Source organism: Spinacia oleracea, chromosome 5 (genome assembly GCF_020520425.1).
Source record: "Spinacia oleracea cultivar Varoflay chromosome 5, BTI_SOV_V1, whole genome shotgun sequence".
Lineage (NCBI taxonomy): Eukaryota > Viridiplantae > Streptophyta > Magnoliopsida > Caryophyllales > Amaranthaceae > Spinacia > Spinacia oleracea.
Window position 1 is genome coordinate 11,435,943 of NC_079491.1, and position 129,213 is coordinate 11,565,155.

General features: G+C 36.4%; 9 protein-coding genes, 1 long non-coding RNA gene and 1 other non-coding gene across 18 annotated transcripts; 8 read left to right on the plus strand and 3 right to left on the minus strand.

Annotated features, from left to right (window-relative positions):
* Window positions 1–3,221: 3,221 nt before the first annotated feature.
* On the minus strand, window positions 3,222–5,550 carry LOC130460862 (uncharacterized). 2 transcript variants are annotated; one of them, XM_056828549.1, is made up of 2 exons: window positions 4,175–5,550; window positions 3,222–3,897 (listed from the first exon to the last, which is right to left on the minus strand). In XM_056828549.1, the coding sequence occupies exons 1-2, from the start codon at window positions 5,328–5,330 to the stop codon at window positions 3,872–3,874; spliced, it is 1,182 nt and encodes a 393-aa protein (XP_056684527.1). In that variant the 5' UTR covers window positions 5,331–5,550; the 3' UTR covers window positions 3,222–3,871. The 2 variants fall into 2 exon arrangements, with proteins under 2 accessions (XP_056684527.1, XP_056684526.1); XM_056828548.1 differs by having other exon boundaries at window positions 3,222–3,906.
* Window positions 5,551–14,261: 8,711 nt separating this feature from the next.
* LOC110799097 (uncharacterized) lies at window positions 14,262–29,615 on the plus strand. Its single transcript, XM_022004302.2, has 5 exons — window positions 14,262–14,347; window positions 15,093–15,551; window positions 15,607–15,767; window positions 28,028–29,095; window positions 29,404–29,615. The coding sequence occupies exons 1-5, from the start codon at window positions 14,262–14,264 to the stop codon at window positions 29,613–29,615; spliced, it is 1,986 nt and encodes a 661-aa protein (XP_021859994.2).
* A 13,798-nt stretch (window positions 29,616–43,413) lies between these two features.
* On the plus strand, window positions 43,414–47,349 carry LOC110799818 (probable LRR receptor-like serine/threonine-protein kinase At1g74360). The gene is made up of 2 exons (XM_022005089.2): window positions 43,414–43,757; window positions 43,920–47,349. Exons 1-2 carry the CDS (start codon window positions 43,676–43,678, stop codon window positions 47,180–47,182), a joined length of 3,345 nt encoding a protein of 1,114 aa, XP_021860781.1. The 5' UTR covers window positions 43,414–43,675; the 3' UTR covers window positions 47,183–47,349.
* A 775-nt stretch (window positions 47,350–48,124) lies between these two features.
* LOC110799828 (nodulin-related protein 1) lies at window positions 48,125–49,315 on the minus strand. Its single transcript, XM_022005096.2, has one exon. It carries the CDS (start codon window positions 49,083–49,085, stop codon window positions 48,348–48,350), a length of 738 nt encoding a protein of 245 aa, XP_021860788.2. The 5' UTR covers window positions 49,086–49,315; the 3' UTR covers window positions 48,125–48,347.
* A 3,326-nt stretch (window positions 49,316–52,641) lies between these two features.
* LOC110798824 (leucine-rich repeat extensin-like protein 5) lies at window positions 52,642–59,000 on the plus strand. 6 transcript variants are annotated; one of them, XM_056828579.1, is made up of 5 exons: window positions 52,642–53,057; window positions 54,029–55,119; window positions 55,458–55,623; window positions 56,411–57,807; window positions 57,905–59,000. In XM_056828579.1, the coding sequence occupies exons 4-5, from the start codon at window positions 57,673–57,675 to the stop codon at window positions 58,832–58,834; spliced, it is 1,065 nt and encodes a 354-aa protein (XP_056684557.1). In that variant the 5' UTR covers window positions 52,642–53,057; window positions 54,029–55,119; window positions 55,458–55,623; window positions 56,411–57,672; the 3' UTR covers window positions 58,835–59,000. The 6 variants fall into 6 exon arrangements, with proteins under 6 accessions (XP_056684557.1, XP_056684556.1, XP_021859718.2 ...); XM_056828578.1 differs by having other exon boundaries at window positions 52,643–53,066; window positions 54,038–55,119; XM_022004026.2 differs by having other exon boundaries at window positions 52,645–53,057; window positions 54,038–55,119.
* A 372-nt stretch (window positions 59,001–59,372) lies between these two features.
* On the plus strand, window positions 59,373–63,042 carry LOC110799852 (zinc finger BED domain-containing protein RICESLEEPER 2). Of its 2 annotated transcripts, none has more exons than XM_022005123.2 (4): window positions 59,373–59,645; window positions 60,196–62,454; window positions 62,536–62,633; window positions 62,721–63,042. In XM_022005123.2, the coding sequence occupies exons 2-3, from the start codon at window positions 60,201–60,203 to the stop codon at window positions 62,631–62,633; spliced, it is 2,352 nt and encodes a 783-aa protein (XP_021860815.1). In that variant the 5' UTR covers window positions 59,373–59,645; window positions 60,196–60,200; the 3' UTR covers window positions 62,721–63,042. The 2 variants fall into 2 exon arrangements, with proteins under 2 accessions (XP_021860815.1, XP_021860821.1); XM_022005129.2 differs by having other exon boundaries at window positions 62,536–62,612.
* A 15,480-nt stretch (window positions 63,043–78,522) lies between these two features.
* Window positions 78,523–83,010, minus strand: LOC130462048 (uncharacterized). The gene is made up of 6 exons (XR_008922163.1): window positions 82,794–83,010; window positions 82,635–82,716; window positions 82,342–82,544; window positions 81,129–81,215; window positions 79,813–80,135; window positions 78,523–78,778 (listed from the first exon to the last, which is right to left on the minus strand). It is a non-coding gene; the product is annotated as an uncharacterized lncRNA (long non-coding RNA).
* Window positions 83,011–89,276: 6,266 nt separating this feature from the next.
* On the plus strand, window positions 89,277–90,896 carry LOC110799116 (uncharacterized). Its single transcript, XM_056828437.1, has 2 exons — window positions 89,277–89,471; window positions 90,447–90,896. The coding sequence occupies exons 1-2, from the start codon at window positions 89,334–89,336 to the stop codon at window positions 90,675–90,677; spliced, it is 369 nt and encodes a 122-aa protein (XP_056684415.1). The 5' UTR covers window positions 89,277–89,333; the 3' UTR covers window positions 90,678–90,896.
* Window positions 90,897–95,687: 4,791 nt separating this feature from the next.
* On the plus strand, window positions 95,688–102,600 carry LOC110798839 (meiosis-specific protein ASY1). The gene is made up of 23 exons (XM_022004041.2): window positions 95,688–95,894; window positions 96,009–96,065; window positions 96,792–96,888; window positions 96,992–97,060; window positions 97,158–97,250; window positions 97,480–97,606; window positions 97,734–97,803; window positions 97,907–97,948; window positions 98,432–98,560; window positions 98,644–98,757; window positions 98,843–98,885; window positions 99,025–99,072; window positions 99,153–99,277; window positions 99,376–99,388; window positions 99,500–99,576; window positions 99,676–99,780; window positions 100,172–100,322; window positions 100,401–100,477; window positions 100,576–100,633; window positions 100,709–100,881; window positions 100,990–101,127; window positions 101,245–101,326; window positions 102,201–102,600. The coding sequence occupies exons 1-22, from the start codon at window positions 95,706–95,708 to the stop codon at window positions 101,296–101,298; spliced, it is 2,049 nt and encodes a 682-aa protein (XP_021859733.2). The 5' UTR covers window positions 95,688–95,705; the 3' UTR covers window positions 101,299–101,326; window positions 102,201–102,600.
* Window positions 102,601–103,009: 409 nt separating this feature from the next.
* On the plus strand, window positions 103,010–103,112 carry LOC130462298 (U6 spliceosomal RNA). The gene has a single exon (XR_008922394.1). It is a non-coding gene; the product is annotated as a U6 spliceosomal RNA (small nuclear RNA).
* An 18,943-nt stretch (window positions 103,113–122,055) lies between these two features.
* On the plus strand, window positions 122,056–126,840 carry LOC110799868 (uncharacterized). The gene is made up of 3 exons (XM_022005136.2): window positions 122,056–122,513; window positions 123,627–123,852; window positions 124,731–126,840. The coding sequence occupies exons 2-3, from the start codon at window positions 123,634–123,636 to the stop codon at window positions 126,639–126,641; spliced, it is 2,130 nt and encodes a 709-aa protein (XP_021860828.2). The 5' UTR covers window positions 122,056–122,513; window positions 123,627–123,633; the 3' UTR covers window positions 126,642–126,840.
* Window positions 126,841–129,213: the final 2,373 nt, after the last annotated feature.

Sequence of the window (129,213 nt, forward strand, 5' to 3'; positions counted from 1 at the left end):
ATAAGAAAGTATAAGCTTTTATAGATTTATTGAGAATGTTAAGAGCAACTTATATTCTTATCATCTGTCCATGTAGGCTTATCAACTTGTTAGTGTTTCTAATCAATTTCTTGTACTTTAGGCATTCAAATTTCTGCGCAAGCTATTTAGAATTGTTTAGCATGTATAGCTGAGCTATATTAATTAGAAAGATATATTCTAATTCTACTCTATTCTGCGTATATTTTTTTGAAATTAACTTGACAGTAAACTGCTACTCATACATATCATATGATTTTTAATTGAATTTTGATTGAATTAACGGACCTCTACTGTTCCTGTAATGGATTTATACGATGTACTTTTTATGTTTAGATTCAAGTTGAAGTTGTTTAAGAACTATGTTGTTCATTCTGATTTAGTGACTCATATAACTCTCATCGAGATGTTGATATTCATTTATAGGTTTTAAAATGACTTTTTTGAGGACAAATTTTCCCAAAATAGAGTATGTTTTGTTGTGTTGTGCTTTTTATTTATGTATCTTATGCAACTCAGTGATTTTCTATAGTGTGATTTAGGTTATTAAATTGAAATTAACGTGGCTCATTTGTAATATTGTTAAAAAAGGCACTAATCATGTTGAAAGGCTTTAGTAACTATGAAACTTAAATGTGCAGGAAGTGAAGTTGTTGTTTAGTTTCTGAAAGAAGATATTTCCTTGATTAATCAATATTACAAACTATGCTTATATACATAATATCTTGGCTAAAGATACGTGATTGATTGCTACTGTTATGGAGTGATTCTCTCAATCACAATATTCTAATTATGATACAATCTCTCAATCACGATATTCTAATTATTCTAATTGATACACTCTATCAATTATAATATTTACCAAGATTATTTACATTTATTCTAACATACCCCCTCAGTCGAAGCGGGAGGTTGGCGAACGCTGAGACTGTCCCGAAAGTCTTCAAATAATACCAAGGGAAGCCCCTTAGTAAAGATGTCTGCTATCTGGTATCGAGATGGCACATGTAAAACACGTACATGTCCGCGAGCAACCTTTTCACGTACAAAATGAATATCCATCTCAATATGTTTAGTGCGCTGATGTTGGACTGGATTGCCGGATAAATAAATCGCACTAACATTATCACAATAGACCAATGTAGCTTTCTGAATGGGACAAAGAAGCTCCAATAAAAGATTACGTAACCAACATGATTCGGAAACTACATTTGCAACTCCGCGGTACTCTGCCTCAGCACTAGAACGAGATAAAGTAGCTTGCCTTTTAGCAGACCAAGAGACCAGGTTATCACCGAGAAACACACAATATCCAGACGTCGATCGTCGGGTATCCGGACATCCACCCCAATCCGCATCAGTGTAAGAAACGAGAGCTGAAATCGAAGAAGGATATAGTTGTAAGCCATGATCAATAGTGCCCTTAATGTAGCGCACTATTCGCTTGAGGGCATGCATGTGTTCTTCTCTCGGATCATGCATAAATAAGCAGACTTGTTGTACGGCATAGGTGATATCGGGCCTCGTAAAAGTGAGATATTGAAGTGCTCCAGCAAGACTGCGATAGTGAGATGGGTCGTCGCATGGTGGACTTGTCTTGGCACTCATCTTCGGTTTAGTATCAACCGGTGTGGGAGATGGCTTACAGGCCGACATGCCAGCTCGTTCAATAATCTCTGATGCATACTTTCTTTGAGATAAGAATAGACCACCTGCATGGTGAGTGACAGCAATACCCAGAAAATAACTTAACTGCCCCAAGTCTTTCATTGCAAACTCCGAGCTGAGGAGAGAAATGATAGACTTGCGAAGTTCATCAGACGATGCTGTTAAAATTATATCATCCACATAAAGCAAAATGTAAGCAATGGACTTGCCTTTACTGTATATGAACAATGATTGATCTGCTTTGCTATTAGAAAAGCCAAGGGAAGTGACATAGTCTGCAAACCTTTTGTACCAAGCCCGAGGTGCTTGTTTGAGCCCATACAGAGACTTTTTCAACAAACACACATGATGAGGAAAACGGGAGTCTTTGAACCCCAATGGTTGGTGCATATAGACGGTCTCCTTGAGGTCACCATGTAAAAAGGCATTTTTTACGTCCAGTTGATGGATGGACCATGCTTTAGAGAGAGCAATACTAAGCACAATGCGAATTGTGGCCGGTTTGACCACCGGACTGAAAGTCTCGCCACAATCCACGCCAACCTGTTGACCTGCACCATCACCTACAAGACGGGCTTTATGCCTCTCAAAGGAACCATCAGATTTTTCCTTATGAGTAAATATCCACATAGATCGAATCACATTAACATTAGGTGGACGGGGCACCAATTCCCACGTCTTATTTGCAATAAGAGCATTATATTCATCATCCATAGCCATTTTCCAATTCGGGTCACGGAGGGCCGACACCGGGTTACGGGGTAAAGGGGATTTACCAACACAAGAGTGTAAATTAAAATGGGCTTTTGGTTTAAATATCCCCCGTTGACTACGAGTAACCGGTCTAGTAGCTTCAGATGTTTGAGGTTGGATGGGCAGAAGTGGATTGGGTTGTTCCCGTGTTGGGCTGGGAGAAGGTCGTGCTGGCCCTTCTGTTGCTGGGCAGTTCATGAGGTTTGCAGGGGAGTGGGCCTGTGTGTCTAGATTGGGCCCAGTAAGAGGACTGCCAGGGGTGATGGGTAATATTGGGGTTTGCTGACTTGGTGGGCTGGATGGTGTAATTGATTGTGGGCTGGGCTGCACATGAGATGTATGAGGTGTATAAGCTGAATCACTACAGCTTGGTGAAGGTGGATGTGATGTTTGGGCCTGGCCAGCTGCATTTTGGGCCAATTGTTGGACAATATATGGAGCAAGGCCATCATCCATAAAAGTATAAGAAGTAGGGGTGGGAGTGTAGGCCTTGGAGAACGGAAATTGAGTTTCATCGAAGATGACGTGGCGACTTATGATGATTTTATTGGAGGAAAGATCATAGCATTTGAAGCCACGATGATGAGAAGGATACCCCAAAAATACACACGGAGTGGACCGAGGTTGTAGTTTATGTATAGTGGTGGATGGAAATAAGGGGTAGCATAAACACCCAAAAACCCGTAGATGAGAATAAGAAGGGTCTTTGTGGTAGAGGATTTTTAGGGGAGAGTTATAGCTTATCACCTTGCTTGGGAGGATATTAAGTAGGTATGTTGCCATGTATAATGCATGATGCCAAAAGGAGGGGGGTAAAGATGCATGAGCTAGTAATGTGCGAACAATATTATTAATGGTTCGAATTTTTCTCTCGGCCTTCCCATTTTGGGGTGATGTATGAGGGCATGAGAGACGAAAAGACAAGCCATTGACCTTACAAAATTCCCAAAACTGCCCATTATCAAATTCCCTCCCATTATCACATTGAATATTTTTTACCTCCCGTTCAAATTGAGTACGGATGAAGGCTCTAAAAGCTAAAAATGTGGAATAAACTTGTGATTTTTTTGACAAAGGAAATGTCCACAAGAAATTAGAGTAATCATCCAACAACAACATATAGTAACGGTGCCCAGAAGAGCTCAAAACAGGAGATGTCCAAAGATCACAATGCAAAATATCAAATGGCAACATAGTACGAGAATTAGAAGCAACAAAAGGCAGTTTAATATGCTTCCCTAGAGGACAGGAAGAACAAAAACCAAGACCACGAGTTCGATTACACTCAATAATTTTATTCTTTCTAAGGGAGTCAAGAACAAGTGCTCCCGGATGGCCCAAACGTTCATGCCATAAAGAGGAAGATAAAGCAGCAAAAGTGGATGGAGTGGCTTGTGTTGTGGTAGTGATGGGATAAAGATCTCCCCGGCTATCACATCTCATTAGTTGCAACCCCGTCTGAAAATCCTTCACAGAAAACCCAAATGGATCAAATTCAACACAAACAGAATTATCGGTAGTGAATTTCCTTACGGAAACTAAATTTTTTTTTTTTTTTGAGTAACGGAAACTAAATTTTTAATTAATTTAGGAGCATGAAGGACATTATTCAAAACCAATGGTGGGTGTGGGGGGGGCAAATTGGTGTGACCGTAACCATGAATTGGAATTGAATGACCATTACCAACAATTATGCCACGATTTTTGCTCAAATTGAAATAAGACGAGAGATTACCTTGCCCGGATGTCATATGAGAAGTGGCTCCGGTATCCATGTACCAATTTGCATCCGGTGGGTTAAGACCAAGAGTGTGCATCGCGGCTTCGATATCGGTGGGAGTTTGTGGTCCTGTTGCTGTGAAAGCTTGAGGAAATGGCCCAAGTATTCCTGCCTGCTTCTGATTTGCATTGGGCTTGGCCCAATTATCCACTGGATATGGACAAGGGGGAATGGGCCAAGGCCACTGCCAAGGCCAAGGCATAGTTTGAGCACCATTCCCCTGTTGATACCCGGATTGTTGTTGCTGCCCCGAGTGGTTACCACCACGCCCCCCACCATGGGTGTTGCTGCCTCCACCATGTCTGCCACCCTTGCCACCGCCCCGGCCGCCGCCGCGGTTGTTTTTACCACCATAATTTCGGTGGCTGCCCTTCTTGCCTCCCCCATTGCCACGGTTGTCCGGGTAGGACGAGAGTTGTGGAGCATCATCAGCATCCCTGGGCGCGGCTGCAACCATGGCGCAAGGAGCTCCTATGGCGGCCTTTTTGGCCAATCCCGCTTCCTCCAGTGTGAGCATTGATCGAGCCTGGTAGAAAGGAGGCAAAGGGTTGCTCTGTCGCAGCAAGGTGCCGACGCCATTATAGGCTTCGGTGAGTCCTGCAACTAATTGAAGAACCAAACGGTCATTACTTACCGGTGCTCCGACGTTCTTCAGTTGATCAGCTAACTCCTTGAGCCTTTGACAGTAAGCCGAAGCATTCGGGAAATCTTCCATAGAGGTGTGGGAAAATTCCTGCTCAAGAGTGACGGCACGAGAGTTTTTGTTGTCTTGGAATATGTCACGCAACCTACCCCAAGCTTCCATTGCCGTTGAGTCGGGTTCAATAATAGTTTGCAAGAGGTCGGTGGAGATGGTGGAATAAATCCACTGTAAGACCGTTGCGTCGAGTGTGGACCAAAGCTCCTTCTCATCGTCAGTGGACGGTGTCTTGACCGTGCCGTGTTCTGGTGTGACAATGTGATGGAGTACCTTGTTTGAACGTGCGTGAATCTTGAATAACTCCGCCCATGTCGCATATTGGACATTTTCCATTTCAAGAACGATGGGAATGTTGTTCTTGATGTTGGAGACCGCAAGAGCGGGATGGAAGGACGATTTTGTGTCAGACATGGCTGACAGGAAGAGTGGGCGGAGGTGAGAAAGGAGAGCTTAGGGCACGGCGGAAGAGAGGATGAAAGAGATGAAGTGATTTTGCCCTAGGCTAACTGATACCATGAAAGAAGATATTTCCTTGATTAATCAATATTACAAACTATGCTTATATACATAATATCTTGGCTAAAGATACGTGATTGATTGCTACTGTTATGGAGTGATTCTCTCAATCACAATATTCTAATTATGATACAATCTCTTCTTACAATATTATAATATTTATGCTAACTGGATATGGACAAGGGGGAATGGGCCAAGGCCACTGCCAAGGCCAAGGCATAGTTTGAGCACCATTCCCCTGTTGATATTATGTATATAAGCATAGTTTGTAACAGTTTCTTTTTATGAATCTTACATGTAGAATTATAATTTCCATTTCAGAAATGGGTAGTTAGTTCAGTTTTTTTACTGGATCTTGTTTAGTATGAAATAACTACAAGGTGGACTATGGTGATTAGTTCAGTTTGTCATGTATTATGAACGGAATTATGGTATGTGGAAAGAATATGAACAATTTTAATTATGCAGGGAGGAAGTATCTACTTCGCAATTCAATTGTAATTTATCCATAACAGCATGAACGATATAAAGAAGTTGCATAACAGGGGTAGTTGGTATAAATAACAGCTGAAGTCGAGTAAACATAGCAGTAATTTAAGCAAATAGTTGATATAAATATACCTTTTCATCCTCTAGAATTATTCTCTGATAGGTTTTTTCCCAGGAGGTTGTTTTGCACGTGATTTTTCCTTGACCTTCACTCTGAGCTTGTATGCCCTTGTATTTGGTGTTAGTCTGTCTAGTGGGGTGTACGTATTCAGGCTTCATCTGTAAAAGATCAAAATTTTAAAAAAACAATGCTTTAAAGAGATGATTTTATGAAGATGATGAAACATGAAATGGAAACATGCAGTAGAAATAAGCATCCAGTAGAGCTAAAGATCGAGGAAGTAAGAGTAGATATGCAAGTAGAATATATATAGATTAAATTCTATACAAACATTATGGTTAAGTAATACTCCATGAAAATATAATCATTGAATAAAAACATGCAGTAGAAATAAGAACATGCAGTAGGAATAGGTATCCATTAGAGCAAAAGAGGAAGGAAGAAAATATATGAAGTTACCTGTAGTGCATGGAATTGTTGTAGATGAGAAATAAGACTCTCAGGAGAATGTTCTGAGTATATATGGGTAATATATATATATAAGCAGTAGTGGTATTTAGTTAAGAAAGGTGTATAGAGATGAATGGGAAAGTAGTACAAGTGGCTGATTACTGTTGACATGCAGTGGAAGAATTTAATATTTAATTATTTGAGCATTTGACTGACACATGCAATTGAATTATGCAATTGAAGGCTAGGCGGCAAAATACATATCTTTATAAAAAAAAAAACATCAACATAGTCTATTGTACAAACCATAAACAACCAAGAAAATAATCCATAAAGGAAAACATCCATGCAATAGAAGATGCTAGTAACCAATACAGTAAACCTCCTCCAATTTGTATGCGTGCCAAAAACAAGCAATTCCAAACCATCATTAAGATATACTTTTTTAAATACAAGTATGTATCTTTTTTATATTAAAAAAAAAAAAAAAAATTGGTATGTAATTTTCATTTTGCTTTCCTCGTTAGCTATTGTATATCTGTATCACATTCAGGAATTTAGGTGTATAGGTAATAAATAGTTTTCTATGTATTCTGACATTTAGTTATGAAAGATATACATGCCTAAACACATATTAGAAATTATAGCACTCATTACTTTCTTCATCTTATCATATTCTTATCATATCATGGCATCAGTGTGTGCTCCAATTGATACAGCAAAGAAATCAGAATAATTATTAGCTTTCTTGAGGCTCAAAGCATACCAACACAAAGTTTGGCCAAGCTAGCAAGAAAACAGTGTGGTTATTTCCCTCAGAAAATTTCAATCCACTAACAAATCATACATTTTATTTACGATACTAAGATAATCATTGGGCAAGATTTCTAAAGAACAATCTCAAGTCCGTACTGTTCTTTTATTCAGATATTTATATCTCCAAAAAGTTTATGTTTCATGATTTTGCAAGCTAATATGGACAAAAATTAGCCTTAAATATGCCATTTTTCACATCTAATCACAAGTTTAGTTTATACACATTTTGACCATCAGAACATTTCTTTTATAAAAATTTCTCAACACTCTCACATTTCCTATTCTCTATTTCCCATCCCTGTGTCTTCCACCCCAACCCTACGCAGCAACACCAGTTAATCACCAAGTAAGGCTATCCAAAAACCGCGACATCCATAAACACACTAATTTCAAATTGGAACATCTAAGTTCACAGAAATTACACTCAATTTCCCTTGTTTTTCCCCGGAGGCATATAATCAGTTTTCAGCAACTAACAATCACCAAGTACCTTAATAATTTCCCTAGTTTGCTCAACTCTGTTGGCAACGCTTTTGAACTTCAAGACTTTGTCAGTTTAAGGTCTGCAAGTTATTCGGTTTGCTTAGTGTTGCAGGAAGAAATCCATTTCATAACTGTGAGGACATGTCAAGATATCTCAAATGAACCAGCTTTTCTATTGTTCTGGGCAAGTTTCTAACAGTTGTGCTAAATTACATAATATCTGCAAGAATCTTGCCTTTTAAGTAATTGTCTGATGTCCCGAATTCTTGCTCCTGTGTAATTACACCACAACTTAAATATGTGTGTACAATTTCCATCTCATTGAAAATACTTGAACTATTTGGACCTCCATTTTACCAATAGATAGGCGTCAGATTTTTTGCTTCAACTTGGAGAGTTCCTTCCCCAGTTTCTGATCCTCCATTTTGATCCTGTAAGTTTTCATAAACACATGAACTAAGGGAAACAAAAAATTAGATCAAATCAGACCAGAAACAATCAGATAACAACAACCAAGAACATCAGAACATATCAAACTAAAAACAATCAGACAATATCAGCAAATCCAATTAGATAAGGCCATATCAGAAAATATCATATCTAGAACTCAATTTCTTACTAAAAATATATTTTGTTTTCCCTTTGAGTTGATTCTCTGAACAGATAATGATCCATAATATAATTATATATTTTATCCTGTTTGGATTGCAAAATCCAACGGAAAATACAATATCCTCAATAGAAAGAAGAGAAATGAGTAAGGATATATTGCTGATTCAAATTAAAAAGACTTAACTCTCATACTCCAAGGGAGTCCTAGAGAATACTATTGCACCATACAACCACCCCTACCCTTACAACGTGGCATATTATATGCCAATTTTTTCCACCAAAAATTTCTGGAGGAGCTTTTTGGAGCATTTGCAATTTCATATTCCTTGTCTAGTAATAGTCCGTGTCGAAATAAATGCAGATCATATGCCAATTTTTTTTTCACTAGTATCACTGTTTATGCCAAATTTCGTATGGACGACCTTTGGTTGGGACATAGACGACTAGATAAAATAATTATGCAAATGACAGGAAATAAATGATAGAAAATAAAGAGAGACGAGACAAGAGATAGTGACGCGGAAAACCCGAAAGGGATAAAAACCGCGGGTGGCAATGAGTCCACCAATCCACTATGTTACAGGCATAAAAAGCCTTGTTGAATACAAGTACATTGTTTATTCGCGTGTATATATAAATGTAGATAATAATAAGGCATAAGTGAAAGGGAGTATACGGGTGGACTGGGATACTCGAGGAAGGTACTTGTGAATTGAGTAAATATACGACAATGGCCGTCATTACCATGTATAAGGGGTATTGGGAAAAAGATATATTTATATCAGACGAGATGATGATTATAGCTGATGAGATGGAGTATTTGTAGTGAGATGTACGTGGGTAAGCTAAGGTAGAAAATGATGTCTCATGGAGTAACAACTAAATAATAGTAGTTGGGATAATGGGTATTAGTGGGGTAAATGGAGGAAGGTAGTGGTTAGATATGGAGATTAGCCGTGCCCTCTCATTGCAAACTCATGATCTTTATATAGTACTAGGTCAAGCATAGAAGACAGAATAATGTCGTTAGTTGTCCCTTGATACTCTCAACCGATCCCTTGATTTCCTCTAACAGTTTTCTTGATCCTTGCTAGCTTCTTTGACCTTGTCCAACAAGCATAAAGTGGAGATAACAACTCCTTAAATGTAGGAATTGACTGCGACACGTGCGATACGGAACGACCCATAACAATAGCCCCCATTTTCCTAATTGCAGCGAGCCGGAAGTTAGGAAAATAATCTTCGACGCCTGTCACCACGTTCATTTTCTGTCGACGCCAATCTGTCATTGTCTTCGACCTGTCCGTCGTCTTCCGTATCTAATCTTTGATCAACGACGTCGCCTTCTGGTGTCGTTCATGATCTTCGAGGTCACCAGATGTCGTCACGCAAGCAATGATGCCTTCATGTCGTCGTCGATGTTATCAATCTTTGATGTAAGCCTGATATCTTGTGGAAGAACCGTTTAGCTTATAAAATAATAGAATGTAATTCTTATGAAACCTGCGCGGAAACATGTTAAGACGTGATGTTAGTTAGGCATCTGGCGTCATGGCCAACTTTGTATCTTCGTCTGTCGTCTGATGCTTACAGGCGTCACAGCCAACTGTTGTATCTTAGCCTGTCGTCTGATGTTTACAGGCGTCACGACCAACCATTGTATCTTAGCTTGTTGTCTGGTGTTTGCAGGCGTCACAACCAACTGTTGTATCTTAGCCTGTCGTCTGATGTTTACAGGCGTCACGACCAACCATTGTATCTTAGCTTGTCGTCTGGTGTTTGCAGGCGTCACGGCCAACTGTTGTATCTTAGTCGGTCATCTAATGTTTACAGGCGTGCCTCTATTGTCGTTGTTGTATGATATCTATCGTATGCAGGCGATATAAGCCTCTTCGTTTGTTCGTAGTCATGCGAAGAACTTTATAGAAGGAATTCGTGTCGAGTGGGCACATGGTCGAATAATTTTAGTCAGATGTAATGTCGTGTGAGGGTAGGTAGCAAGCGACTAAGTTGAAGTTACAGGTGAATGAAGTGGGTGGTTCGAAGTAACCTTATGACGAATGTCAAGAAGAGTCGAAGGTTTATGAGGTTTCCTATAACATGAGGACAAGGGGTAAGATGTTTTAATGGCGCAGTCTATGGCAGAAGAGTTTAGCCTATGGGATTTTCAAAAGAGTAGTTTAAGTAGGTTTCGAGCATTCTGGGCTGGCTTCGTTTGTCGTCAGTGTTGAGGAGGAAAGACGTGAGTTTGCTATTTTATATTTGGCGATTGGTTAGCCGTTTGGACGAGTGTCGGGGGTGCATACACGTTGTTAGCTTAAAATGTTGTTTATGCTATCTCTATTGTTCTTTGTGTAATAAATGTCACTTGTAAGGTACTCAAAGAACGAAGTTATGTGCACATAAATAGTACCTGCGTCGTCTGTAGTGGTCGCGCTTAGAAGCGACACGTCGTCGTTGGGATCCAATAAGTTTAAGGGTTATGACCATGGAGACGTCGTCGCTTGTAGTTGATAGCGTCGTTCGTTGATGTCGTCTTCTGATGATGTCGTTCGTTGTTGTTGTCGTTGGTGATATCGTTAACAAGTGATCTATAGAGAATAGAAAAGGTAGAGGTGGACGTTCGCTTGATGCGATGTTAGCGTTGATTTTCAAATGAATAAGATGAAACATAAATATAATATAATTGCGTTTGGAAATATATATTCAATGCGACAAATAACAAAAACTGAAATTGAACTTTAATCGCAGTGTAGTAAAAAATGTAATAAATTAATTAACGCACGAAGTAAGTGTTAGATATTACTTAATATGGGCTCATGTAACGAAATTACTTCGTATCGTTGACTTTCCCTTGATGATGATTCTACAATCAACAGCATTGTCCTGATGTCGTGACACCTCTCGTTGCCGATCTTGTTTTCGTTCCCGAGATCATTGTCATCGCTTGTACCATCGTCGTCACATCTGGCGTCGTACCGTCATGTTGAATGATGACGCATCGCTGGTCTTGACACTGTCCATTCCAACGTTGGTCGACTTATTGGTTGATCCTCGCAATCTTGTTAATCGGTTGACGTCTTATCACTTGTCGTCTTTGGGAAACCCAATGACTTTTCTTTATCCGCCTATTTCGACATGTGATAGTGGTTGAGCCCCCAGTGTTCGTACATTTGTCTTGGCGTCGTACCTGTTACCAAAATCTTACGACAAGATCATCATGAAAATAAATTGTATCACATCGTTAGTTAAATTTCAAAGTTGTAACAAGTATATTAAACTGAACGGGAGTATGTACTATCTTGCCCCCCTGTGACGGCTTTGGGAAGATATCATGACTGAAGTCGGCCACAGATATGATGACGTTCGTTAATATTTGACGCCGTATATGCGTGCCAGCATGATGCAACCTCTAAACGTCCTGTCAAGTTAAATTACCTCAAAACGATTTGATAAAATGGTTTAGTCATTAGAGAAATTGAGACATTCATGGTGCGATGCAAAAATTTATTAGTTAACTTGATGAACGTTGAATACGAGACATATTAATACAAGAGAACAACAATGAATGAATTGAAATGAGAAAGTGTGTGAAAAATAGTTTAGAAGTTACTCATTTGTCATCATGGTCATTGATGATGATTATTCGACATTCCGATTTCCTTAGCTTTCTCGGTAGTCTGGTGGCGTCGTGTCATCGGTCATTGCCATCTCGTGGCGTCGGGGCGCGCATACCGTCATGATCAAGGTAATCTGTTGTCATTAATATACATACTAACGCGTATAGTCGCGGCATGTCGTTAGTAAATGAAAAATAGTTATCACGGATGATATATGAGAAAATTTCAATAGGGTATGAGATGTTAGTTTATAAAATTTTGACGTCACTAATAAATGAATTGAGTCACTCATACCATTCGATTGTGTTGATGACCCTCACGATCTGCGATGTACGTGGCAGCGACAATACGTGTATATTATAAATAAAAGATAACTTACTTCGAAGTATGTTCGTACCTTTAGCCCCCATTGATATTCATGTATCAATCAACGATCTGTTGGCGAACTTACGAAGAAATATATTGTTAAAATAAAGATGTTCGATAATTACTTCTACGTACCATGTTTAACGCCAAGAAACTTCTTTTCATCATAGGGGTAACCAGAATGGTCGCATCCTGCTGTCGTGACTTGCTGTCGTGGCGTCATGTTGTGTCGTCGTGACCTCATGTCGTGTCGTGACCTCGTGTAACACTTCTAACGTTGGTCGCCTGCTTTACTCACGACCTTGCCAAACGACACGTCAGTACCTGTAGACAAGACAGTACCTTGTCACCTGCATTCTAACGTCGGTCGCCTGATGTACTCATGACCTAGCCAAGCGACACGTCAATACCTGTAGACAAGACAATACTTGGCGACACGACATGATCAAACGACAAGTGGTGACGATGTTAGTACAAAAAGTAGGATAACAACGTATAGCATATATTTCAAAGTGCTTTTGGAAATTAAAACAAGCAAAGTGTACTGTATAAAAAGAAAATCAAGTATACTATATGAAAATTAAATGAGATAGAGTATACTATATGCTCCCCTGTGGCGACTTCAGGACAACTACAAATTATCCTATTTGATACTTGGACTGAAGTTAGCCACAAAATCTAGTATTGCCGACAATTTGTTGCTGAATCTCCATTTGTCGCCTTCGTTTTTGGAGACGTCGTCGACTGATGTGGAGGTGACGTCGGACGAAACTATGTTGACGTCATGTCATTGGTGGATGACGTCACGTGTTCGCATCTGTTTTAGTGACAACAAGGACTAGAAACAATATTAGTTGAAATTAAAATCACTGGGGTTGAGTTTTATACCATACTTCTCGCGACGTCAAGTGTCAGATCGTCTCGAGATCTTATCAAGGTACGAGACAACTCATATTGTATCTTATTTGTGGTGACATCTGCATGATGGTCCGTGACGTCTATTTTCGATGTCATCAAGCGTTGGTGTCGTTGTTGTCACGATATGCATCATCTAGGTTGAATTCGACCACTCAGACACGTCACTTCTAGCGACGACGCCTGCTGATGTCGACACCTGATCTGGCGACGACATGTACCCTGACGTCATTCCATATTCCATCGACCAATCGAGCCTGGCGACGACACCTGACCCGTCGACGACACCTGACTGTCGACGACACCTGACTCGTCGATGACACCTGACTGGTCGACGAAACCTGACCCGTCGACAACACCTGACCGTCGACGACACCTGACCGTCGACGACGCCTGACCCGTCGACGACACCTGACCCGTCGACGACACCTGTCATGCTGACGACATGTGCCCTGACGTAGCTCCATCTCATGGTGGCGACAAAGTATGGCAACAATCCATAGCCTGGCGACAACTTTATTGGTGAACCCAAGTGGGTCGGATATTGTGTTTGAGAGGATATTTGTGGATATGTGTTTGAAGATAAATCTAGCCATCTCCCCACAGACGGCGCCAAACTGTTTATGCCAAATTTCGTATGGACGACCTTTGGTTGGGACATAGACGACTAGATAAAATAATTATGCAAATGACAGGAAATAAATGATAGAAAATAAAGAGAGACGAGACAAGAGATGGTGACGCGGAAAACCCGAAAGGGATAAAAACCGCGGGTGGCAATGAGTCCACCAATCCACTATGTTACAGGCATAAAAAGCCTTGTTGAATACAAGTACATTGTTTATTCGCGTGTATATATAAATGTAGATAATAATAAGGCATAAGTGAAAGGGAGTATACGGGTGGACTGGGATACTCGAGGAAGGTACTTGTGAATTGAGTAAATATACGACAATGGCCGTCATTACCATGTATAAGGGGTATTGGGAAAAAGATATATTTATATCAGACGAGATGATGATTATAGCTGATGAGATGGAGTATTTGTAGTGAGATGTACGTGGGTAAGCTAAGGTAGAAAATGATGTCTCATGGAGTAACAACTAAATAATAGTAGTTGGGATAATGGGTATTAGTGGGGTAAATGGAGGAAGGTAGTGGTTAGATATGGAGATTAGCCGTGCCCTCTCATTGCAAACTCATGATCTTTATATAGTACTAGGTCAAGCATAGAAGACAGAATAATGTCGTTAGTTGTCCCTTGATACTCTCAACCGATCCCTTGATTTCCTCTAACAGTTTTCTTGATCCTTGCTAGCTTCTTTGACCTTGTCCAACAAGCATAAAGTGGAGATAACAACTCCTTAAATGTAGGAATTGACTGCGACACGTGCGATACGGAACGACCCATAACAATCACTATTCAGGGGTAGTCTGAACCGCAACAGAGAAAAACCACAGCAAAGCGTCAAAAAAAGCAAACAACAAGTAACTAATTCTTTTTGAGATGTGTATGTGATATACTGTTTTTATTGAGTTTTTAAATTAATTAATTTTCCATACAAATCAGTGGGAGCTGCTTTAATTGTTGGACAAGAAATGCCAACCATACCGTTCCAATTACCTCCCCCAGAACAGTGTGAAAAATGTCTAGCGAAGAAATTCGCATTTGAATCAAAAAAAATTCTGTTGCTGTGATGGGGAGGTCGAAATAGCCTCCAATGAATTTCCTTCAGAGCTAATTAAACTCTTTACCTCTGAACATGAAGATTCCTTGCATTCTAGAACATATGCACGCCTTTACAATAACCTCTTTGCATTTAGCTCACTTGGCGGGTCCATAGCTGCAAAAACTCATAAAGGCATTTATGTATTCAAACTTCATGGACAAATATATCAATTTATACCTGACTTGTTAACTCATGATCAAGCTCCTAAATTCTTGCAACTATACTTTTATGATGCTCAACATGAATCTGAAAATCGATTAGGCCTTTTCCCAGAACTAAGAGCTGATGTTATATCCATTCTCATGAATATTATGCTAATCAATCCCTATGCGAAATTTTTTTGGTCATTAAGAGAAATAGATGTTTCTGAAAATACTGAAATTCGTCTTAATATAGACTTTGTTCTTGATCAGCATGTTTATAATGCTCCAACATCTGAAGGAGTTGCTGTCATATGGTCTGAAGAGTCTTCTTCGAGACAATGCAATAGCCCGTGCATTGTTGTGCATGGAAAGTCAGATAAAACCCACATGATTAAGCACTATTATGGCTGTTATGATCCCCTGCAGACGCAGTACCCCCTTTTGTTTCCACATGGTGATTGTGGGTGGCACCGTGGTCTTAAGAAGATGTCTCGTGGTGGTAGAACACAAGTTGAAAAATCTTGAAAATCCTGCTACATCAATAACTGTACAAGATGTTACAGATCTCTTATCTGTAGAGGCGTCTGGTAAGAACAGTAAACCTTAATCAATTATTATGTAGTCTCTTCAAGTTTGAATTTTTTGTTTTACCTTCCCTTCAATATGTTAAAACCTTTTCCTGCATATATTTACAGCTGTTGCCCAAGAGAATCGAGAAAGACATATTTCTTGTAGGGCATATTTGAAGGAAATAATGCCCTTGGTCCAAGTATGCATTCTATGTTAAGTCTAATAAATGCGGTTCAGTATTAATTAACAAGTTAATAATTCAGTGAGATCAAGTGAGCTGAATGCCTAGCTAGAGGCCGCTTCAGTTCAAGTGGAATTAATGATATTAATCCACAGCTTACTCTTGACTGAACCCGTAGGGTCACACAAATAGTACGTAAACGGATCAAGTATTTGATGGCATTAAATACTCCATCTATGGATATTCGGAATCGACGGATCTTGGTTTCAGTGGGAGCTGAGATCGTCACAGGCAAGAAATGAATACTCCGGAAACGATGATATTGCCGGAAACGGAAATATGGATCGTATCGGAAATATAAATATTATCCAAGTCGTAGATGTTGCCGGAAACGGAAACATGGTACGTATCGGAAAATATTATCGGAAATGGAAATATTGCCGGAATCGGAAATATTGCCGGAAACGGAAATATTGTCAGAATCGGAAATATTATCGGAATCGGAAAATAATTCCGGAAACGGAAATATTAAATATTTGTTCGAAACGGAAATTAATTCCGGAATCGGAAATATTAAATATTGTTCGTATCGGAAATGAATTCCGGAACCGGGAATTTAATCGGAAGCGTATCGTACGAATAAGCATCGGACGAGGCCTGCCGGACGAGGGCCCAGCACGAAGCCAGGCCATCGCCCAGCAAGCCACACGCATCCAACAACACGCCAATGCCTCGACCAGGCCCAGCGCAAGGCCAGTCCCAGCCAAGGCTGGCGCGCGCGCACAAATGGGCTGCGGGCAGTGGGCCTGTGCGCCGTGCGCACAGCGTGGGCCGCAAGGCTTGCGCATGGGCGTGCGATGCTCGTGCGGTGCGTGTGTACGTGCTATGCGAATCCTAAAGCTATCGGGATTCGTGCATAGATTAAATCCTAATCCTAAAAGATTAAATTAATTATTTAGAGTTCTAATAGGATTCTAATTAATTAATTAGTATTCTAACAGGATTCGAAATCCTTTCCAAGGTTCTATAAATATATGCCTAGGGTCATAAATTTATACATAAGTTTTCAAGTATTCAAAGCTAGGATTTTTAAGCAGAAAAATCAGCCATAACTTTTGCCCATTTAGCCGAAAATAAGTAGTACCTTAAGGGCGATTCTAGTTGGTCAATCTTAAGGCGGATCCGGACGTGCTGTGGACTATCTACGGAGGGACGACACTTGGAGTCCTAAAGACTTGTTCTTGTTCGGTTCGGGCGCAGCTAGGGAAGGCACGCAACAAAGAGTGTGCATCTAAACTATGCTAAATGATTATGTGTAAATAATATGCTTTCCTGGCTTTATGGTTTTTTCCGCATGATTTATGAATTGTCATATGTATCATAACCTAACAGTGGTATCACGAGCCTCTTATTATTTTCATAATCTAAAATTGCATGAACATGGTTAAATATTACAAATTTGCAAGAATTAAAAGGGGTGATTAATTTTCGTAATTGTTAATTAATTGCAAATTGCGTTTATTTAATTATACGTACGCAATTTTTCGGCAGTTTCTTCGTTACTCATCCAAATCGAGTGATTTTTGTGTCAATTCCGCATGTAAAAGGCATTCTAAAATTTTGACAAAAATAGTAGTTTTCTGCCGAACCCAGAATTCTCAAATTCGAAGCCTAACTATGACTTTTCGGAGGTTTTAGTTTTTCGAATGCGAAATTTCGTAAATTTAAGATGTTAAATTAAATATTTGCGATTCTTGTTGATAAATCTTGAATTTTTGATTGACCTACTGTATATGTTTAACAAGTTTGAATGCCTAGCCTTGTTAATTATGCAATCTAATTTGTAATTATGATTAATTTGTTGAAAATTAGAATAATTTAGAATTAATTTGATTTTCATAATTAATTATAATTTAATTAGATACCTATGATTAAAAACTACCATAAAAATTGTAAATTTATGTTAAATTTTAAATTTTTATGACCTAGACTTGAATCCATGTTAATCGGAAATCAATTGAATAATAAATTTTCGATTTTTCGCCCTAAAATTATGAAATTAATATTATTTATTAATTTGTCATTAATTTTAAATATAAATTTTTTAAATTTTATGCGATTCGCTCATATAACTTGCACGCACAAAGCAATGGACGCTACGTGTTACCCTAAGGGGTGTTGTATAGTGCGGGCATGTGACGACGAGCAAGGGAGCTCGTCGCCCATGCGGCACGAATGCAATGAGCAAGGCCATGGTGCACGAGCACAAGGCAGCAGCCCTGCCTTGTGTCGTGGGCTGTGAGCAATGGACGAATGGGCGAGGGCGAAAGCAAGGCACAACAGTCGCGTGTGGGCAGCAAGCGAGCTGCGCCACAGCGCGCACTGCCTCGCGCAAGCGTGCGGAGCCTCGCGTGCAGCGAGCGCAAGCTCGCGTGCCACGAGTGCTACGCCCAGCGTCGATGCCTTGCGCAGCGAGAGAGGCTCGCAGGATCGAGCGCTGGCAAGCGCGCGCAGCGAGCAATGGCCCGCATAAAGCGAGCGCTGGCACGCATGAAGCGAGCGCTGGCGAGCGAGCGCAGCGAGCGATGGCTCGCGTGCATCGAGTGCTGGCGCGCGCAGCGAGCACCAACTCGCGTGATGCCTTGCGAAGGAGAGCAGCAGCAGCGATGCGACGCAGCGCATGGGCTGCGCGCACATGGCCAGCGATGGCTGTGTGCGTGTGGCCCATGGGCGTGCGTTGCGTGGGGTTGTTGCGTTGCGATTGGATCGTTTTGAAATTTTAATTTGAAATTTTCAGTTTACGTAATTTTAATTAATTTTAAAATTAATAATTTAAATTATTTTCTTGGATTTTAATTTTGAATATTGTAATTATAATAAATTTTATTTATTCTAATTATTTTACTAAAATTAAAATCATGAATTAATTTAAATACGACTGAAATTAAATTAAACTTTTTGGATTCAATTATAAATTTATATGAGCTTTAAATTTTAATTAAATTTGTATGTTTCCGGTTAGACTAGAAATACATTTTTATGTTTAAAATTAGTAAAGCATATGAATTTATTGGTTTAAATGGGAGCCCTTTTAGTCATAAACTCTTGATTAGGTCTACAAATCCTTAAGGTTAAAACAACTTGATTAGAATTAATAAGGACTGAATAATTGGTAGATTATTGGTGCCCTTGATTAATTGCTGCAAATGTTTACGTGATGCATAATGTGTTTTACTAACCAGCTATGTGGGCCATTCATGATAATGAATGAGTGAATGGTATATATTGTATATGTACTGTTTTGCAGGTTATGAAGTGACTAGTATGGCCCAAATAGGATAGAAAATATGGTCTGCGTACCATTAATTTGAATGTAATTGGTCTAAAGTACCAAAGTTGTTTTTCAATTCAAATATGGTCTGCGTACCATCAAATAGTTGTAATTAGTTATAGCTTATTCTATTTGAAGAAAATGGTGCCTCCCACGGAGATTTTCAAGACGGACTTTGAAGTTAAAGCTTCAAGATGAAGTCGGGCCATACTAGATCACATTTATCTTATGCATGTTTTAAGTTATTTATTGCTTTTAAATATGTCTTAAAATGCATGAGATCAAAAGCTTGATTATGTTGCATGATTAAGGATTTTAGTTCACTTAAAATCTAACCAACATAGTAAGAGCCTTAAGTTCTAAACTTAAAAATTGAGTTAAAAGGTGCCATGCCAAAATATACACTTGCTTGGATATCCTTTACATCAATCTAGTAATAGTTTTCGCTTAGCGAGGTGTTACTTATTGGTCCTAAAGGGGCAAGGTACACAAATAATTGTGAGTACATGTTAGTTTTGGTGAAACTCAACGATATAAGTAAGGAGTCCTTTTATGTCGTGGCAAAATCGATAGGTTTACCTAATAAGTTCTTAGACGTACCTATCAACCAAGAATAGTTTCTAGACTATTAGCAAAAGGCTTTTGCTTACCTAAGATGTTTTAGGATTAAGTCGACAAACTGTGCTTAGTTCTTCAATGATTTTAGGATCTTGGAATCATTTTATTCACACCTGCCGGAACACATAACTTGAATAAAATGCTTAATGAATATTGAATTATGCATGAAATGCTAGAATTTAAGTTTATTAAGAGAAACTGTGAATGGTTATTTATTTGTTTATTCTTTTCAATTGTAGTTTTAACTATGGCAAACAACAATCAAAACATCATCATGGGTTCTGAGCTTATGGTCAAGCTGAACCTAGCAAATTTTCTTGAATGGGAAGCTAAGCTAGTTGAAATAGTCAGACTCAATGGACTTGAGTATGTACTGACCAATCCCATGCCAAGCTACTATGCCAGAGACATGACCCCTGAGAGATTTTACGCCTGGGATGCGGATCTCAAAAAGGTTATAAGTCTCATGCTGAACAATATCCCTGATGATTGGGCTAGAAGGTTTGTAGCCTATGAACCTTTTACGCTCATCAAGAATCTGAGGGATATCTGTCGTGGAAGCACGGAGGACAGGGACCTGAACGTCCATGAGTTGATTGAATCAATGTCTGGTCTAAAGGTTAGTTCTCCCAACAGGTGTTATAGGATGGAAGTCCAAGAAACACATGTTCAGCTCCTTCGCACTAAACAGAGGGTAGGCGTCCCACTGAGATTCCATGTGGATCTTATGCGTTCATACTTTGATCGCCTAAGTCTACTAGGAACACCAATAAGCGAAAGGATGGCAGTCTCTATCTTGCTCAATTCACTACACAGTGGGTTTGGTCGCTTCAAGCAACTATACCTAAGTGAACCAAGAGAAGAAACAGTTGCAGAATTTGTTCACCTTGTCAGAAAGGCTGAAATAATACTGGACTGTGAAGCCAAAGATTTACTCAAGGCTAGAAAGAGACCGTTCAAGAAAGGTGGAAAGTCCAAGGGCAATGCTAAATCAAAGCAGGACAAGTCCACATCAAGCTGTCTTTATTGTGATGGAATAGGCCATTACAAAAGAGAATGTCCAAAGCTAAAGGAAGATCAGAAGAACGGAACAGTCGTTCCATCTTCAGGTATTTTCGTTATAGACTGTATACTTGCTAATTCAACTTCTTGGTTATTAGATACAGGTTGTGGCTCACACTTATGTTCCAATCCACAGGGACTAAGAAGAAGTAGAAAGTTAAGCAAGGGTGAAGTCGACCTACGAGTGGGAAATGGAGCACGGATTGCTGCATTAGCCGTAGGAACTTACTATTTGTCGTTGCCCTCCGGGCTAGTTTTGGAACTGGAAGAATGTTTCCATGTTCCAAGTCTTACTAAAAACATCATTTCAGTTTCTTGCTTAGATGCTAAGGGATTTTCCTTTATAATAAAAGACAATAGTTGTTCGTTTTATTTTAAAGAGATGTTTTATGGATCTGCTAGATTAGTCAATGGACTTTATTTATTAGATCACGACAAACAAGTATATAACATAAATACCAAAAAGGCCAAAAAGGATGATTCAGATCTCACCTATCTGTGGCATTGTCGATTAGGCCATATAAACTTGAAACGCTTAGAAAGACTTCAAAGGGAAGGAATTCTAGAACCATTTGACTTAGAGGATTATGGTAAATGCGAATCATGTTTACTTGGCAAAATGACAAAGCAACCTTTCTCTAAAGTTGGAGAAAGAGCCAATGAACTATTGGGTTTAATCCATACAGATGTATGTGGACCAATGAGTACAAATGCTAGAGGTGGTTTCAGCTACTTTATCACTTTCACTGATGACTTCAGTATGTATGGTTATGTCTACCTAATGAAGCATAAGTCTGAATCCTTTGACAAATTCAAGGAATTTCAGAGTGAAGTAGAGAATCAATTAGGCAAGAAGATTAAGGCACTGCGGTCTGATAGAGGCGGTGAATATCTGAGCTATGAATTTGATGACCATCTGAAAGAATGTGGAATTCTATCAGAATTGACTCCTCCTGGAACACCACAATGGAACGGTGTGTCGGAACGGAGGAACAGAACCTTGCTAGACATGGTCAGGTCAATGATGGGTCAGGCCAAACTTCCATTAGAATTTTGGGGACATGCACTAAATACAGCTGCATTCACTATAAATAGAGCTCCGTCTAAAGCTGTCGAAAAGACTCCATATGAATTATGGTTTGGAAAGCCTCCAAATGTGTCTTTTCTGAAGATTTGGGGATGTGAAGTATACGTCAAACGATTGATTTCAGACAAACTTCATCCAAAATCTGACAAATGTATCCTTGTGGGCTATCCAAAGGAAACAAAGGGGTATTACTTCTACAATACATCTGAGAACAAGGTGTTTGTTGCTCGAGATGGTGTCTTTTTGGAGAAAGATCACATTTCCAAAATGACAAGTGGGAGAAAAGTAGACCTCGAAGAAATTCGAGTCGAACAACAAACTCTAGAGAATGCTCAAGATGACATTCAGGATGAAACTCAGAGATCTTTAGAAGAATCTGGTGAGAATCATGGTCAAACTAGAAATGTTACCCCGCGTAGATCGCAAAGATATAGATCTCAACCGGAAAGGTACTTAGGTATTTTGACGAACGAGAGCTATGACGTTCTATTACTTGAAAGTGATGAACCTGCGACTTACAAACAAGCTATGACGAGCCCTAGCTCCAAGCAATGGCAAGAAGCCATGCAATCTGAATTAGACTCCATGTCTGAAAACCAAGTATGGGATTTGGTCGATTTGCCAGATGGCTACCAAGCCATTGGAAGCAAATGGGTTTTCAAACTGAAAAAGGACAAAGATGGGAAACTTGAAGTTTTCAAAGCTAGATTGGTTGCAAAAGGTTACAGGCAAGTCCACGGTGTGGATTACGATGAAACCTTTTCACCAGTTGCAATGCTAAAGTCTATTCGGATAATGTTAGCAATCGCTGCATATTACGATTACGAAATATGGCAGATGGATGTCAAAACTGCTTTCTTAAACGGCGTTTTAACAGAAACTGTGTTTATGACACAGCCTGAAGGTTTTGAGGATCCAAAGAATGCTAAAAAGGTATGCAAGCTAAAGAAGTCAATCTACGGATTGAAGCAGGCATCCAGGAGCTGGAATATAGGTTTTGATGAAGCAGTCAGTGACTTTGGTTTCATCAAGAACGCAGACGAATCTTGTGTATACAAGAAGGTCAGTGGGAGCAAAATTGCTTTCCTAGTATTATATGTCGACGACATATTACTTATCGGAAATGACATTCCTATGTTGAACTCTGTCAAAATTTGGCTTGGGAAATGTTTTTCGATGAAAGATCTAGGAGAAGCACAGTACATATTGGGCATCAAGATTTACAGAGATAGATCTAAAAGGATGATTGGACTTAGTCAAAGCACTTATATCAATAAGGTGCTTGATAGGTTCAAGATGGCGGACTCCAAGCGAGGCTACCTACCCATGTCTCATGGAATGACTCTAAGCAAGAATCAGTGCCCAAAAACACTTAATGAGCGTAGACGAATGAATGGGATTCCATATGCATCATTGATTGGTTCAATAATGTATGCTATGATATGTACACGCCCGGATGTTGCGTACTGATATGTTCATATTTTATAGTGTTTTTACCCCCGTCCCTTAGTACTTTTTTATCTTAAATGAGCTCTTCGGAGCGATTTTTAGTACTAATGTGCTCCTTGTAGTGTGTTTGTAGTTTCAGGCTCATCATTTTAGGAATTAGCATATTTTTGTGCATTTCCTACTCATTTTAATCAATACAAGAGATCATGTATTTTCGAGAGCACACACATTGAGTTGGAAGAGTTTGCGAGCAAAGCGGATAGTGAAAGAAGTAGAAAACCGACACTCGTCTACTCTTTTGATCATAACTTACGTTCTACAACTCCAAATGAAGTGATTCCAATTAGGTTGGATTCTAGACTTCAATAGCTTTCCAACGAGTGGTCACTTGCCTGATTCCGACGAATAACGAAGGAGATATGGAGTTTTAAAGATACAGGATCGTGCAGTTGTACGCGCGCCCGGCGGGCGAATGGCTGCCCGACGGGCGAACGTCTGCCCGACGGGCGGGAGCTGCCCGATCGGGCGCGTGCCGATGATTTCCAGAATTTCTCCCTCCGCCCGGCGGGCAGACCTGCGCCCGACGGGCGGGTTACGAGCTGGTCGCCCGACGGGCGGAAGGCTGCCCGACCGGGCGACGACAACCCAGGAGCCTTTTAGCGCGCGTTTTACTTTAGTATTTCCGGTTTTTGTTGGGCTTTTTGGGCAAAACTATAAATATAGCCCTTAGAATTTAGTTGGACATCTTATTATCTTATTATCTTAGCACTTCATTATCTCATATCCTAGTGTTAAAACACTTAGTTTTATTTCTCTAAGCTTAATTTTCTCTCTCTAATTTGTTCTAAACACTTAGTTTATTTTCAATCAAAAATCGAAGCTTTCAATTGGCATTGTTCTTCAATTAGGTATTATTCCTTATTTCAATTCTTTGTTTAAACTTTAATTATGTTTTCAATCATGCCAATTGCTTTGCTTATTGTTAATATGTGTGAGTAATTGATTTTCTAGGGTTTTGGGAATCCATGAACGAATGTGAAAGGATGATTAATTATTGTTGACTGTTGGTTTAGCTGTTAATTCCTATTGATTGCCCTTATCTACTTTGCAATTAGATTTGCGCAGGTTTGATTGTATTAGTTTCGCAATATCAAATTAAGATTCGAGAGATGCAATTTGATGTTTAGGCTTGTTTCAATAGGTAGAATTGGGATTAATACGTAGCGAGAGCCCGTTAATTCTAAGTCTATGATTAGTATCGATTCGAGAGAGCATGCTAGTCTAATTAACTGTTTTATTGATTATTATCGATTGTTGTCATCCTGGAATGTTGTTCATCGGTGAACCTGTGCCCTAGACCTTTTAATATCTGATTTTTCCCTATTTTATTATCATCCTAGTTTCATTATACAAATCAACCTATATTCTTGTTTCCCAATAGTCTAGAATTGCCGATTAATAGTAGAAAGAACATTGTTTCCCTGTGGATACGATCCTTGCTTCCCTTGCTATATTTTTAGTTGGTGAACGTTAGGTTTATCTTTGATAGGAGTGCGATTTAGCCTGTCACGTACGCACTCAGTGCTACGAGCAGATACCAGTCAGACCCAGGAGAGGCGCATTGGACTGCTGCCAAGAATATTCTGAAGTACCTGAAAAGGCACAAAGATGACTTCCTGGTCTATGGTGGAGATGATGAATTAATTGTTAAAGGCTATACGGACGCAAGTTTCCAAACCGACAAAGATGATTTCAGATCACAGTCTGGGTTTGTCTTCTGCCTCAACGGGGGTGCAATAAGCTGGAAAAGTGCTAAGAAAAGCACCATTGCGGATTCTACAACTGAAGCGGAGTACATTGCTGCACATGAAGCAGCAAAGGAAGCTATATGGCTAAGGAAGTTCATAGGTTAACTTGGTGTAGTCCCCTCCATTAAAGGACCAATAGCCCTGTATTGTGATAATAACGGAGCTATTGCACAGGCAAAGGAGCCTAGACACCACCAGAGAGTCAAGCATGTACTTCGTAGATTTCACCTTCTACGAGAGTTCGTTGAAAGAAAAGAAGTCGAGATAAACAAGATCGGAACTGATGACAACATATCAGATCCATTGACTAAACCTCTGCCGCAAGCGAAGCACAACTCGCACACTGCAGCTATGGGAATCAAGCATATTGGAGAATGGCTTTGATGACCCTGTTTAATGTTTTAAAGTTTAGAGTTTAAATCTTTGTAAAACATTATTGGTTAATCATTCACAATAAATGAAAAGAATTCATTTTTCCATTTAATTTGTGGTTTATTAAATGATGAGTCCCTTCAATTTGACGATATATTCAAGATAGACTGTCATGACCAGTCCTGTGACTAAGAAATGTCTATCAAGTGAACTTGAATGTCAAAGGTTGAAAATGGTCCCTAGTCGGAGTTTTCTATAAAATTGGACGAATAGAAAACGTTAGACGACTAGAATGCAAGATGACTAGTAGTTCTGTTTCTTGAACTATGTGGACATGGCAATGTCATAATCATTTGCATAGATACTTACTTTGGGAAGACTAGTATCGGACAAGACCTATGAAACTTTACTGTAAGAGATGAAAATCTGTCATAAGTAAATTTCATTAAAATTATTAGACACTAAATCCTCAATACCTGAGTGATTTGAGATTACTTGTTTGAGAACTGGTTGCTTTGACGTTGACCAACCGTCGCACCGTAAAAGGAGGCTATAAAGGCAACGCTCAGGTAATTACCTATCAAACGAAGTCTAATCTCAAGATCGCAAGATTGGGATTGTCCTCCCATAAATCGGGATGAGATGCTTAAAAGTTGTACAAGGCCACTCGGAGAGCTAGAAACTGTGAAATGCATGGCCGTGCTCGGATGAATCATAGGCTATGATTATCTGTTTATTTGATCAGTTGAACTCTGAAACCGAGGAACACCTCTGGACATACTAAGGATGACAACTCTTACCTTATGTTCAAGAGCAAGCATCGAGCGACAAAGGAATTAGGAAATGCACACTTGTCCCTAAGGACAAGTGGGAGACTGAAGGAAATAATGCCCTTGGTCCAAGTATGCATTCTATGTTAAGTCTAATAAATGCGGTTCAGTATTAATTAACAAGTTAATAATTCAGTGAGATCAAGTGAGCTGAATGCCTAGCTAGAGGCCGCTTCAGTTCAAGTGGAATTAATAATATTAATCCACAGCTTACTCTTGACTGAACCCGTAGGGTCACACAAATAGTACGTAAACGGATCAAGTATTTAATGGCATTAAATACTCCATCTATGGATATTCGGAATCGACGGATCTTGGTTTCAGTGGGAGCTGAGATCGTCACAGGCAAGAAATGAATACTCCGGAAACGATGATATTGCCGGAAACGGAAATATAGATCGTATCGGAAATATAAATATTATCCAAGTCGTAGATGTTGCCGGAAACGGAAACATGGTACGTATCGGAAAATATTATCGGAAATGGAAATATTGCCGGAATCGGAAATATTGCCGGAAACGGAAATATTGTCAGAATCGGAAATATTATCGGAATCGGAAAATAATTCCGGAAACGGAAATATTAAATATTTGTTCGAAACGGAAATTAATTCCGGAATCGGAAATATTAAATATTGTTCGTATCGGAAATGAATTCCGGAACCGGGAATTTAATCGGAAGCGTATCGTACGAATAAGCATCGGACGAGGCCTGCCGGACAAGGGCCCAGCACGAAGCCAGGCCATCGCCCAGCAAGCCACACGCATCCAACAACACGCCAATGCCTCGACCAGGCCCAGCGCAAGGCCAGTCCCAGCCAAGGCTGGTGCGCGCGCACAAATGGGCTGCGGGCAGTGGGCCTGTGCGCCGTGCGCACAGCGTGGGCCGCAAGGCTTGCGCATGGGCGTGCGATGCTCGTGCGGTGCGTGTGTACGTGCTATGCGAATCCTAAAGCTATCGGGATTCGTGCATAGATTAAATCCTAATCCTAAAAGATTAAATTAATTATTTAGAGTTCTAATAGGATTCTAATTAATTAATTAGTATTCTAACAGGATTCGAAATCCTTTCCAAGGTTCTATAAATATATGCCTAGGGTCATAAATTTATACATAAGTTTTCAAGTATTCAAAGCTAGGATTTTTAAGCAGAAAAATTAGCCATAACTCTTGCCCATTTAGCCGAAAATAAGTAGTACCTTAAGGGCGATTCTAGTTGGTCAATCTTAAGGCGGATCCGGACGTGCTGTGGACTATCTACGGAGGGACGACACTTGGAGTCCTAAAGACTTGTTCTTGTTCGGTTCGGGCGCAGCTAGGGAAGGCACGCAACAAAGAGTATGCATCTAAACTATGCTAAATGATTATGTGTAAATAATATGCTTTCCTGGCTTTATGGTTTTTTCCGCATGATTTATGAATTGTCATATGTATCATAACCTAACAATATTATGCGTACAAATTCCAGATCCGGGCTCTGAATTTTCTTTTAAGGGCCTGTCGATTGCTTTTGCAGTACATTGTTGATATGTATGTAAAGCTCGAGAATACGCGTTTGGATTTTTCCGAAATAAACAGGCACAGATAAGGGTTGAGTTGTATCAAGGTATAGTAGATACATTTGACGGTGGAGAGACAAGTGCTTCCAATGTAGGTCAACGAGTCATTTTGCCGCCATCTTTCCTTGGGGGACCTCGTGATATGAAACGACGCTATCTGAATGCAAATACACGTGTGCAACGCTATGGCAAACCTGACTTGTTTATAACGATGACATGCAATTCCAATTGGCCAGAAATCAAGCAAGAATTGGCACCAGGTGAAAAGGCGCAAAACATGCCAGAGTTGGTTGCACGGATTTTTCGTGCTAAGGTTGTTGCTCTGAAAAAAAAAATCAAAGAGGATCATATTTTTGGAGAGGTAGCTGCACTGATCTATGTTGTTGAGTTCCAAAAGCATGGTCTTCCGCATGTGCACATGCTTCTCATACTAAAGCCTAAATTTGTGTGTGCTGAAATACCTTCGCTCGACAATTTACATTTACGAAAAGTAGTTCTGAATCATATGATGCACGACCCGTGTGGGAAAGATAACCCCAAATGTCCATGCATGAAAAAAGGCAGTTGTAAAAATGGATATCCTAATTTGTTCACTCCAGAAACAACTAGCCATGATAGTGGGTATCCATTGTATAGAAGAAGAGACACTGGTGAATCTGTTATCATCCGTAAAACTTCTATGGATAACAGATGGGTTATCCCAAACAATCCATATTTATCTGCGCTCTTCGACTGTCATTTAAATGTTGAAGTATGCTCAACTATACAAGCAGTGAAGTACTTGTACAAGTATGTTTACAAAGGACACGATAGGGTTTCCTTTAATGTCACAGCAGCGGGGGACCAAAGACTAATAAATGAAATTGACCAGTTCCAGTCAGGTTGTTGGGTTTCTCCTTGCGAGAATGCTTGGAGGATTTTTGGATTTGACTTGTTTGAAATGTTTCCATCAGTTTTGGCACTTCATGTACACTTTCCTAACATGCAGACAGTAATATTTAGACCCCACAAACAGCTATCCACGATTGTTTCTGATGATAGAAGGTCACGTACGTCTTTAACAGAATTTTTTAGAATGAATGCTTCTCAACCCAACGGGCCAAAATATTTATATGCAGAGTTCTCTGAGCACTATGTATAGACTGCTTCCACAAAAGCATGGACAAAAAGGGTGATGCCCAAAATAGTTATAAGCATGTTAGCGTTTGAGCACCGGCAGAAGGCGGGCGTTATTTTCTCAGATTGCTTTTAACTCATGTGAGAGGCCCGACTTCATTTGAAGATCTTCGTACTGTTAATGGGTACTTGTGAGCCACGTTCCAAGAAGCAACATTGAAACTTGGTCTTCTTGTAAAAGACGATGCAGTTGATAAGTGTATGGCCGAAGCCTCAGGAGTACAGATGCCTCGTGCATTGCGAAGATTGTTTGCAACAATTCTGATTTTCTGCAAGCCAAGTGATCCACTTGCACTTTGGCAGAAATACTACGAGCATCTTTCAAAAGATTTCAAACATCAGTACATGGATATGAAAGCTAAGGTCCAACAACTTACAGCACGGGAAATTTAGCGGCACTTAGAGGAAATGGGAAAATCATTGGAAGAATTTGGGCTCCAAGATATAATTGTTGTTGAGGATGATGGGTTGAGAAAAACAAAAGACATAGATGATGTCCTTGATGCTCCTATACCTAATGATTATATTAAAGCAATCACCAAGCTAAATTATAAACAACAAGAGGCCTTTGATTGTATAATTGACCATGTAACACTTAACAAGCCATGCACCTTTTTTTATAGATGGCCCGGGCGGCACTGGAAAGACTTACCTATATTGTGCCTTATATGCTAAAGTGAGGAAGATGGAAAAAATTGTACTCCCCACCGCTACTTCTGGAATTGCAGCATCAAACATTGCCACTGGACGAACTGCACATTCTAGATTTAAAATCCCCCTCGACCACACAGCTTCTATGGCTTGCAATGTATCTAAATAAAACCCCTTCTATTATTAGTCATTCATGTTGTAAGGATCAGTTTCTGCAATGTGATACACTGCATTTATCAAAATCAGCGAAGTACTAAAATGACATAAGGGGTATTTATGCAAAACCGTGTATTATCCTTAATTATGAGACATTGGGAACTTGAAACAATGTGACCACTGATTTTGGATGGACAGTGCAGAGCACTGGTGCTTAACAAGTATACAATGATAACATGGTGGAACTGCTGTTCAATTTATCCAACCAAATCACTGCAAATAGAATCCACAACCGTACCTCCTGAACAAGCAAGTCACAGTGGATCTAGGAATCTAAATCCCAGGTGCGCTAGGTAGCCTACCACTGCAGTCTACTCAGAATGTGCGAAGGTTAGAGGCGCAAAAAATCAATAAAACTCGCCACCCTTTACCACCTTGTGATAGTCTATTCAATGGAAGTATGCTGGGATGGAAAGGGATATAACTTTCTTGTGTGGCACAGTGGCACCAGGCTCCAGCCTTTAAATGGAGGAGTCGTATGGAGAAATACCAGAGAATAAGTCAGAGAACAGAGCATGGCTAATGGCTGGTACACGGTAAGAAGTTCTCCCATAAATGCTCATTTGGATTATTTTGTTCATAGAACTTTATTTCAAAACCTACCGTTTTCTACCATGATGCTGGTATTTCATTTTTTGGGTTAAGACAATAGAGATAGGAGACTATGAGTGTGTTTTTAAACTCTAGGATCACTCTTGGACTAACGACCCTATGATACTGATAGCTTGGAAGACTTGGACCCTGATTTTAATTTCCTAAATGAAGCGCTGGAAATCAATCCACTGCAAGTTGGCAGCGCGCCAGTGCCATTGGTCACCCGCACTGCCGCACAGCAATAAAAGGTTTCTTTTCCCAATCAAGATGTTGATAAAAACTGATGATGATACGAAGCCATTACTAAGTCATTCATATAGACACAGATTACGAAGCCAATACTTGAGCCAATCAAGATTGAAGATCCTAGTCGAAGGATTCTTTATCAGAAACTGAAATTCGATTGGGAACACACTTTTTCAAGGTCTGGAAGAGAATTACCATGAATGTGAAGAATGGGATTAAGTCCTGCTAGGTGAACTTTTCAAGAACATAAACCTAGAATTATGATAACGAGAATGACAAAACAAGTGCAGCCTGCAGACCCCCCCCCCCCCCCCAAAGACCCTAAGCATTCACACCGTCTTACGTCCCAGATGTTTAGTCTTTCAAGCGACAACTCCAATAATAAATGGTTCCGGTATTGATGAAAGCTGGAACGTTACCATGATGCTGGTATTTCATTTTTTTGGTTTAAGACAATAGAGATAGGAGACTACGAGTGTGGCTTTAAACTCTAGGATCACTCTTGGACTAACGACCCTATGATACTGAAAGCTTGGAAGCCTTGGACCCTGATTTTAATTTCCTAAATGAAGCGCTGGAAGTCAATCCAGCGCAAGTTGGAAGCGCGTCAGTGCCATTGGTCACCCGCACTGCCGCACAACAATAAAAGGTTTCTTTTCCCAATCAAGATGTTGATAGAAACTGATGATGATACGAAGCCATTACTAAGTCAGTTATATAGAAACGGATTATGAAGCCAATACTTGAGCCAATCAAGATGAAGATCCTAGTCGTAGGATTCTTTAACAGAAACTGAAATTCGATTAGGAACACACTTTTTCAAGGTATGGAAGCAAATTACCGTGAATGTGAAGAATGGGCTTAAGTCCTGCTAGGTGAACTTTTCAAGAACATAAACCTAGAATTATGATAACGAGAATGACAAAACAAGTGCAGCCTGCAGACAAGTTAGCTGTCATCTCACAAATGCTAAGCACATACATCAGTGCTCAAAGTAGCTCTCTAGCAAACAAGTTAGCTACTTTAATTCACACAAAAAATCCACCTCTCACAAATCATTCCATGTTATAAGCATTAATCCCAACAACGTGAGACGTTGCATTTATCAAAGCCTACTTCAGTTCTTTGACTTTAAAAAGTTACTTGAAACCATTAAACTCAAAAACAAAAGCATTACAATCAAAGGACACTGAACAATTCCAAAACAAAACTACCAGAAATCAGAATAACAGTAAACGATCATCAATATAATACATAAGCAGCTACAGAAACCCTAAATCAATTAATTTTTCAGTAAAAGACAAAAAACGCAACGTAATTTGATCCAATTATGTTCACAAATATTATATGCTAATCTTATTTGATTTCATAAAAAAAAACAGAAAAACGACAACAAACAAAAGAACAAAAACATCATAAAAATAAGATCAATCATCTATTCAATGATTCAAAACAAAACTCACCAGTCAAGATATAGCTAAGACCCCTTTTTGCGAATGTATCAACAAATTTCAAGCGATCAAGTAGTGCCGTAAAGCCCAACCTAGAATGCATCAAAACAAAGTAATCAACAATAGGGGAAAAAATCTCCACAATTGTAAAAATACAGAGTAATACTTATGAATTTGATGTAAGACACACAAGATTTCAAAAATCACCCTCCTTTGACTTATGAAATCTAAATAAATCTTTCTTCTTTCTTTATGGTTAGACCCATGCATGCATCATTTTAACATCAGAGTGTAAATTTCAATAATTCATAAACTTTTTTAATAAGCCCAAAAAAATTTACTTTGATCTTTATCAGTAAGTGAGATATAGAAATCATTCCAACAATAGAATTTAAATTTGGATCATTAGTAATACTGTAGTGAATTGTTTGTGTATAATAAAATCAAAGTAGATCACAGTATATTTTCATAATCAATTTGTCAAAGTCAGGAGTAACTAGGATCAATAACAAGAGGAGATCATTGATAAATATGAGGAAGCACTTATGATTTAGGATTTGAAACCCACTACAGCATTTCTAATACCTTAAACATGCAAGAACAATAAGGAGAAAAGAGCACCCTGTTCTTGTTTTCTCGGAAATAATACAAGAGCACCTCCAACATATACTCAGTATTTATATAAATCCAAAGCTCTTAAAAGATGTTAGCAGAGGGTAAACATGTAATAACACATTAAACAAATGTAAAATTTCCATTTACATGACTGAGCAATATAAAATTCTTTTTAAGCCCAAAAATCTAATCCAGAAATTGAAAGATTCACCAACCTTTCATATATATATATATATATATATATATATATATATATATATATATATATATATATATATATATATATATATATATATATATAAATTTTTAAAGCCCCAAAATTTAATCCCAGAAATTGAAAAATTCAGCAACCTTTAATTAAATGGGAAAAAATAATAAAACTATTTCAGTATCTCCACATTTTCCCCTTCACCTGAGAAACCTTGAAATGGCTCCTCCACACCGCACACATTAACAGATGAACTAAAAGCTCAATAATGCCATTGACACAATTATTGAACTAAAAGCTTATGCCATTGACGCAACTAATGCTAGTCAGAGCCCTGAACAACTTGATTAATCGCGAAATAGTTTCACAAATCTCCACCGAATTTCACAAATCTCTGGCCGCTATCGAAACAAATTCGTGAGAATTTCACAATCTCTGACCGCTATTAATTGAAACAGAATCTTGAGAAAGTTTCAGTGAAGAGATTAAAGACCTCGATAACTGAATCTGAATTTCTTTCTTGAAGTGGATAAACCCAGCTTTGTTCAACAAAACCTTCTATTCATCTTCAACCCGCGCCTCTTCTTCATTTTTCCTTTCCTCTTTTATGATCCAAGTTCAATTTCTTGTAGAGAAGGGGAAACTAAAATGTCAAGGTTCTAGGAAATAACTTGGTGTTTTTCAATATTATCTATTTGAATAAAAAAAAACCAAGAATCAAATAGAAGAAAGGAACAACACCGAATGGTTAAGTTTTTTCTGGGTTGGGATGAAGTATTGAAGCTCCATTGATTAGAAAATTATAAAACTTGAATAAGGTGGCTGAAGAATAAAGAGAGGGAAGCACGTGGAAAGCTACGCTCTTCCTTCAATGTGGGGTTAAATTTGTAAAAGGAGATGTGTGTTTTGTATATTATTATTGGAAATACATTTGTAAAGGGAGATGAAAGGATATTTCATATTTCATATAATCACTGTTCATAAGAAAAGTTATGTAGGTGCCACTTTTTTTTTTTTTTTTTTTGAGTAAACCCATGAGGGGATTAGATTAAAAGATCAGAAGCAGCTCCAGCAACAACACAACTCGGAAATTTTAAAAGAGTAGAGATGAAGGGGAAATATGAGTTTCTTTTCTTTAATTGATTATGTGTCATCAATAAGCTAGAAAATGAATTAAAAAAAACGGAGAGGATGCCAAGTCCTAACACTTATACAACATACTACCTCCGTTCTTAAAATTACGCATACTATTTGCACGGATTCCAATGCAATATTTAACTATTACGAGCAATATATCCAATTCTGTATATCAAAAAATTATAAAAAGTTGATATTCTAAAAATACACACCAAGATCAATCTAACAAGATCTTACGTGATAACATTTTGATGTAGATAATAGTGAGAATTAACTGTTAAAATTTTCATATTTTGGATATATATTTTAAGGTAACTATCCGAGTAGTACTTAAATAGTACGGAGTAAAAGCTTCAATCCTGATCATAGACGTGGCCTGCCAGACAAATTATTTGCTGCACAACAACTTAAATGCAGGATAACATGGTCATATGTCGGGCCTGGCATGAGGAAAATGGTTCTTTTGGGCCTAGCTTCCAATGTCTAGGTTGGGCCGTGGACTTAAAAATACAAAACCGTAAATCACTAAATTGAGGTAACTATGAGTGTCCAATAGCAACTAAGTCTTGGGGTGAGCAAAACCGGATATTCGGTCCAGTTTTATAAACTGGATCGGATACCCTGTTTTTTAGATCACAAAAATCATGATCCGTATGACCTATCCAACCCGGTTTAACTGGATATTTGATTTTTTGGATTTCCTGTTTAACCGGATAAAAAAATTCGGATAATCTGAATCTGATTTATGCAAAACTAATTCTTAATACTTTGCGAATAAGCTATTTTTTTTTTCCCTAATAGTCGTCATAAGTTTGTAGTAAATTAACTATACTTTTAGTATCCAAAAATCATGTACACCATAATGCTAAGTTTAATAACCTTATTACGCAAGAGTTTATCTTGCATAGAGTTTCTTTTTCATTGGTATTTCAATATTTATTAATCACAAATAATATAACACGTAGTATTTTAGTATTAACAAATAACTAATTCGGTAATATTCGTTAGTATTGTATCTTATACTCTTATATCCTTGTTAAATTTTTATATCATACGGAGTACGTAACTTTCTATGTTGGTAATTAAGTCTCCAAACTTTTTTTTTGTTTTTTTACGAAATTGCAAAATTCGAATCGGATCCGAATATCTAAATCTTAAAAAACGTGATCTGTAACCGATCCGATATTTTTTCAAAAATTCAAATCAGGTATCTAATCCGATTTTATTGGATCGAATATCTAAAAATTCGGATATTTTAATCAGATAGTAGACCGGGAATACGAATATCCATTTACTCGGATTTTTTCTCATCCCTAATAGCAACTACTCTATTTTATGCCTTCCTTAGTTCCTTAACACCAAAATCTCATATTTAGTGGCTAAATTCGGACCAGTCTAGTTTGATCGATTCTAGTAAGTACTCCGTAAGACAACTCGATCACAAACTACTCGAGTTTCAACTTCAACAAAATTGGACTCAATAGTCAATATTGCTTGTGAAAGACAAAATTGAGTCCAAATCTCCTACTCCGTATCTTATAAATTATCTCTCGTTTGTGTGTCACTTCTTCATAAAAATTGATATTTATGTTTGATTAACAACTTTTATTTTATAAATAAGATCAAAGGTCTTACACGCATACAATAAATTTATTGTACACTGGATAACTTTTACCCAGTTTTTTGTAATTTTTAAGTCTTTATTAACTTTTAATAAATATTGTACACCAGAGTAAAATTATTTATATTTTAGTAATATTTTTTTTCATTTTAATTATTCCATCAAAATCACTAATAATGTATAAAGATAATTATTTAACCCTTAAAACTGTGTATCCATCAACCTTTCTTTTCATAATATAAAAGTTAATAAAAATATATTAAAAGTTACAAAAAACAGTGTAAAAGTTACAAAAAAAAAAAAAACTAGATAAAACTTATCCCGATGTAAAATAAACTAGATTTTAGCCCCTACGATGCACGAATTCTAATAAATTATTAAGTTAAAATAAAACTTCTATATATACTAACTGCTATATTTATATATTAGATTAGATTAGATTATTTTTTATTTTTTATTGAATTTCATTTTAGATTTACTCCGTATTTTTTAATTATTAGATTGTTTGATTTTGGATGAAATTGTATATGCGTAATATTAATAACTAGACTTTAGCCTGTGCGATGCACGGTTTCTATTAAATTGTTACGTTAAAATAAAACTTCTACATATATCAACTGCTATATTTTATATATTAGATTAAATTGATTTTTTGTATTTTGGATTGAATTTCATTTTAGATTTAATTTTTTAATTATTATAGTGTTTGATTTTTGATGAAATTGTATATAAGAAATATTAATAATTATTTAATAAAAATATTTACGTGGCACCTAATTATTTATCGATGTGGCATTTGACTTTTTAATTCAAAAATAATTTTTAAGTCTTATTTTTCATTGGCTGAAACCATTAGATTTCCTACGTGGCGCTCTAATATTAGATTAATGTTTGATTTTTGATTGAATTTTATTTTAGATTAGTTTTTGATTTTGGATGAATTTTATTTTAGATTTATTTTTTTTAATTATTAGAGTGTTTGATTTTGGATGGAATTGTATATATTAGTAATTAATTAATTTAAATAACTACGTGGCACCTAATTAATTATCTACGTGGCACTCGATTTTTTTAATTCAAAAATAAAATAGAAATCTTATTTTTCATTGGCCGAAATCATTAGTAATCCTAGGTGGCGCTCTAATAGTTCAGCAAATATGCCTTATATATATATATATATATATATATATATATATATATATATATATATATATATATATATATATATATATATATATATATATATATATATATATATATATATATATATATATATATATATATATATATATATATATATATAAGATTTATTGTACATTTTGTGCGTGCATGGCTGCATTAACATTAACTAACAGAAAAAGGTGATACAAATATGATATACAAATTGTGAGATAGAAGATTTTAACCAGACAAGATTGTAGCAAGAATGTCATGGCTAATGATAAGTTGCCAACAAAATGGATCATGACAAATTATTAACATCATCAAAACAAAACAAAAATGCGACAAAAAGAGTGGTACTATTCCGTATTGACTAAGGTAACGTGTTTGATGACCAAAGAAAATTTAGTAATTTGGACCATTTCAAACGTCCGGCTTTTCAATATTTGTTTTGACCATTATTTTGCACTAGGCTTGCTTAATGCCTTCTAGGCCGATTTTTATTGCAAATTAATCAAGGATTCCCTTTTTGACAATTATATATATTTTCTTTTTTCTAATAACTTTTATATATATTAGTAAACATATAAAAGGTGAATTTTTCAATATACATAATTATATTGAGTAAAATATAATAAGATTACCTAGGAGTTATATATTTATAACTCAAAAGTCAAAAGCTACTACTTTGTATTAAAGTTTTCTTAGTTCATTTAATCTTCAAAAAAAAAAGAGGATAGGGAGATAAAATTGGGATAGAAGATTAGTTTTGTTATTCATGATTTATGATTTGAAAATCCGGCAATTCAATGCTAAGAAGTTGCTAGTTCGTGGATTTTAAATTTTAAATGTGAGATCGTGAATAGCCTGTCCCCGTAAGTTTATTCACTTAATTTTTCTAATTGAACTTATAAAAAATTATTAGTAACCATTTTAGTTGTAAACTAAACTTATGTAGCCACTATTTTTCTAAAATGAACTTATCTTATTTTTCTTGTGCCGCTTGTATAAATCCATGTGGCAAATTTTGATGTTTTCCCCGCCCTCCCCTCGAAATAGTTGGACTATTGACAACTAGTTCGTATACTCCGTATATGTATCAACACATTCTAGTCTTAGTTTCTACGTAGTATATAACATGAAACTGAATTCCCTTGTGTACGTACGAGATAGGACAATCGAAAACGACAAAAAATAAAAGGAAGCTATACAAGTAATTTGTTATTTATTTCCAATAACAAAACGTTTCTTTGACTATGTTCCAAGAGAAGTCAAACAAAATTGATGTTTGAGATAGTGACATAGATAGTGATATGTATAATAAAATACTCCCTCCGTCCCGGAATACTTGACCTGTTTTCCTTATCGGGCCGTCCCTTAATACTTGACCTGTTTCTAAAAATGGAAATATTCTAACAATATTATATTATTTCTCACTCCAACCCTACCCCCTACTCGATACAAAAAATAATTAAAAATTTAACCCCTACTCTCCCCCAACCCCACCTCTTAACCCACTTCTCACTAACTACATTAAAATAATACCCCACTATCAACTACTACCTATTAAATTAAATAAGTCAATTCAAGTCCCTTAAACTCTGTGCCGGTCAAACCGGGCCGAGTATTCCGGGACGGAGGGAGTAGCTTTGGTAGAGATAGTAATGTGTACATATACATTCAATATTTCAATTGGGATTAGTTTGATAGAATTAATTAAGCTTAACTTAAATCTTAATCACAATTATGTAGAGATGTGTTATGACTTATGTGGCAACAAATTCCCCTCACGTGTAGCTGCCCTATTGCCCACGGTCACTTCATTTAGTGACCTCTAATTGGCCCCGAACTATCTAAATAATGTTGACCTTTTGTTGTTATTTTGAGACGTACTTTGACCTTATTCATATTGTTCAACTTTTGGGTTAACGTTACCTGCCCGTCAAGCAAATCAACATGATTGTGTCTTGAATACTTGATTAGGATAACGGAGAGTTTGTACTTTTGTATTATGGACTACTCCGTACGTAGTAATAGTTTTTTTTTTTTTTTTACAAGACTTTACATCAAATTTTATGTAGTATTATTGGGATTTTACTAAATGTTACCCCAGTAAAACAACACAAAAATTTAAAATGAAAACTATACTTTTTACGCATAGCACACCTGGTTCATCGAAGCTTAACTCCGACTACATTCGGATTCGACCCGGGTGGCACATCTTGCTTATGGTGGGTGAGTCTCCCAATAAGAGTATCTGCATACGGTGAGACTCGAACCCGAGACCTCCCTTAAGCGTCATCAAACCGCTTGCCACTTGAGCCAAACTCTATAATAAAATGAAAACTATGGGAGAATCACTCATGTGAGTATTTCACATTTAGGTGTTTTGGAAGTGAGGAGGAGCGGTTCAATGCTTGGAACAAGAAATTAAACATGTCATAGATGGTAATCAATTTAGAAGCGAGGCATAAAGTTGAAGTTCTTGGAGGAGCAGAGGCCGCACCCGCAGTGGCCTGGTGGCTTTTCTCCGGTTCGCTTCTTCAATTCGCGACTTTGAACGGCGTGTTATTCTCTTGTCCATTAGATGGTAATCATCAGAATGCCTACAACTTTAAACTCATGTATTAGACCTTGTATTAGGTATGCTTGGAGATTAAAGAATGCTAAAATAGTCTCATTAAATAGCTCTTACATAAACTTGGGGATTAAGGTCCCATTAGTTCACCATTAGTTCTCCTGATGTTGTCTGGTCTGATATGATCTAATCTGATTATTAAAAATCAAGATTTATATAAAAACCTATAATTATTATTAATTTAATAGGTTGAATGATTACAGTCATGATCAATATTACTTTTCATATTTGTAATATTGTTATCGTAAATTACACATTATTGATTTGAATTTGCTCATGATTTATACTTATTTAGATAGACATTGACTTATAAATCTAAGTAATTTTTTTTATTATGAATACGTACACTCAAAAATTAAAATGAAACGTATTAACATGAAAGTATTGTTTTAATATTAATATTAATAAATCTGACCTGATTTGATATGGACTTACTTTTTTTTGATCTAATCTAATATGTACTTATTTTTCTGATGTAAACTTATGTTTATGATATGATCTGATCTGCTCTGAATTAAGTAATAAAATCTTGAAGTAAGGTGAACTAAACAACGGGCGCGCTCTTCAATTTCCCGAATTAATTTTGAGCTGGAGCTTTCATGGTGGATGAAAAGCATGAAATTTCCTATGTAACTCATCATCATCATCATATTATTATTTACCATTTACCTGTGGATTGGTGGGTTTTCCTCTTGGTGTTCGAGTTTTCCACCATAATTTCCTTGTTTACATTATTTTTATTTGTTTTATTTGCTTAATATATTCGTGATTGTCAATCGTTGGCTAATCAGAAATCAGTTAGCACGGCACACATATTCCGCTCTGAAATTTCCTAGAGGCAACTAGATTTAGAAAATGGTGGGATAAAATCAATGTAAGTCTTAGTAAAAACCTCGTGAACTTTACCTAAATTTGACTATTTTGCATGTGTGAATAAGTCTTTGAATGGCAGCTACAGACGACTTTTAACTATTGATTACATTGAAATTGGTAAGCACCCCAACAACCTCTTGTTAACATGAAACCAAACATACACTCATTTCTTTTGACCACACTGCAATCGGTCAATAGACTTGCAATATCGGAATATAAAGCAAATAATTTCTAGTTTATAACCTAAGTGGGTAACTCTGAATCTCACTTGAGTTATGTTCGTGGGCTTCTGTCAGTGACGGTGCTAGTAAGGGTTCAGTGGGTTCAAGTGTTCAACTGAACCCTTATTAGCTAAGAAAAATCAGGCAGATTTAATTAAAAAAACAAAGGTCAAGTATTATTTAACGCGCTACATGACACAAACAATAAGGCGATGCAGTGGTTTTGGTTTCACTAATCAAAACAAAGATCAACGGTTCGAATCCCTGTATATGAAAACTCGTCGAGTTCAATTGTAATTTTGTTAACGTTATTGTAATAGAAAATGTGTTCCACGAATTATTAGTTGTAATTTGGATTTTGGATTTTGGATTTTATATATGCGTCCGAGGATTCCGAACCCTTAACAAGCAAATCCTGGCACCGCCACTGGCTTCTGTTATAACATCGAGTATACTGTAAGGATCTAATCGACCGATCTCATAAACTACCAATCTTACAAGTATAATATCAAAGTCACATGAGAAAACTTTCTTTTACCCGGCCGTGATGACTCTGCATGAGATCTGCGACTGCTATGGTGATCGACTTGCTTAATTTATAAAAGATAAATAAAAATTGCTTTGGTGAATAAGTTCCTTATTTTGATCACTCAATGGAAATATAGCTAAATTAAAGTTTACGTTATTCAACTTTAAGCAGTGACATTAGGAAAAACTTCACTGTTGAAATCAGAACATGCACCAACAAAGGAACTACAACATGTAATGATGTTTTGGAGAATTTCTGTCGTTGAAGAATATTTCATTTTCTTTCAAAAAAGTGACAATTCAAGATTATCTTCGATATGTAATACTTCTTTCGTTCCTTAAATATTTCACTATGGCTGACTATACGCTTTGAAAACACATACCTAGACTCTTAATATCTCGAACTATGTATAAGAAGAAATTATAAAAAATTGATATTTAAAAATTATATAATGATACGAATCTAACAAGATATATACTACATAACTATATTTTTTTTCTTAGGTATGAATCACAAAAGATGATCAAAAGTCTAACATGAATAATGTAAAAAACAAGATGGTGCAATACTTATGGAACCGAGGAAGTATAACTTTTCAAAAAAATAATAATAATGATTTAATATCACCATTTAATGTTTCATGTTTGTCGCACCAATGCAAAATTTAATCTCTAAGTTATATAAAACATTAGAAAATATATTTATAACAAAATCTAACAAAATCTCACATGACTCTAATATTTAAACGAATCTAACAAAATCTCACATGACTATAATATTTATAATGTACACGTTACCAAAAAGAAATTGTTAATGACTGTGTAAATAGTATAAAAGTACAAATGGTGCAATTATATAAAAAAGAGAAAGATTTTTTTTATGACGGGTGTTACAATTAGGGGTATCAATTTCACACGAACCCGCCCGATATCTGAACCACGCACCCAAGCCAAATATATGGATAAATCCAAAAAAAACGTTGTTAAATAGGTGGTTTAATTTGTGGATCAGTGCTAGTTCGGGTTAGATTCGGGTGAATATTCATCCAACTCGTCACCCAGTTCATTATTCGACCCATCTATCCATCCGTTCAAAATTATTAATTTTTTGACAATTAATTGTTTTTAAGATTAGTACTCCATACAAAGTAAGGTGTCTAATTAATTTAGCTATCATTATATATTTCGGGTATTAATTAGTGCCTAATAAACAATATATTTATTTATTAGACCAGTATTATCTCGAGAAAATGATTTCTAACGATTTATTTTTTGTAACTCCTCAAAATTTTTTTAAAAAATGTTACAGATTTTCTCCCTAAAAATCATATTGGAGTAATTGTTTTTAACAATATAATGCTTCTTGTTCATGCAATCAAACCTCACGTACCACAAAAAGAAAAGAAGAAAAACAAGACTTACCTACCATTTGACGAAGAAATATCTAATCTGAACCCATATTTTCAAACTTAATTATAAGAGGAAGAATAAAAAAGAATTACTCACCATATAATAAAACCACGTTCTAGAATCTATACCATAGTTTTTCACACCATTTTTTAAGTCATGGATTTCAACTCGTTAAAAACCCGCTAATTTTAAAAAAGAAAATAACCGGTCCAGTCAAAATGGGCGGCTCATTCTAAATTCTAACCCTCATCTTCCTACCATACTATGACATTGCATGAAAAACATTGTTACTAACTCCAATCAACCATTAAACTAATCCCCTGGTCCTCCTCCTCAGTCCGTAGAATAGGTTGCAGGTTCGAGTTCCTTTTCTCCCGTTTACAATTTATAATTTCTTTATGCCGTAAACTAGTCCCTCCCTCGTTTATACGATGATCGCTGGTTCAAATTCCTCCATGTTTTGTACTCTGTAATTTGTAATATCTTTGTGGCTCATTTGGATATTAAAAAAAATAAAAAAAATATCAACCATTAAACTAATTTTTAAATAAAATTAAAAAAAATGGAAAAAGAAAAAACTTTATTCCATTTACTTTTTAGGAAACTACAATACGAAGCCAACCATCTAACACTTTTCTTTTTCCATTTTGTTGACCACCCACAATTTAGTTCCTTGTTTGGTATGTTACTCATATATTTTGCTAACAATTTCTTTTTATTTCTTGTAAAAGAACAAACAAAATTCTCTTAGTTTTTTCATCCATGAAATTTCATCTTCAATAAGTATAACCAAGAAGGTTAACTGGGTAAGAAGGAGACGACAACGACGACAACAAAGAAGAGGAGGAGGAAGAAGAAGTAAAATTGAGATATTTGATTGATCATGGTAGAAGAAGATTATGAAAAACTGGTTTATCATAGTTGCATGATTCCTCTATCATTTATCATCTTGCTTATATTTTCAGGTACCCGTTCAAGTCTTACTCATTTTTTTAACAAAACCCTGTACGGATTTTGTTTTATATTGTTCTTTTTTTTTTTTTGTAAAGAGGTGTGAATTTCAAGAAAGATTTTTTGACAACATTATTAATGAAATGATTATTGGTGTAATGAATGGCAATGATTAGGCACAATCAACAAGGCAGATGCTCAGACAGAGGGAACAACAGAGAGGGACAGAGATATTTTGCTGAGTCTGAAGTCATTTTTGGAAGAACATAACAAGATGAACAGAGGGAAATACACCCAGTGGAATCAGCTCAGTTCAGACTATTGTAATTGGTCTGGTATTGCCTGTGACCCGATCACTCGTCGAGTTACCGGAATCGATCTCTCGAAGAGCAGCCTTAATGGGGAGATATCAGGGAATTTTTCAGGATTGTCAGACCTCAGTTCTGTTGACTTGTCTGGGAATACCTTAAGTGTGATTCCTAGTGATTTGAGTGGGTGTAGAAGTCTTAAGTACCTTAATTTGTCACATAATACACTTAAAGGGGAGCTGAATTTAACTGGGTTGAGTAGTTTGGAGGTGTTGGATTTATCATTGAACAAAATAGAAGGTGAAATTCGGCCTAGTTTCCCTGCAATGTGCAGCAATTTGAGGGTGTTGAACATCTCTTCAAATAACTTTACAGGGTCTGTTGATGGGTGTTTTGATGGGTGCACAAAGTTGGAGTATGTTGATCTTAGTGCTAATATCTTTACTGGGCAAGTATGGCCTGGTTTTGCAAGAGTGAAGTCGTTCGACGTTGCGGAAAACAACTTTACTGGAATGATTTCACCCTGGTTGTTTGATGGAAATTGCAGTTTGGAGACTTTTGACTTGTCAGAAAATAATTTTACTGGAGATTTTCCTGGTGAAATTTCCAACTGTAAAAACCTGTCTACCTTGATCTTAGGTGGGAATAATTTCAGTGGGAGTGTTCCTGACACTCTTGGGTCGCTTTCGAGTCTACGAGTACTGATTCTTGGAGGGAATAACTTCACAAATCAGATACCAGAATCACTACTTCAGTGCAGGAATCTGAGGTTTCTGGATCTTAGCAGGAACAATCTCGGCAGTGAGGTACCGCCTATTCTTGGAAGATTTACACAGCTGCAAGTTCTGGTTCTGCATGCTAATTCCTTCAGTGGAGGGTTGAATTCTTCTGGGATTTTAAGATTGCCTAACATTCAAAGATTAGATCTCAGCTACAATAACTTTTCTGGTCATCTTCCAATTGAGGTTTCCAATATGGGTAATTTGCAGTTCCTAGATTTTGCACATAACAATTTTTTGGGTAAAATTCCTTCAGAATATGGCAGTCTTAATCAGCTTCTAGCCCTTGATATCTCCTTTAACAGATTGACAGGTTCAATCCCACCAAGTTTGGGGAAGTTAACTTCTCTTCTTTGGCTTATGCTCGCGAACAATTCCTTAACAGGTGAAATCCCACCTCAGTTGGGAAACTGCCGCAGTTTGTTATGGTTGAATTTAGCTAATAACAAACTTTATGGAAGACTCCCAAATGAACTGACAAACATTGGGAACAACCCTATGCCTACGTTCCTGTCAAATAGGCGAGGGAAACTTGTTCCAGGTTCAGGGGAGTGTTTGGCAATGAAGAGATGGATACCTGAAAACTACCCTCCTTTTAGTTTTGTGTATAGTTTGCTTACCAGAAAGAGTTGTAGAAGTATATGGGATAGGATACTAAAAGGGTATGGTCTTTTCCCAATTTGCATGCCTGGTTCAAAAGTTCAGACATTACAGATTTCGGGTTATCTTCAGCTGACAGGGAATCGATTTTCTGGTGAATTACCTCCTGATATTGGTAGGATGAAGAATTTTAGCATGCTGCATTTTGCTGATAATAACTTCAATGGTTCCTTACCCTCCAACATTGAGAAAATGTCCCTTGTTTTCCTAAATGTATCAAGGAACAATTTCTCAGGCACAATTCCTATGCAGATTGGAAACCTCAAGTGTTTGCAGGATCTTGATTTGTCATTGAACAACTTCTCAGGTATTTTTCCAACGAGCTTAAACGACTTGGGTGAGCTTAATAAGTTCAATGTTTCGTTCAACCCATTCATTTCCGGTGTTATCCCATCTACGGGGCAACTAGCAACATTCGAGAACAACTCTTACCTCGGTGACCCTCTATTAGTCCTTCCATCTTTTATCAACAACTCCACAAGCTCATCCAAGAATAACGAACGATCACACAAGATGGTTAGATCAGTTGCAAAGATAGCAACTTCTTTAGTCATTGCAATAATGATTCTTGTGTTGTTAATTTGTGGTTTGCTCTCAGTATTAGTCTTCAACTTGGTTAAATCCCCGTCAGAAAACACATCGGTATATCTTTTAAAAGACACAAAATCGCGGCATGAAAGTTCTTCTTGCACAAGCAGCTCTTCTTCACCATGGATGTCAGATGCCATCAAAGTCATTAGGCTCGACAAAACAGAATTCACACACTCTGATATCCTGAAAGCAACTGGTAACTTTTCAGAAGATAGAGAGATTGGAAGAGGAGGGTACGCGACAGTTTATAAAGGAGTTTTCGCAGATGGAAGAGTAGTAGCAGTGAAGAAGTTACAGAGAGGAGGCATTGAAGGGGAACGAGAATTCCGAGCAGAAATGGAAGTCCTTACGCAACACGGTGTAAACTGGCCTCACCCAAACCTTGTCAACCTCTATGGGTGGTGTCTTGATAAAGCTGATAAACTGCTGGTGTATGAGTATATGGAAGGGGGGACACTAGAGGATATCATCACAGACAGAACAAGGCTAACATGGAAAAGACGAGTTGAGATAGCAATCGATGTTACTCGTGCCTTAGTCTTCCTCCACCACGAGTGCTACCCTTCGATAGTCCATCGGGATGTGAAAGCAAGTAATGTGTTGTTAGACAGAAATGGAAAAGCTCGAGTAACAGATTTTGGCCTAGCAAGAATGGTTGATGCAGGGGAGACACATGTCACAACCACAGTGGCTGGGACTGTAGGGTATGTTGCACCTGAATACAGTCAAACATGGCAAGCAACAACTAAAGGCGATGTGTATAGCTTCGGGGTTTTAGCCATGGAGCTTGCAACAGGGAGGAGAGCGGTGGTTGATGGGGAGGAGGAGTGTTTGTTAGAGTGGGCAAGGAGGGTTCTTGGGAAAAATGAACGGCTAGGATTAGATCATTCGACGATTCCAGGACTCGTTGTAGGACCGGGGAAAAAACAAGGGGCATCAGAGATGGGTGAACTGTTAGGCATAGGAATCAAATGCACTGCAGAAGTACCTCAAGCGCGGCCTAATATGAAGGAGGTTCTGTCAATGTTGGTTAAAATCTTAGGTTATAAAGGAGATATATGTAAGGATTTAGATTATGTTTCTGTAGTTTGTGATGTATAGGACTTCAGTTTTGATTTTTAGAAACTGTCCATAATTTTCGGTTTTACTGTCAGATTAGATCACATACATACTTGAGGTAGACATAGGAGCACCTGTAATCATTCTTCTTGTACAAATTTTATTCATTGATTTCAAGAATAACACTAATAAACTGGAAGATTTTTTGATCTTCTTCTGTGTTCGCTTATACTTGGTATATGAACTTTTGTTGATAAATTCAGAGTTTTCCTTTGATGCAGTTCAGTTTTAATGTCAGAAACTCAGGAAGATATAGTTTAATTAGCTTTTTCTTTTGTTTATATTCCCTCCATCCCAGAATACTCGACCCGGTTTGACCGGCATAGAGTTTAAGGGACTTGAATTGACTTATTTAATTTAATAGGTACTATTTTAATGTAGTTAATGGGAGGTGGGTTAAGAGGTGGGGTTGGGAGAAAGTAGGTGTTGGATTTTTAATTATTTTTTGTATGGAGTAGGGGGTAGGTGGGTTAACAGGGATGGAGTGAGAAATAATATAATATTGTTAGAATATTTTCATTTTTAGAAACAGGTCAAGTATTAAGGGACGACCCGATAAAGAAAACAGGTCAAGTATTCCGGGACGGAGGGAGTACTTCATTTGAGATTTATATCATTTGAGATTCTTATCAAGCATGATTTATATACTTTAACCGGCTAAACTACTTTTTAAACGAAATATGCGGTAACTTTTATGTAAAACCGTCTTACAAAAACAAAGACCACCTTGTATAAAAGTTTGTAAGGAATTTGAATATCCAACAATCGGAAGAAAACACATATTGATCACCAAATTAATCATGCTTGATAAGAATTGGATCATAATTCCTCATTTTAATGACTCAGCTTCTGAACAGATTACTCTGGGAAATCATTCACATTTTACAAAACATGTTAAAGTCTTGTTTGACCAAGAACCGATCATAACATCAATTTCTCATTTACATTAATTTAATAATCAAGAATTCAAGATGTGTCTGAATGAGCAGGGCAATACAAATTACCAGACGGGAGAATTCGAACCTGTGACATAGTATGGTACAAACATTCTCCCTTGCATAAATTAAACGATTAGATCCAACAAATTACAGTACAAGAAACATTCATACTCCGTATACAGCAATTCAGCAGCATAATTTTAAATTAATCAACGTTTCTTCATCAATCCTTGAGCCAATTTGATATAATCACTAGCACCACCACCGCTAGAATGACCATTTCCACCGCCTTCGCCACCGTGATCTTGTTTCTTATTCAACAACCCTTGAGCCAATTTGATATAATCCCCAGCACCACCACTACCACCACCGCTAGAATGACCTGATCCACCACCTTCACCGCCATGATCTTGTTTCTTATTCAACAACCCTTGAGCCAATTTTATATATTCCCCATACCCACCACTTCCGCCATCACCTCCACCACTAGGATGCCCATGCTTCCCCTCACCGCTAGAATACCCATGCTTCCCCTCACCGCTAGAATGCCCATGCTTCCCCTCACCGCCGTCGTGGGAACCACCATAGGGCGCAGATGAATGCGTGGTAGTCGTAGTAGAGGTGTAAGAAGAGCCCGAAGAGGAATGAGATTGGGTTTGGGTTTGGGTAGAGTGATATTGATGAAGGTAAGTCTCAGCCTTACCAACATATTTACCATAGCTCTTCTCCTCAAGTTTTCCGTAGTGTTTGGCGGCTCCAAGAAGGTTTCCGGCGGCTCCGGCAACTTTAGCCTTGTCGATCTTTTCTTTATCGCGGGCTAACGCCGATTTGGCTGCGTCCGCCACTAGTTTGGCGCTTGACATGAGTTCAGATTTACTGGGGGTGTGGCCCTGGCTCTGGCCCGTGTGGGTGGTGGGCTTGCCTCTGGTGTAGTGTCCATCTTCCATGGGATCGGAGATAGGAGTTAGGATCGGAGGAGAGAGAATTTGAGAATGAATATTCAAAGTTTTATGCGGATGGGGTTGAATGAAGATTAATGGATTATTAATAGCGGACCATTACGCGGTGGCGGGGCGGTGGTAGAGCCGAGAGATTGTGCACGCTGTTTCGATACCCGTGACTTGTCAACGAGCCTTAACAAACAAGAAAAACTTTCACTAAATTTGAGAGTTTTTTTTTGTTTTTTTATAGTAAATTAATAAAGATATTTATGTTATTTGAATCATTCAATTTTTTAATCAAAGATTTTGAAATAAGTCGGGATTTGGTTCTGGATCCAATGCTTGTTATTTAGATGGATTTATGTAGACTTGATTGTGGTACGGGAGTTTATGATTAGTCTGTAATTATTAAAACAGCTCAGTATATACTCCAAAGGAAGAATTAGTTATTCCGTACATAGATAGTGAGCGACATGGTGAACTGAAAATTAACCGTATGACAGTCTTTTACAGAGAAATGGTAATGAGCTAGATAGCATAAATATTACGGAGTAGGAGATTATTTAACTATCCTATACGTCGTATACAGTTTTTAAAGGATGATTCATGCATGATCTTAGCTTATGTACCCATTTTGTTGTGACTCTTGCCATTTGATGGTAAATCAAGTTCTAAACCCATATCTTATTGATATCATTTTTTTATTTCAACCTCATATCAATGTGCAACCAAACACCCATTTACAAATTTGCAAAATCATAAAATGGCATTTTGGTAAATACTTTGAACTATTAATACCCCTACTCTCTCTTGATGATAATGATTATTTATTTCACTATTTTATGAATACCACTGCGTAATAAAATTATACCTTTAGACATATTGATGGCATTGTGATACCTTAAATGGTACAAAAATGTAGGTTAAAGGGTGCTTTGTACTTCCCCGTTCTTATTTAGTTTACACATTTCTTCAATCACACTTGCGAATGCATATTTTTTATCATTAATATTTTTAATTAAGTAAAAGAATAAATTATAATTAGTTGATATTTTGAAAATATTCATCAAGACAAATTTAACAAAATCTCATACGGAGTACTATATTTTACCTTATGCATAAATAACAAAATTTGGTCAAACCTGAATGTAAACACAGTGATAAAGTCAAATTGTGTCGAGGAAATAAAAACAGAAATATATCATTCCATTTAATGATCTAAGGCACCAAAAAGTCACCTAATGGTATCATGAATTGTACACTGTAATCCACCATTTAATGGTGCAACTAGTATTCGGGTTCGGGCGATGCCCCGAATTATTATATGTATAACAATTAACTATTATTTTTTTAGTGAAATTATGTTTGAATTCTTTTTTACATGATAATTATTTAATATTATATTAATAATAATTTTACAAAGATAACATGCAAAACGTTATAGCTCAATTGGATATGATAAAGCTCTTGTGTTTGAAATTGGAGGTCATATTTCTTATTTTTAAATGAAAGTGTATTGACGGCATAGAAAATTGGAGGTCGCAGGTTCGAATCTTATGCAAACCATATTTCTTATTTTTAAATGAAAGTGTATTGACGGCATAGACTTGTGGATTGAGGGGAGAGCGACATGTGGCATGTACACGTTTGTAGAAACGCAATTATTTGATTTTTGTACCTACTTAGGCCCTGTTTAATTCACCTTATTACTAGCTTATTTTAGATTTAATTAGATTAGATCAGAAAAATAAGTTCAGACCAGATCAGACCAAATGATTATTATTTTCATTGTTATTGTTATTGTTATTACATGTACGTAAGGTGAATAAATATTTTTTATTAAATACATTGAAATTAGAATCAATATAATATCCAATTTATCTAAGGTAATAAATATGAATATTATTAAATATGGATCAATTCTAGGTTTGTCGGAATGTAGAGGCCAAAGACTGTTACATCGTCAGATGCCATATTGAATTCCGATACACAGGACACAAAGTGTATGAGATACTTTTTTTTTTTTGTTTTTTTTTTTTTGAGTAAACGACCTTAGCCACTAGCTTTCATTAGCAAAAGAACAATAATCAGAAGTAATTACATCTTCAATCCTTCTTGGACAACACCCTACCCACACCCTCGTAGAGAACTCGAGTGGACTAAGATGAGCCATTGCATGAGCCGCTAAGTTGGCCTCTCTAAAAATATGACAAAATGAAATAACATAAAAAAGAACTAGCTATAACATTAATTTCCCGAGCTAGCATACCCATATAAGACCCATCATACCTCTTAGAATTTATTGAGTCAACTATTTGTAGACAGTCGCTCTCAACTATTACATTGAGAGTGTATGAAATACTGATTATTATAAACCCATTTTAGAGATACTGATTATTATAAACCCATTTTATATATCTGTTCAAGTTATTGCGTTATGTATGTTGTCTCTGTCTATGATTAGTTTTCCAGAAAATATTAGAGAGATGCACCAAGAAAGTATCTCCCTCTCTCACCTTTGACATTATAAATTGTTTTTTTGATTTATCTAAAGGATAATTTATCTTATTCATTTAAAATGTACAACATGAATACATTTTCCCTATTATGCAAAGAACAATCTTGTTACCATTTTCCACAAGTAGGATTACACAAGTTCTTAAACCATTAAACAAAGTTTTTGCGATATATTTGACATTGTTCTTGTCATCCACTCATTTCAAGGTACTCAAGATGTTTTCCCATGCTAAGAGTCACGTTACAAAAGATTAATGTGTAAGTCAAAAGTAAAAAAAAAAAAAAAATGATATGAAAAGAAGCTATTATATCTCGTGAGTGTGTTTACAAATACTCGAATGAATCGTCATTCTTATAAATAAGCTGTCTAGCCTTAATCCTAACATTTTTTTTATATTTCTAGAGTGTTCTACTTAAATTATATTCACACAGAGTCTTCTACCGACATATTTTCCTAATTCTCCAAACAAATCATAGCGTCACATACTCTAGAACCTTACTCTAGAACCTTTCAACAACGCAACAAATAAGTATAACCTCCCAGAGTATGCAACAAGGGAATATTTTGGACTCCTTCCTATCCCTACCTCTTATAACCTATAATAATTTCTAGTATTGAAAAAAAGACCCTTTTGAATTCTACTAAGCACCCCTAAGAAAATACTCCATCCATTTCGAAATAATGGGGATAATGTACCTTTTTACGCTTGTCAATGTAAATGTTTGGACATTAATATCTCTACTTTTATATTCGTAAAAATTATAAAAAGTTGATATTAAAGTATATATTTTTCCATTCCCATAAATCACAAATGATAGTCAAATTGAAATTTGTAAATAGTGTATAAAGTCAAAGTGTCCTTATTATTTCGAAACAAAGTAGTAAGGAGTTAATCGTGCCTTTGACACTTAAGTTCGCTGTGATGGACATGTGAGTTGGGCCACACCGGACCATATGATTTAAAATGTTGGGCCCGGCATATGGCATGGCCCTTGTGTGGTCCCCCTTTCAATCCAGCGATGATAGTTTGACATATGGGATACCGAGTGAACAATTGAACATCCCAGATTCTCAAACAGACGATGAATTCTAGGGAGCTCAAGTAGTAAGACTCAACTACTCCTCAGTCCTCAGTCCTCAGTTCCTCACTCCAGACTGATGCCAAAAAGCCTCTCCCAAAAATTGACCACCACATCCAATGCATAATAAAAGGCTGTAGTTCTTGGATTTATCACAGAAGTAAGAATCGGAATGTCTGTTTGATAGTCAGTAACAGAGGAACGGCTTTCGTAGGGGGTAAAGAATTCGAAAATTGGTTAATTTGACATGCGTTTGAAAATTTTGAAGAAATGGCAATCCGAGCTGACAGAAGGAGACATTTCATGTCAGTAGAGTTTGCTATGCAAAGAGAGATGGAATACAGACAAAAGCTGGATAACAAAGGTTCCGGCCAAACCCAGGTACTAGAGGTAGTTGTTTAATTCTATTCATATTTTATAAAATCTTTACATTTACTTCTCGGTTTGGTTTTAGTTGTCACGTTGATTGTGTAACTAATTCGGCAACAAGGTAGATTTGTGTCTGTTGGGGAAGGGGGTAGTATTCTAATGGAAACATTAAGTTTCTACATACATCTAGTGATCTAGTCTTTGTAATTTTAACCGATTTGGGGTTTAAGTGTTCAACTAATTGAAGTTACCTGTAATTGTAAGAAGTGTTTGGTAAACTCCTTACATAAACTTATTTACTCAAATTTATAAGAAATTACTTTTGATTCTGAATTGAACTTGATAGCCCTTATCTGAACTATTTTAGACTCAAAATGAATTAAAAGATGAGGCAAATTGAAAAGTTGGTAAATGGATATGTTTTCTTCTCTAATTTGATGCTAATTTGGCATAGCTGATCAACGAGCAAGATATTGACCAGCCTTGTACTTTTGATATAGTGAGCTGATTCTGATATACTGATGTGAGGAGACTGTTGCAGTTACAACTAACAGCAACTGTACCTCCTGTCTTACAAGTTGTGGCATAAGCATGTTTAAGATATCACATATTGTTAATTCTATAAATTCGTGTACTAATTGTGTTGTCGCGAGGGGCCGAGGAAGGGTAAGTCGTCTAGTGCTCTTAGAACCCGATGTCACTTGGCTGCTACAATCTGAAAATAAATTTACTCAAGGGCTTGTTCGTGTTCTTAGTCGTTTGAACATAGTTTTCTTGAACTTCTGCTAGTTATTCAGATACTATTTGGGTACTCAGTAGTTTCTGAGGTTCGTGTTCTTGTTCTCTTGCACATAGTTTCCTTGAACTTCTGCTAGTTATTCAGAGTATTTAGGTACTCAGTAGTTTCTAAGCTTCGGGTTCTTATTCTTTTGCACATAGTTTTCTTGAACTTCTGCTAGTTATCAGTGTATTTAGCCACTCAGTTGGTGTAGGTACCAAGACCAACCTCAAGCCAAGATCCAAGGGCTACACCTCGGACAAATTTGAATCTGCATTCAGCTAACAGACCTGTTCACATTCCTGAGAATCCCGGTTCAGTACCACTTACAAGGCCTCCTTTGTACCCATGTCCAGCCCCGTATTCAAGACCAAGTCCAAGTTCAGGCCCATCGCGTTCTACACCTCTTCCAGTTGGAATTTTCACATGCAAAATCTGTCAGCTTGACTGCAAAACTGGGTTCAATCTGTTGTCACACTATCAGGGTCAAAAGCACAGGGCCAAAGTGGGAGGGGTGAGGCCTGCGAAGGGGAAGGAAGTTTCTAATTCCGGTGGAACAATGCAGCGAGAAAATGAGAAACGGCCCTACTGTGATGTGTGTGGGATCTGGTGCACTGACGAGTACAATTACAGGCTGCACTTCAGCTGCACAAACCACATTCTCAAACAGTATGACTGGCTCATGAAAAAAAGGATGCGCTTGTAACACTCTATGATTATATCAAACAGTTGTTGCACACTAATAATGCCATTTTAGGCCGGGGGACTTCGAATTTAGTAACATAACGTTTGTTGTTCATCGTTTTCTCGTGATTTTTATCCAGCAAAGTTATTTTGTTGCTGTTGAGGATGTAACAGAAATCAAGTGTCCTGTCATATGCACAGATGTTCTTTCCAGGATACTAGTTATTGTATGGTTATTGTACAATATGGGGATATTTATGTTTTGTAATAATTTTCCTGCCTTCAGCATTTTACCAGGAATGTTTTAAACCACCCCCCCTCCCTCTAAATGTTTTTCTGTACTTGTTTTGGTCCAATATGTGTGATTAGTTTGGTTATGTAACAGGTTGATAAAAATTATCATGACAGTCAAGTTTTCCACTAAAGTCCAAATCCATACACTGAAAAGACCAGAATATCCTCAAAACTGTACCATAAAATATGAGAAAGCCACTAAAGCTGCTCATGTCTGGAGCCAGCTTAATATCCCTCCCAAAATTCCCATCATACACAGTCAATATTCAGCATACTGTGATTTCCATTTCAGAATTGCAATACAAAATTCCATTAAAGGTAAGAATTTCTTAGTAACTTCATATCTTCTATCATTTCAATTGATTTTTACCAAGGAAAATGTGTGCTACTTGCATTAAAGTTATCAACTTTTTTACAGTGATACCTCAAAATCACTGTTTTTTTTATGGGTTTTTTTTTTTTTGTTTTTGTTTTTCAATCTTCTCTTTTGGTTTGGTAGTGGTTGAATCCGCATGTCCTCAAAAGTTAAAGCTTATGAGCTTTTTTTTTTGCCAAAAATGTAGTGTAGAAGAAAAAAGGTGGCATTTTTAGGTTGTTCCAGTGAAATTATTGGAGGAATATGTCTATTTTTAGTAAAAATGGATGAATTATTGCAGGGTAGTAGAGAGAAAAAAAATGGCAGCTGACAGGAAAAGCTATGTGATGTCAGTAGAGTTTGCAATGAGAAGAGAGATGGCTTACCGGAAAAAGTTGAATGGTGAAGGAGGGTCTAGTAGTACTAACATTTGTGCCAGGAATGATCGGGATCCTCTGCCTATTCAGGTAACAAATTATTCTGCTCACCCCGGAATTAATAGTCGCGTTGGTAGTGTAATTTGAACTAGTTATATGACCACGGAATTTGGGATTGAGGGAGAAGTAACCTGCCCTAGCTACTTGGGTTTTGTGATATTTGCCTAAATAAAGCATTAAACTTAGTAAATTGGTATGCTCCGAGGAAAAAGTAGGGATTTCCTTATGTTAGATTATACTTGAAAATAGAAGCAATAAAATGTGCTATTGTGCTTAGTACTTAATTAACAAGGGTTATACATAGGTTTCGCCTGTCACTGGTTGTTTAACATCTCTAAACCATTAAGGCCTTAAAAATATTTGAATGTCTATCAGACATATCCATATTACTTGTCCAGATTTTTTTTTAATGTTAAATACTTGTTTAATAGAGGTTTTGTTTTAATGCGGATTAGTATATGTGACTATTAATTAATATCGCGAATGAAGTTTTGGCATACATTTGATGTACAAGTATGCTTCTGGGCTAAGAGGTTGGTTTGCATCTAATTGAAACTTGTATTAATGACCGAGAGTCCGAGAGAAGATTGAATTAGAGTGCATTTCAGAGTTTATCATGGATCATTTAGTGATTTAGGGTTGATAAGAAATCATCGATTCTTCGAGAAACGGATTTAGCAACTCAAACTCATTACTAGATCAAATTTTCTGGTTACTTAGCATGTTTATTTTTGTTTATTTTTTTGAGGGGATACTTAGCATGTTTGTTAGGCTTAATTAGTAAGCTAACTCAGATTTTTGGTGGAGTATTAAACAGGTGATAGCACCAACTTCTAGCCATGCTCCAAGGGAAATCCTACAGCCTACCCAATATTCAAGTCCAGCTCTGACTGTGCGGCCCATGTACAATCCTACCCCACGCCCATATTATGCGCCTAGACCAGTGCAAACTCCACTGCAAAGTCCCAACTCGCAGCATAATGAACTGACTACCAGGTCAACACCACTTGTGAGGCCACCTCTGATTCAAAGCCAACGTTCAAGACCAGGTGCAGCTCATCAGTTAGCTCGTAAGAAGAGGAAGAAGCCACTTCAAGAGGAAGATTACTTCTGCGAGCTCTGTGAAATTGACTGCACTAGTGAGTTCAATCTCAGGATGCACTTCAATGGTCAGAAGCACAAGGCCAAAAAGCGAGAGGCAAACAGTAAGAAAGTGTCTGAAAGTGGAGTGTCACAGTGGGGTACAAGACAACATAAATACTGTGATTTGTGTAGGATTTGGTGCACAGATGAGAGCTCTTTCAGACTGCATCTTGATGGAAAGAACCATATACTCAAACTCCATGCTGCTGAGAAAAAAAACTAATCTGTGATTGGTTTTTATCAATACTTAGTAATTTGATATGGTATTAGAACATACGGAGTATAATATACACCAGGTAAGTAGTATAGTGTTGCATCATTTCCAGTTGTTAAAATGCCGTTTAGTGCATATTGGAAGCCTATTTTTATTGAAACAAAAGGTTAACTGTCAGAATCTGAATTAAGGCACCATGTCTCTTTACGTTTTGTTTTGTTTTGTTTTGCACCATGTTTTGGTTGAAATCAGTAACTAGTCCAGTAGGCACTAGGAAAACATCCATGATCACACATATATATTTTTTTAAAGAGCTTAGCCTTTAACTGTCAACGAGCAAATGGCCTAATTAGTAATCAAGTTTTCAGGAGTTATAGGTTGGTCTCGGTGATTTGTGAATGGTGCCATATCTTGGTGTAATTTCATGTACTTGGTAATTTCCCCCTTTCCGGAAGGCACTAGAAAAGCTTGCATTTTTCAGTGAGTCTAGTACGAGGAGGACAAAGGATGCCTCTGAGGCTCTGAAGTCTGAACTCACACAGTTAACATGGGACATAGAAGGGGAAGAAGTTTCTATAGTACTAAGTAATAAAGGAAATGCCAATATTAGCCTACAGATTCCTCCATCAGAATATATATGTGCCCTCTTTGTCTTCCCACATTCCCCATCAGATTATTCTTCTGTATTTTCTGTTTCTGACAACATTTTGGCAACCGGAAAAATGGGTAGTGAAAGGGGTAGTTATAAAATGGGAGTGGATATTGCGGTGATGAGGGAGATGGCTTATCGCCAACAGTTAGAGTTGATGGAGCTGATCAAGAGAAATGAATTCAAACAAGTCTCTGCACCTCCTAATGTAAGAAACCTTTGTTTTAAGAACACTGAAAATTTACATGACTATACTGGTTACATTACTGAATACTGATTAATTGCTTTTCTATGTATGTCTGCAGCAAACTTCTTTACCAGCTTCAAAGCCAAATTCAGAGAAAAGATCAAGCCAAATTCCAAAACCGAGGCCCAAGCTAAGCGAGAATTCATCGCCTATTTCAAGTCAAAAGCCAGGCCCTTCGTTCTCAGGAACAAAGCCGAAAACACTGATGATCCCGGTCTCACTCCCGCCTCGAGGCCCAAGTTCAGTCCCAAGGCCCATTTTCTCATCTCAGACACGGCCAAAGTCAGTCCCAAGGCCCATTTTCTCATCTCAGGCACACCCAAAGTCAGTCCAAAGGCCCATTTTCTCATTTAAGACAGCCCCAAAGTCAGTCCCAAGACCCTTTTTCTCATCTCAGGCAGGCCTAAGTTCAGTCCCCAGGCACGTTTTCTCATCTCCGGCAGGCCGAATAAGCTCAGCCCCCCGATCCATCCTTTCATCTCAGACAGGCCCAAGGCTAAAATCAGTGATAGCAGGCCCACGTCCATTAATGCCTCAAAGCCCACGTCCATCACTTACGTGGCAAAAGCCATCACACATTGGCCCGAATACAAGTCCAAGGCCCGTTTTACTCCCGCCTCCCCCTCCTATAGGACAGAGGTTCAAGCCCGCTCCAGGCTTAGGCTACAAAAGAAAAGAGGCACCTACTCCTACTCATCAACTTCAGGTTCAGGCTAATCATAATGATGGTAAGGTGAGGAAGTTGTTCTGTGAAGTGTGTGATGTGCAGTGCGCTTCTTTTCCTAACCTTCAGATGCATCTCATGGGTCAAAAACACAAAGCTCAAGTGAAGAAAGGCAAGGGAGTTGGGCAAACAAGCTCGGAAATCGAGACAAGGAAGTACTGTGACTTGTGTGATACATGGTGCATGAATGAGTTTTCTATGAAACAACATGTTAGTGGCAGGAGTCACATCCTCAAACTTCATGCTGCTCAGAGGAAGAATTGATTATGTTAGTGACTACTAGTACTTGTTCTTGTTATGTTGAGTTTGGTTAATTTTAAGAGTTATGAGATTAATGCTTCTTGATTTTCTGTTAACTCTAAACCCCTACTGCTTTTGAAGTTCGTAGTTTTTTTTTTATTAATATAGAATTATCTTACATTTTCTCGAATATTATTCCAGTGGTTTAAGATGTCCGAAAAAGGTCATCACATTTTCCAGAAGTAAGTCTATGTAGACATAACTAATACAATACCTCGTACAATTTTGGTAACATAAAAGTTAAATCGTCAATTATAAATGTTGGAACAATGTGACTACTAGTGTATTTACAGAGTAAGTAATCTCAAACGGAGGCTTCACGGGCTAAAAATGCGTGTGGGTATTGCACTACGGCCTTCAAATCCATAAGCACCAAACTAAAAGGTCATAAATAAAGATGACTATAGGTTGGGCTGGGCCAGATTTTTCGTTCCCCAAAGCCCGACCCACATCCAACTTTAGTCATAAATACACAAGCTTTCTGTTAAGTAGCCTAATTTTTCCTTCATAGGGCAATTAGGCAGGTCTAGAACCAATACACTTCTACAATATAACTGCAGAAAAATCCCCCAATTTTGTAACTCCCCAAATGTCCACTGCAGTCTGCAAAAATACCCATTTCCCTCCAAATCGAAAATTCACCAATTCCCACCAAAAGTTTCGAAATTTGCTTGATTTATCCCCCAAATCCTTCAATTTCCATTACAATTTGAAGTACTAGGCGCTAACTTTCTACATCTCGCACCACTACTTTCTCTCTCTTATGCTACTGAAGGTAAAGTTTCCCTAAAACCCTAATTTCCTTTCTGAAATTTCTGAAATATGATTTGATCTTCATTGTTAGTACACTTTTGCAAGATTTGAGTGATACCCATTTACTTATTTTTGTTGAATTCACGATTATGGTCTGTCTTTGCTTGCTATGTTTCCAGCCTTTTCTGTTTCTTGTATCGGTAGTTGAGCAATTAAGTTTGTGATGGATATGTTTTCATCACTAGTTTATGTAATTTCTTGAGATTGATTCTTTGGGTGAATAGGGAGTTCGTAAAAGGTAATGATGTAGACGGGATTCGATCCACCCACTGCAAGTAGTAGATCAGTTGTATCCAAAATTCCAAAGTAGAGCAAATTCTTTTGAGAATATTTTGTTTCATCAGATCTTTGCAATGTTAGTCTGATTTTTATAGCTATATTTGCTGTATGTTGTGCATGTTTCTTTTGTTTACCAATCAGATATTTTCGATTTCAGCATGTCTAGAGTACAGTGTAGTGTTTTATGGTTTCTATTCTATACTTAGTGTTTTATTTCCAATTCAATGATGTAGCTACCATGGATGGAAATATGATTGCGGTCATAGATGGAAAGAATGGACTTGTTGAATGTGATAGCAACAGGAGCAAGAAGCGGTCTATAGCGTGGGATCATTTTGAGAAGTTACCTGCTGAGAGCAAGAGCGAAGGAAAAGCAAAGTGCATACATTGTGATGGTATTTTTAGTGCTACTCCTAGGAGTGGAACGTCTCATTTAAAGCGTCATGTGGAAAGGTGTGCCAAGCGTGCTGCAATTGATGTGCAACCTATCTCAACGAGCTATGGATTTGGTGAGTTTGAAGGTAGCGGGTCTAGTGTCAAGCTTGGGAAAAGGGTTTCAAAGGTATGGTTTGAATATGATTTGTTCCCAGCTCCTAATATGAATGATGCAAAAGCCAAGTGCAAGCACTGTAAGATGGTTCTCTCTGCAGCTTCCAAAAATGGCACATCTCACCTAAAGCGTCATTTAGACAAGTGTCCAAGGCGTGTGACTTTTACCGGTAACATAGAACAATTCTTCCTTACAAGTGAGAATCTAGTTGAAGGAAACGACTTAGAAAAGACACCAAAAGATGAAACTGCAACTGGTAAAACAAAACACCTTTCAGCAATCGGTGAGAATCTGGGTGAAGGAAGCAAATCGAGAGAAAATAGCCTGGTTGATCAGGATGAGCTGCGAAGATATATATCAGTTTGCATTATTAAAGGAGCTCATCCATTTAGCTTTGTGGAAGAGAGAGGCTTTAGATCTATGATGTCTAAAGCGTGTCCACAATTTAAGCCATTCAGTCGGACAATTGTCAGAAGAGAACTGTTTTCTATGTATTTGAAGGAAAGGGACAACATAAAAGAAATGTTAGCAAAGGCTCCAGGCCGCATATGTCTGACAGTTGGTAATTGGAAAGCAAGAGACACAAAAGACGAGTATATTTGTGTAACAACACATTTCATTGATGAGCACTGGAAGTTGCTGAAGAGGGTTTTGTGTTTTAAAGCTTTAGCACCCCCGTATGACGGAACTTACATCGCAGATGAATTGGCATGTTTATCATCACAGTATAACATTGAACGTAAGACCTTCGCAATCACAGTGGATGAAGCTTCTTATGATGAGTCAACAGTGTCTTCTATTAAAAGAGGTCTTCTTACGGAGAATTCTCCTGTTAGTGGTGGCTCTTTTTTCCAAGTTAATTGCTATGCTCATTTATTGAACTTTCTTGCACAATCTTCCTTAAAGTTGGTTGATGATATTGTTGAGAGAGTCCGTGAATTGGTCAAGTATGTCAACAAGTCACCACTTCAAAGGAAGAAGTTCTTTGATCTGGCTGAGAGGACGTTTGAATTGCAAGCAAAGAAAAGGCTGAGCCTTGACGTGGTGCTTAGATGGAATTCCACATATAAGTTAATTGACCGCACTCTTTACTATAAGAATGTTTTCAAGCATCTTCTGGAGTCAAAGCAAGAACTAATCAACTTGGCTCTTTCTAAAGAAGAGTGGCAGAAGTTGAGCATTATTCACAAGTTCCTGAGGGTTCTTTATGACGTAACTCGCTTGTTTTCAGGCACTAGTGGGCCAACATCAAATTTGTTGTTGAAGGGGATGTTGATGATCCATTGCCGTATGATGGATATAGTAAAAGGTCCAAACCCATTCTTGGCTCATGCTGTTGAAGCTATGCAAGCTAAATTTGATGATTTCTGGTGTGAGAATAGCTTGATTTTATCTTGTGCTGCAATCTTAGATCCACGCTACAAGGTAAAATTTGTGGAATATTGCTATATGAAACTCTTTGGCCCGACTAATTTCGAGGACCGTGTTAGTAAAGTTGTAAGCACTCTCTACTGTTTGTTTGCTGAACATAAGCGGCAATCTATACACTTTTCCTCTCCAGCTATGGGGTCTTCTAGCGTTAATACAAACTTTGTTGGAGATGATGAGGGAGACATGTTTGGGGACTATGATCAATTTCTGAGCTCAGCATCAAGATCACATGGAAACAAGTCTGAATTGGATCTTTACCTGGAAGAGCCTAGTTATGATTTAAATTCTGAATTAGATGTACTAGAATTCTGGAGTAGAAGCTCGATGAGGTATCCTAACCTTTCATTGATGGCACGGGACATTCTATCCATACCTGTTTTCACTGTTAATTCCAAGGAGGCATTTACCTTTGGGAGTAAAACATTGTCTTCTGTTCAAAGCTCCGTTCTGCCCGAGACACTTCAAGCTTTATTATGTCTTCAAGATTGGCTAGGTGCAGAAGATAACTCTGGTGATTCTCTCTTTGTGTTGTTGTTTTTAGTTTTGTTTTGAATGCAAGCGTGATTTTAACTCTTCTTTGAATCTAATTCAGATGACCAGACTGTTACAGCTGAGGATCCTAGTGGGTCAAGTGAAGATGCTGAATATGATGATGACGATGATGATAGTGTACTTACTGATTCTTTTTAGGTGTTTACGTTATTCCTTCCCTCTTTTTGCTTGACAGAGTAGTCCAATCTCCACGTGCTTACATATTATATGTTTTGCTTCGCTCAGGTATTGAAGCAGCCTTGACGATTCAGGATCATTGTTGCTTTTCTAGCACTACTCTTTCTCCATATCTTCTTGTAGTTGATTAGCCATTCTGTGCAGTATGCGGTCACTTTTGTTAGGTGCAAGCTGTCTCTGTTACTCTGATGTATATTCTTCTTCCCGCTATATAAGGTGACGCTAAGTGAGTTTTAATCCATGTAAGGTGTTAGAACGTCAATCTTTGTCAGCATCAGCAATAAGCATTGTTTTATCATTTCTCTATGATATCATTAGAAGCTGTTCTACAATGGTTAAGGTAAGAATATAGTTGACTTCTTATTTCTTACTCCGTACAACCTTTCACTTACCTTGTATCTTTCTTTTCTAGACAACCGTAATTCACTTCTGAATGCGAATATAGTTGGTTATTTAACGCCCAGGACTCATACTTGCATTACCATCTGGCTAGGGTTCTTATGTATGTTCATGATTTGTTACATGCCTTATTTTGACTCTACTACCATATATGTGAAACTTTCTAGTTCACCCTGCTACATGAAGTTGTACTGTATCCATGTGCTTGAATGGACAATGTTGTGTCCTATTTTTTGCCATTTCCCTCCCAGGTTGGATGTCTTGTCTTGCCTAACAAAGTATTGGTCTGATACTTCTAAAGAATCTCGGATGACTCTGTCTGTGATCTCCTGACATGAGGGCGTAGGTATGCAAGTCACACTAGTTTTGCCATAGCATTAAAAAACATGTTGCGTTTCTACCTTTTCGTAAATCTGGCTCTTCTCTTACCATGAATGCATTTCACATACAGTATATGGAGCCTAATTCTGCAATTAGGCATGGCATGTCAGAAGGAACTCATTGTGTTGCGTACTCTGTATCTGTTTATTTTCTCAGAATCTGCTGCTCGTTTTCCACGTAAAATTAGTTGGATAAAAAGTGAGGGCTTTCAGTATTAAAATGGTTTTTCGTGCTGGAAAATGGTTTTTGTAACTTTGGCTTTCTGTTCTTTTGCTGTTAATTTTTTTTTTTCCTTATTGTAATTTCTTGCAATGAAATTCCCTGCTCTTTCTTCTATTCCTGAATATTTATGATTCAAATGCCTTTTCCTGGACTACATTATGTATAAAAAGGCTCAAGGTGCACCTAGGCAATTTGAGGTTCTGTAAAAACTGATGGTGAAAAAATGGTTTGCGTCTCAGGGAGTGCGCCTTAGTTGCGCCTCATTAAAATCGCCTCGCCCAGACCACCAAAGGCCCTGCCTCCAAGCACCTTGCACCTTTTTATACACTAGTCACTACTATGAATCTTGCCCCGAGCAATAGTTCCCTGCTAGATTTTTTCGCCTTATTAGAGTTACATTTTTTAGGTTTATTTGTCTGTATATCATGGTGTGGACCTAGTTAAAGCCCTTGGGTTTTTGAAGGAAAAATAATCTAGGTATTGGATTCCTAACTTGTTAATGGAGAATGGAAAACTAACTCCTTTCTTGTGTTGTCCCTTTTTTGTGGCGACTGAGTGCATGGAACAACATTTGTTGTCTGAACTAGTTCTACCATTTGCCTTCCCCCATGGATCTTCAACAGCTTCTTTGGGTTTAGGCAATTGGTGTTTCAGACAAGCTATATTTCTGAAACATTTGAATGCATTTCTCTTATTAAACCTGAATCCTACCTTGAAATAATCATCTGCTATCCTGAAATTACCACCCGCGCTGGATTTTATGTAAACACCATTCTGCATTATCTGTCGGTTCTGTACTGATCACGATGCTTGTTTTCCTGCTGTATTATGTATCCCTATCCCGTCTATTGTTTCAACTCCAGTGTCATGAATCATGATATTGCAGCAGTAAGTGGGTAGATAGAGTAGCAATATGAGGAGGATTTGCTTCCAGTAAGATAAATTTGTGAGTAATTAGCAGAAAATTGAACTCATCTTGGCTAGCTCGACCCAATCTTGTCTGATGCCTTGGGTTTGAAAAGGGTTAGCCTTTTCTTTTTGCTGTTGCGGTTGACGTGGCCCATGATTCCATGACCAGTTTTAGCATTGGAAATGGTTAATCACTTCCTGGTCCCAATCTAACCAGTAACCACCACAACTATCTACGGAGTAAAATAGTAGGAGTACTGTAACATGTACCGATGAGGGGTCTCATGTTCAGCATACTACTCCATACTACGTATTTAACATAACACTAATACTTCTTCTATTCTTTATGTTATAAATGAAGGACCTTTTAGGCTTGAATGTTGATTAGTATGACAATTTGATGTTTGAATAATGAGAAGAAATAATTAAAGAAATTAAAAACACACACAAAGATTTAAGGTGGTTCACTCTTCAATGAGCTACATCCACCATGGGGGAGGGTTTTAGAGCTTGTATTACTCTTCAATGGAGAAAGGATTACAAAGAGAAATTCTCAAAGGTGAAGAAGAGAGAATTCTATGTATGCTTAGATCTAGGGTTTCAACCTCACTTGTGTTTCTCTCTCTTGATTCTGAAAATCTCATTACATTTGGTATTTATGACATCAAACCAATCTAAGGGACAAGAAAATGCCACGCCAATTGTACCTTGCGGAGAAGATAAAAGATTACCCGCAGAGTTCGGTCGAACCTTCAAAGGGTTCAGCCGAACCAAGGCCAGGTTCGGCCGAACGTACCAAAAAGTTCGGACGAACCTCCAAAAACATAGTTCCTGATTCTCTTCAGGTTCGGCCGAACTTCCAGTAGGTTCGGCCGAACTTATCCAAAGTTCGGGCGAACCTCCAAAATCACAGCTATTGACTTCAGGTTCGGCCGAACCACCTAATAGTCCGGCCGAACTTCCCCTGCTGCATGACAGCTTCTCGTAAAACAGTCATAACTCCCTCATTTCTCATCCAAAATGAGCTTATGACCAGGCGTTTGAAAGCTATTGAGCCAAGCTTTCACCTCCAACTTGAATCAACTCAATCTAATGAGTAGATCATGAGATATGTCCATTTGAAGTCAGGCCTTCCACTATAACACCCTAACATCCTTCAAGGAAGATTCGAGGCACACATAACAATTCTCCACCTTGACTTGAATCCTCCACACTTCCTCATAATGTAATACCAAACTATACTCCAAACACACTCCCAACAAGCCTTTATGTGCTTACATCGACCATGGAGAAAGACCAACTAAGTCCACACACAAAGTGAACTTAGTTGTCGGCAAAGGCTTTGTTAACATGTCGGCGGGATTCTCCTCGGTACCAATCTTCTTCAAGAGCAATTCTTTCTTAGCTATCACATCTCGAACGAAGTTGTACTTGATGTCAATGTGCTTGGTTCTCTTGTAGAATGTGTTTTGATTCTTAGCCAAAAGTATGGCACTTTGACTATCACAAAACACGGACACCAAGCTTGAACATGGACTAAACTCTCCCACTAGACCCTTGAGCCACTTTGCTTCTTTGAATGCTTGGGTAATGGCCATAAACTCAGCCTCCGTAGTTGAAAGAGCTACAACATCTTGTAGCGTTGATTGCCAACTCACGGCCGTACCACCCAAAGTAAAGACATAGCCGGAAGTAGATTTCCGGTCATCCAAATCACCTCCATAATCCGAATCACAAAAGCCCTCAAGCCCGTTTGCATTTCTACCAAACTCAAGGCAAACGTTTGAGGTACCCTTCAAGTACTTCAACAACCACTTCACGGCTTCCCAATGGACCTTTCCCAGTCTTGACATATACCGACTAACCATACTCACCGCATGGGCTATATCGGTCTTGAACACACCATGGCATACATCACACTTTCAACCGCACTAGTGTATGGAATGTGAGCCATGGACTTTTCTTCTTCCTTGGATTGAGGACTAAGCTCCTTTGAGAGCTTAAAGTGAGAACTCAATGGAGTGGAAACCGGTTTTGCATGCACCATGGAGAAGCGCTCAAGCACCTTCTCAATGTATCTCATTTGACTAAGATACAAAACACCCGCATTCCTATCACGAATAATCTCCATACCAAGAATCTTCTTGGCTTCACCAAGATCTTTCATATCAAACTCACTTGCCAACAACTTTTTCAAGTTGTGAATCTCAATCATATTCTTGCAAGCCACCAACATATCATCTACATATAAGAGCAAGTAGATGAAGGAACCACTCACAAGTTCTTTGTAATAGACACAACTATCATAAGAGATCCTTGTGAAATCATGTGCCAACATGAACGAATCAATTCGTTTATATCATTTCCTTGGAGATTGCTTCAAGCCATACAAGGACTTTAAAAGATGACACACATGATTTTCCTTCCCTTTCTCCTCAAAACCTTACGGTTGCTTCATGTAGATCTCCTCCTCCAAATCCCCATGGAGGAATGCGGTCTTCACATCAAGTTGGTGTAACTCCAAGTCTTCCATAGCTACCAAGGCAAGCAACACCCTTAGGATGAGTGTTTCACAACCGGAGAAAATAATTCATGAAAGTCAACACCTTCAATTTGTGTGAAACCTCTTGCAACAACTCTTGCCTTGTAGACGGGACCACCCGATTCCGGTGTACCTTCCTTCTTCTTGTACACCCACTTGCACCCAACAATTCTTTTTCCTTTCGGTGCAATACATAAGCTCCAAGTATTGTTCTTGTGCAAGGACTCTATTTCTTGCTCCATGGCCATCAATCACTTGCCGGAATCATTTAGAGACATTGCTTCCTTGAATGAACAAGGATCATCATTATCGGTCTCCACTTGACTTGCAACGGAGAGAGCATATTGGACATAATCACACTCCTCAATGTATCTACTTGGAGGCTTGATTGGTCTCTTTGCTCTTTCTTCGGCAATGGATTTCTTTTGAGCTTGTGGTGTTGTTTCACGAGGTCTCCTTGATGAGGGACCATCATTATGTGAATGCTCATCTAGCTCCACCTCCTCCTCAGTATCATGGTGTGAACCTATATCATTGCAAATAGAAAGCTCCTTTCCCGGAGTGATCATACAATTTTCATCAAAAACAATATCTCTAGAAGTTATGACTCTTCTAGATTGGTTACACCATAATCTATAACCTTTAACTCCTAAACCATAGCCAACAAAAATACATTTTTTAGCTCTAGGTTCAAGTTTACCATCACTAACATGAATATAAGCCGGACAACCAAATACTCTCAAACTAGAATAATCAACGGGTTTTCCGTACCATACCTCAAGAGGTGACTTGAAGTCAAGAGCCGAGTGAGGAGAGCGATTCACCAAGTAACAAGCCGTTGAAACGGCTTCTGCCCAAAAAGATTTCCCCAAATTTTCTTGTGAAAGCATACATCTAGCCCTCTCTAAGAGAGTTCTATTCATTCGCTCCGCAACCACATTTTGTTGAGGTCTACCCGCACAAGTTCGATGCCGCACAATGCCATGCTTGAGACAATACTTCAAGAACTTCTTCTCTACAAACTATAGACCATTATCGGTCCTCAAGGTTTTGATCTTTTTCTCGGTCTTCTTTTCAATCATGGTCTTCCAATCAAGGAACACATCAAAGACATCATCTTTATGCTTTATAAAGAACACCTAAACCTTCCTAGAGAAGTCATCAATTATAGTGAGCAAATAATTACAACCACCAATCGAAGGAACTCTAGAGGGACCCCACAAATCCGAATGGATGTATTCAAGTATCCCTTTGGTGTTGTGTACGGCGGGTTTGAAGCTAACCCTCTTGTGTTTACCAAACACACAATGCTCACAAAAGCCAAGGCTTCCAAGCTTCAAGTTTCCAAAACAACCTTGCTTGCTAAGCTCCGATATACCATGCTCCCCCATATGGCCAAGTCTCAAATGCCATAACTTGGTTTCACTATCACTCATAGTAGCCGTGGAAACATTTGTCGAGCCTACTATGGTGGATCCTTGCAATGAGTACAAGCTACCTACTTTGACACCCTTCATCAACACAAGAGCACCTTTCACAAACTTCATTACTCCACCTTCCGCTATGCACTTACAACCGTTAGTGTCAAGAGTGCCAAGAGAGATCAAATTCTTCTCTAGCTCCGGAACATGACGAACTTTAGTTAAGGTTCTCACAATACCATCAAACATTTTGATGGCTACCGTCCCAATTCCAAGCACCTTGCACGTTGCATTGTTTCCCATGGTGACATTACCTCCATTATACTCCTCATAGGAGCTAAAGAGATCCTTGTTGGGGGTCATATGAAACGAGCAACCCGAATCCAAAATCCATTCATCCTTACCCTTGATTCTTCCATGAGTGGCAACCAATGCACCACTATCACTATCGGTATCTACATAGCTAGCCTCGGCGGTAGCATGAGGTTCTTTGCCCTTTCCGGACTTACCATCACCTCCCGATTGTTTCTTTTGCCACTTCCAACATTCCGACTTAATGTGGCCTTTAATGTGACAATAATTGCAAGACTTGTTACGGTTGAGATTCGGTTTCTTTGACTTGGATCGACCCCTATTCTTTCCCCCATTACCACCACTACTAGTAGAAGTCTTCTCATGATTTCTACCCCTCACAAACAAACCATCATTGGAGTTATTTGATGATTTAGAAATTAATTGATTGTCAATTAAGTCCCTTTGGGTCAAAGCATCCCTAACATCATCAATACTCAAATCATCTCTACCATACAAGATAGTTTCACGAAAATGTTTATAGGATGGTGGTAATGAACATAACAAGTAAATTGCAAGATCCTCATCATCTGAAACAACATCAATATTTTGAAGATCCATAACAATCGAAAAGAACTCATCTAAATGAGACTTAAGAGAATTACCTTCCTCAAGCCGAAGATCATAGAGTCTAGTCTTGAGTAGTAGACGGTTGGTGACACTTTTAGCCATATAAAGAGCCTCCAACTTCGACCATAGATCATTGGCGGTTTCCTCCTTGGCAACTTCCCTCAATACTTCATTCGAGAGGCAAAGTTGTATAGCCGACAAAGCCTTCAAATCAATCTCCTCCCACTTCTCTTCCGTAATGGTAGTGGGTTTCTTATCCTTCCCTTCAAGAGCCTTGTGCACACCATTTTGTATCAAAATAGCTTTTATTTTCAATTGTCAAAGGCCAAAGTTAATTGACCTATCAAACTTCTCAATATCCAACTTCATTGTCGACATAAGTATTCAATACTCCCCAAGAAATCAAACAAACAATACAAACACAACCTTAGCTCTTGATACCAATTGTTATAAATGAAGGACCTTTTAGGCTTGAATATTGATTAGTATGACAATTTGATTTTTGAATAATGAGAAGAATTAATTAAAGAAATTAAAAACACACACAAAGATTTAAGGTGGTTCACTCTTCAATGAGCTACATCCACCATGGGGGAGGGTTTTAGAGCTTGTATTACTCTTCAATGGAGAAAGGATTACAAAGAGGAATTCTCAAAGGTGAAGAAGAAAGAATTTTATGTATGTTTAGATCTAGGGTTTCAACCTCACTTGTGTTTCTCTCTCTTGATTCTGAAAATCTCATTACATTTGGTATTTATGACATCAAACCAATCTAAGGGACAAGAAAAGGCCACGCCAATTGTACCGTGCGGAGAAGAAAACAGATTACCCGCAGAGTTCGGTCGAACCTTCAAAGGGTTCGGCCGAACCAAGGTCAGGTTCGGCCGAACTTACCAAAAAGTTCGGACGAACCTCCAAAAACATAGTTCCTGATTCTCTTCAGGTTCGGCCGAACATTCTAAGAGTTCGGCTGAACTTCCAGTAGGTTCGGCCGAACTTACCCAAAGTTCGGGCGAACCTCCAAAATCACAGTACTGACTTCAGGTTCGGTCGAACCACCTAATAGTTCGGCCGAACTTACAGCAGGTTCGGCCGAACTTCCCCTGCTGCATGACAGCTTCTCGTAAAACAGTCATAACTCCCTCATTTCTCATCCAAAATGAGCTTATGACCAGGCGTTGGAAAGCTATTGAGCCAAGCTTTCACCTCCAAGTTGAATCAACCCAATCTAATGAGTAGATCATGAGATATGTCCATTTGAAGTCAGACCTTCCACTATAACACCCTAACATCCTTCAAGGAAGATTCGAGTCACACATAATAATTTATTAATTGCATCATCTGAATTTTTATGTTTCTTACGTAGTGATTTTGTTTTATTATATTTTGTTATTTACACGTTTGTAAAAATGTTGTTTGTGATTTTGTTAAATTTGTCTTGATGCATAGTATTATCAATGTAGGGAGTATTTACTTTTAGTATAACTTTTATCGATGCATATTTATTATCAATGTACAGAGTAACTTTTACGGAATGATACTGTTTTTTTTTAAGGTAAAGTTAGTTCATTAATAAAATAGTTATACGACATCTACAATATAAATCAAAACTAACAAATACAAAAGAACTAGGATCAAACGAAATTCTAATTCGGCAAAACCACAATCGTTGTGGATGAGATGTGACAAATGATGAATATCCTCTTTCACATCGTTGTTTGATACAACCTTGTACAAGGGGGTCTTTCAATCTGTTGTAGTTTTGGGATTGAATTAAATTCGATTTAATTGATTGTAGACATAGAAACGACATCCATTGTAACACTGCACAAATCTTCATAAAACTCATAAATAAATAAACTTTTCATGCGAAATCAAAAACATACATCCAAACTCTCGGAAGGAGAGAGATAAAACTCAATAAATTGGTAAAAAAAACTATCCAATAAGGAGAGAATGAAGTTCTTATTCCGAACATAAAATCAAAAGTTAGAAAAATCAAGAAAAGAGGGGATCATCATCAACCTAATAGTTGATGTTAGCCCCTAAAAAATTAGGATACTTAAACATGTCAAGTGTTAAAGTTGTGTATTATTAAACGTGAAACTTTAGTAATTCAATTAATAAAGAACGGGAAAGACATACAATCACAAAAATTTATAGTGTGAGGGTCCGTGTACGATAGATTCCAAGTTCGAATCTTAATGATGTCTTGGACTAGTGGTTAAGATTGAGGACATGTATATGATATGTTTCAAGTTTGAATTTCAATGATGTCTTAGACTAGTGGTGGTCCTTGGGGGTCTTAGTCTCTCAAGTTTGAATCCCCCGCCCACATTTATAATTTTATATTGACTTTGTAACTAGTTTGCAATAAAAAAAACAAAAAATTAAATTACACCTCAAACTTATATATATATATATATATATATATATATATATATATATATATATATATATATATATATTTGTAAATTTATAAATGTAAAAAAATAAAAATAAAAACAAAACAAAGCTGATTTAGCCTCATTGTTTTGCAGCTTTAGTGAAAGAAAAACTCAGGTTTTCCACCCACAAACGTGAGTAATCTGGACAAATACTCCATACAGATAACAAACAACAAAGAAGAGAGGGAATCCCCTTGCCTAAGACCTCGTTTTCCAGGAAAAAAATCATTTAAAGATCCACTAAGAAAAATGGAAAACATGGGAGAGTAGACAATGAACATGATCCAAAGAACCATTTCCTTAGGAAAATTAAGAGCAAGCAACATTTCCTCAACAAAAGGCCGGAGTATTGAGTCATAAGCTTTCCTAAGATCGATTTTCATCATAAATTTAGGGGACCCAATATTCATAGTGTAACTTTAAACAATATCCTAGCACACTAAAATATTGTAAACAATCTTCCTAGCAGCAACAAAGGCCCCTTGAGTAGGAGCAACAACATCAGATAAAACCAACTTTAATCTAGAGCACAAAAGCTTTGAAATACACTTGAGCAACACAAAACAACGGGATATAGGCCTAAAATCCATCACAGATGAAGTGTGAGAACTTTTAGTAACCAAAGTAATGTTGGTGGCATTGATCTCTCTTAAAAGTTTCCCACTGAGAAAGGAATCCGTCACAACATTACAGACATCAGTTTCAATTAAAGGCCAGGAAGCCTTGAAGAATTGACTTGTAAAATCATTAGGACCAGGAGCTTTATTCCCATCAATGGAGAACATAGATTTATGGATCTCCACATTATAGAAAGGAGCACAGGACAACATGCATAGAATGAGGAACATATAGCCTAATTGGACCACAGAAACCCTTACAGGTTCTTTATGATCAAGAGTGCCCCCCAACAAATATTTGTAATACAAGACAAATGCATTGGTAACCCCATCAGGGGGGCTGAATACATACTCCACTTCCATCCTAGATGGAATGGATGCTATTAAACTACCTTCTCATCCGAATGCTTTGATGAAAAAAAAAACTAGTGTTAGCATCACCATCTTTTAACCAGACAAGTTTACTTGCCTCAAGAAACTAAGGTAACCAGTATGGGAAACTCGATCTATAGCTCTGAGCAACAGTATACTCAAGAGAAGAAAAAGAAGGATCCCTATGAGATGCATGAAGTTTCTCATGGCATTCCTTTAGATGAAACAAAGCCTCATTCTCAACCCTCTGAGTATCACTGAAGTTGTCCATGTTTAACTGTTTCAGAACATGTTTTAACCTTTTAAGTCTAGAAACCAATTGATACATGTGGACAAAATACGAAGGAACATCCCAGCTTTCCTTGACTCTTTCCAAGAAAGAAGGGTCAAGACCCCACATGTTGAAGTGCTTAAAAGACTTCTTACCCGAGGGAAGAAGTTAGTTAGTACAAACAATAGCAGGATAATGATCAGAGAGACCCTCAGGAAGAAAGTGAGCAAGAGATTCTGGAAAAGCAGACACACATTCACCATTTCTCAAAACTCTATCTATTTTACTAAAGACCCTATCACCACCATTTTGCTTATTATTCCAAGTTAAAAATAAAACAGCCTATCAGATTTGATATCAGAAAGACCACAAAGAGTAGCACAATTCTTAAAACCCTCAATTTCAGCAGCAGAAATGGGAACCCCCAATCTATCTCCAAAATTCAAAGGATTATTAAAATCCCCACACATAAGCCAAGGAGAAGATATCTTATCCCCGATTCTAATCAAATCATCCCACCATTTTTATCTATCATTCAAATCATTTGAAGCATAAATGAAGGTGAAAAAGAAGCTGACAGAAGAAGAGAGACAACATACCAAACAATGAATAAACTGACTGGAACTTTCAACAACGTTGACATAAAATTGAATAGGATTCCAACCCACAATGATTCTGACAGTAATTTATGCTGAATATTAGTTGAGATGCCCTAACCCTCACAAATAGACTGATAAACACTAGGGAAACCCCCTAGTTTTACCTAGGTTTCCAAGAGACCAAACAGACCTACATGATTGGAAAAGAGAAGATCCTTAACATCACCTTGCTTGGTCTTATTGTTGATCCCTCAGAAATTCTAGCAACAAATTATATCCATTAGCCATAGGAAGAGTCACCCTCCTGGCTACATGGTCACCGTTCCGAGGACTGATAATAGAGTGATCAGAGAGCTCCTCCTCATCAACCTCATGAATGATTGAGCATTCCGAGGACTGATAATAGAGTGATCATTGAAATGGGTCAAGGAGTTAAGGATGGGAACATCCCCAACAACGGTGGCCTGACCTGACTGAGCAGGAGCAGTTCTAGTTGGAATATGAAAGCCATTCGCATCTCTCCGAACTGGAAACCATCTGGCAACAACTCTTCTAACCTTGCAATTAGCCTCAAGGTTCCCAAGAGAGTTGCAAGTAGGACAGAAGACATGTTTCCACTCATAATAAACATTTTGAGACACATTCAACCCTAATTCATTTCTAAATGAAATGCAATCAGGAAGCTGATCATGGATAGACACCTCAACAGGAACCCTAGCATATTGAAGCTTATCACCCTCTGAAGTAGCCCTGTCAGCTTTAACAAACTTCCTAATCAAACTCGAGATTTTTGCTAAAGCCTTCTCACCCCAGAATTTGAGGTCCAGATTAAGGAATTGAATCATATCCAAACTGGGGCATGAGTGATGCTCTCTTTCGAGATGTCAATGTCTGAAACCCTCGGTTTCATTATAACAGGTTTGCTATCAAACATGCTCACACCAGTAGCAAGTATTCTATCCTTTCCCTCAATCGTGTTGAAACAAACTATGAAAATTCTCTTAGCAAGAAAAGAGATTGTTGAGATACCCCCTCTCCCCCAGACGCGACGAGCATAACCACTGAAAACATCTAATGGCGGCGACGCGCCCAAAACATAGCACAAAGTAGCAGATCCCCAATGCTCAACTTTCCTAACAATATCATCAAATTCAATTTGCCACCTCCGGAGAAGGAGCTTTCTCCGACACCGTCGTCGTCGATTATTGCTTAGATTTCCCAACCTTGCCCTTCTTCGCCGACCAAATTTTCTCTCTTGCCATGGCTACGGTTGAACATGAAGGAGAGAGGGCGACGCTTCGAGGAGGTAAAAAGTCGCAAAAACCCTAAAGCGAGAGACCTCTCTAGAAACCGATTTTTATCGATTACTTGTTTAAACTTGGTGGGTCCTAAAGTTAGACTTATTCAGGTATAAAAAAAGTATGACTTATTCCTATCAAATTTTCTCGTCGTCAAATGTTCGAATTTTTCTTTCTCCATTTATAATTACTAATGCACACGTGAGTTATTCGAAAAAAGGAAAAAAAACAGGATTATTGGAGTTTTATACGGATACATTAGACCTGATCAAAAGGCGGGCCGGGACGAGAACAAAAAATCTGCCATTGTGTCGGGTCGGGTCAAGCTTCGGGCCAATTTTGTGCACCCAAAATCCGCTATTTTGGCCAAAAAATAGCGGATTTTCGGGCCAATTTCGGATCGGGCCAAATTTATAACTAAAATTATTGTTTTACGTTGTCCGAAGTCCGCAATTTTTTTATGAAGTTCGAAGCGGGCCGGACCTGAACATCGGGCCGGAATATTCTTCCCAAAACCCGATAATTTTCGTATCGGGCCAATGTTGATCAGCTCTAGGATACACATATTGATTTCATTTCATTCACATTTTGTAGACATACTCCGTACACGATACTGTTAGTTCTATCAGTTCTGTGGCCAATAAGAACATGTTACATGACAAAGAGTCCCAAAAAGAAGATGAAGCAAACAGTAGTGCAATTGTGCAAAGGACACTGCCAGTAAATTGGAATATCTTCATCTTGTTAATATTGTCATGTCTCCTACTACGGTGCTAACGGGCCGAGATTCAGCCGAGACCCGGCGCGAAGCTTGTCGAACTTGGAAAATTAACTTGAGCTCGAAACATTAGAATAGTGATCGGTTCTACTCGAAGCTCGATATGCTCGATCGAGGTTTGATCATCAAATGTTTAATTAAGAAACATGTTTATAATGTTTTATATGTTAAAAATTAATATTTATTAAAAACTAATTTATACAAAAAAATTAGTCCGTATTTTATAAAAAAAATACATGTATTAACTAAAAAAGAACTCGAGCGTGTTCACGAGCTTTCGAGCTGAGCCATTGATAGCTCAGACTTGGCTCGTTGTGATCTCTAGCCAAACCCGAGTTTGAGTCGAGCCTTGACCGTACTTTGTCTAAGCTAAGCATTGAGTAGTTCGCGAGTAGGCTCGGTAAGGGCTCGTTCCCCTATCTCCAACCCATGCTCGTTAATTCGCAATAATGAGTTTAATTATTATAGAGTATGATTGAGGACTACATAGATGTTCTATTTACCAAAAAAAATCTGAACTTATCACTACTTATAAACTACACTTATCTTAACTCATCTAATTCGTTAGACTTAAAACTTAGGCTCTATTCTGTTCGACTCATTTTGACTTATATATTTCAGAAAAAATAAGTTCAGATAATATAATTTCAGTCAAAATAAGTCCAATAGAACAGAGTCTTACTCCCTATATTTTTAAAAGTGAATTCTTGAAGTGCGATATGATTTCGCCAATTAAAAGAACATCGAGTCTCCTCTGTGACCAGCCACAATGGTGTGGCGCGCGCGCGCAACTACTTCGGAGAAGGTTATTGATTGGTGTTACTTGACTTTCTATGCGGCAGTTGGTGTTACTTATACATTGTATTCGGTGTTATTTTTCTTGTTTTATTGTAGTTTCTTCTAATTCATGTTAAAGGGTACCTGTATAAATTGGTGTTACTTGACTTACTATGCCGATGTTACATATACATTGTATTCGCTGTTACTTTTCTTGTTTTATTGCAGTTTCAGGTTAGAGGTTCCTTGTACGTATAGACTGCTTTACTTGACTTTCTATGTTGGTGTTATTTTATACATTGTATTAGTTGTTACTTCTTTTCTTTTCTTTTTTTATTGCAGTTTCATGTTAGAGGTTTCTTGTATAAACTGGTGTTACTTGACTTTCTATGCTAGTGTTACTTATACATTATACTTGATGTTACTTTTCTTGTTTTATTGCAGGTTTATCAATTTCATGTTAGAGGTTCATGGTATAGACTGGTGTTACTTGCTTTTCTATGTTGGTGTTACTTTTAGGTTCCGTTAACCATCACGTTGAGCTTATTTATAAATGTGAACGCACCACACCATCAAGTTGATGGTGTGGCTTGTCACATACTTCCTCCGTTCCTCAAAGGATGCATCATTTCTATTTGCACGTATGTCAATACGCTTCTTTGAACATTAATATCTCCAAATGCATATAAGTAAAAATTATAAAAAATTGATATTTGGAATCCTTGCATTAATACGAATTTAACAAAATCTCACTTGACTATGTTTTTTCTTACACGACAGTGGAAAAAATGATTGTCAAAGTTAATTGATGAATAGTGCGCAAATGAGAAACGATGCATCTATTGTGGAACGGATGAAGTATAAGACTTGAGATTAAAAGAATACTTGAAAATTTTCACATCGGTTGGACAAGGGATTTTATTTTATCTTTTATATAGTAGCTAGGTAAATTTTAATTTAAAACATGGGTGTACGTCGTCGTCGTGTACCTTGCCAACAAAAGATTTTGCACTCACAAGGTGTACAATAGTTTATTGTATATCGGGATAACTTTTATCCAACTTGTTTTTAACTTTAACCCATTTTTTTTTGTAATTTTAATATATTTTTATTAACTTTTATATTGTGGTAACAAAAGTTGATGGATAAATATTTTAAAGGGTAAAATAGTTACCTTTACTATGTACATTATTAGTGATTATGATGAATATTTTTTATTAAAATGAAAAAATTTATCACTAAAAATAAATAACTTTTACATATACCAACTTAACTTTTAAATATTTTGAGTTAACTTTATCTCGGTGTAAAACTAGATTAGATCCCGTGCACGCACGGATTTTGACAATTTTTTCACAAAATATTTAACTGAATATCTCCCAAACTACTGCATAGTTATAACATTTTTAACATATTCGTTTAAATTTATTCATCTAATATACATATTTAAAATGCTAATATGGTAATTTGATCAAAATAGTGAGTGCTATATTTTCTATTATTAATATAGCGATTTGACTAAAATATTACTAATTTAGAATAATTATTATTACGTCGTAGCTATTATTGCCATAATTTATAAACTTAATTTTGTTTCCATGCATAAATATTTAATAAAAAAAAGGGCAAAGAATAAAAATAAAATAAAATAGATACACTTTTTGGGAAAGTGGTTTTTAGCGGGAAAAAATTGCACCAGAAATTGACACATGTCATTCCTGGTGTCTCTTTTAGTATATAGTAACTAGTCTTATATGCACGCGATGCGTGCGAGATTATATAAAAACTTAAAATTGATTACAACCACTAAATATAAATATTAGCTTAAAAAAATATTCACAAAATTCATATTAAAAAAAGTTAAAATAGTGAACAGAGTAATCATGTCTTTATCTCTTGCGATGACTCTGCTTTCATCGTATTGTAATCACTGTTACTGAAACTCTCGCATCATTAAATGAACCACCAGAATTCTGTTTCTCGGTTTCTTGAAGCTCCAAAACAATATTCAAAGAATCTACTTAAATTTGGAACATCGCCATATTAGCTTCACCATATACATGTGTATGCTGACGACACACAGGAGTTCTGGAGGTGATATTGCATTTTCTCATTGAGCTAAAGAATGAGCAATTCAAATCTTTCCAAAATCCTGGAAACAATAAGCAAGATGATAGGCAAAGGAAAAATCTATCAAAAACCACATGAGTGTGCTGTAATGAAATTAAAAATAAAAATAATAATAAGCTATAAACTTCGGGTTCATGAAAATTGTTCAACGCTAGTAAGTGGGTTCATCCAAGCATCATCTTAATGTCTTGTATTGAAATTTGAAATCAATCAGGTCATAGGCAAGAACTTTCCTAACTTAACTTCCAAGATTGCACAACATAATCAAACTTCACTCGTGTAAACATATAAAGCATAATTCAAAATTGGATCATCTTCATGTCTTGCTGGCCCAAAAGCTTAATAAGGTAAAGGTAACTACATCACTTATTTCAACACTTAAAGAAGATTGACTGCGAAGAAAAATCAGAACCATCAAGTGTACGAATTTTACAGTATTTTGTCTGCAAAAGACCCTCCAAACTGCACATTCCAATTGAATTTTTCAAATTTATTTTCAGAATTCAGTTTTTTCTAACCCTTAAATTTCCAAAAAAAACTCAATTCTTGACTTAAATGAAGTAATAACACACAAAATGTTCCAAAAGTCTCGGTTTCTTGAAGCTCCAAAACAATAGTCAAAGAAATTAACAGCAAGTTAAACTCAACCAATCTGATGGGAGATGAATACAACAGAGGTTCAAGTCACGCTCCAAGTCTTATAAATTAATGGATCTGAATTTAGCAACTGAATTTTTGTCAGATGTTCAAGAACACTACAAAGAGCATATCAAATCTTTCTTTGAAGCCAAGGCCTCAACCAGAGTGCTCTTTTCTGAGCACTTTCCCTATACATTGAAAATTTCATTTTGGTTTAATGAATCATACACTAAGATTAATTCAGGCATCAAACCTGCAATTGGAGGAAAACCAAAAACTCCAGAAACCCAATCATATCCAGAAAAAATTCAAAAAATTAACGAAAATTGCAATTACATTATCACCAAGATAGCTTGACCCTAGGTTTGCATTCAACAATACACGAATTTTAAACAGGTGTTCTGTACAATGAGTTACCTGGGTATACATTTGTCACCAAAGTCATTGGTTTCGCAGTGTATGATGCCGCGGGCTCAAGTGGAGGAAGGAGGTCGGATGGGCTTAATATCACCTTAGTAGTGAATGGTTGCTGCAATGAAGTTGGATCATTCAAAGGCCCACTGGTTCTTCTTAATCTCCGCCTCCTCTTCCTCGGTGAAATCGTTCTTGATATGGAAGATCTTCCTGATCTCCTCCGGGGTTTTTCTTTTGATCATATCGGCCACGGTTTGGCAGGTTAAATCCAGCAGACTCTTGATGTCCAGGTAATTAGCAGCCAAGATCAGGTCGAACAGGGTATTCTGGTCAAATTAAATCGTCAGAAATTAGGGTCAAATCAAATCAATAGAATGAAATGTGCTAAGATTTCTACTAAAATTCAAACAACAGCAGCAGCAAACACAGCTGCAGAACTAATCAGAACTGAACTAACAGCAGGTACACATTCAGCAACAGCAGGCAGCAAACACAGCTGCAGAACTGTACTGTGCCTCAAGGTGCTAAGGTTTTCCGCTACAACAGCTTTCTCACTCTCAACACGTTTCAAGGTCTCATTGGCTTCTAACAAAATCGTATCCCAGTTTTGATGCTAATCACTCATGTACATTATTTAATTAGAAATCTATGATGAAAAACGTGCAAGGTGTACCCTTAGTTTTTTTTGGATTAAGTCAAATTTTTCTTTTTGAGAAATCACACAATTTGAGCAAAAATAAATTGAATTAAAGAAGCTAGCTTAATGGAAGCTTCCAGAATCTCTGTGCCCTCAAGCTATTTTAAATTAGTTTAGGATACATAGAGTATTATCTACAACTATTCTAGTTTGGTACTGAATTTCGGGGTTTAGATTTTATCCCATTTCAAGAGAAACCCAAATCAATCTGTTTCCAGAAATTTCGTTCATAAACCAATTCAATTAAATTCCATACCACAAACCCAGAAGAATGTCAGTATTGGGACTAAAGCATTTCAAGACTACATCAGCTTACAGTCATAACCCAATCTTTTCGACTACACACACTTACAATAATTACAACAACGGGAATGTACTCGTCACCAAACTCAAACCAAAACCACACTAATTATTGCAAAAATTCATCAATTACGAATCATAAGGCAGTACACTATTAACCTTGTTCAATAAATCGAGTGCTACAAAAAACAAAGCAACCCAAGAAAAGTTTGCAACAACAATTTAATGAAACACCAAGTCACAACATAAAATTATTGAACAAATTATGTAGCAAAAACGTAAAATAATGTAACCATGCGACTATAATGCAAAAAAGACGAACCTGATTATCCCATGAAGTTGCAATAAGATGATTAGCCTTGGGACTAAAATGAAGGCTTGACACATAATCAGTTGGTGGTTGAGGCACCTGGAGTTCATAATTTAACCACAATTTTCACATTATTTTTTTTACCCAAAAACTATTGTAATTCAGTATTTCAACAATCTAAGATCATGAAGACAAAAAAATGAAAAGTACATCATATGACTTAGTTGGATTTGTATTTTGACCCAAATTCGTAAGAGATGTAAAATTCGACATTAGAGCTGAAGAAAATAAACAATTGAACAAAATATCAAAGGCGGTTAGTCAAACTTAATCAAATTTACAGACAATAATATAGACCAATTTAAAATTTCCCCAATAAATTTAAATTCTAATTGATTAGGGCTTCAATTGAAAATCACAAATCCAACCATAATAATGATGAATTTCAAACTTAATCAAATTTACAGACAATAACAGAGTAACGGTACTGCTCAATATCTAATACTTCATACTAATGAAAAAATAGAGGCGGGAAAATAAAACCAATCCCCTGCAGCAATATCATTGGTTTTTTTTCATTTGTTTCGGTCAAACACACACATTAGAGCAGCATTTCAGTCAAACACACACATTAGAGCAGCATTTCATTCAAGTACACACGTAATAGATTGTTGAACAATTTGCAAAATACCCAACAATCAAAAAATGTGAAGAGAGGAGAGAGAGTACTTTTGTTAGAATGGTTCAGACATGAGAATGATGTTAATTTCTTCACTCAAAAACTCGTTCTTATCAAAATGGGTCACTCTGAATTTGCAAGAATTTGATAGCCATATAACCAAAACTCAATTAAATTGAAGAACAATAGAATAAATGTGTGAAAATTGGAATTAAAGGGGAAAAAGGGTGTCAACTAATTAATTGAGTGCTTATTTGTAGCCCAAGGAGCTTCATTGCCTTAATATCAGTAATGTTAAACTCGGCAAAGTTTGATGATATCAGTACATAAATTTGAGATATAATCACCAGCATCCAAAGACCACAAATTTCAAAAATCAATAGAAAATAAAATCCGATTAAACGGTGGAAGCTGCTAATTTAAAAAACAAAATTGGCAAAATCAAGCATCAAATTTATCCAAAATTCGATTAACTTAGAATTCCAGATGCAAAACACCAAACTCAAAGAACGAAACCCAGATCAAAATTAATGGCGTAATAAATACCTAATCATCGGTTTGTAGGAACCTTAAATTTGGGATTCTGCTCCACAAATGGTGGTGGTCTTTGATAAAGAACTGATGCCGAATCAAGATCCCAGCAGTTAGACCCCATATCACATACTCTTTGTAACTGTTTCATAATCAAACTAATGAATCAAGTACTTGCATCACATCCATTCTCTTTCCTCCGCTCTGTGATTTTCATCCTGAGATAACATTCCAACAGAATATGTCAAAAGAAAGAAAGCACGCAAAAACATGTATCTTGAAGGAAGATCTTAAACCAAAGAGCAAACCTTGATGAACATTTCCAAGGGAGCATCAAATATTGTTTCTACCTCAGCAGCATTTGGATCTGGCTTGAATGCATCCTCAAATCTGAACTCGATTTCTTCGAAAGATTTAAAAATTTGAAATCGAAATATTTAAGAAATAAGAGAAATTGAATGATTTACCTAATAGAGACGGATGTAGCGTGATTCTGAACTCGATTTCTTCCCCATTCACCAATTAGATCTCGAGTTTTTGTTTATGGATTTTTTTCGAGCATTTTGATGTTGCAGAAGATGAATAGATTGAAGGAGAGGATCTGATGGAGGAGAGAGCTAGAAGAAAACGAACGGGAGGGAGGAGAGAGAAGAAAACGGGAGGGAGGAGAGAGAAGAAAACGGGAGGGAGGGTAAAGGGTTTGGGTTGCAGGGAGGGAGGAGAGAGAAGAAAACGGGAGGGGAGAGCGAAGGCCAAAGATTTGTGTTGCAGCTGAAGTGTGAAGGGTACTTTCGTCATTTTGTTTGGGGACACGAAAAGTTAAGTTACCAAAACGCCCTCAGCTGTTGACTTATATAATAGAGATATATATTAATTTACGGTACACCGCTTTGTGCCTCGCCAATTATCAATGCCATTTTTCGTTCATTTAGGATAGTTTTTAAATAAGTTAAGATAAAGAATGGGGTCTTACCTTTGCAATTTTTCACCGTGAAGAACCTGTACCTTTTTTTTCACCGTTAAGGACCCGTAAAGAATATTCCGGCCAAAACTAACTAATAAATCTGAAAGTTTAGTCCCCATGGTTAAAAGGTTAGTCCCCGTGGTTAAAAGGTTAGTCCCTTACACGTGTCAACGTATTATTTACGGTGCAATAAACATAAACCAATTAAGCCCTTACATGTGCCACAACAAATGGGTGGAAATAATGCAAACCGTGTCATTGAAATTTGCTAAGCTAAATAAAATACATCAATTTTTATTATCTAATTGATCAATTTTCCATATTTGCGTTCTTTATTTTTGCTTTCTTTTCTAGTTCTAGTTTTAGTTCTGTTTTGCTTATTTTTCCTTTTGCTCCATAATTCTGTTTTCGGCTTAACAAATCATTTCGTGGGATAGAAATCTGGGGTAGAAAGACATAGGGCAACACTTTCGATTTGAGAAAACCATTTCATGTATGTTGGTGCCTTTGGATTGCAATTCTGCAATTTGTTACTCCCTCCGTCTCTTTTTGTTCTTTACGTTTTCCTTTTTTGCTATTTCAAAATATTCTTTACATTTCCTTTTATATTATCACATTAATGACTTAGTATTCTATCAAAATTTGTGTCCAATTATTATTTTAACCAATTAAATTTATTGGGTCATTTAATATCTCACATTTTTCCATTGGGAAATTTAAATTTTCTCATTTCCCAATATCAGAGTTTTTATAAAAGTGGAAAGATTATAAATAAACGTAATTTATCTTGTTTGAATAAAAAAATTGAAGAATCTCGATGCAAATTAATTAATCGTTAAAACGCGTGAAAAATATCAAACGTAAAGAACAAAAAGAGACAGAGGGAGTAGTTATTTAGTCATAGATGTTCAGTAAAAGTTTCCTTGATACTGTCTATTGTACCTTTTAAGGACATTAGGCTAGAGTGTAAGCCATTTTATTATGCCAAGACACAAGTAAATTATGACTTTTATACATGTTCTTGCACTCATGGATAGTTGGATACAAATATATCGTGTGTAATGAGCAAGAGTTCTTGTTTTTTTTTGGTTTTATGCATCCATTAATCCATTATGTTTGTTTTCATCTCTGAATTTCACAACCTCTGCTCTTTTCTCTTTGTTTTGTTTTGTTGGGGTTGGGGTGGGGCTGTGAGAGGGTTAATTATTGGAAGTCCGGAAGGTAGAATTGCATGGCATATCATCTCCTGAAGGGCTTTGTTGATGGTGATATAGTTACCTTGTTTGACAAGGATCAATACAAAAATATGTTGATGATGCCTTTTGTCTAGGATAAAAATTAACAATACATTTAGGATAAATAGTTTAATGACACTGTGAAGCTAGAACACAAAAAATGATGTGTGTTGGACTTAACCGAGGAAGCAGTAGGCAAAGTTCATTTCTTGGACATTTTAAATCAATGTAAACTTTCAAATTTTAATTAATGCTTTAATTTTTTGATATATAATTTAATTGTGCTATGGTTAAAGTTGAGTTAAAGGTGAGTTAACTTGCCGGAAAGTAAAGTTGAGGTCTCAAAGGGTGAAAAAAAAAGTACAAGTATCAAAGGGTGAAAAACTCAAAAGGTGAGTCCCCAAACATTAGCTTAACTCGTTTTTAAATGGACAAAAGTTAACAAAATAAGCGTGTTTGATGTACAAGTATTGTACATATGTTTTTGCATTATTCTTTTATTGATGGAAACATTCGATCGCTTTATTAGTCTTTTATTAATCAACTTTTCCACCATAATTGCAAATGAGTGAACGGATTCATACAATAACGTCACAATTATAGACCAACTAAATTGATGAGATATCCTTCCAACTTTGCTTTTACTCTGTATTACATAATGTCGACCCAAATTAGAAGATTTTTTTTTTTTGATGTAAAGAGTGCCACAGACAGCAAGATGATGTACACGGAAGTTGATCTTAGGTCTTGGGTATTACCTTTTAAAGAGTTTACCAACTAAGGGGTGTTGGTTAGAAGAGGTTTGAGGAAAAAAGAGCTTTTTGAGGTGAATTAGAGATTTGACTTTTAGAAAAAACTAATTGGGAGTGTTTGGTTAGGAGAGGATTGGAAGAGGGTTTTGGGGTGAAAAAGCTAATTTTGAAAAAGCTCAATATAGGAGCTTTTTGCAATTAGAGGTTTGAGAAAGTGGATGAAAATGACTATTTTGTCCTACTATTGCCTATATATAATTACAACCACTATCAACCTTGATACCCTACATATTTTTCTCCTAAAAACATTACTCACACTTTCTTTTTCATTTCACCCTATTTACTAGATTCGTTTTTTGTTGTAAAGTACTTTTAAGCAATTGAAGTATATTGCAATCATGCTTAAAATGATCACTACTAATTAGAGCTGTCAAAAATCGACCCGACCCGAAAACCGACCCGAACCCGACCCGAAAATACTGGGTCCTGAACAAGATTTTGTGACCCGTAACCCGCTTTTATCCGAACCCGAGCAACCCGAAAATGAATGGGTCAAAACCCGACCGAACCCGTTTTGGACCCGACCGATTGAAAATCATTGTATTTATAGTAATAAATGAGATTATGAGAAAATTTAAGCATAATAGACACGTTGTTTTTACTATTTTTGTGTGTAATATGATTTTAATTTGAATTATACGCCATTTTATGGTTGAATTTGACTAAATATAAACTTTCGTAGGAAAATTTGTTAATTTGTCCCAATATTTTGTATATTTATAACCTAAATTAATGAAAATATAATGCGCGTTTTAAAATCTCTCAACCCGTTGGGTCAACCCGAACCCGAAAGTTTTGGGTCTTGAACAAGCATTTGCAAACCCGAACCCGAAAGTGACCGACCCGATTCAACCCGAACCCGAAAGTAATTCTTTACAACCCGACCCGACCGACCCGTTTGACAGGTCTGCTACTAATATCTCTCTAATTGAAAAATATATATTATTAAAAAAAATTAAATTAAGATTTTTTTTAAAAATAATTATTATTTATTTAGTCAATGTTTATTAGAAAAATATAAAGAGAAAACAAATTAACACAATAAACTATTTGTCTAATATTAATAAGAAACAAAGTATGTCAATGTCCTTAATGGTCATTTTACATATTAAACAGCTAACATCTATCAGCTAATTTACCAAACACTTTTACACAAACCGCTAATGCAACCAGCTAGTCAAATCAGCTAATGCAAACAGCTAACCGCTAACAACTAGTCAAACCAACTATCAGCTAACAGCTAACAACTCTTAATCAAATAGGGCCTAAGTTAGTATTGATTGTGTGTGACAACTCGATCTAGGAAACACATTTAAAGGATAAGCTTGTAACTTGTAAGACATCTTGGAGTTGTCAGCTCCCACTTAACTAATCGAAAGTTACATGATAAGATTGTCTAAGTGGAAGAAACAAGTTTTTAATTCCTCTTTGTTTGTTGAATATGATTAAATCCACTTATCCACATGCATGTTACAAATTCGGCTATAGATCGAAACGGATGTGAAACTAGAATGGGATGTAATAACATTTTCTTCGGGATAGATCTAAATGCACATGACATATGCCTCAATAGATAAAATCGGATATCTAAATGTGTAAATGTGATTAATGGAAGAGATGATTACTAGCAAGAAAAATTGGGGGAAAAGACTAAAAGTAGATAGAGACATGAAAACATTAGTAATAGAGTTATAGAGTCCTTCATGTGAATATGTTGGCCACATAAGAGCGCAACATCACTTTAATTTGGTGGTAAGAATCTTCCATTAAATCTTTTTCGTAGGAACACAAACAACACTTCCAAACCTAGCTTAGTTGCAATGTGAGGTTGTAAATTAAGGACTTCCTAGCCATATATGCTAATAATGTACGTAGCTAGCTTAATTCTCTGCGCTCCCCTCTCTTGTATGCACCGCCTATATGTCCGAAATTAGTTGTTTCATTGTCCTGACGTTGATCTTTAAGAGTATCTACAATGGTGTATTAATTGGATTTCTTTTGTTTGTAGCTTTTACAAAGCAAAGTCGCTCTACGTAGAAAATAGGTTGGAAACATGGATCGGAGTTGTAAGCATTAGATATCTACCAAGCTAATGTGTTGAGCTCACCTAACGTCAATTAGTTGTAGCTTACCGTTGTTGCTCTAATATATATACTACATTATGTACTTAGTTGAGTAGCTTTCATTGTGTCCAACCTTGACCATCACGTAATTTCTGCAGTGATAAACTTCTTCTTCTTAGAAAATGTAATTATAAATCAAATTACATACGAAGTCATAAGGTGTAATAAATCGTTATTTCGAATATTAAAGAAAATAGTAATATAGACAATTATTTATGAACAAGCAAATGTATTTCAGGTGATATTCTCTAGACCTTATTGAAATTGTGGGTCGGGCCAAGTTCAGGCCGCGCAGTAAAAAAATGAAAATTCCATCCTATTATATGGGACTGGGCCAAACAACGGGCCAAATTTTCTGCCAAAATCCTTTAATCCGAGCCCAAAAAAGCATAGATTTCCGGCCATTTTCAAGCAACATCAAATCTATTACTATATACTAAAAGAGACACCAGGAATAACACGTGTCAATTCCTGGTGCGATTTTTTCCCGCCAAAAACCCTTTCCTAAAAAAAATAAATTATTTTATTTTTATTATTATTTTCTCTCCGTTCGTATAAATGTTTATAAATAGAAAAAATATAGGATTACAGAGTATTAAATATGACATTATTAGACAATTTTGGTAATATTTAGTTAGATCGTCATATCAATAATAAAAAAACATTCTTACTCAATATTTTGTTTATATTAATCATATCAAATATTTAATTTGGTCAAATCAACATATTAAACATATAAAATATATAATACGTAATAGAACGAAAATTGTATATTATATGATAAAATGAGTATGTTCGAGAATTATTAATTACGCAATAGATTTAAGGGGTAAATATTTCAGTTAAAAAAAATGGTCAATTAATAATTTTAAAATAACCGTGCGTGCACGGGACATAATCTAGTTTATAACAAAATTTCTAGTTTTCAACCGCTCAAATCCCGCCAAAAGAATTTTAAAAGCAGGCTATATCGGAAAACGATCTCGAAAATTCATCCCAGCTAAAACCCGATATTTTTTGGGCCGGGCTCAATACGATCAGGTCTACTGAGTACGGAGTTGTATTCTATAGGTCATGTCGTCATGATATCAAGTGATGAATTCTATTGGACAATCAGACATCCTGCCATACTTTCACATGCCTACACCCTACAAAAAAAATACTTTGTGATTGTTATTGGTTAACCCTTCACCGTCTCTAACCACTTAAGAAACATATTGGACCTTTAATTTGCAACTTCACATTTTTTTCCCCTTTTCGTTTCCTTTCTTTTAAATAGAAACTAGTGTGTAGACCGGGTACGTGTTGCCCCGGATTTTGACTTTTATTCGGGTCTTTTTTTTAATTATGTGCACGTAGAGATGGTGTCAACATCAAATTATGATGGTGACATAAGATTAGTGGCCGATCAACAACCTTCCAGATCTAAAACTCACATCCAAAAATCTAAACATAGCCGGATCTTTTTCTTCAAAGTAATAACTGTACATTTATAAATTAAATAATCATTCCCTTTTTTGCATTCACTTTTATTCAATGTATTGTTTATTGTAAAAAGAATATATTTGCTTGCATATAAAGATATTACACAAGTTGTAGTTGGTTAAGATGGTAAGAAGTGTAACTTTTAACAAAGAGGTCTTGTGTTCGATCCTTGTTAGATGTTTTTTGGTTGTAATGAAATGTCATGATGCTAATTAGTGGTGACGTGGCGTAATAAGGAGAGATATACGTGACACGTATACGTTATTCAAAACGCCTTTTAATATATTAGTATAGATTAATAAGCTAGCTATAAATTCAAGGACAATGTATCTCTATTCGATAAGGTAAAGTGTATATCGAAAAGAAAATAATAAAAAAGAGAAAAATAATGGAGGGTCTTAAGGAGTGTTCATTAACAACAACCAAGGATGTTTCTCTTCAAGAGCTCAAACTAAGGTTACGAGACTTTGCTAGAGTCAGAGGTTGGGAACAATTCCATAGTCCAAGGAATCTACTATTAGCTCTTGTAAGTCCCTAATTGTTGTTCTAGAGCTTTTTGGTCGTAGGAACTAGGAAGATATATATGTTTTTCACGAGTTTGTAATATTCAGGAGTTTTGCTTTATGATCGAGAAGATTACAAAAGTATTTGGTTGATTATGAGAACTAGAACTTTCTTTGGAATTTTTCACTTAAATTAAATAGTTAAATGGCTGATGCATGTAAGTTTGATCACAAATTCTTATTTATAATGGGTGTACAATAAATATTGTACACCGGAGTAAAAGTTAACTCAAAATGCTTAAAAGTTAAGCATATATATGTAAAAGTTATCTATTTTTCAATGATAATTTTTTTTATTTTAGTAAAACTTATTTCTTCATACTAACTAATAATGTATAAAATTAATCATTTAACCCTTTAAAATATTTATCTATTAATTTTTTTTATTAATATAAAAGTTAATTAAAACTAGGTTAAAGTTACAAAAAAAGGGTTAAAATTAGCTGGGTGTACAATAAATTTATTGTACACCTTGTGCGCACAAGACCTTTTGAAGTTTGATTAACATGTACTCCGACCCGAAATATACAAGTCCCTCCTATTTCGTGCATGAGAAAGAAAAATTTCAAGAAAGCATGAGATTGTTTGGGAATTTGTCAACAAAACTATTTTCAATATTTTAACTTCACGTACCTTTTTTTTTATACGGAGTATCAACTAGACAACTAAAATTGATGCAATTATATATATTTGCTCGTTATAAATATCATTGTTGTATATCGATGTAATTGTGTATATTCCCTAGTTATAAATATCAATATAACAAGTCAACTAACAATTCCGAATAATGTACTGAGCACATTTTTTACTTTTATGACCGGCCTTTCAATTTTGACCATTAATAAACATAAACTTTTAATTTTGACCATTAATAAACATAAACATACACGTATTTGACTATTAATATCTAAACATACATGTTACGATTTTGCGTGTAGGTGGGAGAAGTGGGAGAGCTATCTGAAATATTTCAATGGAAGGGAGAAGTAGCAAGAGGATTGCCTAATTGGAGTGAAGATGATAAGGAGCATTTGGAAGATGAAGTTTCTGATGTTTTGCTATATCTAATCCAACTTGCTGATGTTTGTGGCCTTGATTTAGGAAAAGCAGCTTTAACCAAGATTAACAAAAATGGGCAAAAATACCCGATTACCCATCAAAACATATAATTCTGGCCAAAAGTACCCAATTACCCATCAAACCCGGGCTACAAACTTTTGAGGTCCTTAATATGTTTGCGGCCCAACCCAATTTTCACTTTGTTTATCCTAATTTTGTTTCAATCAAATAAACCTTTTTGTTTTTCTTTATTGTGTATTTTTTTTTGGTGATAATTTTTCTTCATTGTGTTGTGTTGTTAATCGATACTTCGTATTATTTTTCTGGTCTTTTTGTGTGGTGTCCTTTTTTTTGACATAGACTAAGTAATTCTTGTGTGGTGTTGCTACAACAGTATACAATATACAAAGTACAAAATATATAATTTTGGTGCAGAGAGCCATAAATAGTACTTCCTCCGATTTTTAATACTCGTAACGTTTGGATTTTTAACACTATTCACATATTCTACTTTGACTGTTGATTGTGATTTATATGTGAGATAAAATATATTGTTGTGGGATCTTGTTAGATTCATCTCAATGTGTATTTTCAAAATATCAAATTTTTATACTTTATAGTTAAAGAGATTTAAAGATATTAATAATTAAAGTTGTCCATTAACATGCGTAAAAATGACAAACGTTGCAAGTAAAAATGAACGGAGAAAGTAAATGATATAGGTCACATGTTTGATTCGATCTCATATCATCAGTATATCAATTTTTTTAACCAATTAAATTATCTAGTTAGTATCTCGTAACAATTACTACGTAATACAAGTGTAACATAAAGTACATCAACACTTAAGGCCAGCCCGACGATCTTGTAGCCCTAATCTTTTAATATAATTCTCCTTTGTTTGTGTTAAAAAAAAAACACTTAAGGCCAGCCTGTATTAGAAATTGGAACTTGTAATTGAATTTGGAGGTCACAAGTGTAACAACTAACAAGCGTGACTAGGCAAATGTCCATGTTCGGCAAAATTAGCGGTAGCGGGTAGCGGATAGCGGATAGCGGTTCGAGTAGCATATATCAATTAATGGTAGCGGGTAACGGTTAGCTGTCAAAGTAGCAACTAACTGATATGTGTGTTCGGTAAAAGTAGCGGTTGGTATTCTAAAATAAAATAAAAGGTATAATATTATTTAAAACTGTATTATAAAATTTGTCAAAAGCTACCCGCTACCATAAAAACTACTAATTTTAACGTTTGACAAAAGCTACACAAACGCTACCTCTACCGCTAATCGCTACCTAAACCGCTATTTTGCCAAACACTTACAAATTTTATAAGTAGCGTCTTGACTACAAATTTTATAAGTAGCGTATTGATTAGGTCAAAAAGCTACCCGCTACCTCAAACGCTACTGCGCTGCCGAACACGCCATACTAGTGACAATTTGAAGGTTGCATTATTTTACCTTCCCCACACTCGAAGTGTTTGGACTCTTTAAGTAGGGGTGTAAGTGGATTGTGAACAAGTCTAAAAGCCAATCCAGTTCAGTTCAACTTGTCGGACTGGATTGCACTTGAAAATTTTTGGATCGAACTTGGACTCAAATTTTCAAGTCCAATTACTTTTGGACTGGACTTGGATTCAACCTTTTGTAGTCCAAAAATCTAATTAAGTCCAAACTTTAAAATTTTATTGGAAAAATTAACATTATTAATCCCAACTATGGGTGGTCTTCCAATATTAATCCCAACTAGGTATTATTCCGGAATAATCCTAACTATGTGGTTCCTCTTCTTTAAACAGTCCAGGTGAACAGGCAACCTTTAAAACCGGTTACCAGATTTTACCTCCTTTCTTCTTCCTTCAGTAAATGCTTACTCCATTTCCCTTCTCAACTACAATTTTCTTGATCTCTTTGTATTAACTCCATGACCCTCCATGAATGAACTCCCTCCTCAGCCATTGTTTTTTCTTGTAACAGGCAGACTAAATTACAAACCATAACAAAAGTACTACTAGCAAAAGCACGAACTAAATTTCTTGAAATAACATCAGGCATTAAAACATGGGAGTTGGAGCATAGTTTTTTTTTCCTTGCAGGGGTACCAAATCTCTTCGAAAAGGCTGGATGGACGACGCTTTTGAGCCAATATTGTTCCTGCAAAAAACAAGAGTTTTTAAGGAATTCAATTCCTTATCCCACCAAAAACACCAATTGAACAAATATCATACTTGTTCGTCTCGCTGGTGAAAAGTTCTCCACTTCTCCCCATAAGTTCATTGATCAATTCAACTAATCACATCGAACACTTCCCCCTTTTATGTCTCTTCTAACCCTTCCTTAATTAAGCTTGACAAGATGAAGACTCATGGAAGACCCAAGTTTGACCCCAATCGGACCCTCGAGATTCTCCGCCACCCAATCGACGCCCAACAAGTCGTCGCTGATATGCAAAACGCTGCTTCAAACGGCAGAAAGATGATCCTGGTGGGCGGACTAGTTGGCGAGATCTTCTTTTGTGCGGTGCCTTTCTCCCCTGCCATTATTCTCGTCGTTGTCCTCTTATCTATATGTTGCTGAAACTTTAGTCACTCTCTCTTCAATTCAATTGTTGCTGAAACTTTAGTCTCTCTCTTCAATTCAATAATAATTTGTAAGATTAAGGCAGAAGAATGAAGGAGAAGGCAGAAAAAATAGAGAAGGAAGAGAAGGAAAGAAAAAATAGAAAAGGAAGAAGAAAAGAGAGCTTCAATGAGAAGGAAGAAGCCTTAACAACGAAGAAGAAGAACAAGGGAGTGGGACCACAATTGATGAAGGTTACCGGCATTAAGGGGTTCTAAAATTACTAAGACTGTTTAAAGAAGGGGAACCACATAGTTAGGATTATTCCGGAATAATACCTAGTTGGGATTAATATTGGAAGACCACCCATAGTTGGGATTAATAATGTTAATTTATCCAATTTTATTTACATGTAAACGCATGTAATTTTATAATTATTGTTAAATATGTGATTTTGAGTCTTTATTTACTACGGAGTATGTGTAATGAAAAAAAATAACCAAATATTACACTCCGTATAAAACCCATGACACAAAAATATTCTCTCGCCCTCTTTCTCTTTTGTTATATCTCGTTGTCCGTGATGTTGATTATTGAGCTTTAATATATTTTAAATTTTATATTTTTTTAAGAACTGTAAAATTTTTCGAATAAGTATTTAAACGTGTAAGACATATTGTTATTTGCAATTATATCTACTGCTTAACTGAATTTTGACTATTTATTTTCCCTTTATGGAAGAATGACTTATAGTATACCCAATATTCAATACTTGTGTATTTTATTTTATGTGTCGGAAAAGTTAGTCGGTAACATTATTATTTGCATTTATGTTTGACCTTTTGAGTTACTTTTTTTTCAGTTAAAATAAATATTTTTTCGAAAAATTTAATCGGATTGGACTGATTTCAGATTCAAGAAAATTTATATGGATTGGACTTGACGGGACTCGAAAAAAGTTTGGATCGGACTTTGACTTAAATATTCAAGTCTTAAAAATTTTGGACTGGACTGGACTGGACTTAGACTTGGCAAAATCCAATAAAGTCCAACCAATTTAAACTCATATATGTAAGGGTTTGAGAACAACATGTATATTAGGAGTTTAAGGTCACCATGATTTTTTATTATAAAACATACCGAGTAAGTATTTATATTGCCTTTGTCCAATTTATTGTGTCTGCGCTTATAAAAGCACACAGTGTAAAGAGGTGCTTTGATTTTTGGCTTTCGAATACTTCGTACGAAATATTATTGTATTTAAAAAGTAGTATGATGTAAAAGTGTAGGTATTATTTCAAATATTATTTAAACTATTTGCAAAAATTAAAAATATACAAAAGGTTAACCAATTAACGATTTTTCCTACATAGTCCGCCGTCCCAAAATATAGTATCCATTTGACTAAAAACACCAGAATTAAGAAAATTCAGACATGTAGTGAGTATTTGATATAAAGCGATTCATGGGTGGATTTTGCATAATGTACTACGGAATAACTATAAATATATAGTGCAAAAATTCCCAATAAGTTTCCATTAAATATCAAGGCTGCTAAGCTAGAGGCCTTGGGTGATTAATCACTATTTTAATGAGACGGACTAAATGGCTTCGAAAAGGTTCCAACGATAATCTTATACCGTTATTATCCAAAAAGATGTTTTAGGTAGCTCCCTAAGTCCAATAAATCATTTTGGATGCAAAAGTTCTTTGTGGAGTGCAAAAATTTAAATGTCTAATGGATTTAGGATTGACAAAGCCACGTATAAGTATACGACCGAGTTACTCTATCATTGTATTTGACATTGTTCGGCCAAAGTATGACACAAGACTTTTTTTCCCCGTTTTGTGACAAGGAGTCGGGAATAGGTTTCATGGTCCACTTTTTATTTGGGCAATATTTTCCGGTAAACAAATCTATACTAGTGTATTAAAAGGCGTTGCCGAAAAAGTTTATGTGCCACGTAGAACTCTCCTGTTTACGCCATGTCATCGACTCACCAAGTTTATTGATGTTATTGACAACCAAAAATCAATACAATGAGGTTTGAACACAAGTCCTCAAATTTGGAGAATAACTCTCATTACCATCTTAACCAACCACTAATTGTTATTTATCCATACACATTAATTTATAAATACATGTTAACATGAAGTCTAAAATAACTACATCTTTATGTTACCTTTTATTTCTTATGAATTATATTAGAATAATAAAAATAATTCAAACATTAGGAATACCATGAATTAAACATGATATCATAAGTCTCATAAGCATTATCTTATTAATTTGAAGCACTTATTCCATTAGAAAAATAAATTCAAAGAATTGTAAGATGATCTAATTGAAAAATTACTTGGCAATTTGGCATGATAAATTACGGAATGTACATGTGTAGTTGATGAACTTAATAAATATTTTCATTTACTTTTACAGACTACATGTATTTTAGTCAAATATTGAATTGAAAAAGAATCTCAAATTATAATTATTCAAAGTAGCAACCGGGCATCGCCCGCGCCACGTACACACTAGTTCCAAATTAAACACCGCAGTGATTCCACAAATTGGCACCAATGCACCATCCCACGCACTTTGCACCTCTCTTTAACAAACTTCCCGGTCTTTATATACCCTGCTTTCAACATTTTCCTCCTCATTCTTCAAATTCAAATATTCGAACCTCCTCTTCTCCCTCTCATTCTCTCTCCATCTTCTTACTGCGCAATTTTCTCTCTCCAACAAGTTCGAAATTCGCCAAAATGGTGATTTTCGCTCTCATATCTCCGACTATCTCAGTTCATTCTCACTGCATTGCTGTTTTTAGCGTTTTCTCGCAATTCTAAGTTCTTCTACTCTGCTTCTCATTTTGATTTTAGGTTGTCGCCCAGAAGGTGAAGGAAGCGGAGATTACTGAGCAGGAATCGCTTCTACTGGTAAAATTTGTCTTGTCCTTTCAATTTTCAGTTCAATCGAAGATGAAATTTGTTTAAATCGCTTAATTGTTCATCATTCAGTTGTCCGATCGTTTGAATTTCGTGTTTGTTTGGCCAGTTTCGTGAATTCGAGCTTCAGAGTATAGCACATTGCTTGTTTTCCTTAGATTAGGGTCTTCATTTTGACGCTATTATCATGTTTTTTTGAATCGGCTGTAATTTTCGGTAGATTGTTCAACTGTTGAGTTCGCTATTATTCGACTGTATTATGATGTTTTTTAATTGAATTTGCGATGATTTATTGTGCGAGATGATTTTGTGCGAGAAGTTCCACTGATTAGTGATTAGAGAAGTTTGAGCCAAGTTTATTTGCGCGAGAAATTTTAGTTTGAATATGCGAAGAGCCTGTGTGTTAATTGAGTTTTATTTCAGAATATGTTTGAATTTGAATGGATGAATTGTTTACGCGGTTCCGTGATAATTTTACTTGAATATCATTCTGGAAATACTGCTTGTTTCACTGGAAGTTAAACTACTGTATTATTGGATGATTTCACGAAGTTCAGAGTTATTTGTAAATTTGTTAGCTGAGATTGCACTGGTGCTTGACATATTATCGTCCATAGAAAAAATTTCGTTATCTAGAGAATACAAATTATAAGATTAGGTTAGGCCATTTTGGATATGTGATCAATACTACTTGCTAATGGAAATCACTAATATCAGACTAGGAATTTGCTTCGGATTGCAATATTCAACATCAGTTACATAAGAGGCCTATTTCCGGAGAAATACTTCAATGATAAGAATGTTCCTGCTTTAGGTAATATTCCTGTTGACTTCATCGTAGCTTCTGTAGATGTCAATATGGTAGTCTAAGGCTCTAGGCATTATGTATGTTTTTGCAAATTCATAATAATTATCAGAGATGAAGATAAAGAAGCTGATGCCAATGGATCCTGAGTCCCGCAGACTGATAGATTGGATGGAGAAAGGCGAGTACACTTTTAAAATGCTTTTGACATCTACTTGTTTGGTTTTGTTGCTACTGCTAGGGTAGCTGGTAAACATGGCTGTTCTGTGCTTTGGCAGGTGTATATGATGCATTGCAGAATAAGTATCTAAAGACACTATTGTTCAGCATATGTGAGGCAGTAGATGGGCCTGTAATTGAGGAATATGCATGTAAGAATCTTATGCAAGAATTAGAAAGAAACACTGCTTGACTCCAATGAGTCACCTAGAGTGACTTTGTCATTATGTGCAGTTCATAAGCATGCGTAAATATGACATACACTTTCTTTTTCCCTTATCTTCTAGTATGCATGCCTTATTTTATTGTGATGGCAACTCAATGATACTCGACTGCTATGCATAGCTGAATTATCTCAAATTTTTTATATACATCTTGCAGTTTCTTTTAGCTATCCAAATGCTCAGAGCCAGGAAGTCTGCATGAACTTCAATCGCTCTGGAAACAAAAAGAAGGGAGGAACCTTCAAGTGTAATTCTATGGATGAAGTTACTCCAAATCAAATGAAGTAAGACCTACTAGAATAACCTCTTTTATTGAAAAATTTCAAGGAGATTAAATACATGCAGTTTGCTTACGTGATATGGGCTTGATTTTATGCAATTGTATTCTGATTTGTGGAGTTAATCTTGTAGGAGTTCAGCTTGCAAAATGATACGTACTCTGGTTCAGCTCATGAGAACACTTGACAAAATGCCAGAAGAGGTATAAACATTCAGCGAAATGAGTAATTTGATATTATGGAATTTTTATGATTATGTCAATCTTAGATCAAATGTAACGTTGATAATACCTTCTCATATTTCAGCGCACAATTTTGATGAAGCTCCTCTACTTTGATGATGTGACGGTATGTCCTTTTACATGTCTATTTTATTTGTCCTAATTGTATCAGTGCCTGTTATTATGCATCTTGGGCATGTACTATGTAGTTAAAACCAGCCGAATCCTGAAAAAAAATCTTAACTCATTTATAGCAAGAAGTATCTATAAGATGATAATCTTCTAAAAGTTGACAACATCCATAATCTTATGAACTTGTTAGTTATTAGTAAGAGTCTAGCTTCAGCAGTTCAGGACCATTGGGGCCACATTTTTGTATCTGGAAAGCTGCAGAATACATACTTTGAGTGACCTTTTAAATTGTTATTACGAGATATATCTTCGGATGTTAAAAAAATGAGTTCCCATTCACAACTCCTAGTTTTAATGGTGGTAACAAAGATCTCTTATGTACATATGTTTTCTTTGTCCCTGCTCTAGAAAACCTGACCTTATGTTTAAGTTCATTCATGGCGTGTATCTGTAACTGTAATTTCAACTGAAACTGCAGCCAGTGGATTATGAACCACCATTCTTCAGAGGCTGCACAGAGGAGGATGCTCGCAACCTGTGGAATAGAAATCCCTTGGTAATGGAGGTTGGAAATGTGAATAGCAAACATTTTGTACTGGCTTTGAAGGTGAGATATAAAGTTTTGTTAGGTTTGAATCAGAATGTTACAGTTCTTACAGAATTCATATTGAGATTCATTAATCTTTACAGGTCAAGAGTGTACTGGATCCTTGTGAAGATGACAATGGAGATAACAACGATGAGAGTGTGAGTTTAGGAGATGATTCTGTTCATAGAGATGATACTTCAGATTCTGGCAGTGAGGTCTGTAACTGGTTTGTATGTTCATCGTGCTTGTCATATATGTAAGAAATGTTTATAACATCGTAATACACTGAATTTCATTCAGGTCAGTTCCTCACAAGAAGATCAGTATGTAGTCCAACCAGTGGGTAATTGCCGAACTTTCTCTCTGACGTAATAAGCTAATGAATATGTTCCATTAGGGACTGTAATGGTCTTCTTGCATGCTCATATGTGACATGGTGTAGAAATAATGAGTTACTTTTGTTTTGTGCTTTTCTTTCCCAGACAATCAGCAACATTGTGAAGAAGATACCGTGGTTTCTCAAGGAAGTGGTAAAGGCTTCTCATTTTTGAGGCTATTGCATTAAAGGATAATGCTACTTGTTTTACAGAAAGTATCTGGTACTTTGTAGATGACACACAGGATCCGGCAGAAGATGAACAACAACTAAGCCGAGTAAAGGACTGGATCAACTCCCACAGCTTCAATACTGTGGAATACACTGATGTGCTTGCAAATTTCCCTGACATCTCAGTGGTAATAATTTTTTTGGTCAAAGAAGACTTACAATCTGTTGATTCTTGCATTTTGAGTATTAGCATAATTTTGTTTCTGAAATTATATTTCGATTGCAGGTTCTGATTGAAGGTAAATTGTCTCACTTCACCCCTCTAAACCTCGTCTGAGAAGGGAGTATTAAAAGCGACCTTTGAACTTCCATTATAACAGAAAGCATATATGTATTTTTATTGGTGACAGAGATCTTGGACAAGCTTGTTCTCGAAGGTCTTCTAGCCAAATCTGGGAAAGATACATATTCTGTCAACAAACAAAAGGTTGCTTGGATTACACTTTGTAACTCATGTTCATTGCCTCTGTTATCTCATTCTTTTGTAACTGTGTACTGATTTTTGAATGTCCGACCAAAATTCCAGGACTCTGAGTATGAATTCGATATCAAAAAAGAAATAGATGACCAAGTTCCAGTAAATGAAGAGAAAACTGCTCCTGGCTCTGGAGAAGATTACTTGTATATGAAGGTTACATCCACTTTTCTTGCATACTAGATGGGTTTTTTTAAGTTTTTTCTATTATAAATTCCAGTTCCATTCGATAGTTTGTGAGTTGTGACTATGTGATGTATTCTTTTAAAACTTGGCCTTTGTACTTTCTGTTTTTGGCATTGGAACATTTCTCCGGACTGAGAATATAGGAAAGATTGAAATTCTGCAGCATAACTCACTTCTTATTTTAAATCAAAGGGAGATGCAAACATAAAACAGTTGTAAAGGGCATTTAAATTGAATTGATTTTGTACAAAACAGATGGATATCCTGTGATAAGTAATTATTCCTGTTCTAGATGATGTTCTATTTCAGTTTTTTTTTTGTTTCATTTACATTGTCCTTGAGTTGTAAGTTATGAGTGCAGGCCTTATACCATGCTCTTCCCATGGATTATGTCACTGTTGGCAAGCTTCAAAATAAACTCGATGGTGATGCCAACCAAAACACTGTGAGAAAACTTATTGACAAAATGGCGCAAGATGGATTTGTTGAAGCTACAAGCAATCGCAGGCTAGGTCTGTTTAGCTGCATTCTTTTACAATGCCTCTTTGTCTTATAAGAATTCATATAATATCTTTTATATTCTGTCTCAGGCAAGCGTGTGATCCATTCAGATGCAGCTGAGAAGAAGCTACATGAAGTAAGAAAGGCGTTGGATTTTGAAGCTATGGTAATGATGACAATTATCTGTTGAATTTTCCAGTTTATCTGACCCATGAGATGATGCAATAAGAGATTCTAATTACTGGATTGTAATCTGATTAACAGGATGTAGATGTTAATGCACAACAAAGCAAGCTGAACCATGCTGAACTTGAGAAAACTGGTGAAACACTCACCTTCTGACTCTCGCAAACCATTATTGTAGTATTATGTATGCTAATTGCCTTGTGATTTACAGGAAACAAAAGGGCTGAGGTTTCAACCTGTGGTGTCCTTCACTCCATTGGTTCTGATATCACACGCATGAAAATCAGATCTGAATCTGAAGGATATCAGAATGGTTCTCTTAGGAGTGATCAGTCTATTTCAAAAATAAGGAACGGTATAAATACTCCCGTGAGCAAGAACGGGGTCAGTACTATTATATTGAAGTACCCTTCTTTGATGTTTCTACTAATATATATCAATTCTCCCTCAAAAAAATATGTAACTGAATGATTCTTTTGTGATTTTTAACAGCCAGCAGCATCAAGAGAGAGTACCATACCTGGGAGTGGTAGAACCAAATTAAACGAGCATACCAAGACTTGCAGCGAGGCTGATGATGTAACCTGCAGTAGGCCATCACAAGACAAGCGGTCTAGGAAGGCGAGCACAGTAAGTTATATGGAGCAATGTTTAAGCAAAGAAAGTTATGTATTCATGTTTGGAAATGGTATTTACTGGGTTACAAGTTTACTTACTAACCTGTGATGTAATTTTACCTGGACATAGGTCAAAGAGCCAATCATGCAATGCTACAAGCGCCAGAGATCACAAGTTGTTTAGATGGCGGAACTCGTTTAATACCAGAGAGGTAAACGCTTTTTCTTAATTGTGCCCTTTGGTTAATGGTTCAACTGAGAGTTGAGTCACATACTGCATTTGAAGTGGATGTGAATTTCATAATTTGCAGAAAGTACCACAGTTGTTGATCTGTGAGTATAATTTTCAGCAGAAACTAGCTGAATAGCTGACAAATCAAACTTCTTCTAGGGAGTACTATTTTATTAGCGAAAGAGTAACCTTTTTAGTAATAAGTGATTCTTGTTATATGTCAATTAATTTTAGTCACACACACATTATTTTTCATTGTGTTAGTATAAAGTATTGCACCTAATCAGTGAGCATGAAATGTGCACCAAAAATGGCCAAGCTGGTTACTCGCGATGGCAAATCATGAAGTTATGCAGAGGATTTCTCTTTTAGCTTGTTCATTTCACTAAGCCATTAGGAAAAATTTCTGTGACTTGGCATGGAAAACCTCTGGTAATTTAGTATGACCCAAGAAAGTTCAGGGATTGCATACTGATGAGCTAAAACATCGGGACTTAGAAACTAGGGATCTGTTGAGAATTTCGGGTTAGTTTATAAAAGATTGGATGTGGTTGAACCATTTTTCATGTTGACAACTACAAGTGGCTGGAGTGGCTATTTACATTTGAATATCTTTCAGAAAACTCTGAAAGTGTTCTGTATCACATAGTCACAACAGATTTTGTGATGAAAATCTCTTTATAGCTTATTTCTTGGCAATGTTAAACAAGGGTTTCTCAGTTTCTGGGCAATTCCTGTGTGACTCACTTTTCGCTGGCCAAGAATTGCATTGAGCCCTTGTTTAACAAAATATGCTTTCAGCGTGACATTATCCGGATATGGACTAATTAGCTAATTGATCATGTCACTTGCAGTTTTGGAGCAACCAACTTGTACTAGCAGGAATAGTTTTTGAAGGCTGACTATTGGCAGGACCTAGCAATGCAGTATAAAGTAACTCACTTTTGGACTGCAGAAGCGGAACTAATATCTGTTTAATTAAGTTTTAATTCAACGAAGTATTGTACTTATGCTAACCAGGTTTGTTTTGCCTGGATAACTGAAAGGTGTTTGTATAGAACTTCAAAAGTCCCTCCCCCAAAAAGGATTTGTGCACTAATGTTGCATTACAGTTCCCTTTATCTACTACTGAAATCTTGTTTTATCTTCTGAATGTTAGTAGCATGAAAGTTTCTGTATAACTGAACATGAATATATTTTGAATGTTCATGAAACCGATCACAACCCGTGATCTTCCTTCTTTTTTCTTCAAAACAGTTCCTGATCTGTTCAATTGTTCAAACATATTTAGCTGTTGCCGAAGTCTGTAGCTCTTCGGTACTTGAGAATTGATACTTCTTGCTGAATTACCATTCAATTGTACTTGGTCATAAAGTTTTGAAGTGCTGAAAATTGTATAACCTTCTTCCTGGGTGGTTAGAGATACACCAGTTACCAGAGAATCTGATTTATTTGTTAAGCACTTATGCGGTTACTGGTTAGTGATAGCACCTTGATCCATTGATCAATGATTGTTAGACTGAGCTATTTACACTTTTCTATTTATCTCTCAGGTATTTCAGTAGTTTGCTGAAAGTCTAGTTTGAGAGGAGTAGTTAACTAAAGACCCACATCGACACTGAAGAAGAGTTTTTCAGTCTTTATTAACCTGAACGTGTAGCTTGTCCCTTCGGGGACATCTGATAAAATTGGAACGATACAGAGAAGATTAGCATGGCCCCTGCGCAAGGATGACACGCACAAATCGAGAAATTGTCCAAATTATTTTGGCAAAATCTGATTTTTTTTTTTTTTCCAATACTTTGAAAAAAAAATTAGTCTCTACCCTTTAAAAATTGGGAGCTAAGTTACTGTTCCTTATGAACAGTAACTCCCCATAAATTAATTATTATTTTTATTTTTTTAACTAATTATCCTAATTTCTCTTTAACTAATTTGTCAACTACTTTTATCAAGGGTCATTCACACCAAAAAAAACTACTTTTATCAAGGGCAATAGTCTTATTGAGACTTAATCTAAACACTTCACTGCATATTTCTTTGGTACTCACTCAACAGCTCAACTCATACTCCTTAATCTAATAAACTCGCTCTTAAGTACGAAGTTATTTAGAGCTGGGTACATGTACCAAGTGTCTTTTTTGTACTAACTTTATCGATTTTGTTTATTTTCACAAGTTACTCTTGACTGAAACCGTAGGGTCACACAAATAATACGTGAACGGATAAAGTATTTAAGTGAAATAAATAATCTATTTATGAACATTCGGAAACGACGGATCTCGGTTCCAGTGGGAGCTGAAATCGTCAAAAGGCAAAATATAGAATGCTCCGGAAATGATGATATTACCGGAAACGGAAATATATATAGATCATGACGGAAATATAAATATTATCCAAGTCGTAGATGTTGCCGGAAACGGAAACATTGCATGTACGTATCGGAAAATATTGTCGGATATAGAAAGTTGGAAAATGTTTTATAAAAAGCAAGGAATTATTAGGGTGTTACACTTGCATTTCTAGTGATATATCTAGCTCAAATGACATTTCTTTTTTGGAAATAATATCTCTAAGCAGTATTTGTGCCATTAATGATTGTATTTTTATTCCACAAGGTTCATCACAAACTATTCTGCTGTATATTCTGATGTTTAATTTATGTAGTAACTCATTTTGACCCAAAAAAATATTTCTTTTGGAGGAAAAAAAATTGTGCTTTAGTAGTATATATAAAGATTAGCATGCATTTGTTCACCGAATAAAGTCAGTGATGGGATCAGAGCTGGTCACAAAGTCATGTTATGTATGATGATATAGTACGGTAACCCTAATTGTCAACTTCATTTTTGTCGCAACTAGGTTAGGGGGTCGTTTTTTCGTATATCTGATATGTGTAGAAACACACATATCAACTAAAAGACAAATAGCTAAAAGACAAAAAAGGAAGTACCATTCATGTAAAAAGTATCATTCTGTAAAAAAAAAGTACCATTTGTGTTTAGAAAAGTACCATTTAATTATTTTTTGGTCCTTTTTCCTATTTTGTCTTTTGTTCTGATATGTATTTGCCCATACATATCTGATATGTATTTGTACTTCCTCCTAGGTTAGGTCCGTGCAATGCACAATTTTTATTAAATACTTCTTACTTTGTTAGTCCAACACTAACTTATTAAAATAATGTTTTTTATAAAAAAAAAAAAAAAAAAAAAAAATTCAAGTTTTGTTCTACCTTCGTTTCATTAAATATTCTTTACCCTTTGTTCTACCTTTGTTTCATTAAATTCTTTACCCTTTGGAATATGTGTTCAAAAATTAAAACTTTGAGCATAAATTCTCACTATTATATCTATCAAAAATTATCATGAGATATCTTGTTAGATTCATCCCGAAATGTATTTTATAAATATCAACTTTTCATATTTTTGTTGCCATACAGAATTGGATATATTAACAGTCAAATATTGCACTGGAGTGCGTGCAAATGGTAAGTGTAAAAAACTTATTGAAACAGAGGTAGTAATGTGGTATTGAAAAATTAAGAGAAAATAATGAAAAATAAGGACATAACATAAAATTTTAAAAGTTAGACTTAGAATGGAGCTGACAGTTTATGTATGCATACCAAAATGATCGGTTTATATGTCAAAAATCTACTTTTATTTTATGTACATAATTATAATACTTGTAAAAGATTGACGTTGGTTAGATGTTCTAGACAACCTCTTCACATAGGGGTTCATTCTTGAACCCTGAATGAAAATTGTATTGTTGTATATCCAGTAAAGTGATATGAGCAGTGTAGATCATAGGAAAAGTTTCCTCATCTTTCAACTTGGGTTCCGAGTCGTCCAAGAGCTGGACTACTCCTACTCTCATAGTACGTACTGTACTTATAGGAAAAGAAGGGACCTTCGGGGTCATTCACCTCTGGGCGGCTGGGCCCTGGCATATCAAACCTCAAGTACAAAGCATCATCATCAGAGTGTAATTGTACTTGTACATTTCCAGTGAAGTCACCTTAGCAACGTAAGTAATAACACAAGTTTCCTTATCTTTCAACTTGGGTTCCAAGTTGTCCACCTCCCCCGACTCCTTTTACTATCAGAGTGTAATTGTCCTCCGGGTAGATATTGGTATGTTCTTTGCCCAACCCTGGCATATCCACCCTCACGTACAGAGCATCATCGTCTTCAGTTAAATAACATGCCTTCCGCTGGCTAACAACTTTTAGGTCGGAGAAAGAGGTTTTGTAACAAACCGGGTGAGGCGGCAAATTGCCTGATTCGGGTTGACCCATAATCGTCGATTCTTTCTTCTTTATTGTCACCGGTAGCACACCCTTGTGCAGGTTATTCTTCTCTTTCATCTCCAGCGCTTTCCGGTGGTAATTGGAGTGATCCTCATTGGAGTAACTGGGGCTATTAACGGGCCTATACTCGGCTAGAAGTACACCCTTTGTTTTATACATCACCCCACAAGCATTACAAAGCGTACGTGATCCCATAGGCCCCTCCCGCCACTGTGGCGTGTTCTCGACCCCACAGTGGAGACATTTTCTCGTCATCGTCTTCTTCTCCGGCGAGACAGATTTCGGGATTGACGGAGATGTGGTGGATCGCCTGGAAGAGTAGAATTGCTCCGCCTTAGACAAGAAGCTGACGTACTCCCTCAGTTATGGCTTCTTTGCTTCGATCTCTCGGACTTGGGCGGTGTGGCGGAGGTAGGGCTGCGTTCTTGATTATCAACGCTGCCGTCGTAAGAATTTCTGACAACGGACCGTGGGCGGAGATTGTGGTTGGTGTTTTGCTGGAGTGGGTTTCTTGACGTTATGACATATACCGTAATACCGGTCGTTGTAATTTCACTCTGATGACAAATGCAGGTGAATGAAATACGGAGTTTTAACAGTTTACTGATCGAGGTGGTACCGCCACATTGGTTACTTTCAGCGTTTATCCAAGGAGAAAATTCTAAGTACTTCCTCTATATTTGTTTTTGTTTTATATATAAAAAAAATTATTACATCACTTGAAGGGGAAATAATAGCCCAAATTGTATTGCTTGATTTATCGTACACCACGATAACTATTACACTTTTATCTAATTTATTGTAACTTTTAATATATTTTAATCAACTTTTATATTATAAAAAAAATAATAGATAAACATTTTAAATGGTTAAATGATTAATTTTATACATTATTATGATTTTGATTAAATAATTTTTCTTAAAATGAAAATTTTAATCACTAAAGATACGTAATAGATAACTGTTACGGTTTTTTCATGAAATACCCCTTGTTTTTTGCGTAGTTCACTAAATGGCCATCGACTGTCAATAATACATGAAATAGGGATATTTGGTGAATTTCAAATTTAGGCTAATGGAGCACTAATGACACCTTAAAAGTAAGGGTATATGGGGTATTGAGTTTTGTTTTAGGGCCATTTTTGTATTATTGAAAGTCGATGGGCATTTGGTGAATTGCGCCAAAACTTAGAGGTATTTCACAAAAAAAAAAAAAAAAAAAAAAAACTCTGTAATTTTTACATATATAAGGATATCTTTAAAGTATTTTGAGTTAACTTTTACAATTAAGAATTTGTGTAATGGCCAATATACGTATTATTGGATAAATAAATATCTCTAATTTCTATTTGTAGAAAGTACAAAAAATTATATTATGAACATATGTACTGTGACTAATCCAACAACATTTTTCCTAATAACAATTGGTTTTATATATTTGTAAAAAACTCAAGTCAAAATAGTACTTAAATAGTATGTTGGACAGCTTGATAGCATGATGTTGACTCCACAGAGTCAACACAACATCAAGCAAATGATCAACCTCATCATTACAATGCTGGACTTGCCAACACCAGATTATTCCCCACGTAACTGAATTGTAACAAACACTGCCAACTAGATTATTGCATCACATTTTGTTAGTGCCTTCTGATTGATCGTAAGAAGAGTTGCTGCTCTTTGATTGGTTAAGGCATGATATCAGCCTTGTAGTATATATATATGCTCTTAGGTTTATTTCCCTAAATTACTTGGCACAATTCTAGCTTGTAATCAAAGAAACAATGACAGCATTTCTATTCTATTTCTTCCTAAGCTGCTCAGTTTATAGCAGCTACTAAACACCACACTACAAAAAGTTGTATCATTAACGACGGGAAATCCCGTCGTTAAAGGCCAATAATCATTGATTAATGACGGGATTTCCTGTCGCGAACCGTCATAAAAGGGGGCCGTCGTTAATGAAAAACCCCGTCGTAAAAGACATTTTGCTAAGGTTGTTCCCGTCTTTGTTTGGTTGTTAGCCCGTCGCAAAAGGGCTTTTGCGACGGAATTTTTAACCCGTAGTAATTAGGTTGTCGTTAAAGCCATATGTGTTTATCATTTTCTGTGAATGATCTTCCACTATTTTGCTGATTTCAACATCAAAGTCAAAACAATGCATTTAAAGAAATATTTTACAAGCTACTCATTGATACTACGTACGTACTAGGGCAATTCGAGCGCTCGAACTCCGAGCAAAAACCGATTTCCGTAGGCGGTGACTTATCTTTAAGTGCCCATAATCTCTTTGTTTCTCGTTCAAATAAAGTTACAAGTAGAATCATTGTTAATCTCTGTCACCTTTTTAATGTTTAGAAATGTCAATGAACCGTGGCGGAGCTAGGGGGCGGGTGGAGGCAGCCCCCGGATTTTTTTAAAAAAAGCGGTTGTATATGAATTGAAATACTCCCTCCGTCCTGGAATACTTGACCTATTTTCCTTATCGGGCCGTCCCTTAATACTTGACCTGTTTCTAAAAATGGAAATATTCTAACAATATTATATTATTTCTCACTCCACCCCTATTAACCCACCTACCCCCTACTCCATACAAAAAATAATTAAAAATTCAACTCATACTCTCCCCCAACCCCACCCCTTTACCCATTTCTCACTAACTACATTAAAATAATACCACACTATCAACTACTACCAATTAAATTAAATAAGTTAATTCAAGTCCCTTAAACTCTGTGTCGGTCAAACTGGGTCGAGTATTCCGGGACGGAGGGAGTACTATTTAATGCTCTCTAGTTTACTAACGTTTTTTAAGTAAATTACTGGAGATAAGTCAGATAACTAGAACTTTTGAGCCAAATTCTGATGAAGTATAGACAGTGATGTACGAAGTAACTTTTCTAATCACCAAAGACAATTGATTATTTATGATAATGATAACCAACCCAAGGATTATGGTTTCTGGATGATTTTGGTCGGAAAATGACACGAGGTAGAAAATTACACTTTGTATGATAGTCGTGGGGTTAATTTGCTACATGTCAAACTTAGAGGGTTCATTTGTACATAACCCTTAAGTTATGGGGCTGATTTGCCACATTTTTTGCACAACCGACTTTTACACATTTTTATTTTTGACGGGCTTTTACACATTATCTTGATATATTCTCAAACTATGATAAATAACTTATGATGATTAAATGTGGTTGATGTTTTGCAGTATTAATAAAATTAGACTATCACTGATGACTGATGAGTGATGACTAGCTTGGGCGCACAAAGATGTAATATACACTTAGTAATAATCACTGTTCTATTTTTTTTCATCTTATAATTAAAGATAAGTTCTAAATAGGTGCAGTAATTTTTACTCTCTTGTTTACAATTATATTCATTGAGTTCAGTTCAAATATTTTAGATGAATTTTAAAAAATTATTTAAATAGAACTGCACAAGGCATATACGAGTAATGTTAACAATCTCATTTGATAGCTAGACTCACTATGCCTAAAATTAAAAAATATAGTACTATCAATTGAAAATACTCCATAGAACTAAAATGGAGAGCGAAAGGAGAGAACAGGGTCTCTCTAGCGAGGAAAACGATCTACTTCGCAGATCGAACAAGAAATTCAAGCGAAATGAAGCAGGCTCCTATTTATTGGAGGAAGGAAAGGCAAGGGTCTCTTCTGATGTTGAAATGGTGCCAAGTGCACAAGAAGTGGAGATGGAGGCGCCTAGGTCACAACCTACCTCGTACGTACAAGCAACTAGAGGTGTAAGTGCATTAAATCCTTTGTATGGGGTAGATGCAGAGGAGGAGGAAGAGTTTGCTTCGGATGATGATCTGGCGGAAGTTGAGGAGGTCGAGGATGTATATTGTCCGACAATTCTTCTAACAAGAGAGGAAAAGCGTCGATTGAGGAGGCCATGGATGAAAGCGCTAATTGTCAAATTATTCGATAAGCGCTTGAGCTATGAGGTTTTCATTAGACGGCTTCGTCTCAAATGGAGTCTCAAAGGGGAAATTGCTCTAACAGATGTAGGGCATGCTTATTACGTGGTTCGTTTTAATAATATGGATGATTATAACTTCGTACTTACTCAAGGTCCGTGGATGATTGGAGATAGTTACTTAACTATTCGAAAGTGGGTTCCGAATTTTGTTCCAGATGAGGAACCGATTAAGAGGCTAACGGCATGGGTTCGTATTCCGAATTTATCTGTTGAATATTTCGATACTCACTTCTTGAATAAGATTGGGTCTCGTATTGGAAAGGTCATCAAAATTGATAGAAATACGGAGTCTAAGGATAGGGGCCAATATGTTCGGTTTAGTATCGAGGTGGACTTAACAAAGCCCCTTCTGTCAAAATTTAGATTAAATGGTAGAGTCTGGATAATTCAATACGAAGGTTTAAAGCAAATATGCTTTAAGTGTGGGAAGCTTGGTCACAAGGAGGGGGACTGCAGTTCGTTTAATGTGGGTAGTAGCAAGGGTGTTATAAGGGGGGATGCAAGCGACCGGTCAGAGCAGGAGAAAACTAACCAGGAGGCTGGAATAGCCAAGAGTAGAGTAGATGAAAAGGAGAAATATGGAACTTGGATGTTAGTGCAACGACCTACAAGGAAGTATGTGCCAAAAACCAGGCAGGACCAGAATCGTAAGCAGACAAATATGGAGAAGGCTAAGTCTAATGGTCAAGCCTCGAAGACAGGTGGGGAAAATGCAGCTAGTAAGAAGGCTGGAGAGAACAGTAAGGCTCAAGCCCAGAGTGGGGGTTCGTTAACCCACAGTCAACAAAGAGAGCAAGCGCCCAGTGGGTCTAGGTTCGATGTCCTGGAGGTAGAGGAAACTATGGAGTCTGATGAATTTGTTATGGAAAGAAATAATACGGCTGTGATTACGGGTGAAGATATGGAGATAATGGAAAATTCCATTAGGAGTGCCGTAATTTTAGGCGAGGTGGAAGGAGAAGATAATGAGGAAAATCTCATGGTGGACAAAGATAAATCAGAAGAGGAAGGAAATATCCTGGACCAGTCAACAGATGACCTTGGCGGTACGAATTCTATGGAATTAAGGAAGGTGAATCAAGGGACTATCCTGTATGGAGTAGGAAAGAATAAGGTTAGGAAGGACATTATAGGGATTTTGGAAGATAAAATATCTAGAGAACAGACCCGTAGCACCCTAAACTTTAGTAACGATTTAGGGCTGAGGGGAGGGAGTTTTGGGTTTCGTAACCTTAATAAGGATAATTCTCACTCGACTAGGGTTAGACCTCTGTCAGGAAAAGAAAATTTTCCTCCTAGAGCATTAAATCCTTCGTCAGTTGTAAATCGAAGGCAGGAAGGGGTGAGCAACCATCAAAGTGTCCAAGTTTTGCAGAATGAGCGCTCTTCGAATTCCAACCACTCTGGAAGTCAGGGTGCCCACGGAGTACTCAGCTCTCATAGGGTACCAGATGGAGGGACCAACAATGGTTACAATCCATCCCCTAGCGGACAAGGTCTTACTGCAAGTGAATTCGTTTCTCCCTCCGGCTCACAATCCTCCGGAGATGCTAGCAACAGTTCAGGTACCGGTCGAGACGGGTCAACCAATGAAGGCATTGAGGACAGCGTTCATGGCGCTGCTTCCAAACGTTCCTAGGAATGTTTTTGATCGTTACCCTATTTTTAAGATGTTTAATATGTCATTGAAAATTATGGTATGGAATGTGAGGGGTGTAGGTAACAAACTGGCGATTATTCGAGAGTTAGTACGTATCAATGACCCAACAGTGTTAGCTTTGGTTGAGACGCACTTAAGTGGAGATCAAGCTCAGACTGTATGTGATAGGATTGGCTTTGATGGCCAACTACGTGTAGAGGCAGAAGGTTTTAGTGGAGGTATATGGCTTTTCTGGAGGATGGACCGTGTAGCAGTATCAGAGGTTAGTAGGCATCCTCAACACCTTACTGTGCAAGTGGAGAAATTGGGGGAAGCACCATGGGTGTTCTCAGCAATATACGCGAGTCCTGACAGTAGTAGAAGGAAGGATTTATGGAGGGAATTGGAAGGTGTAAAGGAGAGGTTCTCTGGGCCATGGTTGCTAGCAGGAGATTTTAATGACACTATGATTATTGAAGAACGAAATGGAGTTAATGGGTCAGAAATGCAGAGGAGATGTAGGGAGTTCTCGAACTGGGTTGAACATAATGATTTGATCGATTTAGGAAGTAGTGGACCTGGGCATACTTGGTTTATTGGCAATTCACCAGCTACCTTTAAATCAGCCAAGTTGGATCGTGGACTAGCTAATGCAGACTGGAGACTACGTTTTGAGGAAGGGGCTGTTCGCGTTCTACCTAAGGTAAGCTCGGATCACTGTCCAATTTTGATTAGTACGAATGGTTTTGCCCCTATCCCCAAGGTGCTTAAACCATTCCGGTTCCAAGCGGCTTGGATGAGTGAAGAAAATTTTGAGGAGTTCCTTCTTGCTAATTGGAAAAAAGAGGAACCTTTGGTTCCTTTCCTGAAAGTTTTTGCGGGAATGTTGGAGCAGTGGAGTAAAATTAATTTCTACAACATTTTCCGTAAAAAATCAGAGTTGTGGGCTAGGTTGGAGGGGGTACAAAGAGCCTTAGCCAACGGAGGGCCGCATTATTTAGTTAAACTAGAAGGGATTTTGAAGACTAAGATGGAAAAAGTTCTTCAACAAGAAGAAACTTTGTGGTTTCAAAAATCAAGGTTGGATGCGTTAAGAGATGGAGATTGTAATACGAAGTTTTTTCATTTGTCTACTGTTATAAGGCGCAAGCACAACCGAATTGAGACACTCCAAGATGATAATGGGATATGGCTGACGGATGGTGGTCAGATTAAGAGCATTGTTTTGAATTATTGGTCGAGCTTGTTCCAAGAGGAAAGCCCTGGGGTGAGTCATCCTAAGCTGCTAGCAGATTATTTCCCTTTAGTTTCAGAGGAAGATTGGGCTATCGTAAAGCGTCCGTTCGCTTCTTGTGAGGTTCGGGCTGCTCTTATGGATATGAAACCTTACAAAGCTCCGGGGCCGGATGGATTTCAGCCTATCTTCTATCAGACGTACTGGGATGTTGTGAGTCCTAATCTGGTAAGTATGGTACAGGGGGTGCTTGAAGGGAGAATATTTCCAGAAGGGTTAAATGACGCCTTCCTTGTTCTTATACCTAAAATGGAAACTCCTCAAAAAGCAAACCATTTTCGACCCATAGGGTTATGTAATATTGTATACAAGGTGGTTACGAAGGTTCTAGTGAACCGGTTGAAACCTATTTTACCCTCTTTGATCTCGCCTACGCAGTGTAGCTTTGTGCCAAGAAGACAAATTACAGATAATGTGATTATAGTTCAAGAAATGTTGCATACAATGAGGAGGAAACAAGGTCGTGTGGGGTACATGGCGGTCAAAATAGACTTCGAGAAGGCTTATGATCGATTACGTTGGTCCTTTATTAGAGATTCTTTGTTTGAACTTAGGCTGCCACAACAGATGGTTGACTTGGTGATGCTGTGTATTACTACTGCAAAATTACAGATACTATGGAATGGAGTTGCTACTGACAGTTTCACACCTTCACGGGGAATTCGCCAAGGAGATCCTCTATCTCCATATTTGTATGTCATTTGTATGGAGAGGCTTACGCACTTAATAGAAAGGAGTATGCAGCTGGGGGAGTGGAAGGCAGTTCGTGCAAGTAGATACGGGCCCGAAATTTCCAATTTAGCTTTCGCAGATGACTTGATACTTTTTGGTGAAGCTACTAAGGAGCAGGCAGGTATTTATGAAGAGGTGTCTTGAGGATTTCTGTGCGGCTTCGGGAAGTAAGGTGAGTGTTGAGAAATCTCGTATATATTTCTCAAATAATACCCACTTTGACACTAGGGACATCATCTGTGATACCCTAGCAATGGAGGCTACTGAGGACTTGGGGCGTTATCTTGGTGTACCAACAATAAATGGGAGATCTTCGAAGGCAGACTACCAATTTTTGGTAGACAGAATCAATAACAAACTAGCTGGGTGGAAGGCAAAATGTGTATCAATGGCAGGAAGGGTGACTCTAGCTCAATCTTCTCTGTGTTCAGTACCACTCTACGCTATGCAAACAACAAGACTACCACGGTCTATCTGTGATGAAGTTGATAAACAAGCACGAAAGTTCATATGGGGAAGTACAGAAGATAGAAATAAGATACATCTTGTCTCTTGGGATACAGTAACAAAACCAAAAGGGGAAGGTGGATTAGGCCTACGTTCTATGCGACAGGCCAATGCAGCCTTTCTTGCTAAACTGGGATGGAGGGTGTTGGCTGAACCGAAGTCACTTTGGGCTCGAGTTTTACGTAGTAAGTATTGCGAAGGGAGGTGTGATATTGATATGTTCAAAGCTAAGTCTGATTCGTCTAATGCATGGAGAGGAATTGTGGAAAACATTAATGTGGTCCAACAAGGGATCAATATGGCAGTGGGCAATGGGAGGAAAACCTTCTTTTGGCACCATAGATGGGCTACTTCTAAGCCCCTACTACAGCTTGCAATTAGGGAACCACCACTGGAGGTACAGGATGCTACAGTAGAGGAGATGTGGGATAGAGAGTTGGGATGGCGTTTTGACGTTTTTTCAGAATTCCTTCCAGTAGATACGCTCAAATCAATTACCTCTTTTGAGCTTACTGAGGATGAGGAGGCGATAGATGAGGTATACTGGAATGGGGAACCATCTGGTGGGTTCTCAATAAAGTCTGCTATGAAGATTTTGAAAGGAGAAGAACTCCCTAATCCAGGCTTATTGAAAGGGTGGAAAGAATTATGGAAAACACCAGTACCACAAAGAATCAGGTTCTTTCTTTGGTTAGCTTGTCAGGAGAGGATTATGTCCAATGCTACCCGGTTCCTTAGGCACTTGACTGATGATCCTAGGTGTCTAATGTGTGGCTATGTAGAGGAAAGTGCAGAACATGTGCTGCGTTATTGCCCTGCTGCAGTGGTTGTGTGGCGTAAGTTGGGTTGGAATGTGGGTAGAGACTTGGTTGGTATGCCTTTCAAAGAGTGGTTGTTTTACAATGTTGGGGCAGCAGGCTTGAGAAGGGGTGAGGAATGGCCTAGAGTCTTTGCAACAACATGTTGGTGGTTGTGGAAGTGGAGGAACGCGAGATGTTTTGATGTTGAGCCTAATATACCAGTGGACCAAGTGAGCTTTGTTCTAGCCAGAGTGGGGGATATAAAAAGGGCCTGGGAAAGGGATGAGAAGGATCACTGTGGCAGCAAGCGTAAACGTAGTGAGGTCTATATCAGGTGGAATTATCCTAGAGAGGGATGGGTGCGTTTGAACACGGATGGAGCTTCCAAAAGGAATCCGGGATTGAGTGGAGCTGGTGGTATTGTGAGAGGTCATAGGGGAGAGGTTCACGAAGTATTTGCAATGAACTGTGGAGTGAGCTCTTGTACTCGAGCTGAACTACTTGGTGTACTACAGGGTTTGCTGGTTTGCTGGCATGGAGGACATCGTCTGATACAACTCACAGTGGACTCGGAAGTGGTTGTGCGTTTTTTGTTGGAGGATTGCCCTCTTAACTCCCCTTTTATTCACATTATAAGAAGATGCAAAGCTTTGATTTCCCGTCAAGGGTGGAAGGTCACAATTGGTCATTGTTATAGGGAAGCTAACCGGGCGGCGGATTGGTTAGCTAACTTCGGTGTCAATTCTGACCAAAAGCTCGTGATATTTGAGGCGGTCCCGAGGGATCTTCAAGACGTTTTATTGGAGGACCTCAGTGGGGTAGCTAGACCCCGTTTGGTGCTGGTGGATAGGGTCTAGTTGAAGTGTGAGCAGTGTACCTGTACTGCTGTTGTATGTGCAGGATGGCTACTGTGGTGTTTGTTTAGTTTCTGCTGTTCTGTTTTATTTATTTTACTGTTTGGTTTTGTATCTTTTTCAGTTTGGTGTGATTTTTCTGGTCTGTTTGGTGTGTTTCTTTTATTATTAATACAAGGGCTTGACCCTACTCTTCCTACCAAAAAAAAAAAATCAATTAATCAACCATTCTTGTATGCATTTCTTTTCTTATCTGACCCAAAAAAATAAAAAAAAAGAGAGTTTAAGAGAAGGGGTTAACTTCAAAGTTATTCTTGTTTAAAAAGATAGAAGGGGCAGATTTGTGATTAAAGAATGTGCGCATTATCCTTGCATGACTATACTATAAATTTATAAAATTGTTCAAATGGGGTACCTGGACCCTTGACAGCGGGACCCAATTGTGCCTTCTCTAATAAGCCCATGCTCAATAAAATACACCAAATCATATCATTGTTTGTGAACAGTTGGTAAAGTATAGAACTTCCTTCTTTACTTAACAAAACTTACCCAAAAAACCCAAAATTAGAATACGTCTACAGTAATTTACTACAAAGTACTTCTTTTGTTTTACGACAGATGCATCATACAAGTACATTCATACACCGTACTTCGTATTAACTTTCTGCACTATTTATATATTTTTTTCCGTTTTTTCACTTGCACAATTTAGCTTGGACACAAACATTAAGAAAGGAAATAAATATCAAGAATATCCATGTGATAACAAAAAAATTAGGTAAAAAATGTTGCGGAGTAGTTATTAATGGTAAATGTAAAATCAGCATGTCTCCTGTATGGCGCGTCACACCATCAACTGATAGTGTGACGTGTTTACACTAGTTTCTCATTTGCGCGGCTCAAAAGCCCAAAAACAAATGTTATATTCGAAATGGGTAAATTAAAAAAAATGAAATGTTGGTTGGCTCAGTGGTATTCCATGCATTGAACTTTATTTGTTTTTGGTCAAGGTTAAATCCCTAGCAACAACAAATTTTTTCCCCCTTTTTTCTCTTATTTTTTCTGTTCTTTTTTTATATGTTTATTTTTTTCCATTGTCATTTGTTTTTTATTTTTGGTAATAAAGAGTTACTTCATTAATTACTTAACATCAAAATGTTATCTAGAGTTTGTTCACATAGTCCCACTCCTTACGGAGGTAAAAATACAGCCAGTTATAGCATTACTACGAAGCAACCATGCTTCCAAAAAATAAGTTTCACTGTCAATAGAGATATCATTAGCTAAACATGGTGGGGAGGATATATCAACGCCTTGATCCAACAAACTCAGTTGGGCCTTGGCCTTCTTTGCCATGTAATCCACCTCTATGAGTTGTTCCCTTCTTCTGAATTTCACATAAAGGCTTCCTTGGATTCTTTGCAATGCCCTACATTTACCATATAAATAGTGTGTGGCCCGGGCGATGCCCCGGTTGTTACTTTAAATAATTGAATATGGATATTCTTCTCAATTCACCTCAATATTTGACCAAAGTATGTATAGACCATAAAATTGAAAAGATTCATTAAGTTGATCAACTACAGATGTACATTGTGTCATTTATCATGTCAATTAATTTTTCAATTAGATCATCTTACAATTCATTTAATTTATTTTCTAATGGAACTAAGTGCTTCAAATTAATAAACAAAAAATTAGATATATGCAGGGCATTTTATAGTTGATGCTTATGAGACTTATGATAAGATGTCTTGTTTAATTCATGGTTTTCCTAATGCTTTAATTTGTTATTTTTATTCCAATATAGTCTATAAGAATTAAAAGGTAACATAAAGGTTTAAATGTTTTAGACTTCGTGTTAACACGTATTTATAAATTAATGTGCATGGATAAACAACAATTAGTGGTTGGTTAAGATGGTAATGAGAGTTATTCTCCAAACTTGAGGTCCAATAATAAATAATAAATAATAAATAATAAATAATAAATAATAAATAATAAATAATAAATAATAAATCATAAATAATAAATAATAAATAATAAATAATAAATAATAAATAATAAATAATAATAATAAATAATAATAATAAATAATAAATAATAAATAATAAATAATAATAATAAATAATAATAATAATAAATAATAAATAATAAATAATAATAATAATAAATAATAAATAATAAATAATAATAATAAATAATAATAATAAATAATAAATAATAAATAATAATAATAAATAATAAATAATAAATAATAAATAATAATAATAAATAATAAATAATAAATAATAAATAATAAATAATAAATAATAAATAATAAATAATAAATAATAAATAATAAATAATAAATAATAAATAATAAATAATAAATAATAAATAATAAATAATAATAATAAATAATAAATAATAAATAATAAATAATAAATAATAAATAATAAATAATAAATAATAAATAATAAGTAATAAGTAATAAATAATAAATAATAAATAATAAATAATAAATAATAAATAATAAATAATAAATAATAAATAATAAATAATAAATAATAAATAATAAATGATAAATTATAAATGATAAATAATAAATAATAAATAATAAATAATAAATCATAAATAATAAATAATAAATATAAATAATAAATAATAAATAATAAATAATAAATAATAATAATAAATAATAAATAATAAATAATAAATAATAAATAATAAATAATAATAATAAATAATAAATAATAAATAATGAATAATGAATAATGAATAATGAATAATGAATAATGAATAATGAATAATAAATAATGAATAATGAATAATGAATAATGAATAATAAATAATAAAATAATAAATTAAAAAATTAAAAAATAATAATAATAAATAATAATAAATAATAATAATAAATGTTAACTAATAACTAAAGAATAATTATTAATAACTAAATAACTATATAACTATATAACAAATAATAATAATAATAATCTGTAAATGATTACTAAATAATTACAATAAATGATAAGTTTTAATAATAATAATAATTCATAATTAATAACTAATAACTAAATAATTAATAACTATTTTTAATCCAGTTAATTGGTCACGTACTTAAAACATTACGAAGTTACTTTAGTATTTTACTAGGGTTATTTTTTGAATTATTAATGGTGTTACTTTTAAACAATTGGCATTATCACTATTAATATTACTAAAGGTTACACCTATTTGTAAATGATTACTTCTATTTATAATTTCAGTTGCTTTTATAGTTTTTGAAGAGTTATTTTTAACCAAGCTACTTATTCACTTCAAACATTAGGATGTTACTTTAAATATTTTACTAGGGTTACTTTTTGTATGTCGATGGTGTTACTTTTAAATATTAGACACAACTACTACTAAAATTAGCAAAGGTTACTTCTATATATATATGTAATTGGTTATTTCTATTTATAAATTCAGTTACTTTTATAGGTCTAGACTCTAGACGAGTTACTTTTCATCAAGCTACTTATTCACTTGCTGACATCATCATTTTTTAATTTTTTTTTTCAAATTTTTTGTTGGTACTACCTAAACTAGTGTAAAACATAACTAAAAGTAATAAAACCATAACTAATTGAATAAAAAAATAATTAAGGTATAAAGACAAATAGTTAAATTTATGAGTCATTTTGAACAAACTTATTATTAACTAAAACTCATAAAATCTTAACGAATTGATTTCGTTGCTTAACTAATCAGTTTCATTGTTTAACTAATTCGTGCAGTGCTTAACTAATTGGTTCGGTTGCATAACTAATTGGATTCAATTCGTTGCTTAACTAAATGAATTTCAGACTTAACTAATTGGTTTCAGTGGTTAACTAATTAGTTAAAGTGCATAACTAATTGGTTTCAATGCATAACTAATTGGTTCCACTGCATATCTAATTGGTTACATTGCTTAACTAATTTGTTACATTACTTAACTAATTAGCTAGTTTTGATGCTTAACTTATTAGTTTCATTGCTTAACTAATTAGTTGCATTGCTTAACTAATTGGATTTCAAAATTAATTAATTGATTCTAGTACTTAACTAATTAGTTTAATTGTTTAACTAATCTCGTTGATGCACTTGTCACCAACCACCACTGGACATGAACTTTTGATTTAAATGTCAGTATCCGTGTTACCAACCTCCATCTTCTCAATACGTTTTCTTAATCTTGATGATCTTCTTGTTGGTATCCATGTTACCAACTATCTCACTGATGCACATTGTCACCAGTTATCTCTTGAAAATTTTCTTCAAATTTTGGTGCTCATGTCACCAACCATCCCTCTAATGCTCTTGTCATTAGCAAACTTCAAATTTTTCTTCAAAATAAATCTTCTTCACCATTTTTTTCTTCAAAAATCTTGCTATCTCCTTGAAGTTCTTGTTCTAGGATTTCCCCATCTTCCTTTGCCGTGTTAGCCCTTAAAATTCTTCTACTCCTCTCATTTATCTATATTTTTTTAGGATAATTCTAGACATTTATATTTTTCTAAGCTATATCCTAAATATTTCCTAAGATTATACTAGATTATAATTTACAATCATATATTTCTAGATTTTTCTACATTGATACTTTTTACTACTATATTTTTACAAACTTATTATCTAGATTTTTCTAGATCAATATTTTAACAATGTGTAACCGTATAAATATGCTTATAAAATAACAAAGTATCACACCATGCATAAGTTCATTTGTAGTGAATTCAACTATAAAATATAAAATAGAATGTAAGTCATATCAAAATTATGTTACATTCCACCCATAGAGTAACAATCTCATTTTATTGCAGTCCCATTTATTTATTCAGTACAACATGTACTGGCGACAACAATTTGATACTGTTTTTTATAATAATTCTAATATTGCATCAAAAGAAGAAAAAAAAATCTAATAAACACGTCAAAATAAATTAGAATCAAGTTGTTGATTTTTTTTAGGCATGGTTCACGATAAATTTAGCATGGGTCAGGTCCATTTAAGAATTAAAGATAATTTTTTCAGAATCCCATTTTATTGCAATAAATGTAATGATTTTAGGTTGCTCGGGTATAGCACATTTGCCATGTTTGTACAAGTTGTTAGCTAATTGTAAATAGCTAGTTTTATTACCACCTAATTACTTTAGTTGGTTTATACTTAGTATAAAGGATCAAAAGTGTTTGTCAAACACTGTACTAGGTATTAGTTGTTTCAGTATATGAAATACTCCTCATACGAAATTGTTCGGACTGCAAAAATCTGTTTTAAGTTGCTCATAACCAAACACCCAAATAGTTTATCGAAGTAACCAACAACATAATTTGTACGGAGTATCATTTTTAGAACGTATCAAATTAAGAAAATATGAATTCCAAGTTAGAACGTATCAAATTAAGAACATAATAGTTTATACGTTCCAAGTTTTAAGTTGCTCATAACCAAACACCCAAATAGTTTATCGAAGTAACCAACAACATAATTTGTACGGAGTATCATTTTTAGAACGTATCAAATTAAGAAAATATGAATTCCAAGTTAGAAATTTTGTTCAGAACCTAGTATTGTCAGATCTATTTTGTATGAGTACGCACTTAGTGATTTTAGTGCACACCAGTACACCGCACAATAGTTTATCCAATCTACGAAATATGTTTTGATACACCAAAACTGATTTTGATGCACCTATTGCAGAAACGAATTTTTTATCTGCCCTACTCACATAGTCGCATAAAAGATTGTCAAAATCACTGGTGCGCCAAAATCATTTCTGCATCTACAGTAATACACAACCGTACAACACCATAGCATTCTTATTTAGTAGAAAGAAGAAAACTCAAATTTAAATAGTGGAAGTAATGCAAATAGTCTGAGGAGAGATTTTCTTTAAATTGTCGCAGATTATTAGGCCTATTCCCTATTGGTTCTGAATTGTCCTAATCACATTATTTTATCATAAAAAAAAAAAAAAAAAAAACCATCAATATTAAAATCTTAACAAATTTAAAACCATTTTTTAAAAATTACTCCATTCATTTTTTTTTTGTTTGTTACGTATTCCTTTTAGAGTGTTTCACAATGTTTGTTACGTGAAAGAATCTTTCATTTTATAAACTTATTATACTGTCATTCTTTGTGCCAACTTTTATTTTTAATTGGTCCAATTTCAACTCATTAAATATATTTATAATTTCCCAAATATGTTAAGTTAGCAATATGTGTGCTTTTCCATTATTGGTTCATTTTGATAAATAAAATAATCTTATTGGTTGTTGTAATGATTAGTGGATTGAGGTACTTGGGTTTATTCTTTAATAAAAAAGAAAAAGAATTTTTATTATACGTAAATAAACTGTGTAAAAGTCCAAACGTAACAAATAAAAATAAACGGAAGGAGTAACAGATTAAAAACTTAACAAAATAAAAATTCCAATCTTTCTTGAATTTCATGAGACAGAAGGAGAGAGAAAGTAATGATATGTCTGCAACAGAAAGCAACTATATTAATAATACAAGTAATCCTACCAAGAAGAGAATCTACACTTTCTTTTTCCTCCCCCCTTTTCATTTTCCCTTTTCTTTCTACATTTTATTTTCTCCTCGTTTTCTTCAACACGAAAAAATCGAAAATCCCAAAAGAAAAAATAAAAGTTAAAATAAAAAAAAGGAGGAAGCATTTTGGTAGTATATGTCCTTTGCTTCCTCCATTCCTAGTTTGTTGGTTTCTTTAGATTTCTCCTATTTTCTCTCTCTTCTTCCTCCCCCTCTCTCTCTTCAGTGAGAGAGGAGAAAACTGGGTGTGGGCCCAGCAGATCCAAATGCTACAACTTTGTTTTCTCTCTCCCCACCTTCTCTCAATTCAATCACAAATTACCCACTCCATTTTATTTTTCATGATTTTTTCATGAACATTTTTCTTGAATTTTAAGAAATACCCACTTCAATAATTCAGTTATCTTGAATCATAAGAAGATATTCGCAGCAAATTAATCTCAGGTAAGAACTGTTTAATTTTTCTTTCCTTATTTAAATTTGAATTCATCATGGGTTTGTCAAATAGTATTAATCTAGATTACACTCTTCTTTTGCTGTTTAATTGAGTTTTTGTTTTGGTAATAATGGATTCATGAACTGGGTTGTTGTTTCAGAATTTAAGTTTTAGCTTGGAGTTTCTCTTTCTCTCTCTAACTTTCTCTCTACTGTGAAACAAAACAATGTGGGGATTGAGATTTGATGGTCAAGAATCTGTTGAAAAAGTTAGTACAAAAGAATTTCATGTTCACTTTCTTTCTTTTGTCCTTTTTTTTTCTTTCAATTTTCTTTCGATTTTCTTTTTCCCTTATTTTTTCTAGATTTTTAAGCATTTTTATCAAACGAAATCTTCTTAAAAAAAAATCTGTAATTCTGAGACTTGATTTATCTACCATTGATGTATTCAAATAGTGAAATTCTGTAGTTTTGTTTTTTTCTGTTAATTTCTCTTTTTTTTAAGCCAATTTACAGTTTTGACCTTGGTTTTCTATTTGAAGATTATGTATAAAATTTTTCTAATTAAGCATTATTAGTTGTAGTATGAGTAGATAATTAATCTACTTGTGGGATACCATTTTTGGAAGCAATCTGGTAGTTTTAACATCTACAGAGGTAATAATCTTGTTAAACTACCTTAGTTGAGATTTAGTTCAAAATTCGTTATCAACCCGACAAGTAATTTCTAGTATCAATTAGGAGGGCGAAATTGATTTGTGTTACACTTTTTATGTATCTGTTCATCTAAAAGTTGTGGGTGTTGTTGGAAGAAATTACATCTTGTGTGATATTTTGAATTTCAAATGAGGCTTGATTTAATTATTACTTTAAAGTAATAATTTATGATTACCACAAACTTTATGTTACTTTGTTTCCAGATGAATTTGATTACACAAATTCTTATTTACAAGGGTTGTACAATAAATATTGTATTACTACTATAAAAGTTAATCAAAACTAAGTTAAAGTTACAAAAAAATGGGTAAAAGTTATCTTGGTGTTTATTGTACACCTTATGCGCGCAAGACCTTTTGATTTGATTATTTGTCACTTAACACAATTGCACATTGTTGTGAGCAGGGGAATAATGCAGTGCCAGAGCTACTTTCCGGTGTATCATCAACGATATGATCTCAACGCCGACGCTAATGGTGGTGCTACGCCTGTTTATAATGGCAATGTCACTCTTCGAAGTGGACACTACAACGATTATATGCCACCTTTACCAGTTCCACCCACGCAATTCGCTTACAAGGAATTAATGCGCCGGACAATGCTCCTGCACGAGGTTGCATTCAGGGATCAGGTACCGTAAAACACTTAACTTTTGACGGCCATTTTACCATCTTGTAAAGTAAATTTCCATTTCAAGCTTTTGATTCTATGTTGAAACTGAATAACATAAGCTATTAAAATGGATAAACTTTCCATACAATGTTGAAATTGAATAACATAAACTATGAAAATGGATAAACTTTGAGCTTGTTACTGTGGCTAATGGCTATTGGTTATTTTACGGAATGTGATTCTGGTCATCTTTTGGATTACCCTTATGACCTTATCTGATTCTCTGACTTCAATTTATATTTTACATATATTTCTAATTACGCCGTCTGGTGGAGCACTCGCAGTGCTGGGAATTGATGTTCCATTCAAAAGAACTTGAGGCTGTCACAGTAACAGAAATAAAAGTAATGTTATTTTACAGTTTGAAGATCATTTTTAGCACACTAATGAATTTTTTTAGCACAAGCTGCTGTTAAGTGATGGGCGTAATTAACTTGTTTATTATGGCTTAGTGCATTCCCTGTGTGCTTAGTTCCTACTTTAAGACGTCTGTAAACTGTAACGGTTGTCAAATGTACGGGAAGCAAGAAATCTGTTGTGCATTATCTCCTGATTTTCACCTTTTTCTCCCCACACTCCTTAACAAAAAAAAGTCTGTTGTACAGTAAAATAAGACTTCCAATTCCTTGCAGTTACCTGAATCTATCTTATCTTTTGAGGACTGATAAGCATGTTTGAGATCTCAAAAAGTGCCGTTCATATCTCGTATAATTTTGATGAAATACACTTTAGTTCTACTATCAGTTGACCTTCTTGTTGTTTTAGATGTTGCTAACTGTACCAATGAGCTCAAATGAGTATTTGATGATTCACTCCTTGAATTTGATGAATATCCAGGTTCAAGAGTTACATCGTATTTATGCAAGGCAGAAGGAACTGATGGTCGAAATCAAAAGCAAAGAACTGTATACGAATCATTTACAATTAGAGGGCCAAAGCTCAAATTCATCATCAGCAGAAATCTCAGCCAGATTTGGTCAAACTACTCTTCATAGTCTTCAATTCGTTAATGAGACGTCTGTCAACCCCGTTGCTCTAGGAAATGCTGGCACTTCAACTAACCTGCAGTTTACAGAATCCAAGGGCAAGAAAATAAATGGAAAGTTATTAGATCTTGAGCTTCCTGCTGAGATGTACATCGACAGTGATGAAGACTTTGAAGAGGAATCTTTAGAAGATGCAGAATTCTTAAAGGCCCCTACACCTTCTACCCTACCTTCAAGTAAAAGATCCAAGATCGTGGTCGAGACTTGTGTAATGGCTTCCACGGCAAAAAGGTCATTGGGTCCTATTTTGCAAGGAGAGCTTTTTAGTCCTTGCTTATTTTCAGGGACCAAAACTACTTTGGCTGACTTAAATGAACCTCTGGCAACATCATATTTGGAAGAGAGTGGTGGGGATAAGGTAATGAGCTCTTGCATGGAAATCCCGGAAAATAAGAATACTACATCAGATGGTGCCGTTGCTGATAAACCGGCGATAAACTCCGTTGTTCAATCTGACAGGATTAAATCTGACGTTGAGGTGGTGGGTTCCGCTTCATCTGGAAGAAAGCCTTCCTGTTTAGGGCAGAAACCTCTTGTGGTTCAAGCACTTCCCTCCCTTGACAACCAACTCTCCAACATTAAAGGTGCTAGAATCTGTGGCAGACGAAAAGGGCCACTGAATAATAACTGGTTCGATGCTAGCCCACGGTGTAGTCCAAGTTTTAAGGTAGAGAAGTCTTTAAGAAGTATCTGTTCTGACTCCAAGTCCAAAGAATGCAAAACTCCTGATGTAAATTGCTTTGATTTGAACTCTGCTGAGATTTCAAATTCAGAATTCGCGGCTTCTGACGATGCATCAAATAGCAGAAGTTCCACTGAAACTGTGAAAAAAAGCAAGAGATGCAGAATGATTGATATCAACTTGCCATGTGATCCCATGACAGAGGATGAGAACTCAGGTCAGCTGAACTTGAACTATTGTATGAATGATGAAGGTTTATCACCGAAGTCATCCTCTCTGGATAAAACTCCGTTAGAAGGTGATTTGGAGGCACCTATTAGCCCAGAAGTAGAGGAGCGGTCGCCACCTAGAGGAGGAGACTCTGAAGATAATGATCCAGAAGAAGGTGGTGACCACTTTATGGAACTTGCAGCCGAGGCCATTGTTTCCATTTCTTCATCAAAATATCACGAGAGCTTATACAAGCAAAAATGTGAAGCTTCTGACAGTGGGAATCTTGAATGGTTTGCTGGGTTAATTAGTTCCCTTTCCTTGGATCTAGAGAAGGATAATTGCGGTATTGATGATTTTGAGGCCATGACACTGGAACTCCCTGAAATGAAAGCGGAAGAATTTATGTGTAAAAACAATGTCGAAATCCCAAACGAGACTTGTTCTTCGATGTTGTTGCCATGCCAAACAAGAAGGGGAAGAACGAGGAGATCAAAGAGGAAGGATTTCCAAAGGGAAGTTCTGCCTTCTCTTGCTTCTCTATCAAGATACGAGGTTACAGAGGATATTCAGATGATGGAAGGGCTAATGGAAGCTGCTGGTACTCCTTGGCATCTAAGTAGGTCAAAGAGAGGCTGTAGAATGGGAAGAAAACCTCGGGTGGCAAAACAGCAGATTTTTGATGATGAAGGGCCACCGGAGTTGAGGACCTTCATCAGCTGCTGGGGTAAGGTTAACAGGCGGCCTAGAGGACGAAGAAGTCCTGCTAGTTCATCTGTTTTATCAAAATGGCTCGAGTATGCTGTATAATTTTACAGAAGAAATACGCGATTTCAACTTCAAAAATCAAAATGTATTTATATAACTCTTATTGATTGGAATGACCCTCTCTATGATTGTTAACTTAGGATTATTATTATCATTTAGAAGAGGATTATAGAGCTTTGATATTATTTCCATGTCTGAGAATGAGATAGATATGGTACTTTTGTCTACTGTCATTTTCTAATTCTGACTGTCTGATAACTGATTACGCCTTTTTGTGACGTAAATTTTGAATTGGAAAGATAGATGATAATTTCGTCTAATTCTAGACAAGATTAGAGTAGTACATAATCTTTTGTTTCTATTGATGACTGTTTCAGACTACAGCAATACTGCCAAAGGGATGATTAAGTGAGAAGCAAATGCACAAAACTAGGAAAGGGAAAGACAGTGATAGCTACTGTATTTCTAACATCTAAAATGCTAATTATTTTAGTTGGAGAAAACAAATTATTGTACTGTAACAGCTAGGAAATCACGCTAATAAAGGCAAGAAGACGATCGTGCATGAAAACAGATACAAACACAGGTACATCGACTATACGACCATGGAAAATGACATTCCATTTATATATAGACACGGCCACACGGGACATGATAAATATATGCTTCCTTAGTTACCAAAAATAATTTAACGAAAATATAAGCCGTGTCACAGTGATGACATGTCATGCTTATGCGTTATGATTTAAATTGGAAACTAAAATGTTTAACTTATATAATCTATTACACATGTTACAAAAAAAGATAGGAAATCTTAATATTCTAATTTATTTACTTCTTTATATCGACAACCTTATTTACTTATTTTCATAGTAAAAATATTGAATTTGTAGTAAAAATATTCTGATGACGCATAACCTACCTGGCGTCTATATGTGCCAATTAAATTGCGACACGTAAGATTGCGACAACTAAAAATTGTCGCAACTTGTGACCTTTATCATCACCCATATTTTAAAATGACTTGTTTTTTTTTTCCATCTCTATAATTTTCAAATTTCTACTTGATCAACAAAAAATAAACTACGGAGTACAACGATAAAACAATATTGATGAAAAATATATTCCAGTTTTTGAAAAATGTTACTGGTAGCACAAGACGCACAACTGCACAAGTCTAGCCACAACACGGTAGCCGCCTACTGCCTACATGATTGTGTGGGCGCACACCTTAGCTTCTAAGACCTAAGTGTTTGCTAAGAGAGCATGAGTAAGGGTGAGGTTGCATATAATCATGCATAAAATTATGTCTCATCTACATTACTTTCCATCATCTTGAGTCACTATTATGAATCACTTTTTTATTCGGATATTTCATGAAATACCCCCGAGTTTTGCCTTAATTCACCAAATGCCCATCAAGTTCCAATAATTCACCAAATACCCCTCACAAATGACTTAATACCCCAAATACCCCTCCATGACGTCATCATCCTCAATTAACTCAATTACCATCTAATTAACCCACTCATTTACCCATTTTTCCTAATTAACCCATTTTTATTAATTAACCCATCTTCTTCCTCTCACTTCTTCCGCCACAACCCCTTCTTCATCTCCCTTCTTCCGCCACCACATCGCCCCCGTTTTCTCCCTCCTCGACCCCATCACCGCCGCCACCACCTCGCCCCCATTTACCATTTGTCGCCCCTCGCCTTTTCCTCCTCCCTCACGTCCTCCCTCCCTACATTACCACCACCGCCGCCACTCATCATCATCATCTGATCTACTCCTCCGACAACACCAACACCACCAGCCTCCTCCGACAACACCACGTACACCAAAATCGACGCGGGATCTCCTCCTCCGACAACATCAACACCACCAGCCTCCTCCGACAACACCACACCAAAATCGACGCCGGATCTCCTCCTCCGACAACACCAACACCACCAGCCTCCCCCGACAACACCACACCAAAATCGACGCCGGAAGAATCAAAGAGAACAATCGCCGCCGTCGTCAAACCCAGAACCACAAAAAAAACAACCGATATCGACACCAGAAGAAATGAAGAGAACAACCCACATGAACGAAGTTGAGTTCTCTTTCCTCCATCAATCCCAAACTCAATTTTCTTAACAACTGTTTTCGCACAAAACCCCTTTTATTTTCATCAAAATTAGCCATGTTCTTCACCTAATTCTTCAATGCTCGATTTTGGGTATTATTATTCTTCACCTGATTTGTTGTATGTTGGGATTGCAATTAATGTGTGTGAATTAGTCGTAAATGGAAGAAGGAAGGAGGGAGAGAGAAAGATATGGGAAGGTCAGGAAAGAAGGAAGGTGGTGAGGAGAGAGAGTGAAGAAGGGGGGCTGCCATGGAAATCCTTGAGGTGGGTGGTGGGTTAATGGAAGAAGGAATGGGAGTGAGAAAAGAAAAAGAAATGGGTGGGTTAATGGGTGGGTTAATATGTTAATGGGTGGGTTAATGGGTTAATGGGTGGGTTGATTAGGAATTAGAGGGGTTAATTAGGGATTAGGTGAGTAATTAGATCGTAATTGGTTGATTATGAGGATGATGACGTCATTGAGGGGTATTTGGGGTATTA

Excerpts from the sequence above, each read along its gene's own strand:
- LOC130460862 (XM_056828548.1), bottom strand. The coding sequence starts at position 5,330 with ATGTCTGACACAAAATCGTCCTTCCATCCCGCTCTTGCGGTCTCCAAC. Across the intron at positions 3,907-4,174 it reads TCATATGACATCCGGGCAAG|GATTTTCAGACGGGGTTGCA; the intron begins GTAATCTCTCGT and ends TTTTCTGTGAAG.
- LOC110799097 (XM_022004302.2), top strand. The coding sequence starts at position 14,262 with ATGGCCGTCATTACCATGTATAAGGGGTATTGGGAAAAAGATATATTT. Across the intron at positions 15,552-15,606 it reads TGCATTGTTGTGCATGGAAA|ACGCAGTACCCCCTTTTGTT; the intron begins GTCAGATAAAAC and ends GATCCCCTGCAG. Across the intron at positions 29,096-29,403 it reads TTCTGATGATAGAAGGTCAC|ACGATGCAGTTGATAAGTGT; the intron begins GTACGTCTTTAA and ends TTCTTGTAAAAG.
- LOC110799818 (XM_022005089.2), top strand. The coding sequence starts at position 43,676 with ATGGTAGAAGAAGATTATGAAAAACTGGTTTATCATAGTTGCATGATT. Across the intron at positions 43,758-43,919 it reads CATCTTGCTTATATTTTCAG|GCACAATCAACAAGGCAGAT; the intron begins GTACCCGTTCAA and ends GGCAATGATTAG.
- LOC110799828 (XM_022005096.2), bottom strand. The coding sequence starts at position 49,085 with ATGGAAGATGGACACTACACCAGAGGCAAGCCCACCACCCACACGGGC.
- LOC110798824 (XM_056828579.1), top strand. The coding sequence starts at position 57,673 with ATGGGTAGTGAAAGGGGTAGTTATAAAATGGGAGTGGATATTGCGGTG. Across the intron at positions 57,808-57,904 it reads AAGTCTCTGCACCTCCTAAT|CAAACTTCTTTACCAGCTTC; the intron begins GTAAGAAACCTT and ends GTATGTCTGCAG.
- LOC110799852 (XM_022005123.2), top strand. The coding sequence starts at position 60,201 with ATGGATGGAAATATGATTGCGGTCATAGATGGAAAGAATGGACTTGTT. Across the intron at positions 62,455-62,535 it reads AGGTGCAGAAGATAACTCTG|ATGACCAGACTGTTACAGCT; the intron begins GTGATTCTCTCT and ends AATCTAATTCAG.
- LOC110799116 (XM_056828437.1), top strand. The coding sequence starts at position 89,334 with ATGGAGGGTCTTAAGGAGTGTTCATTAACAACAACCAAGGATGTTTCT. Across the intron at positions 89,472-90,446 it reads GGAATCTACTATTAGCTCTT|GTGGGAGAAGTGGGAGAGCT; the intron begins GTAAGTCCCTAA and ends TTTTGCGTGTAG.
- LOC110798839 (XM_022004041.2), top strand. The coding sequence starts at position 95,706 with ATGCACCATCCCACGCACTTTGCACCTCTCTTTAACAAACTTCCCGGT. Across the intron at positions 98,758-98,842 it reads CTTCAGATTCTGGCAGTGAG|GTCAGTTCCTCACAAGAAGA; the intron begins GTCTGTAACTGG and ends AATTTCATTCAG. Across the intron at positions 101,128-101,244 it reads GGTCTAGGAAGGCGAGCACA|GTCAAAGAGCCAATCATGCA; the intron begins GTAAGTTATATG and ends ACCTGGACATAG.
- LOC110799868 (XM_022005136.2), top strand. The coding sequence starts at position 123,634 with ATGCAGTGCCAGAGCTACTTTCCGGTGTATCATCAACGATATGATCTC. Across the intron at positions 123,853-124,730 it reads AGGTTGCATTCAGGGATCAG|GTTCAAGAGTTACATCGTAT; the intron begins GTACCGTAAAAC and ends ATGAATATCCAG.